Here is a 105,321-nt window from a genome sequence, read left to right as displayed (position 1 = left end):
TTGCCCTTTAAAATACTAATTTCACAGCAGGATAAGAACCCTCGTCCACACATAGTCGTGCAAACGGGTGGCTTGTGGTTTGTCCTGGACTGTCGTCCTTTTCCTTCTCATCCTCCTCCTTTTGTGATCATTGCTTTTTCCATACTATTTTTCCTGTTGGCTTTGCTCTCATGGAATGATAGGATCACTGCTCAGGGCTTGCCCTAAAAAACACTAATTTCACAGCAGGATAAGAACCCTCGTCCACACATATTCCTCGTCTTTTTTGTACTTCTGTGATCGTTGCTTTTTCCATAGTAGTTTTCTTGTTGGCATTGCTCTCATGGAACGATAGGATCCCTGCTCCGGGCTTGCCCTTTAAAATACTAATTTCACAGCAGGATAAGAACCCTAGTCCACACATAGTCGTGCAAACAGGGGGCTTATGGTTTGTCCTGGACTGTCGTCCTTTTCCTTCTCATCCTCCTCCCTTTCTTATTCCTCCTCTTCTGATTGTTCCGTTTTCCATAGTACTTTTCCCGTTGGCATTGCTCTCATTGAATGATAGGATCGCTCTTCCGGGCTTGCCCTAAAAAATACTAAATGCACCGCAGGATAAGAACCCTCGGCCACACATAGTCGTGCAAACAAGTGGCTTACGGTTTGTCCTGGACTGTCGTCCTTTTCCTTCTCCTCCTCCTCCTCCTCCTCCTCCTCCTCCTCCTCCTCCTCCTCCTCCTCCTCCTCCTCCTCCTCCTCCTCCTCCTCCTCCTCCTCCTCCTCCTTCTCCTCCTCCTCCTCCTTCTCCTCCTCCTCCTCCTCCTTCTCCTCATCCTCCTCCTCCTCCTCCTCCTCCTCCTCTTTTTGTGTTCGTTTCTTTTTGCATAGTACTTTTCCAGTTGGCATTGCTCTCATGGTACGAGTGGATCCCTGCTCCGGGCTTGCCCTAAAAAATACTAATTTCGCAGCAGGATAAGAACCCTCGTCCACACATAGTCGTGCAAACAGGTGGCTTGTGGTTTGTCCTGGACTGTCGTCCTTTTCCTTCTCATCCTCCTCCTTTTGTGATCATTGCTTTTTCCATACTATTTTTCCTGTTGGCTTTGCTCTCATGGAATGATAGGATCACTGCTCAGGGCTTGCCCTAAAAAACACTAATTTCACAGCAGGATAAGAACCCTCGTCCACACATATTCCTCGTCTTTTTTGTACTTCTGTGATCGTTGCTTTTTCCATAGTAGTTTTCTTGTTGGCATTGCTCTCATGGAACGATAGGATCCCTGCTCCGGGCTTGCCCTTTAAAATACTAATTTCACAGCAGGATAAGAACCCTAGTCCACACATAGTCGTGCAAACAGGGGGCTTATGGTTTGTCCTGGACTGTCGTCCTTTTACTCCTCCTCCTCCTCCTTTTCTTTTTCCTCCTTTTGTGATTGTTCCTTTTTCCATAGTACTTTTCCCGTTGGCATTGCTCTCATTGAATGATAGGATCGCTCTTCCGGGCTTGCCCTAAAAAATACTAAATGCACCGCAGGATAAGAACCCTCGGCCACACATAGTCGTGCAAACAGGTGGCTTGTGGTTTGTCCTGGACTGTCGTCCTTTTCCTTCTCATCCTCCTCCTTTTGTGATCATTGCTTTTTCCATACTATTTTTTCCTGTTGGCTTTGCTCTCATGGAATGATAGGATCACTGCTCAGGGCTTGCCCTAAAAAACACTAATTTCACAGCAGGATAGAAACCCTCGTCCACACATATTCCTCGTCTTTTTTGTACTTCTGTGATCGTTGCTTTTTCCATAGTAGTTTTCTTGTTGGCATTGCTCTCATGGAACGATAGGATCCCTGCTCCGGGCTTGCCTTTTAAAATACTAATTTCACAGCAGGATAAGAACCCTCGTCCACACATATTTGTGCAATCAGGGGGCTTACGGTTTGTCCTGTACTGTCTTCCTTTTCCTTCTCCTTCTCCTCCTCCTCCTCCTTTTGTGGTCGTTTCTGTTTCCATACTACTTTTTTCCGTCGGCTTTGCTGTCTTAGAACGATAGGATCACTCCTCATGGCTTGCCTTTAAAAATACTAATTTAACAGCAGGATTAGAACCCTCGTCCACACATAGTCGTGCAAACAGGGGGCTTACGGTTTGTCCTGGACTGTTGTCCTTTTACTCCTCCTCCTCCTCCTTTTCTTTTTCCTCCTTTTGTGATTGTTGCTTTTTCCATAGTACTTTTCCCGTTGGCATTGCTCTCATTGAATGTTAGGATCGCTCTTCCGGGCTTGCCCTAAAAAATACTAAATGCACCGCAGGATAAGAACCCTCGGCCACACATAGTCGTGCAAACAGGTGGCTTACGGTTTGTCCTGGACTGTCGTCCTTTTCCTTCTCCTTCTCGTCCTCCTCCTCCTTTTGTGGTTGTTTCTGTTTCCATACTACTTTTTTCCGTCGGCTTTGCTGTCATAGAACGATAGGATCACTGCTCATGGCTTGCCCTTAAAAATACTAATTTAACAGAAGGATAAGAACCCTCGTCCACACATAGTCTTGCAAACAGGTGGCTTACGGTTTGACCTGGACTGTCGTCCTTTTCCTTCTCCTCCTCCTCCTCCTCTTCCTCCTCCTTTTAAGATCGTCGCTTTTTCCAAACTCCTTTTACCATCGGCATTGCTGTCATAGAACAATAAGATCTCTGCTCAGGGCTTGCCCTAAAAAATACTAATTTCACAGCAGGATAAGAACCCCCGTGCACACATATTCGTGCAAACAGGTGGCTTACTGTTTGTCCTGGACTGTCGTTCTTTTCCTCCTCCTCCTCCTCCTCCTCCTCCTCCTCCTCCTCCTCCTCCTCCTCCTCCTCCTCGTCCTCCTCCTCCTCCTCCCCTTTTTGTGTTCGTTTCTTTTTGCGTAGTACTTTTCCAGTTGGCATTGCTCTCATGGAACGAGTGGATCCCTGCTCCGGGCTTGCCCTTTAAAATACTAATTTCACAGCAGGATAAGAACCCTCGTCCGCACATAGTCGTGCAAACAGGTGGCTTGTGGTTTGTCCTGGACTGTCGTCCTTTTCCTTCTCATCCTCCTCCTTTTGTGATCATTGCTTTTTCCATACTATTTTTCCTGTTGGCTTTGCTCTCATGGAATGATAGGATCACTGCTCAGGGCTTGCCCTAAAAAACACTAATTTCACAGCAGGATAAGAACCCTCGTCCACACATATTCCTCGTCTTTTTTGTACTTCTGTGATCGTTGCTTTTTCCATAGTAGTTTTCTTGTTGGCATTGCTCTCATGGAACGATAGGATCCCTGCTCCGGGCTTGCCCTTTAAAATACTAATTTCACAGCAGGATAAGAACCCTAGTCCACACATAGTCGTGCAAACAGGGGGCTTATGGTTTGTCCTGGACTGTCGTCCTTTTACTCCTCCTCCTCCTCCTTTTCTTTTTCCTCCTTTTGTGATTGTTCCTTTTTCCATAGTACTTTTCCCGTTGGCATTGCTCTCATTGAATGATAGGATCGCTCTTCCGGGCTTGCCCTAAAAAATACTAAATGCACCGCAGGATAAGAACCCTCGGCCACACATAGTCGTGCAAACAGGTGGCTTGTGGTTTGTCCTGGACTGTCGTCCTTTTCCTTCTCATCCTCCTCCTTTTGTGATCATTGCTTTTTCCATACTATTTTTTCCTGTTGGCTTTGCTCTCATGGAATGATAGGATCACTGCTCAGGGCTTGCCCTAAAAAACACTAATTTCACAGCAGGATAAGAACCCTCGTCCACACATATTCCTCGTCTTTTTTGTACTTCTGTGATCGTTGCTTTTTCCATAGTAGTTTTCTTGTTGGCATTGCTCTCATGGAACGATAGGATCCCTGCTCCGGGCTTGCCTTTTAAAATACTAATTTCACAGCAGGATAAGAACCCTCGTCCACACATATTTGTGCAATCAGGGGGCTTACGGTTTGTCCTGTACTGTCTTCCTTTTCCTTCTCCTTCTCCTCCTCCTCCTCCTTTTGTGGTCGTTTCTGTTTCCATACTACTTTTTTCCGTCGGCTTTGCTGTCTTAGAACGATAGGATCACTCCTCATGGCTTGCCTTTAAAAATACTAATTTAACAGCAGGATTAGAACCCTCGTCCACACATAGTCGTGCAAACAGGGGGCTTACGGTTTGTCCTGGACTGTTGTCCTTTTACTCCTCCTCCTCCTCCTTTTCTTTTTCCTCCTTTTGTGATTGTTGCTTTTTCCATAGTACTTTTCCCGTTGGCATTGCTCTCATTGAATGATAGGATCGCTCTTCCGGGCTTGCCCTAAAAAATACTAAATGCACCGCAGGATAAGAACCCTCGGCCACACATAGTCGTGCAAACAGGTGGCTTACGGTTTGTCCTGGACTGTCGTCCTTTTCCTTCTCCTTCTCGTCCTCCTCCTCCTTTTGTGGTTGTTTCTGTTTCCATACTACTTTTTTCCGTCGGCTTTGCTGTCATAGAACGATAGGATCACTGCTCATGGCTTGCCCTTAAAAATACTAATTTAACAGAAGGATAAGAACCCTCGTCCACACATAGTCTTGCAAACAGGTGGCTTACGGTTTGTCCTGGACTGTCGTCCTTTTCCTTCTCCTCCTCCTCCTCCTCTTCCTCCTCCTTTTAAGATCGTCGCTTTTTCCAAACTCCTTTTACCATCGGCATTGCTGTCATAGAACAATAAGATCTCTGCTCAGGGCTTGCCCTAAAAAATACTAATTTCACAGCAGGATAAGAACCCCCGTGCACACATATTCGTGCAAACAGGTGGCTTACTGTTTGTCCTGGACTGTCGTTCTTTTCCTCCTCCTCCTCCTCCTCCTCCTCCTCCTCCTCCTCCTCCTCCTCCTCCTCCTCCTCCTCCTCCTCCTCCTCCTCCCCTTTTTGTGTTCGTTTCTTTTTGCGTAGTACTTTTCCAGTTGGCATTGCTCTCATGGAACGAGTGGATCCCTGCTCCGGGCTTGCCCTTTAAAATACTAATTTCACAGCAGGATAAGAACCCTCGTCCGCACATAGTCGTGCAAACAGGTGGCTTGTGGTTTGTCCTGGACTGTCGTCCTTTTCCTTCTCATCCTCCTCCTTTTGTGATCATTGCTTTTTCCATACTATTTTTCCTGTTGGCTTTGCTCTCATGGAATGATAGGATCACTGCTCAGGGCTTGCCCTAAAAAACACTAATTTCACAGCAGGATAAGAACCCTCGTCCACACATATTCCTTGTCTTTTTTGTACTTCTGTGATCGTTGCTTTTTCCATAGTAGTTTTCTTGTTGGCATTGCTCTCATGGAACGATAGGATCCCTGCTCCGGGCTTGCCCTTTAAAATACTAATTTCACAGCAGGATAAGAACCCTAGTCCACACATAGTCGTGCAAACAGGGGGCTTATGGTTTGTCCTGGACTGTCGTCCTTTTACTCCTCCTCCTCCTCCTTTTCTTTTTCCTCCTTTTGTGATTGTTCCTTTTTCCATAGTACTTTTCCCGTTGGCATTGCTCTCATTGAATGATAGGATCGCTCTTCCGGGCTTGCCCTAAAAAATACTAAATGCACCGCAGGATAAGAACCCTCGGCCACACATAGTCGTGCAAACAGGTGGCTTGTGGTTTGTCCTGGACTGTCGTCCTTTTCCTTCTCATCCTCCTCCTTTTGTGATCATTGCTTTTTCCATACTATTTTTTCTGTTGGCTTTGCTCTCATGGAATGATAGGATCACTGCTCAGGGCTTGCCCTAAAAAACACTAATTTCACAGCAGGATAAGAACCCTCGTCCACACATATTCGTGCAAACAGGTGGCTTACGGTTTGTCCTGGAGTGTCGTCCTTTTCCTTCTCCTCCTCCTCCTCCTCCTTTTGTGATTGTCGCTGTTTCCAAACTCCTTTTAGCATTGGCATTGCTGTCATAGAACGATAAGAGCTCTGCTCAGGGCTTGCCCTAGAAAATACTAATTTCACAGCAGGATAAGAACCCCCGTGCACACATATTCGTGCAAACAGGTGGCTTACTGTTTTTCCTGGACTGTCGCTCTTTTCCTCCTCCTCCTCCTCCTCCTCCTCCTCCACCTCCTCCACCTTCTCCTCCTGCACCTCCTTCTCCTCCTCCTCCTTCTTCTCCTCCTTCTCCTTTTGTGTTAGTTTCTTTTTGCATAGTACTTTTTCCGTTGTCATTGCTCTCATGGAACGAGAGGATTCCTGCTCCGGGCTTGCCCTAAAAAATACTAATTTCGCAGCAGGATAAGAACCCTCGTTCACACATAGTCGTGCAAACAGGTGGCTTACAGATTGTCCTGGACTGTCGTCCTTTTCCTTCTCCTCCTCCACCTCCTCCTCCTCCTCCTCCTCCTCCTCCTCCTCCATCTTCTTTTCCTCCTCTTTTTCCTCCTTTTGTGATCGTTGCTTTTTCCATACTATTTTTCCTGTTGGCTTTGCTCTCATGGAATGATAGGTTCACTGCTCCGGGCTTGCCCTAAAAAATACTAATTTCACAGCAGCGTAAGAACCCTCGTGCACGCACATTCGTGCAAACAGGTGTCTTACGTTTTTTCCTGGACTGTCGACCTTTTCCTCCTCCTCCTCCTCCTCTTTTTCCTCCTTTTGTGATTGTTGCTTTTTCCATAGTGCATTTCCCGTTTGCATTGCTCTCGTTGAACGATAGTTTCACTGCTCAGGGTTTGCCCTTTAAAATATAATTTCACAGCAGCGTAAGAACCCTCGTCCACACATAGTTGTGCAAACAGGTGGCTTACGGATTGTCCTGGACTGTCGTCCTTTTCCTCCTCCTCCTCCTCCTCCTCCTCCTCCTCCTCCTCCTCCTCCTCCTCCTCCTCTTTTTCTTCCTTTTGTGATTGTTGCTTTTTCCATACTATTTTTCCTGTTGGCTTTGCTCTCATGGAATGATAGGATCACTGCTCAGGGGTTGCCCTAAAAAACACTAATTTCACAGCAGGATAATAACCCTCGTCCACACATATTTGTGCAATCAGGAGGCTTACGGTTTGTCCTGTACTGTCTTCCTTTTCCTTCTCCTTCTCTTCCTCCTCCTCCTTTTGTGGTCGTTTCTGTTTCCATACTACTTTTTTCCGTCGGCTTTGCTGTCTTAGAACGATAGGATCTCTCCTCATGGCTTGCCCTTAAAGTACTAATTTAACAGCAGGATTAGAACCCTCGTCCACACATAGTCGTGCAAACAGGGGGCTTACGGTTTGTCCTGGACTGTCGTCGTTTTACTCCTCTTCCTCCTCCTTTTCTTTTTCCTCCTTTTGTGATTGTTGCTTTTTCCATAGTACTTTTCCCGTTGGCATTGCTCTCATTGAATGATAGGATCGCTCTTCCGGGCTTGCCCTAAAAAATACTAAATGCACCGCAGGATAAGAACCCTCGTCCACACATATTCGTGCAAACAGGTGGCTTACGGTTTGTCCTGGACTGTCTTCCTTTTCCTTCTCCTTCTCCTCCTCCTCCTCCTTTTGTGGTCGTTTGTGTTTCCATACTGCTTTTTTCCGTCGGCTTTGCTGTCATAGAACGATAGGATCACTGCTCATGGCTTGCCCTTAAAAATGCTCATTTCACAGCAGCAGGGGGCTTATGGTTTGTCCTGGACTGTCGTCCTTTTACTCCTCCTCCTCCTCCTCCTCCTTTGCTTTTTCCTCCTTTTGTGATTGTTGCTTTTTCCATAGTACTTTTCCCATTGGCATTGCTCTCATTGAATTATAGGATCGCTCTTCGGGGCTTGCCCTAAAAAATACTAAATTCACCGCAGGATAAGAACCCTCGTCCACACATAGTCGTGCAAACAGGTAGCTTACATATTGTCCTGGACTGTCGTCCTTTTCCATCTCCTCCTCCTCCTCTTCCTCCTCCTCCTCCTCCTACTCCTAAGGCAGCACTGAGCCCTATTTACTTAGCTATTTGTCATTAATCAACTTGCATGATTCATTGTTTATTTAATGGTCTATAAAATGATGACACTAGCAGTTTCTTTAAATATTACATTAGTTGTTTTGTATTTTTATATCTGTTTATTAATATTTACGGTCTCTGAATTGTGGCAGTTGTTCTCTCTTACAGTCTATAGGAGTTTTTATTGGGCTGGGGAAAGGGGAACGTAGCAGCAATCTCATACAGGCAGTTCTCAAGTACTGTTTTTCCTTGGAAGGTGTAGAAGGAGGTCTTTCCAGAATCTTTGGAGTGTGTGACAGACTGAAATTGAAACGCACATCTCTGCCAAAATTATTGAATATATAATGTAACTATAATTTATTATTTTTTCAGTGTTGGTGAGCACTTCCTATGACTTGACCTGGGGCCATGGGTGATAGTTCAGAGCATTAAACATCTGACTTCAAGCCCACAGAATCATAGAAGTGTTTGGTTTGGAATGGTCCTTTAAGATCATCTAGTTGCAATCTGTTTCTATAGTCAGGGTCACCTCCCACTAGAGCAGGTTGCTCACAGCCCTGTCCAACGTGGCCTTGATTGCTTTCGGAGTGGTGATGCATCCACAACCTTGTTGGGCATCTTGTTCTAGCATCTCACCAACCTCATAGTAAAGACTTTCTTCCTGATATCAAGTCTAAATCCACCTTCTTCCAATACAAAGACACTGTCTTTGTTCTGTCACTACCCGCTTTTCTGTGAAGTCCTTTCCCAGCTTTCCTGCAAGCTCCCTTCAGGTACTGGAGGTCTGCTAAGCATCTCCTTGGAGCCTTCTCTTTCCTAGACCGGAGAGCCCCAACTCTTAGCCTGTCCTCACGGGGGAGGTGCTCCAGCTCTCTGATCATTTTCATGGTCCTCCTCTGGATCTGCTCCAACAACTCCATGTCCTTGCTGTGTTGTGGGCAGAGTCAGAGATAAAGTCCTGCCTGACATTCCTGGTCTTGTCCCCTGGGATCTCAGATCCCTGCATTCCTTGAACTGTTTCAGACTTCTCAGAGTTTTCTTTGAATTTTACTGAATATTTTTCCTGATTTTGACCTTCAGTTGTTCTGTTTGTTCAAAACCTAATTTATGGTGTTTAAATAATAACAAGCCCTGGGCAATTTCTGGGGATTAATGACTGACAGAGAGTTGATGGCCTGAGGCAAGACTTAGGGCCATTAACTTTACCCAAGGAAAATTTCTCGGAAGTGTTACAGACTGAAGTTTTTGCTTGGTAGTCAGGCAGCTGTGCCTGAATTGAGGGTGACCCTCTCTATGCGGAAAACGATTGCTTATAAAGTGTGGGTTGGCTTATTAAAATGTAATATTGCAGTTTGTTTTATGGCAGCACTAAAAGGTTTTATCTAAAACAGGGGTAAAAGGCAGCAAAATGGAAAGGTATGTTCTGCAATAGAAATACTATAGAATAGTTCAGTTGGAAGGAACCTTCAAGGATCACCTAGTGAAACTGCCAGAGTGCTTCAGGGCTAAGTAAATTCCTAAGTAAGTAGGAATCATCCACATGCCTCTTGAAAACTGACAGGCATGGGACTTCAACTACCTCTCTTGGAAGCTTTTTTCAGTGTTTAACTATCCTTATGGTAAAGGAACTGTTTCTCATGTCCTTCCCTGGCACAGCTTTGTGCCATCGGTTTCTGAGAGCACAGCCCAGCATCTTCATCTGCTTCCTGTCCTTAGGAAGTTGCTGAAAGCAGTGAGGTTGCTTCTCAGCCTCCTCTTCTCTAGACCAGGCAAACTAGGTGTCCTTGCAAGACATGTCTCCACCCTGATACTTGCTTTGTGGCATTAACAATGTGCTGCACAAAAGCAAGGCAGCAGATAGTTATCTTCAACAATCTTTTAGTACCTTAGAAAAAAAAAGGTAATGTGTGGGACAAAGAAAGTCATTATGAACAAAAGACCTAGCAAAGGAGTAAACAAACTAAGCAGCTGCTTGCACCAGATGTAAACAAACACGACATGCCTGACTCCTACATGTGACCAAGGGGCTGTTGCAAGGATATAAAAAGTTGTAAGCATGTACAGTAAAAGTCTTTGTTCTGCGCCAGTAACGGAGCTCTTGCCACAGTTGACACCGGAACAGGAACATGTAAAGCAGACTGGTATGGAGAGGGCTGAAAGAAGAAGCCCCTATCGAGAGAGGGCTGATAGAAGCCCCTATTGAGAGAGGGCTGAAAGAAGCCCTATTGAGAGCTCTGAGGGAAACATGAGGCTTGACGTAGAAGCCTGTTGAGAGAAATGTGGCTGCCCAAGGTTTCATCGCCCCAGCTGCTCCAACTGCTTCTAGCTGAATGAAGGAACAGGTCTGCTGAAAGGAAGCTGGACCCAAAAGCTGCTCAAAGAAATCAGGACCAGACAGCACAGTCAGAATCACTTCTGCAGAAGGGAGGTGAGCAGAGGAGAACAATGGGACCAAGTATATCAGAGGTGCAGGAGGCGGTCTGCAAAATAAAGAACATGATTTTGCAGATGCACCATGCTAAAGTGGAAAGCTTCAATTTAAGCTCTTGTAATAAAGGAGTAGATGGGACTACAGATCTGTGATGCAGAAATGTGGGACAAAGCAGAAGTGAGGCTGTGGGACGTAGATACATGCTCTGACCTTGAGGTTAAAGACCTTTTGGGTTCCTGGAGATCAGTTTTTGAATTGTTAAAAGAACATGTGAAATCCCCCATCCCAGTGGAGCCCACCAGTCCTCTTTTAGTGGGGGCCGCTATGAATGACCATGACAATAAAGGTAGTGGACCTTTAGACCCCAGGCTGGTGAGCCCAAGAAAGGAACCGGACTATTAACCCCATGATCCGTGTGAAGTTGGGCAAGCAATCCACAAAGAAGTAGAGCAGGTGGGGGACTTCGACATCATTCAGAGATTGCATTTGGTTCTCGGCCTGCCCAGTGATTTCAGTTTTTGGATTTGGGTTCAGCTCCCCCTATACCAGTAATCTATTGAGCTCTGTTAGGAAAATTTACACTCTTTGTGTTTGCAAGACCATGGCACAGTTGGGAGAATGTGCACAAAAAAAGACACTGGAGTGGAAGCTGTTGGAGCTCAGCAACTTGCAGCAGAGCATGCAGACCCTCATTCACTACCACGAGCACATGGCACTCATAGTCAGCCCATGAGAGCAGGAGCTGCAGAAAGTTGCTGCTGAGATGTATGCTTGTGTTTGGGCCCTCACTCATTCCAGCTGTTTGCATTGGTGCAGTGTATTTTTCTGATCCTTTTAGCTGTTGTAGCAGTTGCTTTTTCTTACAAGGGAAAAAAATCTTTCTCTTACAAACTTAAGGTTAAGCTTATGCTTGTAAAAGAAAACATTGTGGAATACATGTGGAAATCCAGAGATTCCCTTCTTTACAAAAAGGATCAGAGATTGACTAGAAGCAGATATTCAGGGTTAATGCATGATGCTAAGTTAAAAAACAGTATTTGCTACGTATGTGCTTTGTAAAATGACATGTGTTCATGTACAGTAGCTAGGCAATATAGGAAGCTTTCTCATATTTGGTTGTATAATCCAATGTGTCTGGCTGAGTATTTTCTGGCATTTAAGAATGTAATGTGTATATTTACAACTGTATGTCTTACCTGCACCTGCCTGGCTTTCATAATTCTGGTTCTGAATATGTGATTTCAGTGATTTCAGTGATTTTAATAATAATAATGGGGGGGGGGGGTGGCAGATATGACCCCTCAGGGAAGAATAGCTAAAGCATGTTATGTTCTTAATTTTCTAAATCATTGGACAAGGGAGGGCCCCCCAGTTTACAGAAGCTTTAGTCATAATGCTTTAACTCCTGTTAAGGAAAGAGCACAGGGTATGGTAAAAATTCTGAGCTTTAACCAATATGGAAGGGCCCTGCTTATTGATAAGGTGGGGCTGAAGTTATGCTTGTGTTTCAGCAGGAACAGGTCTGAGATGGGTACCAGTATGATGGGTCCGGCCATTTTTCTTGTCATCTGTTTCATCAGTGACAAGAAACACATTTCTTGCCAACAAGACAGGACAAGACACACTTTGCTAGTCAGCTTCATCACCAGAGAACCATAAGAATTGGAATGGTTGGGATCAGGTAAAAGAAACTATTGTGTGTACTTTAAGGAACCAGTCATTGTTTAGTGTGTTAATTTTAGTTTATCTGCTTATAGGAATGTTTCTGAACTGTGCTTCTTTTTATTAATAGAGAAGGGAGGGGGAGATGTGGGACAAAGAAAGTCATTATGAACAAAAGACCTGGCAAAGGAGTAAAGCACAGCAGCTACTTGCACCAGACCTAAACACACAATGAGGTGCCTGGCTCCTACATGTGACCAGGGGGTTGTTATATGGGTATGAAAGGTTGTAAGCATCTACAATAAACGTCTTCGTTCTGCACCAGCAAGGGAACGCATGCCTCTCGTGCCACACATTGTAGAGTTTCATAAAGCAGGTAATTCATATATCAGTTAATACCAGTTACTGGGCGTCTTTTTCCCTCATTAAGTTAATGCACACTAAAGGAGGAATGTTTTACACCAGTGTTTTGAGTTTTCTACTCTTAGAATTTTCAGCAATTCTGAAATTATGATAGTTCAGACTTTGAGATGCAGCAACAGTTCTTTTTTTAGTTCTACTTACTGATGGAGAAAAGGCAGTTAATTGAATATGAAGCCTGTGGATGGCTTTTTCCCTTAACAGTAACAGACCTCATTGAAATAATTAAAGATGCTTCTTCCTATATTATTTTGAGAGTTCTAAAACAATGATATATATGAACAGCAGGCAACATAGAGCTGTTCCACACACCATCTCAGCATTTTAAAGTTAAAACATTGCATGGAATTGAATGAGTGGATGAGAGATCTTTGGGAATTGATTTAGTGCTGCTGGATTCATCTTTGATTTTGACCCAAATAATGTTTTAAGTTGCCTATTTAAGTAAGAAAGTTCCTATTAGTTTGTCATTGTAAGATTTCTGCCTAGTGATGCAACAGGACCTGATTATATATACAGAGGGCGTCTTCTTGTGTGGTCCCCCTTCAAACTCAGGTCCAGTGAGTCGAGTTATTACAAAATGCAAAGGAAAAGAGCTAGTTACCACCACTTCTAGTCTGAAAAAGGCAAAGATACACTAACTAATAGTTAGAATATCAAAAGGCAAACAAAGGACTCGGGGCATTTTAAACATGAATTCTAGTGAATAAAATGTTATGGCATAGTTCCGTTAAGTACATAGGTTTCTGCAAAAGTAATGTCTCCTATTTATTTCCATGGAAAATAAAAGAGATAAAAAGAGCATAATAACACTGTTTGATGGTGTTTTGTAGCTGAGAGTCTATCCTATTTTTTTCAGTTTACTCCATCAGCTGTGCATTTTTGCCAGCACTGAACAAGAGCCTGCGTGCTGCTCTCATAAGGATCCATGGAGGTGAACTGTTGTTGCCACTGCTGAAACACCGCCCACTGCCCCTCTGAGCTCATATCCACTCTTTGGTGTCCATAAACATTCAGCAAGTGTTGAAGAATGTCAGTGGGCACCAGTTTGGTTTTTTTTCACATGAAAGAACTGAGTTGCACATTTGGCTTCATGAACGCTTCTGTGTTTGATACCATTCTGTCAGATTGCCCCTCTGCTGCCACCTGTCCCAGGGCAGTAAAGCTTAATGGAATATGAGGTGAGGAGATTCAGCCTCTGCTGCTATGCTATCAGCATCCACCTCTGACACTGTGGGCCAGCATAATAAAATAGGAGGCGCTACTTTCGAAGCATCCCTGTAATAACCATGCTTGCTTGCATTCATGCCTTTTGGGAGTAGCAGAGAAATGTAAGATTTTCAAAAACATAGAAATTGGATTAGAAACCCAAATCCTATGAACTTTCAGCCACCTCAGATCCATCTGAATACCACTACCACCAGTCCCAAGAGGTATTTCATGGGTAGAGGGACTATGAACCCCATTAAAAGAAAATGCTGCTTTGTCTGCTACAAATTTACCTTGTGAAGTAGATCTTGGCAAATCTCCTTCCATAATGGTGAATCACAGTGATAACAAATGAAAGTTTTCATGCTGACAGTGTCAACAATTTGCAGAGATCCTCTTCCTCCCAGCATTTTTATTTTGAAGAATATCGCAATCACTGTAGAGTTTCCATCATCGCCCCACAAAATCATCTGAAAGTGATTGCTTCTATTTCTTCTATTTCTTCACCTTTGTCTCAGGTCTTGCTGTTGGACAGTCTCAACAGAAGTCCATGAAATCTTTTGTCTGAACACTTGTTTAGAATAGAAACATTTGATGTTTCTGATGAATACATCTTCAATTACAAATTTCTCACCCTGGCAGAAATTTGTGTCCGTGGCTTTTTCCCCAGCCAGCGAGATCTGTCCTGTCAGAAGCTGGATGGAGTGTAATGGTGCCTTTGGTGTGAGGTGGGGTGGAATGTTGAGAAATGTTGCTATGGTGACCGTACTGCATCACTGTTGCATGATGGGACAGGGACTGTTTGCTGGCAAAATGGGGCAGCAATATACTTGAGCCACATACTTAACTGACATAATTAGGGAATTGTGATAAGAAAAATCACATAAGAAAATGTGATCCAAGATATCAGTGCTAACTAAACCAGTAGGAAAAAAGATGCGTATAATTTCCCTGGGGAAGTATTTTTCATTAATGGGTTCATTGGGTACACTTCTGTAGCAAATTTATCTTATTTTAGGACCTAATGTTCCATTATCAAAATGCACTGCAGAATACTGCTGCGTAGCCATTGCTGCTGGCAGAGCTTTTGGGTTAGCCACACATTGCCCTTTTGCTGAGTTTTATTGAATGTAACACTGGGGCCTTTGCCTCCCTTGAACTGTAGCAAAGCACACAAAAGATGATCCCCTTGAAGGAAATGGGATTATTCAGTCTGGAGAAGTGGAGTCTGAGGGGAGACCTTATCACTTTTACAGCTCCCTTAGAGGGATGTTGTAGCAAGGCAAGGGTCAGCCTCTTCTCCAGGTGCCAACAGTAGGACAAGAGGGAATGGCTTTGGGTTGCAGCAGAGAAGGTTCAGTTGGATATTAGGAAAAAAAACTCTCAGAAAGAGTAGTGAGGTACAGGAACAGGCTGCCCAGGGAAATGCGTAAGACACCACCACTCCTGGAGGTGTTCAAGAAACAGGTAGATATACTACTGAGGAACATGGTATAGTGGACGTGGTGGTGATGAGTTGGAGTAGATTGCCTTAGCGATCTTTTCCAACTTTAATTATTCTATACTGTCATTTTATCTGCATAACAGCACGCAACTTAATGAGTTTTGCCTGAATTGCTTTTAGAGGAAGTTCCTTTTGCTAGTTTCATTTACTCCAGGTGATGGCAGTAAAGGACTTTTGCTCTTTCAGCACGTAATATGAAGCACAGAAAGCTATCAGACCCCACCTCCAAAGGAGGTAATTCCTGTGCCTTCCTTGCAGCTTATGAAGACATCCATCACGAGATGGAAAAGCAAAATGGCTTGGATTGGAGGTGGTTTTCTTCTTCATTCTTAATAAATGTGGTATATATTTTTCATTTGCCTTTGTGTGGGTCTTTCACACTGCATATTCTAGTATTAACTTTTCAATGTGCATACATACAGTGCAATTACAGTGTTTATTTTTGGACTTAAGATATTTTAAACTGACCCTGGTTGTCTAGCATTAGGTGTGTAAATGGACACAGAGTATCCCAATAAAACTCTGTATCTGGGACTTGTCACTCAGGCAGATGGCTAACATAGCAATGTTACGTCAAAAACAGTTTCAAAATGAAAAGCCTTGCAGTGAGCCTGGGATATACCTGCTGGAACTGGAACAAATCAGCCATTCACAGCTAATGTTTTATTGATGGTCTAAAGGAAAGGAAGAAAAACAGACCAGAAAGCCCTTAGAGTTGAAGTCAGCGTAGCCTTGAAACTTCCCTTCTTAAATCTGTTTTTAATGAGGATGGGGCATGATGGAAATGAGTCTGACATAGCTGTTATCAAATGATGCACAGTGATGCCTGTTAATAGAGAACGTGTTTCACCTATGTTTTTATTAAACTGGATAGTGCACCATTGGGTGAATTAACCCAATATTATCCTCACAGGAAAGAGGAGAGGAGTGGGAGGACATCTGCTGAAATCATTATTGTTGTAGAGCAACGTCAGGGAATGTGCCAAGCTCTGTGGAAAGGTAACAGCTGTCCATTTCTAGCTATATGCAGCAAAAAGGCTGGTAGTGCTTTAATGACAGCAGTCTTATACTAGCTTCAGAATGGCAGTGGGTATCAAAGTATTAATAGTGTTTTAGGTCACATCATGAACTTTTAAAGCAAATTTCTTGATTGTCTCCTTTTACTGCCCTTTGATTTTCATCATGGAACAATTTTCCAGAACATGAACTGGAATGGTTTTTTTAGACAGCTTAACTAGACATTGAGTTCCAGGAAAGCATCTAATGCACTTCAGTAACAACAGGGTGGGAATACAGTTAGCAAGAAAGGGAAAACCCCAAGGAGTATTTGTCAGTGTGGATGTCAGGTTCTCCTGAACACCAACTTTTTTTTTTTTTTATTCTTTCTTTCTGGCAGATTTTCTGCTGGCAGCTCTGCTTGCTAATGCAGACCTGGCTTGTATTCTGGCAGCATGAATGTTCACACAACACTTATGTCAGTGGCTGACGTATGTGTGTCTCCAGCTCAGTTCAGAGGGAAAGTCTGCATCGCTTTATTGATGCTAACCTGCAGACTTTGAATGGCAGCTAATAGGTGCCCTACCCAGTGCAAGTATATCCGTGCACATGACACAAGTTACATACTTCCAGCATGTAGCATTCCTATATGCTTTTTGCATCCTAGTTTTGCAGAAGAAGGAAAAGAATGAGGCCAGGAGCGTGAGTTGGATACATTAGTTAATAACCCAGGCACTTTTAAGTCACTGCATTTATTTCCCCCCTAGAGCAGACAATTACATCATAGATCCTATCATCATCTGATTATGGTCTCTCTGGAGCAGATTAGTTTTCCTCCTGTGATTGTAATGCAGTAAATTTCCAAAAATTTACTCTTTGGAAACCTTCCATTTATACACATCTTGGATGGACTAAACTTGTGTTTAAAATACTTCTCTTTTTCTGGTGTTTTTATGTCCTTTATATGTTTACTTGGGGGGGAGGGGGGATGTGTGAGAGGGAACATTACTTAGTCTCAGTAATCATTTTACTGAGCTAAATAAACTAATTGTAATATCCCTTAATGAAACAGGCAGTGTTCGTTAGGTCCCCTCTGTATCTCCCATTATTTTCTTCATTGTGGAAGGACAAGAGCAGCTCAATATGTGGAATGAGGTCCCACAAACTCCTTGTACCACAGGACTAACAGGAATTAACTACAGTTAATTCTTATATTCATTGGTTATACTTTATCTGCACAGCCTCAGTTCACATTTTTCTTCTGCAGTCACTTCACAGAGTTGGTGAGCAGTCACCAGACACTGAACTAGTTCACTGAGGTCCCTACTTTGTCTTTTTGAATTTATGATATTTTTGCTTTAAGTGGAAGTCCCTGTCGGAAGTTCCTGTGTTAACTGTGCTTGCATTGCATAGTGTTTGTTCTTACTCCATTCGTACTTCAGTTTCCCAGATCATCTTTATTGTTTTTTCCCCGTTATATTCCTGATTTCATTTGTATTCTTGTCAACTTAGTTTTATTAGCAAAGCTCGGTACATTTCTCCTCTTTGGCCCATGTCCATTAGTGGAAATATTAATTAAGATTATTCCCTAAGTAGATCCATCAGGAACTTGACTGGCAGTGCTTTTCTAGGCTGATGATTTGCACTTCAGTGCAACTGATCCATTTGTCTGATTTAGCCACCCTTAACCGTGTATGTTGAATAGAGCCAGTGTGTACATCATGAAGCTTGAAGTGAAAGACTGCAAAAAAAGTGACATCTACTCTTTATCCAAAATTAGGTTGCTGATGAACGTTGTTGGAGAGCAGCAGGGCTGGCTGCTGCCTATGGGTGCAGAGCTGGACCTGATGTAACTAGCAGGGCCAGATCCTTATCACAGTACCATGCCAAGACTGCGACAATGTTCAAGCAACTTTTGAGACTCTCCAGAGGGTTTATAGTGATGAGGCAGGTCTGAGGTCATGCTGGGAAGCCAGTCCCTGAGTTGAGGTCTGGATCCATGGAGTGCATGTGTAGGGCTGTGGCTGAGCTGCAGGCCAGTGCTGTTCTGATGCAGCTTAGGCAGAGGCTGAGCACTGCTGCTAGGGTGCAGTGGAGCCTCCAGGTCCATAGAGTGGCAGCAGATCTCAGAAGAAATCTTGTCAGGACTAGTAAGACCTTTTCATGTCAGGGCTCTGGCAGATATTTAGTTGCTAATCAGACTTCCTCTTAATTAAAAACACAAAAAGAAACATGCTGTTTACAAGATGCACAGTCATCTTTCTGTGGAAAATATTACTGAATCACATCTGTAGGTTAGAAAAGCATCTGGAGGTGTATTTTCTAGCTAGAGCTGGTTATGACACAAAATAATTCCTTCTCATGCGGTCTTTCTGATCCACTGAGATGAGAAAAGGAAGATGTAAGTAATTGTGAAGTGATTTTTTTTTTCTTTTTATTTCAAGGGTTTGCTTTTTTTTTTTTTTTTTTTTTAACTACACTGATAAGATTTCTTTAGTAGCTAAATGCATAGGCTATGCTACCCAGGTTAGTTAAGCATGTCCAGGAGTGTTTCCAAACTCTGAAATCAACTAGCTGGTATTGAATGGACTGCACTGTTGCTCTTAAACCTGGCCTGCAGAGCAATTGCTAGGAAACTGTATGTTCCATAATGGTCCCTTTCCATTGCTAACACCAGATCCGTTCCTAAGCCAGATATCATTTTGAAGATTGCTCTTTAATGCTAGGACTGCTCCAGTCATTTAACAATTTAGAAGACAAATGATAATGGCTTGAGTTGCTTTTATTTTATAGATACAGTGAGGCATTCAGCACTTCTCTACTTTCCCAGATCACAGACAGCATAGCTGCATAGAAACCAAGAGAGAAAAGCAGTTAGGCAAGAAACCTTTGAGTGCTCAGAAAATCATCTAAATGTTTGGGAAATTACTGTGTTTCTTCACCTGACATTTTCAAAATGTACAGTACTAGTGTCAGTTACACTGATAAAAAGTGAAATGAGAATGATGCTGTAATGCTGAAATGGCAGCTAGATCTAAAGGCGGATTCTCCAGTCCAGAGGTTTTTAACAGTAATACCCCTTAAAGAACTGCCTAGCTTGATATGATCTTGTCTTTTATGTATTGATTAAAGCCTCTTGTAGATGAAAAGCTGTATATCGAACTGAACAAACTATAGGTTTGGTAGAAAATCCTGTAGATCTTTAATTACCGATCTTGACGTATATCTTGTGATCATCTGTTCAGCATGTAAGAATATAGAAAGACAAGTCAAATATTGTCATTTGAAATTGTTTGCTTTGTGGTCGGCAGGATGCATGATCTTCAGTTGCTGGAAGTTAATTTGTTTGAATTACGAGAAGAAGCTGGAAAACAGGTTAACGTTAACAGTCCTACTCAGATATTTATTTTTTTTTTTAATAGTGACATCTGACTGAGTATTTTAATTTGATTGCAGGCATGATTGACCAGTCAAAAGAAAATGGAAATGTCTAATCTGTGTAGATTTAAATTAAGCATTTGAAATGTGGCCACGTGGAACAACAGTGGGCAGATTAAGAAAGGAATGAGATAAAATGGGAGTTGTGTTATGTCATCCAAAGTCCTGGAATAAAACTCTCTGACCCCAGTGTGGTGTTAGGAAGTGGCGTTCCTTTATTCCTCATGATGTGAACCAGGTGACTTGACAAGCAAGTGTGCCCTCTCAGAGTTCAGGTTTTGCATTTGAACAGTTAAGGCATACATATGCAGTACACTGGCAATCATTTTCTATTTCAAGGACTCATTAATACATGCTGATGTCCCATTGGGCATACTCAGTGGTATCTAGGGCAGCTGAGTGCCCATCTACTTCTTCCTCATTTTCCACCATCATCTTCATTGCTGAGACATTTGACTAACTTTCAGCTGCTTTTCCCCATTTGGGAAAATTTCCATTGCTTATTAGGTCATAGTGTGCAACTTTTAAAACAGTATAAGTGGAATCTGATGACGATGTCCTTGCACCTACTGGGTGCAAAAGATAGAAGTATTCTATTAGGACTCCTGTGATTCTTGTGAAGCTAAATAATTGAGGCAGAAGATAAAAGTGTTCTGTTGCATCCACAGTGTGAAATTATTGAGGAAAACAAGGTTATTAACCCACTAAAGTTGAACTGGAAAGTTTTAGAAATATCACTCATGGATTCATTTTGCTAAATTAATTACTAAAGAATTACTAAAATAAATGATTCTAAGTATATCTTTTAAATGGACTGTTTAATTTAGGTTGTCCGTATGCTGACAGACTCTCAGTTAAACTTGGAGAGGGAGAACAGAAGGAGCTGGACAGCACTGAGAACAAAAGTAACTGAGGTGTGATGTAATTTAACAGTGTATCTGATAGTACAGGGGATAAGGCAAGCATTTAATTATTAAGAGTAAGGATTAGCTAAGACTATCAATTCTGTTTCATGTGTAAAAGATACAGTTTAACTGGGATGAGTGGAGAGTTAAAAGAAAACAGGAGTTTGTCTCAGTGGGACAGTAAAAGATTCTTAGAATGTCAAAATAAGAACTTATTAGTACAATGACAGTCAGTGAATGTTTTAAGATGAGAAACATCATGAACAGTGAGAATCACTGTTGGGTAAGAAATAGTGTTGGCAGGGGAAAAAATAAAACCTATGGCACCTAAACAGTTGTAGGGAAATTTATTTATTTATGTGGGGGATGACTAAGTAATTGTATTACCAATAGCAGTAGCTTTCTGACAGACTAGCAACTGGCATTTTGGCCCCCAGAGACCTTTTAAATCATGCATTCCTACTAATTTGGATGAAAATAAAGTGACATGCTATGAAAGGGAATGGCGTTCAGTGTTTCCAGGCAGTCCTACTTAACAGTCAACAGCACTGCAGAAATATTTGGGATACTAAGCAAAGTGCCTGAACAATTCCTTTCCCTTTTTCTGTTAATTATTGTTGAATAATTAAGTTATATACAGAAATAAAGCTCTGTACAAAATGACCTTTCGTTTAGCAAACACAAAGCTTAGTTATTATGAATGTGGAGTCAGAACTGCCAGCCGTTGCTATACTCAAAGTCTTTGTTTATGAGCAAAACTAAATAATGTCAAGAATTTATTGATACTGTCATTTAAGTCTTAATAATTTTAATCTGAGAACCGTGACCATCCAATAGTAATTATTGCAGAAAGTTGGGGGAAAAAATCTATGCAATAACATTTAATAGTAATGAAAATATAGATAAAATTGCTGTCTATATGCTTCTTATGAGCTAAAGAAAGGGTCAGAAGCTGTTTTGCTTACCTTTCCTCTACTTGTCTTTCACTCTTGCCACTTGAAAAACATTATCCTCCAACACTGCAAATACCTTTGTGAGACCTGATTGGTTTCGGTTTGTCCTTTCTGTCCCAGTGAGACTGTTTCAACCTGCCCAACTCGGCTGAATATTTAAACAACTTTCTTTTACTGCATTCTGAATTTGACTCTCATTCTCAGGGGAACTGAGTGCAGCAGTCAAAAGTCACTTTATTTGTCACTTGTAACAACCATCAGAAAAATAGAAGTATGTATATAACGTGATGAGCTAGAAGGCGCTTCGTCACCCATCAGCTATTACAGAGAAGTCCTCCTAGACCTACGTTGTACTACGTTCTGCTCCTCCAAATGATAGCAGTGTCTGATTTAACAGAATATATTAACTGTCTCTAAATACATGTTGCTATTTTTCTTTCTTAATTTGACTTTAGACAAGGGGTAATCAAAAAGAAGGTGGAAGTTGAAATTGGAAAGACAGTAAAACTTCTTGGGAAAACCTTCACTACTTCACGATCCGTACCTCCTACTACTATGTTAGTTCTGAATGTGCTTTGTAAGCATTGGCAAAAAATATGTGGCAGAGTTACAGTAACCTCAATGATGATACATTCACTGATACAGTTGTGAGTTCATCTCTGTGGGTTGGCAATGTCCCTCAGGAAGTTAGGAAGATCCTCACCAGGACACTGGAGGTCAGATTCATGTGAACAATGATGGATCCTTATCCTGTATCTTTCTAGTCACTGTGAGTTTTGAATTGGCTATGTCAAGTACTGAAAGTATGATATTTCTGCCTCCAGTGAACAGTTAAAATAAACTGTTCTTTTTCTAAAATTCTTGGCTGCAAACTTCCTACATTCTGTGCCAAACCTCAAAGAAAGGAAATGCCAACCACCTCGGAGTTAATTTCTTTGGGCTGTAATGTTTTCTTTAAAACAGTTACCTTTTCTGCATGAGGATTCACTGAGGATACAGCCCACGTCCAGTGTCATATATACACATTTCAAAAAGGAAAAAAAAAAAAAGAAAAAAGGCTTTAGCCAACATCATGAATGACTTTCTTGGAGAAATGTCTTTTAATGGCTCTTAGTAATTTTCTGTTAAAATTCACAGGATCTGATTTAGTTGCTAATTGCTGTACCCACAGCCACTTGAGTATTAGTACACAAGTTTTACTTTATTCTGTGTCTACAATTATGTTATTACACAGTAGTGATACCATGTGCAAGTGTGTATGTACCATGAAATAGACGAAGACATGGCCTGCAACAAGAGAAAGATTTTATCCTACCAGAAGCTTAACAGCTGAGGACTGGCAAAGTTTGGAGGGGAAGGCTAGAGATAAAAGAGAAAAGAAATAAGGGGAAATGGTGACAAAGGGAGTGTAGATTTGGAAAAACTGGAACCAGAAGTACAAAGCTGTTGTGAAGTGATGCTGTCCATGGAGAAAATTATCTGTCTGAATTATCTGACTGTCTGAATGTCCAGTACTTGGGTGGTTGTGTTCTTTTGCCTGGCCTTCTGCAGACTTCATCCAAGATCATCTGCTTGGATGAGAGAAAAAAAAATAGAAAAGCCTAGATTCATCAGAGTGCTAAGATCTAACAGAAGATTGAGTACATAAGGTCTATAAACTGATAAAGGTAGAGTGAAGACCAAAACCAAAGATTTTGCCTGACTGTACCTCACCATAAGATTTGTTGTTTCCATTTAATTGGAACATAGAATAGCTGCTGTAGTTCTTACTCTTAGAATTTAAGCTGTAATCTAAACTCTTTTTTTACTGCGTTTTACTGCACAAAAACATCAGCTGCATCTTTCCAATTCTTATCTACCCAGGAACAGCTCTGCTAAATTACCTTTGTATCATTTGTAATGATTTCTTTACTGCCATGTTGCTTTGTGTCCTCATTTTTTTTTTATTTTTTTTTTTCCCCAGTAAATTCTTTTTTTTTTTCTTTTCATTTTTTCCCCCCTTTGTCTTTTCACCAACCTTTGGAAAGAAGAAATTCATCTTTGTTAATCTTTCTCAATACCATACTAGAGGGAGGCATATGCTTACTGGATCGTGACATCTGTGAACATTTTATTTTCTGTTAGCAAGGAATGACAGTGACTCTCTGTTTTTCAAACAGTTTTAAAAGTGCATCCCCATGTTTCTATCGGCGTGGCAAAGAATTGGCAGCATGTGGCATTTCAGAGGAATTCATATAAATACCACGTTGGGGGCTTTTGGGAGCTGAGCACTTTTTACTGGAGAATCCGGGGTGTCAGTGTGCCAACAGGTCATTAATGAAAAAAACTTAGCAAAAGTCAGTGCTTCCAGGTCAGCTGAAAGCTTGGATAGGAGAGTTTTTCGAACCTATTTTCCTATGTCTTTGTTACCAAACAAGGTGAGACCTGAGAATAGAGAGTGCAGTCTGGGAAATAAGAAATAGGAGAAATGCAGCTTGTGCTGTGAAAAAAATATGTGCAGCAGAAATGACAACTGTCAAGAAGGATTTAAAATGCACTGTAAGTCTTCTACCAGTCTACTCTCTGGAGAGAGAGAGGAGTGTAGGTGGTGATGAAGAGCAAGAGTACACTAGGGATTTTTGAGAGTAGTTCTAAAAAGCATTGCAAACAGTGTGAATTGCTTGGGGCTGACATACTTAGGCCTGCTGCATACAAGATGTCGGTGCTGTGTTATTTTTAGACAGTGTGAAAAACACCCACTCCACAAAAGGGGATTGATCACACTGATTATCTTCATAAAATTATCCATAGGGTAATGGTAATTCACGGCTTATGCTTATTTCAGTTTCCTGAACAGATTATTGTAGGTATATAAACGTGCAGAACTGCTAAAGGAGTGGAGTGAGCCATGAACAGATGTAGTTGTGATAGTATGAACCTGGGAGCTGGGTGCTGGGAATTGTGCTGCCCAAAGGGAATATAGTTAAAGGCATGGTAACTGCCAAGAAAGAGGCAGGTATGCTGCTGGGAAGAAAATGAAGTGCCCATGGCTCTTGCTCTAAGCAGTGACACTCACAGGATATATGCATGTTTAATGATCCAAACATGCATTTGTGTGGCTCCAGGAAAGCAATTTTTTAAAAACTATAGGGGAAATATATCTTGTCTTTGTGGCTTGTTTTCTCCCGCATCAGTGAAATGAGTGAGGGAGTCAGCTACAGGTGGAGCATAAAGTAAGGGGCAAGTCACTTCATCTGCTACTAGCAAGACTTCATCTCATCAGGAAAACAACAGTCCTGCACCTTAACTTGATTCAAAATGTGAACTGAAGTTGCTTCTTATTTATTGATTGTTGTTTGTTTATCCCGTGATGAGACCTGCTGACACATCATCAGATGATAGCAGATAGAATTAAATAAGCAAGCAAAGCAAAAATCAGAAGGAAGAAAACTTCCAACTTCAAAATAAAGTAATGTAAGAAACCATTCCATATCAAGGAAAGGTAATTGAATTTGTGAATACTAGGCAGACATCCTCCAGTAAAAATAAGAAGTGCCGATGTAAGTATTTCTTCTTGAAAAAGAATGATATGAAATAAATCATCTGTCTGAAATTTCTGGCAGTGGAAATATGGTATTTTTTGGAGGAGATTTTTGCTGTACAACTCCGGATAAAATATTAATGAATTTACTCATCAGATAAGGAACAGAGAATAAAATGAGTTGTCACTGTTTTACTGAAGTTAATGCTTTAGAATCATCTTAATATTAAACATGAAAAAAATGTCTGTGGAAGAACTTGCATTGTTCTTTTCTTTCCTGATGGACCACTGAAATGCCCAACTTGACCAGGAATAATACCTAAATGAAAGTTCTGAAAAAATAAGAAAATGACCCCTTACTATTGCACTGTCTACTATAGCATATAGCTGCTTAAAACAAACATTTTTGTTATTTTAATATAGAAAACATTGATATGCAGCATATGTAGACTAGAAAACAACTAGAACTATTCTTGATAGCAGTGGTACATTTTTATTGGGATTTTCTTATGTGCTATACAATATTTTCTGGTGTTTTCAAAATTTACTTGAACTAAAATATTCCCACAAGTAATAAATGTGACTTGATTAAAAACTGATATTTACTAAAAAATCGTTTCACAACTTATTTGCCTGCTGTATTAACATATGTAATTGTGTAATCAATGAATATACCAATGTTATGATTAGGAAATATACAGAAGAACTAGGCTAAACAAGTTGTTGCGTTAGAGAAGAATAGATGGAGCTTACCCTTGGCTTACTGAAAGTTTCCACATGGAGCAATCTCCAAAAGAGATCTTTCACCTGTGGTAGTCAGCTCTTAAATGGGGTCTAGGAGAAGTAGAGCTGAGCTCCGCCTGTTCTGAGGTGAGGAGAATTGCCTTCACCTGTGCTCCCAGGGGTGACTTGTTGCTCACCTCAAGTGCTTAATCAGAGGTTCAGGCCATGATTCAGCAGTTCCCATACAGTTATCTGTGTTGCCTACAGTTGCTATTAAAAGAAATCACTAAAAAAACTTGTTTTTTGAAGAGGGTAAAAAAGGAAAATAGGTAAATAATTATTTCCATTATACTGTTCGCTATTTTATAAGTGACAGAAAGGTAGGGTTGGTTGAATGGTTTGTATGAAAATCCAGCTCTGTAGAAGCACCATTATGATCTTCTTTGTGAAGGTTGTGTTGCTTCCGGGAACAGTGACTAAAACAGTGAAGGAGGAAGGGAGGATGGGTTAATAAAACTGAGGGGATAAGTGAATACAAATAATGTTTATATTTTGTGTGGCTGTTGTTCTGTTGTGAGGAGCTGATATGAATCTTTTAAAGTTAATGAGCTCAGATGAGCATATTTTGATTTCTGTTAGAGAGATTAATATAATCCTGCAATTTTTGAAAACTGCCAGTATGTATATCTGTTGTGCTTATGCAGTCACATTTCACTTCCCTTCCTTACATGCTTTCAGGTCATTTCAAATGTATGCATGCGTCGGAGGAAGGCAAGGACAGCGGAATGCTGAAACAGTCTTACAAGTAAGTTGTATTACTTACCACTGGTAGGAAATATTCAACAAGTTTTATAACTGATGTAGTAAAAAAACCAAATGAATTAAATTATGTATTTATATAGAGTGAAATGTATGCTGTTTTACCCAGTCCTTTTGTGATAAAAAGTTGATTGTAGGTGTGTGTCTCACAAATCAAAACTCCCTAGATTTGACTATAAAATAATCAGTACTTCTTATGTGTTTTGTTTATTCACTGTTTGTTCTATAGAAATAAATGACCAGGTCTGTATATTCAGACTGTTCAGTCTCAGTCACATAGTTGCTCTTATCTCACTGGGTGTACTGAAAGGTGAAAATCTGAAGGAGTGGGGATTTAATTGCCCAGCAGAGGCTAATGTTTACTTTCACAGTGAGAGATGTGCAAAACAGTGTACTTCTGCCACACAAGTTTGTACTCGTGTGCTTTTGCTGCAGCCTTCTGCCTGTTTGGTGCTATGGCTTGAATCTAAACTTGGAGCAGTTGTCTTTCCCTCCAGGCTAAAAGAGGGAACGATTCAATGTTCTTTTGTTTAATAATTGCTAAATCAATAGAGGCCATAGGTCAATAACATAAACCTAAGGAGGTAAGATGAACATAGGAGAGTCTATGGATTGTGATTAAACTGTTTTCTAGATGATGGAGAAAAGTCAAAGAGGCTCTTATTAGTAAGCAGCCAGTAGAGCTGTGTGCGTGGAAGCATACCCTGAGAAAGCAGAAGCTAGAAGCAAGATCCTGTACGGAGGCACTGCACCAGAGCACAGTCCTCACGTGTGCTAGAAAACACTTGCGGTTTGGTGAGGTGGCCCAGACAACCTATGTTTGAACAATCGTGGATGAAATAGGGTTGGTGTTACATTTCTTGGGAAACTATCAGTACTTAAAGGTGGATAAGCCTCTATTTTTCTTCCCCCATGCCCCTTGCTTTTTTTAGAGAGTAGAAGGTCAACCCTGTGAAGCAAAGGCAGTTAGCACATTTGTGTATTTGTTTTGGTTCTCTTTCAGTTACTCCAGTTGTTTAGAAAACATACTTATCTACTCAATGAGATAGATTATCTTATCTACATGCCCTTTCTGATTGCTCTCAGAGGCTTCATAGCTGGTAACTGACTAAACTGCAGTTATTTTTTTTCCTCAGCTCTGCTTAATCTTGACTGTCAATCCTGAGCTGCAGAGTATACAAAAACAAGTGAAATTACAAAAGATCTGTGAGATGGTAATTAAACATGCAACTTTTTGATGGATGTTATATTCTGTAGGTTCAAAAAATAGCTGTGAAAGATATTCTTAAAGAACTGTGAGTAGATTTTTCCACCAAATAAAGTCTGGCAGCTTTGGTTTCTAGTGATGTAGACTAAAATAACTAAATAGGTATATAAATTATTATATGGTGGGAAAAAAAAAAAAAAAGAATTTTATTTCCTGCCCATTATTTTTCTACTTGAGAAGTGGGATTCTGCTGCCCTATGATGGTTTTTGTGAGTGGAGTCCTTGAGGGAAGCGATTTAAAGAGAATGTGTGGAATAGGAGTACCAGCTGTGAATGGGAATAAGTACTGGAACTAACTAACTTCCACAAATTCATACGCTTGCTGGAATAAGCAGGAGAAGAACTGAAGTCTTTAGCAGCCAAACTGGCTTCTTTCTGTTTTTCTGGTGTCATGCTTTTTAGAAATACCCAGAGACCCTGGTTAATATCAGTGTTCATTGGCTTACAGTTTCCGATGTTTAATGTTTTTAATTAGCTTTTTAGGGTTGTTATTTTTTTCCTTCTGAGCTTTATGGTCTTTATTGTTTTCAAAGCCAGAGGAAAAAATAATGCTAAATTGGAATTTTGTTGATAATTACTGTAACTATCAATATGAGATCTGAGAAGGGTGTTTGGTGTAGTTTAAGCCTATATAAGTACAGATTACTACTCGCAATGTGTGTCTGTCTTGCTAAACAGAAATGTTTTATGCTGAGAAAATGTTAACAAACAAACACAGAACAAAAAATAACCCTTCAAACTGAAGAAAAAATACTCTTGAGAGATGACCAAACTCCAAAAAGTAGGGGAGATGAAAACAGTAATTGTTCTTCAAATGAGACTTAAGACTGCATTCAGCCAAATGGTTTGATTTATTTTTCTTTTGTGAGCAGACAATTAGCCTATGATTTCTTTTTCCTTTTTGGTCTGTGAATTTACAGTCTTGTGTTGCTTCCATACTTCTTGAAACTCCAGGTACATATTAAAAATATATGCTGCTGTTTAGAATTATATTGACAGGTAACAAAAGCTTTAAACATATTTTATTCAAAAATACATATTATTTTTTTTTTAGAACTTAAGTGCTTTCTTAAACTCCAACAGACTAAACTTATTTGTTCAACGGTTATTTATATTCATTCAAAATTTGAGCTGCAAGCACTTTGAATGAAGAATTTGAGGGCTCATCTGGTTTCATTACACAGCATTTCATTCAAGTGCAACCATATCCCTGATACAATTCAAACACAACACATTTTCCTGTGCTTTTGGCTCCAGCTTTTTGAGGGCACAGTTGGCTGTTAGATAGAAAAAAAAGACATCTTCTAGCTAGGCTCAAACGGATCTGTTTTAACCTAGGTAATATCACTAAAGTTTTATCACAGAAGAATTCAGTCTAGATTTCAAAACTAACAAACACTGAATAAGTATTTGAGTTAATGAGGCTGTAGTGAGCTCAGCCAATGCCAATAATTTGGAAGCCGCAACTGCACTGATTTTGTACTCTGGATATCTCTATTCAGAATTTGTTCTGAAGGTACTGTATATTTCTGTATCACAGTGCTCTAAGCCAGATTTATTTAGTTAGGACAAAATAATTATATATTCTAGAAATGTTGGAAACTAATTTTTGTCCTACTTCTAAAACTCATTAGAGGGTGTTGTTGATGAATGCTGTTTGAAATAGAGAATGTGTTCTGGATCAAGTTCCTCCTTTTTTTGTAGTGAAGTGGCATGATAGTTGAGGACAGTTAAACTTGTTGAAAATAAAGCATTGAGAGGAATACTTTGTAAAACCATTATGTGAATGTGTGAATGAAAAATAAAGTGGAGACTGGGGCATGAGTGTGTGAGAGCCGTTTCATTGGGGATAGTTTTGAAAATACTTTTTTGCTCCAAGTCAGAACACAAATGAATCAAAGGACATCAAGTTCCTTGCAGCAATTTCTTGTTTCTGTCAGCTCAGCTCCAGGGCTGGGCAGGCCCATGTGGGAGAGCTGTCTCCATGATATGATATGGCTGTGTGATGCAGGCTTCTTTAAAAGCAACCTTTGCTTTACAGCGTGCCCTCTTCCCTATGTGAACCACCTGTACTCTTGCACACAGCCCTGTCTGAGCATCTGGCACTCAGTCTCATATGACTGAAATCTCTTGATTCTCTTTCACAGCTTTATTAGCGCTTTGCTTCGTTGTCTGCTTTTGGTCAAAGATTTCAGCTAGATGCTGACATGGAGGGAAAACAGTTTTTGATCTGCAGGTCCCATCACATATTGATCTGACCCAAGTGCTGCTCAATTTAGTTCATGTGTCTGTTCCTTCCTGGCTTTGGTGATGCAGCTCTTAGCCCAGCTCAGGTTGAGTAGCTTCCATGTTGCTGCCTCTATAGAGCTTGCTCTGAGCTCAGGCTGTTTTCCCACTGCGTCTGCCTTTAATTCCTTTCCTTTGTTATCTGCCTCCCAGCACCAACAAAAGTGAAACAATTTTTTAAGAACAGCTACTTCTTCCTGATGAAACTGCAAAGTGTGCCAGGCTTTGGAGTTTTCACAATGGGAACAGTGTCTCCGCAGAAGAACTTGGAGATGTTCCATGCGCCAAATACATTTCAGCAGAGCTGTGATGCTGCTTCATCCCTGATATGTTCAGCGCAGGATTTGTCTATGTTGTGGATTGTGATAGAATAAAAAGCACAAGGAAAATTCATAATCAGTTATAATAGAGATGGAAAAAGTAGATAAATTTCTCAGCAAATACAAAGGAAAGAACAGTTGCAGATTTCTGACAGGCTACTGTAATTCGTAAGATACAAGTATTAGCAATTTAGTTCTGTTTCATCCAACTACCAATTCTGCTGGTAGAATTTCTGCATTTCATGTTTAATTTGTATTACAGTTCCTTGAAGATGTATGTAATCTTCTCAAAGGACCGTACAATAAGTACTGTGGTGTTTTCAATATTCTGTAACAGAAGTATGTTTCAGTTAGCAATTCTACATCTTTCAATTTTCAGTTTTTAGATTTCCATAGGCAATTCTGTTTGCTGCTAATCAGTTATGCTGATATTCTCCTCCACCTTTGTTTGTAAAATAGGTAACTATTGCTGAAAAAAGTAGTTATGATGATTATTTTGAATGCATGTTCACACACATAAATGGGTATTTCTGTGGCTTCAGGCTTAATCTGGGGAAGGAATTAGGGTTCTTCATTTTTGTATAATATATTTATCTGATTGTTAATGAAGCTGTTGTTCCTAGCTCTCAGTCATCTGCCTGGCAGAGGCACTCTCAACTGAGAACGTGGCCAGGAGATACCATGGCTCACTGACAAACATCATGTTTGCTTTCAAAGTACCGTTTTGTGATATGATCTTGCATGCTTTTTAAAATTCACTGTTGATTGTAAGTGCAACAAAACTTAATAATAAAAAAAACATACCTCAAATTTTCTCAGTATTATTTCTGTGCTTTCGTTACATGGTTATGCTGTATTTTGTCCAAGATCCTTCTTCAGGATAAGCAGCCAGAACCTTCCTTTGTAAATAACTGTATTTTTTGTTAACATTTTCAGAACGTAACTCTCTCAGTTCAGGATCATATGTAACAGCTCAAAAGTTTGAAGATGAGTTAATATCTAGGATGGTTTCAGGTGTTCTAGAGAACATTAAAAGGGAACAGGTGAGGCTACTACAAATCATAATGAGGTGGTACTAGCAGGGGTTGTCTCAGCAACTACTAGGAGTTTTTATTTTCTAAGAATACATAAAGGAGATGGGGAAGAAGAGGATGTTGGTGAAAGTTCTTTTTCTCTCTATCTGTGTTAGCTGGTATGATGATACCTGTGACTCAAAAGCCCTAGGTAGGTAGTGATTTTAATTTTGTTTCACTGCATGTGTTTTATTGTGAATTATTCTGGTATGTATTCAGTAGTTACAAGCTTTGCTTTGACCTTTGTAGCACCATTCTGTCTAGAAGCGAGCAACTCAGGCTGAGTAGCTGAGAGTTGGTACTCTAAGTCCTGAAAGTCTTGTAAGATATTCTAATTCAACAGTCAAATATCGATTTAGGAAACCTTCTCCTGTGTCTGCTGCTTGGCTGTAGTTGTCTGCCTGCTCATTTTTAGTTAATGCCCACTGAAAATTAACACAGAACGTGGGTAGACAGGTAATAGTCAGGGGCTTGTTTTGTGCCATTCTAAGAAAGTGAGCCCTACTAAGATGAAACACCGAATGTTTAGGGTTGTTGGATTTTTTATTTTTTTTTTCTCTAAAATGAGAAGCACCACTGTCAATGAGAACTTGAATCTGCCTCAGCAGCCTGCTGGGGGAGCTGCAACCCATTGACATGGGCTGGCCCGCAGATTGCAGACTGTTGTCTCCTTTTGTTTTGCTGTCGTGCTGAGTGGTGAGGCTAAAAGAGCAATTGTTTGCGTGACTAAGGAATATTAGCAGTGTACTGAATAAATTTCAGCTGTCTTCCTCTGCAATTTAGCTGCTGGAAATTGTTGCGAGCTAGTATCGTAAGATCAGTCAGTATAAAGAACTGTCATCTGAAAACATCATTGTTTAAATGATCAAGCAGTGCTATCATAACTACTTGATTTTTATCATATGTCCCACAGATTTGTGTGACTAGCGATAACTAGTAACAGCATGGCGGATTTCATTTACTTTTTGAAGAATTAAGGAAGCAGCCCATATGTAGGCCTTTTCAGTGTAGGCGGTATATGATCATAAAAACACAGAGGGTGGTATGATGTTGGAATATCTGAAAGGCTAGGAAAGTCAGCATCCTGCATTAGTGTCTGGAAGGGTTCCAGGTTTAATGAGCGTTAAAGCTCTTTTCTACCGTGGAAACTGCATAATAGTACTGACGAGCCTGGGTTGCCTGTTGGCTGAAGCAGCTGTTCTCAGGATTCATGGTCTTTAGTATTAGCTCAGCCCCAAGCTCTTGGCTGTTCTTGAGTAAACCCTTACTCTTGGACTGGGTAGCTTTCTTGACAATGAGGGCAAGTCAGGGGATTGGAAAACTGCCTTCTTGCTGCTTCTAGGAGCGATTAAAGAGTCACCATGAAAACAAAACAAAAAAGCCCCTTCCTGTGTTTCAGTGTGATGCAAATAAATGTTGATCTTTTTTTTCATAGTGTTTTATACATGCATATTTTGGGAGGAAGATAGATATAAATTCAGAATTCTTCATAATAGTTGTACAATAAGCATATTTTACGGAGCATAACAAGTAAAAGGAGCCAGTTGGGTAGTATAACCTTTGGTTACAACAGTCTTTCTACTGAATTGCATGTAGTACTGTTTTAAAACTGTATGAAGTAGAAATGGTCTGGTTAGCAATCGGATGAACTGTGGTGTTCTTTATCTACCTATCTGTTCACAGATACATTGTAAATACTTGTTCTCCTTAAAGAAGGAGAGTACTAGCAGCTACAGCAAAACATAGAGGAAACACTTTATTGAATAAAGTTATGAGGGAATAAATCTGGACTGCAGGCTTTTTTGGGGTGTTTATTTAAAACATATTGCTCAAGATCCCTTGTTCAACCAGAGACCAGTCCTACTGATCACAGTGAAGAAGGACCTCTCAGGGACATTCACTTGGGAGGGGAGCTGGTCACAGTAGCAGGCAGCACAACCGTTCTCTCGTTCAGGCTAGCCACAATGCTCAGCAGACCTATTATTTCCAGAGTACAGACTGGAGAAAGGTTCTTCAAGGCTGATATCAGTTGATTTAGATTGCAAGCTTCAGAATGAGTTTAGAGGAAACTCTTTGATTTTTGCTTTGTGTTCCCTATCTGGCTAGGGATCCCTATTTGGTTGGGGATGTGAAATACTAACTTCTGCGCTTTGCACCAGCCCTGTATGTTCTCCCGTTATTCCAAAGCAGGGTATTTGCTGTTTGGTAGGGATCAGCTTTCAGTTTCTCTTCATTCCTTTAGCGACGTCCTTTCTTGCGTCAGAGTGATAACCTTTATAAGGGAAAACCCATTCATGTATTTTTCTTCAAATATGAAGCTTACAGAGTTACTTATGTTGAATATTCCCGTGTTTCTCCTGTTCAACCAATTTAAAGCTTGCTGATCAAACACGCTTATAAAGTTGAGCTAAATTAGCATACTACAAATTTGGGATGCTCAATTTAGCATTACTGTGAAAAATCCATTTGGGATAATAGACTTTGCCCGGGGGCTTCAGAAGAGTCACAAAAAAAGAGTTTAAAAAAAATATATATATATATATAAAAATAAATTACTGAATTGCTTATTAAAAATTAGTAGCATTGGGAAATTATTCATGTTTCAGTCTAGTTCTTGGCAAATATGATGGATCTTCTGGATGTTCTCAAGGATAACATGGAGAGATGCATAGCTCTTTGTGGGAGACAGTGACTTATCAGATTTTTGTATACCCATTAATTTCTCTATGAGGTTACAGCCCTCTCCTCTGTGGGAAACAGTGCTAATTCTGAGTAGAGGGAAGGATGACATCAGTTTAATTGCCCGGAAAGTCTTGCTGTCACCATTTTGAATGCTAGTTAAGCTGCTGCTTCTATTTTCCCTGCTGCTAGAGACTTTGCATCCTACTGAGGGAACAGGAACAGTCTAGAGTCTGTGTGAATCAGAATGGAAAACTGAAGGTTGCTGATGGGATGGAAAAAAGAAGTAGTATTGTAACTCAGGTTTTTTCTGGACTGGATTCTGGAGGTTTTTGTGTTGAAGATGCTGTAAAAGAACTGTTTGGGGAATTCAGGCAACTTTGCAAAGAACCTTTCTTTTCTGGAATAAGCTGAAAAGAAAAACTTCGGCCTTGCTGAGTAAAAGAAGTTCAAAGATGTAAACATTTGTGTTTTAGTATAATATAATGTATGAAGACAAATATGTTTAAAAAGTCACCTTTTATATAGAGTGCTTTCTAGTACTGTCTGAAACAGAAGTACAATTTAATTCAAATCAGTGTTGCTTTTATTAATTATGCTGGAGTTCCTTAACTTTGTACAAATCTCTAAGGCCTATATGTATATTCCTGCAAATGTGTGAGGTGTGATATGGTCTGAGAAGAAGTTTACATTCTGTCCAGTGTCAAGCTAAACATCTTTGTGATGGAAGATTGATTTTTCATGGGGATGCTGCATTTGCTACATTTCAATTTAGATTATGAGAAAAATGAGCTCCTATTTGGATGCGGGTGCCCTCAGAACAGAATCTGTTTTCTGAAGAAGAATCCAAAGTATGGAGAGCTATAAAATCAGTGAGAGAGCACATTGCTTTGGAGAGGGTTCCAGGTGTTGATGTGTTTTGAGGTTTTCATGATCTTCAGGATGAGCAAGTTTCAAAAACCGTCTGTCATTACACTGTCTTGTTTCCCATAATTGTCTCTGTGTGTTCAGTCATCAAGATGGTTGTGGTTCTCCATGTAACGCTGTCATGCTGTCCTGCTTGTTGTCCAGTGTCTGTCCAGAGTGTATCAACAATGAGCAGAAGTAGGATTATTCAGTAATTTCATAGGCAAAAATAAAGATAAGGGGCTGGCTCTGTCTTGGGGTGTTCATCTCATTGATTTCAAAGGCCACTATCAATTTAAACTGACCCAAGACTTCATTTCTTTCTTTTTTGATGTTTGATCGCCAGTGTATGAAAGCTAGTTAGTGCTATGACCATGTGAAATAGAGGTGTAAAACATAGGAGGAACACAAATTGATGAGATCTTTGCTTCCAGTGTTCTTCTAGGCAACAACCTACTATTCTAGAGAATGAAAGTTTTCTTCATTGTTACAAGCTATGAATTTCAATGGACACTCCTTTTTTGAAACCCTAACTGTCTTAATCTCCCTTCACAGCTGCAAGGGGTTGTGTTTGCTCACCATTAATTTCATGATGTTCCCTTTGGACTATTCTTTCAGCCTACATATGTATATCTGTGTGGCAGCTCTGTCTTGGACAGTGTTGGACATCCATTGGAGAAGAGAGGATTTTTTTTCATCCAGATAAGTCTGAAAAAAACATGATGTTACAAATACCACTCTAGTGAATAATCAAGAATAAGTGTCTTAGTAGTATTCATGTAGCCACTGTGAAAGGCTTTGTTTGTTAGGTGTTTTTTGTTGGTTTTTGTTTGTTTTTTGTGGATGTTGAAGCACTGTTACTGATCTGCAGTGGTGAGGAGCTGATGTCCAACCAATGCAGGTTACTAGTACTCTAAGGAATGCTTCTTGTGTGGTTTACATAAGTAGGTAGAAAGGGAAGAGCTCTTCTTGAGCACAACCAGACTACCATACTGTAAAAATGATACTTGAATGTTCCGTGGTGTTTGTTGTCTGTCAGTAAGGTGAATGTGCTGAAGACTGAGCAAGAAAAGAGCTGCTAAACTCCAAGCATAGTGCTGTATTGGCAGGAAATGAAATGAGCCTCATTTGCTTTATCAAAAGTTAACAGGTGAGATTCTGTCCTACCTCTCAGGCTCTGCAAAATGAAGCTTCTTGTCACAATGCAAATATCATAGTATGATGAGAAGTAGATCTCTGGAGCTGGTGTATTTATAGAGCTGTTTTTATTGGTAATATTAGTATTCAAAGTCCTCATGCAGAGTGATCATTAAAGCTCATCTAAAAACTCTCAGAGGATTGCTTATAGCTTGAATACAGTGCAAAGAATTTAATTCTTAATTATGTACAGAGGGATATATGAAATAGAAATGCATTGTGACTACAAATTCTTGATTGTGAATCCATAATATATTATTGTTTCTTCAGAGAGTTGAAATGATGCCGTTAACTTAAGAGATGAAAGCATTCATTAAATCAGTAGTGCGGCACTGTGCTCTTAATTTGATGAAAATAAACTCTTGGAGCAAGGAGCAAGATTATTGCTGTATTACTGCTTTTCTCTAAGCCCCCACTGCTGTCTACAGTGGTGATTCTTTAGTGGCAAGTTCCATACTCTGGTAAAGTGCAAGATGTAATGTTGTAAGCCATATAAGACTCCAGAATTAATCCCTGGCTCGTGTCTAAATTTGACTATTATAAATGGCTACGGTTTCTTGTCTTCTTGGTGTTCGAGATAAATACTGAATTGGCAACTTTTAGTGACAAGATTTTTGTATTCATTTACAATATATGTTTGAATTTTTTGAATTACTGACTTGATTCTGTTTACTCAAAGGTATGTGTACTTATGTGTGACATTACTCTCTGTTAAATCTAGAGTAAATCTTTAGGTATTTCAAAGAGTAAGTACATTTTGAGTAATGTGAAACGGTCTGCAAGTTCTGTCTCTTTACCTGTATCATCTTCTTTTCAGAAATAATTTTGTTTTTTCACAATACACAAATTGCTTAGTCTAGATTTTTTTTTTCAATCTTATTATTTAAAGCATTTATTTTTTCATAACTTAAAACCTAACTGAATATTCAGAGTATTTTGATTAAGCAAAAGAACACTACTGAAAGGATAATTGTAGGAAACAGCAACCTAGAATAACTTGTTTAGTTTAGTTACCTGGATTTCTGGGAAAGTTATAGAAGTATGCCGCTATATGACATATCTGTTTGCCCTTATCCAGGGAAAAACATTCTCTGTGTGCTTGGGTTTATTTTCGTGGAGGTGAGTTAGAATTGAAATAATTACTAAAGAAATACAGCTAACCTAAACCTCAAATTATCTGGAGAACTTCAGCCTGAATATTCAGCTCTGTAATTATCTCAGAATGACTATTTGAGGCTGGACAAAGTGGTTTTCTTTGGCACTTTGCTTTATTCCTCTAGCTTGAAAGAGAAATTAAACCTGCGAGAGCTGGAGGGTACTGTCAAAACAAGACAACTGAAACAAGAAACAAGCTGCTTTTTAATTTCCATGGATTTTTCTTGAATGCTTTCAGCTTACCTTTGGTTAAATAACTGCAACATGCTATATAATTTATTGCTGGTCTTAATTAAACGCCAAGGGGGAATAAAATCAAAAGATAAAATTGAACATGAGTAAAATAACTGGCATCTGTAAGTGGACAACGTTTAAGTACAAACACCTCGGGCAGGATAGTCTCAGAGTGGAGTGAAAAAGCCTTGCTGTCATGTGGGTGAGAGCCCCCTTAGAGACCTGTGGGTTAAGTGTGCATGTGGTTTTTCTTAGCAATATCTAGACACAGGTTCAGAAAGCAAAGCAGTAGCATGATCGTGGGTTATTTATACTAGGTAAGCATGAACTGAAGGGAGTGCTCATCTGACAGTGGTCCTAACTGAAAGTTATAAATGCAAATAGGCCCAGTACTAGAGATCAGTTTAAAGTTGGCTGTGACTGGATTCCAACAGGGAGCTCAAGTGTTTGCAGATCAACTAGATGTCAGAAGAATTCAGACATTGTTTCTAGTTTTCATTTCTGGTGGGCACTTTGACTTTCCTGCTTTTGAAAGGAAGGGGAAAAAATAAAAATGGGATAGTGAAATAAAGAATTTGCCTTCTGAACAGCTTTCTTCAGGAGATAAGAAACTCAAGCCTAAAAATCCAGCTGCATGGGTACTTTCTTTGACACAGGCCAATATGGGATGCAAAGCCAAGGTAACAGTGAGGTGTTTGGTTTTTTTTTTCTACTTTCATCTCCATCACTCTAGTGAACAGAGTGAAACAGAGAAGGGTATGACATATCCAGCTACAGCTGTTTTTATTTGTCAGTATACCTTCAGCTGTATACTAAGAAATCCCATGTGGCAACAAAAAGGTTCTAGAGTGGATCGATGGACCAAGGTAAACTGTGTGAGTTTCAATAGAACCCAGTGTTAGGCCCTGCATTTTGGACACAACAGTCCCAGGTAACCCTACAGGACTGGGGAGGTGTGGCTGCAAAACTTCTTGCTGGAAAGGGACCTTGGTGTGCTGATGGGCAGTCAGCTGAATGTGAGCCAACGGTGTGCCCAGGTGGCCAAGAAGGCCAATGGCATCCTGGCTTATATCAGGAATGGTGTGGTGAGCAGGGCTAGGGAAGTAATCCTGCCCCATGTACTCGGCATTGGTGAGGCTTCACCTTGAGTGCTGTGTTCAGTTTTGGGCACCTCAGTACAGAAAGGACATGGAGTACTGGAGCAGGTCCAGAGAAGGTCAGCAAGGCTTGTGAAGGGCTTGGAGAATATGCCCTATGAGGAGAGACTGAAGGAACTGGAACTGGTTAGTCTGGGAAAGAAGAGGCTGAGGAGAGACCTTACTGTTCTCTTACAATATCTGAGAGGTGCTTTTACAGTGAGAGCAGAGCAGGTCTCTTCTCACTGGTGACAGGTGACAGGATGAGAGGAAATGGCCTCAAATTGTGCCAGAGTAAATTTAGGTTGGATATAAGGAAAAACTTCTTAACAGATAGGATAGTTAAGCACTGGAATAGGCTCTCCAGGGAGGTGGTTGAATCACCATCCCTGGATGTGTTTAAAAACTGCTTGGATGTGATGCTCAGGGACATGATTTAGCAGGGGGGTTGTTACTGTTAAGTTAGTATGGTTAGGTTGCATTTGGATTTAATGATCATTAAGGTCTTTTCCAACCTGAGCAATTCTGTGATTCTTACCTGATCTGCTTCATTGTGTATTATTTGCTGCATGTGACCCCCTTTTTTTTTTTTTTTTTTTTTTGTATCAGTCCATATTTACTTCTGTGTGATTATCTGTTTGGGGAGTACGTAGTATAAGCACTTCTACTTCACCTATAAGGCATTTGCATTACTAATGCTGTTTATTCACCTTTAGATTCTGCCACAGAATTAGGAAAAGATCTGTAGAGAAATACCTTCAGGCTATAATTAGATTCCAGCTATACCAGGATAAAAGGTGTAGCATAACTCAGCCAGTATAGGAATAGTTCCAATGAAAACTTCAGTGTATGAAATCTGCACTACAAACTTGTCCAAATTCAGAAGAGGAAAAACTGGAGCCAGTGCATGAAAGGTACTTCTCGGTTAATGAATTAATGAGGACAAAACCAGCAAATGCTGAAGACTTGTTTAAAATACATGCATTTCTGCAAATACTCAGCTGGCTTAAGTTGTGCGTTGAACAGTCCTGTACAAAATTCACACAGATGAGCTGCCACTATTGCTTCTGCCTCACTGTTAAAACAAGGAGAGCTCTCTCAAAGCAGCTGAATCAAGGGGGTATGATGATAATGTGACTATGTTATCTTTCAATGGCTGGATAAAATTCAGCTGGGCTTTTTCATTCTTAATGGAGCAATCTTTAGCTGGTTTTTATTTTTATTTTGTTTTTATTGTGTTGTTTGTTTTTTGTTTGTTCGTTTTTTCCCTCACCAGTTTGTTAATCCTCGTTAGGCAACACAGCAATATCATGGTAATTAAGTGACAGCAGTGAGTATTGAATGTGTTTTTAGTGTGCTGAGAGGAACTGTGCCCAATTCCAGTTTGAACACTAGCAGCTAGAAGTGCATGGAAGAAGGCAGCAACTGTTCCATCTATTCTATTCTACTGAATGGTGAATGTCAGCATCTCTTTTTACCTCTGTTCCAGGCAGGCAGCTCGTGCTGCCTTATTCCTACTTGGATTTCCCTTTGATCAGTTTTCTTAGTAAAAGCACCGGTGAGAGTTCTTGTTCATGAAAGCAGCCTCTAGACCTTGTGCTCCATGCTTTGGACATGCTTTGCTTGTTCTTATACATGTAGGTGGCTCCTACTTATTTCCATGAAAGCTGCACCAAAGGCAAAGAGTGCGATAACATAATTTGATAAATTCTCGGTTTCAAAACACCATTTTTCACCATAGTCACCAGATTGCAAGCAAAAGCAGCTCACAGCTCCTGGTTCACTATGTCAATCTCAATCCCTCTGAATTAAGACTTGAAAAGGAGTAAAAATGTTAACTGAGTAGGAGTGTGCCTTTATTTGTTAAAAGACAGAAGAGCGCAATAGGAAAAAGAGGAAAAAATAAAGAGGAGCAAGTCACTGCTGTGGATCCTGTGATCCTGGGGGCTTGTTGTTATTCTGGGGTAGATGGGGATGAAGTGGGGAGTGTGCTGCCAGCTGTGGGGATCACAGTACCTTTTATGGCACTGGTTTCTTCCACTCGGGCTGGGAGCTGTTGCTGGCTGTGAGCATCCATTGTCATGTGTTGTACACATGCCATACTTCTTCCTTTGCACGGTAATTGTGGAAGGTTGTGATTTCTTTAGGGACGAACCTGAGACCACCTTAAGGGATCTGACCAACTCGTGACTCCTCCATTGCTTGTGCACAATGCCTGTTTATTCTGAATCTTTCACAAGAGAATTAGTGTATTTTTGTTCTAAGGCCTTCACAGAGTTGTTACTGATTTATTTGGCTGGTCACTGGTTAGCTGCAAGTCTATCTCTTAACCAATCAGAAAGAGAGGAAGAATTCACAATGTTACAGTTCTGTACAGTGTTGTCACCCTGTCTGAGATAGAAAGAAATGTATCACTTTATTCCCACACACCACCATAGCTGGCATTTTTGCCAGTGGTGGACAAGAGCCTGCATGTCACAGTCGTAAAAATCTGCATGGCTCTCTGTCACCTCTGTTACCACTGCTGAAGCACAGCACACAGAATCACAGAATCACAGAATTACCCGGGTTGGAAGGGACCTCAAGGATCATGTAGTTCCAACCCCCCTGCCTAGCAGGGCCACCAAACATACACATTTACTAGATCAGGTTGCCCAGGGCCCTGTCCAACCTGGTCTTGAACACCTCCAAGGACGGGGCATCCACAACCTCACTGGGCAGCCTGTTCCAGGACCTAACCACCCTTCTAGTAAAGAACTTTCCCCTAACATCCAACCTAAATCTTCCCTCCTTCAACTTAAAACCATTTCCCCTAGTCCTGCTATTATCAGCCCTTTCGAAGAGTTTACTCCCCTCCTGGGAGTAAGTTCCCTTCAGGTATTGAAAGGCTGCAATGAGGTCACCTCGCAACCTTCTCTTCTCCAGGCTGAACAAACCCAACTCCCTCAGCCTGTCCTCATAGGGGAGGTGCTCCAGCCCCCTGATCATCTTTGTGGCCCTCCTCTGGACCCTTTCCAAAATCTCCATATCTTTTTTGTACTGAGGGCTCCACACCTGGACACAGTACTCCAGATGGGGCCTCACAAGAGCAGAGTAGAGAGGGACGATCACCTCCCTATCCCTGCTGACCACCCCTCTCCTGATGGAGCCCAGGATCCCATTTGCTTTCCGGGCTGCCAGAGCGCACTGCTGGCTCATGTTAAGTTTCTCATCTATCAGGACCCCTAGGTCTTTTTCTGCCGAGCTGCTCTCAAGGACAACTCCTCCCAGCCTGTACAGGTGCCTGGGGTTCTTCCGGCCCAAGTGCAAAACCTTGCACTTTGCCGTGTTGAACCTCATTAGGTTCACCCGAGCCCAGCTTTCCAGCCTGTCAAGGTCCCTCTGAATGGCATCTGTTCCCTCCACCGTATCGACTGCACCACTCAGCTTGGTGTCGTCAGCAAACTTGCTAAGGGTGCACTCCATTCCCTCATCGATGTCATTAATAAAGATGTTAAAGAGCACCGGTCCCAAGACAGACCCTTGAGGGACACCGCTCGTTACCGGCCTCCACCTGGACATAGAGCCATTGACCACCACCCTCTGTCTGCGGCCTTTCAACCAATTGCTTATCCATCTAGTTGTCCACCCATCAAATCCACCTCCCTCCAATTTGGAGATGAGGATGTGATGGGGGACCATGTCAAAGGCCTTGCTCAGGTCCAGGTAAATGACATCGGTCGCCTTCCCTTCATCCACCAACGCCGTCACTCCATCATAGAAGGCCACAAGATTAGTTAAGCATGACCTTCCCCTGGTGAAGCCATGCTGGCTGTCTCGGATCACATGCTCGTTCTTTATGTGATCAAGCATGTTGTCCAGGAGGATCTGTTCCATAATCTTCCCAGGCACAGAGGTGAGACTCACCGGCCTGTAGTTACCCGGGTCGTCCCTGCTCCCCTTCTTGTAAATGGGAGTGACGTGACCCTTCCTCCAATCATCCGGGACCTCACCTGAATCGCTTTGGTTCCCCAAAACCAAATGTTGATGAATGTTAATGGGTGTATTTTTTCTGCATGGAGGAATTCAGTTTCATACCTTTGCTTCATGCACACTTCTGTGTCAGGCACCATCCAGTCAGATTGCTTCTCTGCTGCCAGCTGTCCCAGGGCAATAACGTTTAATGGAACACCGCAAGGGAAGGTTCAGCCTCTGCAGCTGTACCACTAATATTTGCCTCTGAAATTGCAGGCCAAAGTAATGAAATCAGAAACATTACTTTTGTAGCAACCCTCATACTTGGAACAAAAACTTTTTTGTGTACTACAACAACTCTATAAGGAGACACAAGTGAAGTCTGTGTTTGGCACCTGCATAGCTGGTGATGTTCAACACAGTTAGCAATGCATTTATTTCTGTCAGAGTAGTTTACACAAATTCCTCAATGACTGAACATATCTTCCCTGCATCATTATTTTCCTTCCATCTTTTCCTTTCAACTATTTCTTATACACAAACACATCTATGTTTAGACTAGTACTTAATCCCGTTTTGATAGCATCTGCAGAATGGAGTAAGTTTGGAAAGAAAAGGGAGAGAGCAGTTGGTATTATGGTTTTTTAGTGGTTATCATCTGTGTAATTACAAAGTAGCTAATGAGAAAGTAAAGAACAAAGTATGGTGACATAGCAAAAGCTCAAAAAACAAAATATATGGTGGTAGCATTAGAAGTAAAGATGGCAAAGAAGGAAGATTTTGTGGAAAGTGAAGAGGAAAATGTTTGGGTTTTTTTTGTTTTGTTTTTTGTTTGTTTGTTTGTTTTTTCCAGGCATAATATATGTTAACACAACAGGCCTTTAAATGATTGTCGTTGTAGAGGGAGTATGCTGAGCATCCTTGAATCGCTTTCTACAAAGCATGATAGGAATAAAATAATGGAGAATTTTGAATGTATAACATAGGTACTATAGAGAGAACATCCTTAATTTAGGGTGCATTTTCATCATACAGAAGTGGAGCTTATTACTGGTAAGGAAAAAGAGAATGCTATCTAGATAAATAGAAGGAATGAAGTGTGAAAAGATTTGACATTTTGAGGCTGATTATTCACATGGTAAACAACATGTTTCCTTCTTCATTATATCAAAGGAAGATTGCTGTCATCTGAAAATTATAACTGCTTTGCAAGGGAGTAGAAGGATTAGTCCTATAGATCATACTCAGCTCCTGTGCAAGTGGAAAGTGCCTTGAAGAAGGCTGGGTTGCCTGAAGAGTGTTGCAATTTAAAATAATTAAAAGATCACGTTTTAATATTGGGCAGTTTCAATTTTGCATCAAATTAACACCAAAAACTGATTGTTTCCTGTGCTGTTGGGTCAATTATGATGAAACAGACCTTCCCACTAATCATCTTCATAAGTGTGTTTTTCTTAAAGCAGGAGAATATTTGATGATTATTCATATTATCACAGCACTATGTGTTACAATCTGAGCGAGCTTTCTAATTCTTTTGTTCCTATCAGCACAAATCCAGTTTTTCTTGTGTTTTGTCCAGATGCTCTTGATTTAGATTGTGGTTTCAGATGAAAAGGCTGGAAGCCCTTGAAGTTTATTTATTTCATAAAATAAAGCTTATTGCCCAGCTGCCATTCTACACAACTGGCATTTTAGTACCTATCACCTGTACAAATTGCATCATATAGTAGTTGAAAAATAGCACAGAGAAGGCTGTAGTAGATACCTTGTTCTCAGCAGACAGTGCTTATGGAAGAGGAAGGTTATTAAGTCTCTCGGGCCGGATGTTATGGTATAGCTCATGTCTAGGTGGTCGGTTTTATTTGAATGTGTTATCTGAGTGCTCCCCACTGTCTTATAATATATACTACCAATAATGTACTACTTCTGGATGGGAAACACTAGTTGGTCTTTCCATAGGTAGGAGTAATAATAATAAGTAGGAGAGGGCTCACCCCGTGGCACTTTGAGAGCTGATGGAAGGGAAGGGGTGCCAAATCTATAGTGTATAAAGCTCCTCCTCCTTGCTGTAGCAGGAAGGAATGTTGGAATGGATGAGAAGAATGAAATGAGAAATTTATGGCTTACATTGAGGAAAGGTGACCTGGGCCTTCAGGAGGTAGCTTCTTCAGAATAGTACCTAGATCACATCTCTAGTGTGCACTGAAACTTCTAATAATAAACATGAAAAAAACAAACAACAACAACAACAACAACAACAAAACCCACCAACAAACTAGTAGCCCAGTAATTGCTTTTGTATTTCACTTTTGTCATTCTTCAAAGCAGCAGAGTGGTGAGAAATTGCAGCATTAATGTTCCCGGTAAAGCTGAATGGAAACTGACTGTTTCTAAGGAGGGATACCCACTGCAGTAATACTGCTATAAAGCAAGCGCTTGGAATTATATTTGTGGAGTTTATACCGAAGCCCAGACAAGCTGAATCCTTTCAGTGTTCTCTTTTATGTCCATATTCTAACATTTTTGATGCTGATATTACTGTTAATTTTATAGGCTTGAGGGAACAGCTGAACAAGTTTGAGTGCTTTCACAAAACAGGGCCTTACTTTTGGGCCAATTGAGTCTGATCCAGAAACAAATGTACACATGAACTTGGCAGTTATTTAGTTTCAAGCACTGAGCATCAGCTCTGAGGAGGGAAATAAGTTGGAACTCTTACTTTGTTACTGGATATGCAAGAATGTGTTCATCTGTAGCATATTTTGTTTGAATTGATACATCAGTATGTGAAAATTCTATGCAGAAAGCAATAAAATATGCAGAATATCAGTTATTATTTTGTAAATAGCAAGATCATAATTAACTGCATATGTTTATTAGCAACTTACAGCAAAATGCTGTTAGAGGAGAGAAAGAAAGTGTAGATTCTTGTTCTTTGTGGGAAGAAGAATGCCTCTTTAATCTTCATTCTGTGCAGCACCTAGCATTAACCTTGACTGTGCCTTGGAGGCATGTCTATTACACTGTCATTGCCGTATGCTAGAAATCTTGATTCTTCTGTAGGCCGCAGTTGATAGTAGCAAGATGATCAAAAGATCTGTCTATTTCTCAGTCATTCTTTTATTTGAAGTATTTTAAAACTTGGGCTAAGTAAAAGGGACTCCTTCGGAAGAGGATGTGGCAAGAGAGATCTTCTGGGAGAGAGCTGTGATGTGCTCTTCCACCTTATCTGTTCTCCTCTATCTGTCACTGTAGGGATTAGTGACCATGTGTTGAAATGAACCAAGTGCATACATGTTTTATTGAAATGTTGCTAGCCTTGATCCACTGTTTTTAGTTATCACAACAGAGAATGATCAGTGATTCAATGCTATTGGTTTATTTGCTGGTTTGTTCCTAAACAAAAGGAACACAGGCACAGTAAATAACTTCCTGTTGCTGGAATATTTTCAAGAAACAGTGACTTGTTATCATATTAGTTTCCTTTAGTTTAAAAGGAAATAGTCATTCTGTATCCTCCTGAATTTATGGGCAGATTATTGCTCTCGTACCTTTTTTTTTTTTTTTTTATCTTCAAGACAGGGTAATCAAAAACACAACATATCAATAGATAAAATTCCTTCTTCAAACCTCACTGCGTGTGGTGGGTAGGGAAAATCTGTTGAGAGCCTCTAAGCCATCAGATCCTCAAGTCTTGAAGAGGAGATGGCATAATTTAGAAGTTCATCTAACTACATTTTAGAAAAAGGTTTTATATCTGCTCATGTTTGTTGGGCAGTTTTCTATGTGTTAAGACTGTAATTAATTGACATTACCTTGTCTTCTGCACACAGTCATGTTTCTCATACTGCTTTATGCTCTGCTGAAGATCTGTATTATCTCCTGTGCAGATACTCAGATTGAAGGCAACAATAATACTTTCATTCTTAGCCATGATAAATCAGAATACATTTTCCCAGGTGTTGAAAATGATCTTGAAGCAGTTTGGTAGCAGAGCTTCAGTCAGGTAATGCTAGTCTATAAGGCATATCACAATGCTTCCAGAGGAGAACACGTTGCAGTTCACCCCAAAGGAGACTGTATTTCAATGCAATACATTGTTTTTCTTTGTGGTATCATATCTGTCAAGCTTTGAATCTATAGTGGAGACTTTGCAAAGAATGAATCTCTGCAGGCATAGTTCATTGCCTTTTATAGCAGTATGCTAAATGGCGTGTACTGTATTAGGCGTTGCCAAAGAAGAGCATTTACCAGGTTTAGCAGAAAAATCAAAAGCTTTTATTAATTGTTTTGACTTCCTGGGCTTGTCTTTAATGGGACCATCCTGAAACAACCAAACAACATTCCTGCAGCAATTACAGTGCTTCATCTTTTCCACCATGAAGTGCCTGAACCACCTTGTGTTGTCATCAGAGTAAACTGGTGACCTCACGTTGTCATAAAATGGTTTTAACAGCTTTGTTGCCCTCAGAGTTTTGCTGTTTTGAAGATATGATAGTCATGCAAATTGCACCTTACTGAGCGTTCTGCAGATTTCTGGTGTTGGCAGAATCTAGAGTTAACTGCAGCTTTAATAAGTAGAATTCTTATGTGCTTACAGAACACATGAGAATGATGTATGAATGATCTTTAACCTTGAAAGTGGTAAACTGTCCTTTGAATACAAAAAAACTATTCAGCACTTGTCTGAAGTTATTCACTCTTTTCTAAATCTCTCTATGCGTGCTTGTACGTGTGTATGTAAAAGTAAATTTCATTTCTTTTTATCCATTATTATGCATTGACACAAAGGGATTTGTTTTAGAAGTTATATAATAGGAGTATACTTGTATCCTTGTACTGAAGTGAACTGCCTATCCATCTGTAAGAAACAAGTTGCTGTGTCAGTTGCTTTACTGAATGTGTTGGTTGAACTAAATTAACTTCAACAGGAGACTTTAAACCAGAAGTTATATAAGCAAGACATATTCTACTTTTTGAGACCAAATGACTGCTGCAGTTTTTCACAATGCTCATTATCTACTGAAACTTCTACTGTTGGAATTTTTATTTTCAACTTGGGCAGAAGCTTAGAAGATTAAATCAGTGCTAAGTACATGTCATTAATCAACTCGTTGCATCGGTTGCTGATTCAGTTTTGAGTTGTCCTGAAAAGTATTTCATTCCTGATAAATACTTTCATTCCTGATAAATACTTTCTCTGACTCTACTTCAGGCAGCATGTGGAAGTGGCCATGTCTACACACGGGGCAGACACAGTCAACACGGGGACGCTCAGCTCTTGTTCCCTGTTGAATCTGAGGAGGGAGGTGCACAGAGACCTGCTGCTTTTCCAAGTGTCTGGGTTTTCTGCACTGGAGCTTAGGCATAACCTGTAAAAGTCAAGGTTTCAAAATACCATGCATTTCCTCTGCACAAGTACCGAAAGTGTTTGACAAGCCTTAAAAATAACAGCTGAGCCTCATCTCTGAATATTAGTGACAAATAAATAAATAAATAAATAAATCCAGTGTAGACCTTAAAAGGTACAGCATATTTTTCGGACAATGTTAAAAGTCAACTGTAATATTCAGTTTTATTTAAGCAGAAAAAGCTCTCATAGGATCTCACGAGACTCTAATATTGGCTGTCTCCTTAAATTTTCAGGACAAATGAAGGGAATTGTGTTGGTTTCATTCTGTCACTCAAAACCATTCTTCTTTCACTCTAAGCTTTCCTGAGAAAGTTTGTCCCAGCTGTTAAATTGGTCTTTGAAAGAACTGATGTATAAGTCTCAGTGTTAATGCTTGTGTAAGATATGAGTGAAATTTTGAAACTTGTGCTTCCAAGATTTCTCAAGGAGTTCTTGCCAGTTGTCTTAGGTAGGGCTGACAAAATATGGAAGAAGGCCACGTTTCCTTTTTCAGAAGCTTTTCTTTTTCTGAATTGGTCTGCAAGAAGAATGTAGAAGCTTCTGTGCTGTTGGTTGGTACTCCTGGACAGAGCTGAGTTGACTTGGGGAAACGACGGCAATGGAGTAAAGGGAAGCAAAGTATTTACAGTATAGCCTTTGCTGTTCTCAGCAGCCAGCAGTGGCAGTGAATGCAATGCTGTTCTGACAGACCTCACTGGAACATATTTGCATCTTTTTATCTCGTGGGATGAGTATGTTATACTAGACTCCTTTATTCTGCCTTGAATCAGCTGAGGACATTCCGATGCACTTTTGTTTTAAACTTGCATAAAACTCCATATTCTAGATGGACAGTTCGATGAGATAATCTTTACAACTTTCAGTGTTGTTGTGGAAATTAGATTATTCGTAGGCTTACGCTGTATCTTGCAAGTTAACCTTTTCTATTACTTAACCTTTGTGACCAGAGGTAGAGAAGATCATTGGCTTCAATGTTAATAAGATTCCAATAGGATTCTAGGCTGAATTCAGCAGGTAGAGCAGGATTGAACTTTCTGCTCAGTTTTGAGGTCTTTTTGCAATTCAAGCATACATTTTTTATGGAATGACTTAAAAGCAGCGGCACTAAAACTTAGGCATATTTAGCTGATTAGCTTCCACTGTCATAAATCTAGATTTGGCCCTTGGGTTTATTGTGACATGGGTCTCTGAAGTTTTGCAATACATGTTGTTAGAGGATGAATGAAGGAAAATTGTACCAAGGCCTGAACATCCTGATACCCTTACGTTTTGAAACCCTGCAGGAACCTGGAGCAGGTCTCTATATTTCTACTACTGACTGTTGGATCTGAGGATTTAGATTTCAGCTTCAAACTGGGAATGAAAGATAAATTGTATCTCACATCAAGTTAGTGTTGAGATGACAGTATCTTCCACTGGATGCTTAATGTCTGCTTTCTCTGTGTACTTTCATGCAAATAGCCTGCAGAGGCTCTTTCCATACTGGTTGTTTCTTTTTTTATTTGTTATTTGTGAGTTTCCTCTCGTAGTTTTGTTTGGTTTTTTAAAAGTTAATTCCAAAGCACAGTCTGGCATTTGTTTCGACATGAAATCGAAATAGAATAGTAATTCTAACTCCTGACTACTTCTGCTGCTTCCACTGACTTCATAGAATAAGCACAACTAGTATGATCAAATGTTGCTATCTATAAAGTTGTTTGTCACCACGTATGAGGCAATGGTTGAAAAAACAACAACAAATATAAATCTCACTCCTAACTACTGATTTTGTAGGAACTGTCTCTAAATGAAGTAGTACCTTGAGAAGATCATTGGAATTAATATTTAGAAGAAATTCCATATATTTTGCTGGGCTACATTTTGAAACTGGGGAAGTAGTTATTTTTGTTTTGGAAACTATAAGGTGATCTGTTTTTTGACTGGAAACAAAACCAACTTTTCTGTCACTGAAAACAGCAGCTGAACAGATCTCTGATAAGCTCAGCATGTGCATAAAAATCCTCTGGAAAAGACAATATGTTGGAGGCCAAGTGATTGAGTAACGTAGAGAGAATAGACTCATTTGTATAAAATTAACCATTCTGTTTCCTGTAAGTGCAAACAGCTGTGAGTATGGGTTTAATTCCCCTCCATGCAAATACTGCTGTGCTCAAAGCTTCCTTGAACAAACCTGTAAGTGATACCCCGAATTGTCATGATTGTTCAGCTTTAATTCCTATTAGCTAATCAAGATGATGTGGGCAAGTACCCTGCTTGAAAATATTCTGGATACAATGGGTGAATATCAGTGGGACATTTGACACTGTTTCTGTAAAACCGCAGTACTTTATTCAGAGGCTGATTTGGACAGTTGACACTGATTCAGTGTCTGCTTATGCCAACAGTGTATGTGAGGTTTGCTACGTTACTTTATATGATCTATTACTCTGTGTAATGTTTCTCAGTATAGTGAGTGGAGTGCTGTATTATACATATGAGGCTTACAAACATGTAATTGTAAAGAAACAGGTGATATTTGACTCGTAAATCTATACATTTTGAAGTAAATCCAGTGTTTAAATTGACCATTTAATCACTGTCGTGTATCACTTAAAGAATCTTCCATTATGCATGTCTGAACAAATAACCTCTAAGTAAGAATATTCCAAAGCAGAGAAAAAGCAGGTATTAAGACCTCCATTGGCTGAAATGAAATTTCTTAAAAATATTCATACTGCTGCTCAAACTGAGGCATGGCTGCAATTTTGAGCACCCCAGACATGTTATTTTGAGGCAACTCCTTTTTTGTGGTCTAGAAAGAGACTTGTGTCTCTAAGATAGTAGAATAGTTGAGATCTAGCTATTACCAGGGAGTGCAAAATGGAGGCAATCTGTTGCATATAATAAACAACCCTCCTTATTGTCTTACTGTCCTATACCATAGCAAAATTCACTCATGGCCTTCAGGGTATTTTGTAGGGCATGCAAAAAACAGCTTTGAAGAAAAGGCATCTAAGTTACAGTGAGTGTAAGAGGCAATCATATAGAAAATGGCAGCATTTTCTACCATGATAACTCTGTCAACATGATACCTGTAACCACAGAGAGATTAAAATGCAAACTTCTCTGAATGGCAAAAAAATGTACGTTTTATGATGTCTGTGTCTTAACTACTATGTTTTAGGAAGCTGAAAGTCAGAGCTTTTAAGTCATGTTCATTTAATTCTCTGTGGAGATTTTCTGAGTTCCTTTCTGTTCATTGACAGGATTTTCAAGGAAGAGAAGTGTTACTTTCTTCTTAACCTGGGTCTCTGTGGAATTACGTGCACACTTGTATAATGTCCACAGTGTTCCATGTCCTGTACGGAAAGCTGAGGAAACGAGTGATACCCTTATTTCATTGATATGGTATGTTATTCATATCTTTTTAAATGGTCTTTAAATATGATGAATCTTGAAAGCGATGTCAAGACAACTTGTGGGAAAGTTGCTAAGGCTTTGGGCTTTCATGCTCTGCCTAAAAGATGCCACACTGACTGAGTAGCTTAACATCTTTATATTTGCCAGAGATTGTGAATTAAGATCGATGGTAATCTCATCTCTGAATACTTTTGTAGATACTCAGTATTAGTGGCATTTGATTCGTTATTACCAAGAGATTTATTTGCAGATTCTTGTTGCCTGGACAACAGGAATGGTCTGCAGAATACAAAATTTGGAAGGCTGACCGCACTTGTACTCTCTGGTTTCATGCAGGAGAAAATGAAATACATGCCCACCTGGAATATGTATTATACCAACCTTATAGCAGCATTGTATTGTGCATCAAATTACCAAAGTTCTTTGCTTTTGTGATTTCTTATAAGCTTAACCTTAAATTATGTGCATTCTGGTTACTGCCTCACAGTAGGATCAATTTGTGGCAGATTGTTGCCTGTCTCAAAAGGCAGTTTTAAACCTTGCTTGTCCCATATTCTTTTTATTCTATCATACAACATTTGTTGAAATGGCTTTTAATTCCTTTGACTTCTGTGGCAAGCTGTTATAACGAGATTTGATGCAAGTGGCAGAATAAGAAGCTGCATTTCAATGGCTATTAGTAATACTCTACAAAAGTGTCCAGCCACTTCTTCCTGTTTTATAGTAAGATTGGTTCAGTATAAACTGATATTGAGAAGTTTTGAAGGTTTGAATTGTATTTTTTTTTCTGATAAATGTGTACATGATTCATTTTGAACTTTAATCCAGCTGCCATTGAAGTCTTCGATAATGCTGCCATCAATTCCGATAGTGCAGAAGTGGACTTACAATGAGCTACTAAACATGTCATTTATCTAAGCTGTCACAGCTTGAAAGGTGTATGAGAAGATTGGTAGAGTGACTGAAGGGTCTGTAAATGTAATGACAGAAACAAAATTTTGTGTGAGAAACTGTTTCAACTTGGTCTCTTTCATTTATAGAAACCTGAGGGAATTTGTTTAGTAAATCCTGACAACAAAAACACATAGTCAACTGCAGTGTTTAGAATGACCCTTCAGAATGAAACTGAACGGCTGAGTTATTTCACAGTTACGCGGATACAGTTCCAGACTTCTAAGTTCAAGTTCTGTCACAAAACTTGTGATGCAAAAGTCTCGTTTGTAAACCATTTCTATCTTAGTATTCTTACCTGTGCATTAATGGACTCATACCTTGGAAAAGATCTGAAAATATATGCTCTGATATTTAAGATGTATTTTGAAGGAGTGATGATGGTGTAAAACAAAAGCTATATATTACAGTATTTGGCGTGTTTTAATATGAAGATTATTATGAAAATTTTCTTTACACTTCCTGTTAATAAAGTGCTCAGAATTGCATATTTATATAACTTGATCTTAAATGCAGGAGCATTTTTTCAAGAGTTTCTCTCAGCTTCTGAAATAAAATTTGATTAAATGAGCACAAAGAGATACTACTTAAACAAAAAAAGATTTTATGTAAAAGTTTCCTACTAACTAACGTTTCTCCTTGAGTTTGGAGATTCTGAAAACTGGTTCTGGAACAAGTACAACAGCAGTAGTCAAAACTTGGCCAGATCCCATCATAACTCTTCAGTCCTGGTGAATATTGAATTGTGGAGGACTTAGCTGCTTAGGCTGTCTCTGCTGCACTTTTTCATGTTGTATTTATAATAAATGAGTTGTCAGTGAATAAATCATCTGGGGTATTATTCAGCATCTTCAGGCTTTGCCATGTCTTTTCTGTTACTGAATATAAATATGTTGAACACAACTGCCTGTGTTAGGTCAAAACGTCTGCCATGTATTAGTAAAATAATGGATAAAATACCCTTCTCTCCTTTTTTGTTTGTTTGTTTGTTTTTTGTCCTGAGATTTTAGCCAGAGTTTCTTTGATTCCTTTCCCTTTATTCAGACATGGTGTTCCACTACTACTTCTCTAGCACCAATTCTTGTATCACATGGAATATCTCTCCTATCACTATCTTGTCCACTGTTATTTTGAGAATCGTGTCAATTAAAATTTTAAATTTTCCTTGTGTAAAAAGCATTTCTTAGCATTCAGATCCATGGAACATTTAAAATTCCAGAAGATCTTTAGGGTGGTTCCTTTGCAAATTGTGCAATCCAATGTAATTAGGACTTATAAAGGATATATTTATGTTTGTCATAGTAGTAAGTACAGAACAGTTTATTATTCACGTTAACATGGGGTATCAGTCCTGTAAGCTAAATTACTGTATCCAAGTGAGCTGGAAAGGAGGAAGGGAAGATATTTTTATCAAAAACCAAATCTCCATTTTCCACTGGCCCTGATGAAGGATAATTACAGTTTCAATGGGAAGACTGTTCACAAAAATCTTGAGAGCGTCTTACTTTTTTCTTATATGGAAGAATAGCCTATACTTCTGGAGACCATTCTGTGTAAACTATGTTGAAAGGAAATTGACTGATGTTAGAAATCATTTTGAAAAGCAGTAACTTAAAATGTAAAGTGCTCATGAAACTACATAGGGAAGTAATTCACAGAAATTACATTTTAGGATTTGTGACTAAAAATTATAAAAACATAGGAGGATGTAAATCAAAATCTGACTAAACTCTAAATGAGAAATGTTATATATAGAAAATAATCTTTTTCAAGTTGAAAAGTTTCCAAGCCTTGTACTGATTTATTTATGAAGCTGGCTAAGGTTGAACAGAGAGAACAAAGATCTCAAATTTAGGACAGTGAGCTCAAAGAAAATTGACATTGATTCCTTAAAGCTTAGTATCCTGAAGGCTGTCTTTAAGGCGATGCTTTATCCAATTTCTCATCAGCAGGCAAAATAAATAGCACACACACAAAAACCCCCAAACAATGCTCCCCTACTGCTAAATCTCAAGAGGGCACTGTTGACGTCCGTGTATTCTGATCTTGTGTTCCTAATCCAGGCGCCTATGGGCAGAGAATGTTATTTACTAAGTTACAAAAGTTTTTTGTTTCATTATTGTGTGTGATGTGGGCTTTTTTTTTTTTTTCTCTCCTGTACAGAAGTTTTGGATTTACTGATGTGCTTATGTTCTTCAAGTAATGAGTCAGCCTGTAAGAGACTCCTCTGATAAGTAAAACTTTAAAAAATCAAGGAAAGAAAGAAAAACTCTCTTGCAGAGATGATGAAAGGCAATATGGAAAGATAGGGACCAACTCCTTCAGGATGATTTTATCTCCAATAATATTGAACTGGGGAAATGCAACAACAATGTAAGTAAATAACACTTTTTAGTTCAGCATTCATACTTCCATGCATCAATAAGTGTGTGTGTTTGTATGTGTATATTTGCACTTAAATGTGTGTATATTTGCACTTAAATGTGTGTATATGTATCTGTTTCCCTGCCCCTGGTTACATGATAATGCTATGCAAAGTATTTTCTAACATATCAGAAAATTTACAGGTGGAATATCTCAGTGGCTCTCATAGGCTATTAATTAATCTGTTACCAGACCAAAAAGAATTATCGCTCATGTGACAGAAAAATTAAATGCATCTTAAAAATAGCAGTTCCAGTTGCTAATCAGAACTGTAGTCTGTTCCAAAGCCCTTTGATGTGAGATTCTTTTTTGCCCAGTCACTGCATCTGACCCTTAAGGATTTTGTTGTGTATGCAGATAGGGATGGGGAAGGTGCCTACCTCTGACTTAATGCGATTTTGACCTTCAGAAATAATATGAATGCTAGTCACTTGGTGCAGGAGAAAAGAATGTTTAAGAATGGAAATGATTTATTGTTGTACAAAGTGATGTTCATTGCTAGTTTATACATCTGAACATTGTTACATTTTGAGCTGCTATCACAGCTCAAGTAAAACAAGTACTATCAGCATGTCTATATAAACAAACACATTCCTTGTGGCAGTTGCCAGTGTGAGATGCTCTTCCACTTGTTGAGGCTTGCATTATCTTCAGACTGTCTGACTTTCAACCACCCTACTGCTAAGTGATGCAAAAGGAATTACTCACCATCTCCCACATGGAGACAAATTCCCTTCCAGTCTCTATAAAACCCCCACTTTATGGCTGAGCATTAATGTACAGTGTGAAATATCCCTTTGGCCAGTTTAGATCAGCTGTCCTGGCTGTGCCCCTCAGCTTCTTGACCTCCCCCCAAGCTCCTTGCTGGCAAAGAGCTGTGAAACCATGAAGCCCTGCTCAGAATAACGCAGGCACTGGTGTTAGCAACTGTACTTAATCACTAGTTCAAAATGCATATGAGTCATGCAGAGTCCTACAAGTAAAGCTAGCTCCATTCCATCAAGAGCTACTGAACTAGTAAAAGCTCTTTGCTATTTCTGTCCACCATAGGCATGTACAATGATGATTTCTTCTTAATTAGCGGCCCTTTTCCCATTAACCATTTCTGAAAAGAATGAGATCATCCTCCCAGGCTTCTTCTCAATCCTTTTACAATTCATACTTTTTTCTTTTTTTTTTTTTTTTTTAAATATCCTTATATCTTTCTGAAAAATTCCTTTTCTTGCAAAATTCATTCTTAAATATACTGAATAAAATAATACTCCAACAACAAATCCACTGTAGGTTTTCTTTATTAATTGTGCATGCTACTTGTCTTTGTCTTTCTCACTAACATTAAGCACTTTATATTGTCTTCAGTTGACTACACCAAAACATTGAAATTTAAGTTTGATATAATACAACTTAAGCAGTATGACTGAGTGGTTCATATTATAATTTCATCTATTGTGCATTGCCTCACATCTGACAGTTATATATTTAATCTCCAACCCTTTCCTTCTTGCCTATATTTTCATACAAACTCATGCTATTCATTGAAAATGATGCATAAATGATGAAAACAGATGAAGCAACTTTATAATAAAATGTGAAAATATTTGCCCTGTTTAGGGCATATTTGTTAAATTAATTAGGGTTATCTGAAGTCTGCTTGAAGTCTGCTGTGGCAGATTAACAGTGCAGTGACCTTCTCTGAATTCTTGCGCTACTTCTTTTTTGTGGACCTGTACTTGTGTCCTTATAAGCTTGTATCAAAATAAGTCAGTTTTTGTACAGAGAATCATGCTTCCAAAAAAAATACTTACCTTCACTTTGGGAATACAGTAGTGTTATGCTGAACAGATGGAATAAAACGAAGGTGCAGAAATTTTGTTGTAGGTGTGGCTGATCTATTTATTTATTTATTTTTGAGTAGGCCTTCTCTGCTGGGTGTCTTACACTGGAGAAGCAGGGGCCTAGTTTTGGCTCTACCAGGCCAAATCATCATCTGGGCTGGGGGTCTGAAGGAGGACAGCACTGCCTCCCTATGAACTGGCTGGGAACTGGTCTAAAGTGTGGACATGGGTACTGGAATGTGGGAGACATCTTATACAGGTAGGGAAGTCCTCAGTGCATTTATTCACATTGATTCTGTATGTGAATCTTTGATAAACAATCCTTGTTTTACAGTTTCCAGAGTGTTACAATCCCAGGTTTTGTTAAGTTGAAGTATTAAGAATTTGCATTTCCCCATCTTTAAATGCCTTTATTCAGGATAATGTGTTACTGTAGCCATGCAGAACAGCAGAGTAAAGTATTTCAGGTTTATCTTTGAAAGTTCTTCCTTCTGAAAACTGTTTTATGCCTGTAAGCTGTGCTCTACCTACATAATAACCTATTAATGTTACTGCTAATTGGCTTTTTCCTGCAGTTCTTCTTGGAGTAGGCCCAAATCCACAGAAGTTTTAGTGGTTATGTATTGTATCACATTTCTACCAAGGTTTAAAGTCTTAACCCCAATTTTCCATAAGTTCTTAATTTGCCTGAAAAGAAATTTTGCTATTAATATTAATTTTCTGTTCCCTAAGAATTCAACTTTACATCTTCCTTTTTTTCATTTTTCTTTTTTTTACTTTTTTCCTGTGTTTGCTTGCTTTTGATAAATCATACAGTCTTCTCTTTCAGAAAAGGCCTGCACATACAAGCTGCGCATACAAGCTTACATTTCAGGATGAAACAAAAGCTAAAAGATATTGAAGCATATGTTTAAAGCAAACTCTGAATTTCTTCACTCAGCAGGTTCCTAGACAGTAATGTTCTCTTGTTGCTGGTCAGAGGTCGCATCATTTATATACTGGTTCCTTGCCACATGAGTTACAAGGTTTGCTGATACGCCCAGATGACTTAATATTCAAAAACCAAATTGGATATTCATAGGCTATATTGGAATAGCTCTGCCTTTGGTGCTTTTCATGGTCTAACTTTTTTACTATTATATATTTGATGCTCCATTATAGCATGATAGCTTTACTTTTTCTCCAGGGATTTATAGCATACTAACCTCAGGCACACATCAGAGAAGTTAATGACAGAGCCTGAATTTGATTTGTGTCTCCAGACTGTTTAGCAGATTAGAACTGCTTTTCTTCTCCTTCAGTAGCATAGAAAAGGTGATGTGCAGCTTTGACAGTTTGTATGAAGTGGGAGCATAAGCTTTCAGGACCGGAGATAGTAAGTGGGCAAAGTCCCTTAAATCTTCTTTCTCATGCGATATTCTGATCCCCGTCTTTCTGGGTGAATTCCCATCTGTGATGCTGCAGGCCATGTATCAAGCATTCATGTAGTGTAACAGGTACATTTTACTTCCAGCCTTCCACAGGTAGGAGGCATTCCTATTGCAAATTCATCTGTAGATATTGTAGTGGAATGCATTTCTTCTTTTATCATGCAGAGAAAAACATTTTTGTTATAAACCACATGAGCACCTAGAAATCTCTGGGGAGGGCTTGTTAGCTTGCCTGTTTGGAGTGTGCGCTCTGAACAGACAAAGGAGGAAGAATACTCTGTATACTTTATGCTGTATTTCAGTGCAATTGATGTGAAATTTATCAGAATCACAGAATCTTAAGTGTCGGAAGGGACGTCTGGACTACTCCAACTCCCCTGCTAGAAGCAGGTTCTCTACAGTGGTTTACACAGGAAAGCTTCCAGGTAGGTTTTGACTGTCTCAAATGAGATATGTCTATGAGGTCTTTCCTCATGTTCAGATGAAACTTTCCTGTGTTCCAGTTTGTGCCCATTGTTCATTGTTCTGTCATTGGGTACTGTTGAAAAGACCCTGGCTCCATCCACTTGACTCCTGCCCATTGTAAGCGTTTATAAGATTTCCTCCCCTTTCCAACCCCCAAGTCTTCCCTTCTCCCAAATTTGTCATTGGCATGTAAAAAAGTTAACTGCATAGTGATGTGACCATGTTTGTTGTTTCTATTTATTATTAATAAACCTGGTAGTCGACTAATTTGGCATTCTCAGAAGCCGTAGCAGCTCCTCATGAGTGGTCATTCTGATGACATCTGGTCATTGCTTCTGGAGGTGAAAAAAACACCACCTTTTGAGGTCACAGAGTGTTTTCAGAAATAGAAGAAATGGTTTGGTGCACAGTGTTGTATTGGGCCTTTTTCAGACTGCTTATGAACCAGACTGGAGTGCAATCCTGTTTAATTGATGGGACTGTTGCCTGTTAGCATTATTCACAAGCGGCACAGTCTTTCAGCAGGGAGCATTCAGAGCACACACTTTTGTGTGTACATAAAAATAAGTGGTTTCCTTCATATACTAGAAAATGGAGCAGCAATTTTGGCTATTATTTTGCAAATAAATTTGCTGGGAAGATGAATACGAACCAATTACAAGTATGCCATTCTTAAGTTGTTTCTTGTTTGAAGGCTTTGCCAGATCCGTAATTGCTCAGAAACTAATCAGTTATAAAAATTGTCTTTGTACAAATTTAACTGCTAAGCTGATTTCCTGATTATTGTCTTTTCATGTTTTCATAAAGCTTTCAGATTAACTAATTCAAAGATGAATGTAGTTTTACAAGCACTGTGGATGCATCCTCATAAACAATTGTTAATCATTACAATGATTGTATATCATCATAACGTATGACCTCAGTCATGTCTATTTTGTTGAAATACATTATTACATTACTCAATAATTAATGCTACTTTGCACTGTGTTTTAAGGAATTACTCTTTTTACTTCCTTGTTGTTTGTATAAGGCAAATAAAATACTTGACTTAAGGATGTGCCATAGTACCTTCCACCTAGCATTTTTGATTCTTAGAAGCAGATGGTAGAAAGTTATTGTTTGTCATTCATTAGCTGTGTGGAAAATGGGATTTGGAGCAAAATGCTCTCCCTGTATCAGTGTCAGTACCTATGGAGCGTTCTATGCAGTACATTGAACTGCTTGTTTTTGGGATAGAACACCTCTGCAGGGCTGTTTGTGCATTTTTCTCAGGTCTTGAATGAGTTCTGCATTCAACTCCAATTTGATCGTCAGGCTACAAACTGATTCTTTATCTTTGGCAGCATAACTGCAAACATCAGATAGTTTTGGATTTAAAAGGAATATTGAGAACTTGCATATATGGATGTATGTGCAGGTGTGCTTATTGCCTTTTGCTTTTGGTCTTGGTAGACAGGCTATTGGCAGGCTGTTTCTGACCGTATGACCTTGAGAAATCCTCTTAAGATATCTCCCCTCAACTACTTAAATTTTTAATAGAGATACTGATACCTATGTGCCTTACATTATGTATAAGTTGTATCTCTATTTTCAAAGTATTTTAAGGCTTCTGCATGAATGAGTTTAATTGGAAAGAAAAACAACTAGCCTCTTTATCTACTATCCTGATTGAAATCCTCTGGATTTCAGATAAAGCTGAAATATAATGGAATAATGCAGAAATGAAAGCACAGAGCAGATCCGCATTTTAAACCACAGTGTAAGATTCTTGTTGTGTTGCCGCATTTGTGTAAGCTTACAGGTTGCAGATGTATGTTGCATGTGTGCCTTTTGCTTATAGAATCAGTGGAGATTTCTGAAAACTTACAGTGGAAAGCATTTGCTGTTTGCAGAAAAACTTAATTTTTAAACTGCTTTATATGTTGACAATTCATTTGTTTACAGATAAATAAAAACCCAGTAACTGAGATGGATCTTATTTTGATATAAATTCCAGATGTCTCATTCAAAACAGTATATAGCTGTCAGTATTCTCAGTCTATTCAGTATAGCGAGCTCCCCTAAACAGAGCACTAACGTACAGTGCTACTGGGTGAATGCTGGTGTGGGGTACAAACCAATTGTTGCCATTTTTTGTTGCTGTCGTAGTGTCTGCTGCACTTCTGAAAGTAGACCTTGTTTTTCAGTGCTTGAAAAGTCCCGCAGGATACTAATGTAGGTCTACTATTTTAGAAAACACTTCTTTTTTTTTTCTTTTTTTTTTTTTTAAATTTAGAATAGAATATGTACTGAGCTTAATCTAGGGGGCATTTGCTGAATTAGGCCCTCAGTGTGTGCTGCAGTGACACAACCTGCGTAATACTTGGGTTCACTAAACAGTTTCACTACTCATGAATCTTAATTCTGAACAGTATTTTAATCTTTACAGCTTTGTAAAATTACTTGTGAGATTTGAGAATGTGCTTCAAGCCACAGTGGATCTGAATCATAGAGTGAAATGACAAAGATTTGTTCATGCTTCTTGACCCACATTGTTTTGCGTGCTTATCATAATAAAATAATTCCCATTATATCTCATGCATTATCTTATAACAGTGATGGAAGAAGAATGTGGTGAGGAAACCTCTCCAGAAAGCTGTAAATATTTTTAGTCTAAGCACTCTTGCTTATCTTTGCAACTGAAGATACTAGTCTGGAGGAGGCAGAGGGTTTGGAGAAGTGAAGGGGAATGAAAATGAATCATAGAATCATAGAATTACTCAGGTTGGAAAAGACTTTAAAGATCATCAAGTCCAACCACAGCCTAACCATACTACCCTAACAACCCTCTGCTAAACCACATCTTCAAGCACCACATCCAAATGGCTCTTAAACACATTCACTGACTGTGACTCAACCACGTTCCTGGAGAGCCTATTCCAGTATTTAACTACCCTTTCTGTTAAGAAGTGTTTCCTGATATCCAACCTAAGCTTACGTGGTGCAACTTGAGGCCATTTCCCCTCGTCCTTTCACTTGTAACCAGTGAGAAGAGTCTTGCCCTACTTTCACTGTAGGCACCTTTCAGATACTGGAAGGGAGTGATAAGGTCTCCCCTCAGCCTCCCCTTCCCCAGATTAAACAGCCCCAGCTCCCTCAGCCTCTCCTCGTAGGGCTGATTTTCCAGGCCCTTCACAAGCCTTGATGCCCTTCTCTGGACCTGCTCCAGTACCTCCATGTACTTTTTGTACTGGGTTGCCCAAGACTGAACACAGTACTCAAGGTGGGGCCTCACCAATGCCGAGTACAGGGGCAAGATGACTTCCCTGGTCCTGCTCACCACACCATTCCTTATACAAGCCAGGATGCCATTGACCTTGGCCACCTGGGCACACTGCTGGATCATATTCAGGTGACTGTCCATTAGTACATCAAGGTCCCTTTCCCCCAGGCAGCTTTCCAGCCACACCTCCCTGGTTGCCTGGGGTTGTTGTAACCAAAATGCAGGACTAAACACTTGACCCTATTGAAACTCATGCCATTAACCTTGGACCAACAATTGAGTCTATCCAGATCCCTCTGCAGTGTCTTTCTCCCCTCTGGCAGATCAACACTCTCTCCCAGCTTGGTGTTATCTGCGAACTTACTGGGGGTGCACTCAAACCCACATCAAGATAATCAATGAAGTTGTTAAACAGAAATGAGTAATTACAGAAACCCTGGAACTCATAAGCAGTGTGTTTTTTCCCCTTCTATCACTTCTTTTCCTGCAGCATGTGTTATTTCAGAAGTTGTGAGTGGAAACATGAGATAAGCATTCTTTCTCCCTGTTAGTTCTGTTTCGTTGTTCTCTTCCTTAACGTGGTTCTTTTGGCAGTTTGGCAATATGAATACTGATTTCACCACAGGTTGCTGTTTCATCTCAGACATTGCTGTACTGTATTTCTGCAATGTAAATTTAAATTAGAATTAGCTATTTGTCATATGGGTTCATTGTTCATGTCAAGATGTTCGCGTACCTAGGTCTCCAGACTACACATAATTACTGTTGTTTTATGGAATGTAACTTTCACCTGCATAATTTCATTTCTGGGGATGGGACTTCCATTATCAGTTCTGTCGTAGATTAACCAGGGCTGAAACTTTATTGAAGCATTTAAGAGACTCGTTCTTCAATCCATTTAGGAAGTTAAAAGATTTGTTATTATGTTCATAAATGGAAACTGAATCTTTAGAAAGCTAAGTGAGAGGATGTATGTGCAGTGCTAGTGGTAATGAGTGTCTGGAAGTGATGATGGCAGACAGTCTTCCAGGGCAACATCCCCTTGGACCTTCTCAGAATCCAGGTCTATGGGGGAATTTTTTTGGCATGTCTTGAGTTAGGCTTCTGGATATCCATGGTTCATCAGGACGTACTCCCTGTATGTCTGTGCTGTGGCCTCCTTGTCCTTTGCTAAGCATCTGCTTCTAGTTCCTGTGAAGAGCTGGTTGCAGAGCTTGATCAACCTTCATCTGGCTTTTAGTCAGGAGGTCATTTGAAACTTCTTGACACTATGCATTTTTGATGCTTTTTGCATAGAGACATCAGAGCCTAAACCCAGAAGTCTGGCATTGAAAATTCTCAAAGTCTTGTATGAATAATGGTATTCAAATAACTCAATAAGCCTTAGCATGGAAACATTACAGAAATAGCATTAAGAACATAGAAAGGAAAGCTTTTTAATTAATCAAAGTGCTTTCTGAATTGGCAGATAATTTTTCCCTGGAGACCTCTAAAATATGCATAAAATGCTAGTGTACACAGAATTAAATCTTATAGCAAATCAGCAAGTTTTCTCTTTACACTCAGTGCAGCACAAAACAGAGGTCCTGGAGGAGTCAGCTTGCTGCCAAAATAATTTTCCAACACTTTCTTCTTTTCTTCTGATTTGTTGGCTCACCAGCTTATGAGTATAATTTGTTGTATGTTTTTGTGCTGTGAAAAAAGAACAAAAGATTGGAAGCATTGTGACAGGGTTTCTCAAGGTGCAAGAACAATTCTCAATATTCCAGTATAGGTTAGAAATTTTGCTCTCTGGCTGAAAACGCATCTGCCTCCCTTAACTACTGTGATAAAAGCTTTCCACTGATGCATTACCCTCAGGAGTAACTAGGGAATCTGCTTGGGACCTGCATTTCTTGCTGGAGTCCCAGCTGTGCAGCTTACAGATTTATCATGTGCTCTGCGTGAGAAATGCCTCAAAACTGCTCTTCACATAAGGCAAGCTGAGCTGAATTGGGCCTCTAATCAAAAAAAGCAAAGGCTTATCCACCATATCTGCTGTAAGATAACCTATAAAAGATAAGGCATAAAGAAATACAGGTAAAGAACTGAAAAAGTGAAAATAAAGTCTGTATCTCCCTTGCCCTAATGACTGTTCTCTGGCAGAGCTTCAGGTCATGCAACATATGATGTTGCATATGTTGTATAACATCTGTGAAATAAAATGTTTATAACCCCGTGACCTTCCATACTCTGAAAAGATCAGTATCTCAGTAGTTTCAAGGCAACTTGTAATGCCAGGTGAAGGATTCAGAAAGCAAATGAGCAAATGGTACTCCACAGCATATGGCTTTCCTAGTCATTCCTCAACTAGTCATTCAGAAATGCAGTGGTATTGAACAGGCACCTATTCTGTTTGTTGTTTCTTTCTTAGGAGTACATTTATAAAGTTCTAAAAGGGTTAATGGGATATAATACAAATTAGTGATTTGAGTGACAATAATATTGTAACAGCATTTGTCCTGGGCTACTAACATTGTTGAGGAACCCAGGCAGAATGCCATACTGCAGGTTGAATCCACCTGCAGGATTATACTTTGTGCTGTGTAGACATTTCCTTGCAGATTAAGCTATCACATGGCTAGTTTAACATACGAGGAGCACAGGAGATTCAGACTACCACAAGAAAAAAGCAGGGTTAACATGCTGGCAGAGATCATAATACATACTGAATATATCTCATGCTCTGTTTTGACTGTCCTTTTACAAAAATGACTCTGGTTGCAAGCAGCCTTCTGTTCATTTAGTAGTTTATGCAACAATCCATGGTGCTTGAGTATCTGCACCTTTAAAGCATTATTAAATGTCTAAAAGCTGTTTACAAGTTAAGTCTCTCCATTCTGCCCACTTTCAACCTACAGGACAGCTAACTTGGAAACAATAAAATTGGTACATAATCAGATATTCCCTGCTGGTCTCACTTGAATGGGTTGGAGTAATTTTTTGGTTTGGTGGGTTATTTTGTCATATGTAAGGAGTCCATATATACAAGGCTATGTAATCAATGTCAAAATATGCTGATTTAGGATTACTGTCGCTTTTTTTTTTTTTAAACAGTTGTAATTATGTAAAAAATTATGAAAATATTTTGTTCATGAGGAATCTTTCAGGAATGGATCTCCAACCAAATGTTTTGCATTTGTCTGTGGACAGTATTCTTTGCATGTAATAAATGTTTATAAGAGCTTTATTAAATGTTTTTAGAAGGGATTTATTGCTGTAACAAACTGGTTCATGCTCATCAGCAGAGCTCTTTTTATTATCTGCTACGCTTAGGTGTGAATACATTATATGCAAACTGTAGCATTGATGGGTGGGAAATACTCGAATTTGTTTAAAAGAGTATTTATTGTGGAACTTTATGATAAGGTTGCATCCATGGGATTATTGGAGGAAAATTGTTTTTCAGTGATCATTGTTGAGATAGAAAACTGTGGGGAAGTTCAGAAAATATTTGCTGAGTGCTTTAAACTGAGCACAAAATCAAATGATAGTTCTGGAAGATGAATATGCTTGGCAGGAGTTAGGATGCTTTCATGTGATCAGCAGTCTTAGAGATAATGATCGGTATTACGCAGAAAGGTGTACAGCCTTTGAAAACAACAGGAAAAACAGTTTATTTCCCCTACCCGACCCCATAGAGTTGAGAAGAGGAAAAAGCGATACTTATTCTGTTTTCTTACCATGAAAGTTATGACATTTTGAAAGTAAATGAAAGTGAAATGAGTATCAGCATTTTTTCTGTGCACATTTTTATTTGTTTAGCAAATCTATGCATCTTTCTGGAAATGCCTATCTTTTCTGTTTTGAAGAGTTATTTTGCTGCTGTGATTTGTTCCAGAAGATGCATATGTAAGCAACGGGTCCTTTGGAAATATCTTGCTGAAAAAATAATTGGAATAATATATAGAATCAAAAAAGTGTGTCTTACCATTAACAGGCCATTCTATTTCCCTTTAGAAAATCTAAAGTATTAAATTCTAATATGTTATTAGGAGAACTCTGAGATAATCCACCTAAACTAAAGTTCTCCAAGACTACAGTCCATTTAAATTCATTTAGTATGAATTTATTGAAAGCAGGTGTAAACGCAAGAATTTGTAACTATTTTTTACCATCCTGTTTTTTAAGATAACTTCCAGACTAAAGAATTTTAAAGTATTAAAGTTAAATTTTATACTTCTGCTTCTTTCAAGGGATATTCTCTGTCTGGACGTTGTTACATTTGTTTCTACACTGCCTTCAGCGATGACACAGCTGTGTGTGTCATTGTGCGTATCCCATTCTGAATTGGAAACATACCTCCCTACTAATAATGCACCTACTATGAGTTACATCCTTAATGATGAGATGTTTGCTTTTCAGAAAACTAGAAGACTAGAAAATAATAGAAAGCTTGCAACAGGAAGTTTGTGGGCTGGATTGTCCTCATTGTTGCTTGATTGAAAATGGTGCTCTTTACTGATGAAATCATCTGCATGACCCTCCACAAAATTAACATCCCTTTGATTGAAGATTTATGTCTATGTCAACCATGCAATTCAAAACAGTTTAAACTTTTTTTGTTGCAGGTCTTGAGCATACCATTAAGAATTAATGTCTTGCTGTTCATATTTTTTCTGAAGATAAGTGTGAACAATCATTGAGATTCAGCAGATCCAATCCTGTAAGTCCCAACAATTTATTAAAATTAAGAGCAAGCTATTCAAATGTACCTTGGTGGTTTAAAAAAACCCAAAAACCTGCTAGAATCAGAAGTATAATCAGATACATAATGCTGCGATGTAAATTTCTCCATTTTTGCTGCTTATAAGTACACTGACTAAACATCGTTATTAAAGAAATGCACAACGTATCCATTGTATTTGGCCATCAACAAAGTTTGATTCACTGTAACAGTTAAAGAGGAAACTTTTGTACCACGTGTTTGTATCATAAAATGTTCTCCTATAATTACTGTATTATGAAAGGCAGATATTTATTTTGTTACAGTCAAACAAGCGTTCATAGCGATGTCGCTTTTTGATCCTTCGATATCGGCTCTTCCTATCATTGTGAAGCAGAATTCACCAAGCGTTGGATTGTTCACCCACTAATAGGGAACGTGAGCTGGGTTTAGACCGTCATGAGACAGGTTAGTTTTACCCTACTCATAATGTGTCGTTGTGCTAGTAATAGTGTATATATACTAGCACATCTGAAATTATCAGGGTAACATAGTCAGTCAAAAAATGCCTTCAAGTTATTTTGCCTTCAAGTCTGTTTCCAGGATCCATAATGTATACTTTTATTCTCAGTAAATTCAAATTCAAAGTGAATCTTTGTCATTCATTTAATAATCTATAAGTTAATTGAGTATTAGATGATTAAGTAATACATTTATTTGTTTGTTTGTTTGTTTGTTTGTTTATTTTATGGTGGCAAAGCTGAGAAAGTTAGGAGGATTGGAGTCCCGGTGTACAATCACTACATAAACTCATTAAAACTATTCAGCCCTTACACTAGAATCCTTAGTCCTTTGCTGTTTTATGCATATGCTTAATATTAGATTAACCTTATCCTTTGCCCAGATTTGGTTTTCACCAGGACCTTAGAAATGCTTGTGTCTGCAGTTTTAGACATTTGTTTGGAATGAGAGGTCACCAGCTCTTTTGCAGATACGAGAGCAGTCTGAAAGCTCATGCTTCTACATGAATACCGAGCCATATTCTCTTGCCTATCTATCACTTCATTCCTCAGAGCAAAGAAAGAGAACCCTGCAGCATAACAGTTCGCTTCTGCTGAATACTGATAAGAGGAAATATTCTTTACCCTTTTAAGGACTTACAGCTATAATGAGCCTTATGAAAGCCATAATAGAAACCATTGTCTCAATCTGACTTAAAGCAAAATAATTTAATGTTGCATACTGAGTACATGTGATTGTAATGAGGAATTCTGCTTATGTAAAGATATGTGTATATGAGTATTCACTTTTCCTAACCTGTTTTTGAGTGTCTGAATTTAGAAATGATGATAACGATTTCTTTATTTTTATTTACTTGCTGCCAGTAGATAAAATAGCACGGAGAGGATGTTAAGATTGCATAAATTAGAGCACATAAGCTCATGAGGCAATAGATGGAAGTTACTATGGAAACTTCTATTCAAAGTATTTGTTACTGTTATTATTCCATGCTTATTCTTGCATTAAGCAATGAGCAATAAAACAATTGTTTGAAACATTATGTAACAAATCTAGAAATGTCTTCAAAACTGGAAATTTATTAAATACTAATAATAGCAATATGTAATTACAATAAATAAAACATCAGCATCACTTCTGTTACAGACTATTGGCCAAAAAATTTACTCCAGATCTGTGATCAGTCATTTATTATTTTGGTTACAAAGATAGGACAACACAAGCTTAGCTCAGATGAAAATATCAATGAAGATGAATACTGAATGTCAAGAAAGTATTGATTGCAAATTTTCTTTTGTGTGGTTAAGATTATAAGAATATTAAATGCTTCATGAAAGACAAGAATTATTATTTTTAAGAAATCATACAATGGCTTGGGTTGGAAGGGACCTCAAAACCCCCCCTGTACTGGGCAAGGTTGCCAACCACTCAGACTGCCAAGGAACTCATCCAGCCTGGACTTGAATGTCTCCAGGGATGGGGGCATCCACAGCCTCTCTGGGCAGCCCCTTCCAGTGCCTCACTACCTTCAGAGTGAAAGCACTGGATATAGTACTTCCAATGGGGCCTCACAAAGGAAGAGTAGAGTGGGACAGTCACCTTACTCACCCTGCTGGCCACTCCTCTTGATGCCAACCAGGATATCGTTGGTGTTCCAAACTGCAAGGGCACACTGCTGGCTCGTATCCAGCTTTTCATCCAGCAAAACCACAAAGTCCTTTTCAGCAGGGCTACTTTCAAGGAGATCATCTCACAGTCTGCACTCATATCTAGGAGTGCAAAGCCTTGTGCTTGGCCTTATTGAACCTCAGTAGGTTCTCATGCATCCACTTTTCAAGCCTGTCCAGGTCCCTCTGGATGGCATCCCTTCCTTCTGTTATATTGAATGCACCACTCAGCTTAGTGTCACCTGCAAACTTACTGTGGGTGCACTCAGTCTCACAGTCTTTGTTGACAGAGATGCTCAAGAGCTTGGATCCTTTGGCTTCTCTGAATTGGGATTAGTAAGATTTTGAACCATAGATGAGAAGTGAGATACTTCTCTTCAGCAGCTATTTGTTTTTGGAGCTCTTGATTGTGTATTGCTTTTTGTGTAACTTAGATCAGTTACTGAAGGCCATCACAGTCTCCTTTGAGTGAGGCGTGAGTGCTGGAACCCGGACTCATTGAGCAGTATGTTTGCTGAAACTGGTGTTGTTTAGATAGAATACTCAGACTAATCATCATGGGAAAGAGATGCAAGTTACCATCTTCTATCAGAAGACAAGATATGTGAGGAGCAGCTGAGGTCCCTTGGTTTGTTCAGTCCAGAGCGGAAGAGGCTGAGGGGCGACCTCATGGCAGACTTCAGCTCTTCACAGGGAGTGGAGGGTAGTGTATCTCTGCTCTCTTGTGATAGTGCCTTGACCCAAGGAAGTGGAATGGCATGGAATGCAGCAGGGTGGGATGAGTCTGGGTGTTAGGAAAAGGTTCTGCATCAGAGTGTAGCTGGTCAGTAGGACAGGCTGCCCAGGGTACCAAGCTGCCAGAGTTCAAGGAGCGTTTGGACACTGCTCACAAACATAGGGTTTGAATATTGGGTGATTCTGTGTGGAGCCAGGAGTTGGACTGAGTGGTTCTTGTGTGTCCCTTCCAACTCTAGGCATTCTGTTATCTACTTCATACAATCAGCATGATATGAATACTTCAGAAAAAGCAATGGAGAAAGTCTTGTTAGGTGCTAAAATAAAGGAATTTAGGTTCAAAATTTGCTTCTTATACCCAGTTCTGCTTTTGTCGTCTTTTATCATTTTTTGATAAAAGTTTCATTAACATCTGCATTGTGAAATCTGCTTCTGTCTGACCACATGTGCGAGTTGAGCTATTCAGTGGGTGCCTTGTTATATAGGAGATGTGTTCTCCTTTTGCTTTGCCTGGCTGTGCAGTAGGTACAGAGAAGGTATATCAGCAGAAACAAAAGAGTTTGCACATAGTCTTAGTGACCAGATTAAGTGATGTACATTTTGTCAAGCTTAGCCCTGCTAGGAAAGGGTTTTTTTGCATTCATCTGTCCCCTGGGAAACACAGCAGAAATGAAAATGATGGTGAATATTTTTAAGCATACAGAATTTTAAGTTGCTCCCCCCCGCCTCGCGCTCCCCGGCCTCTTCCCTCCCTTAGGGAAATCTGAAAATGAAAATAGCGCAGTAAGTATTTTATATTGTTTAATTAAATTATTTATTTATTTTAAAAATCAGACACTTTGTAATTGACTTTAATTAGTCTCTTTCTGCTATTAAGCGGATTCGGGATCTCTTACACACTGAAAGCATTCTTTGTTAGTCAGTTTCTTTAATTAGCTACATTTCAACAACATAGTTCTTTAAGAAACTTGACGTACAACTGTAGAGCTTACAGAAGTATTGCTGTGAGAAAATGATAAAGCTTTCTGTAGTGTGAGAATAGAGAATAGGTATTATTGCCCTAAATCCTAGTAAGAGCAACCACACAAAGTGTTTATGGTATCCCGTAATGACTGCTAAAATGAGGTGTATAAAAAGCAAACAAAAAACTTGAAAACAAAATAAAGAATCTGAGATTAAAAATGAATCAGGTGAGTTTTTCTAGCTCGCTGCATGACATTTGTTTGAAGGACACTTCTCTTAAGAACTTTTTTTCTCAAGTTACTTTTGTGTTATTTCTCTGTTGATTCATACTTGACCGAGACCTGTGGTCAAGGCAGTTGGATTACTTTGATTCTTTCCTTAACAAGAAGAAATTCTCATTCTTTTTTTGCCATGAACTGGTAAAATGTTTTCAAACAGTTTTAAAAGAAGGGGAAAAGTGAATAACAATTATGTTGGCTATATTGTCAGCAGGGCCAAACCTGAAGAAGTAATGATTATGTAGCTTTGCATGCCTATTTAAAAGAACAGTAATTGAGTCATTCTAAGACTGCTCAACTTTGAAGTTTGCCCATGTTTGGAACTGTCAATTAGTCAGCCTAATAACTGTTTGGGATTGTTTAAAAAGTCATTGTAATATTAATGCCAAATTTGGAGCAACACAAAACATTGTTGTCATCAACAATTACTATGTATTTTAATAATCAAAGCGTTAAAATGATCCAAGGTGGAACAACTTGGTCCAGTACTGTGGTAGTAAATGTATAATACTATTTTATGTCTTCTGGACTACATCTTGGGTGGTTTTGCTTAAGCTGTTTTGTTGTGGCTTTTTTATTCTTTTTTATATATAATATGTTTTGATATTTAGTGTTTGTAAAACAATTATGACTATATAATGCTCTGTTCAGAGGAACAAAGAGGTCTCCAGTGGGATTGATTCTGCTGAACAGAAGTGACAGGTGTTACTTTGCATTACAATGGGATCAGTACAACACCTCCTCCATTATTTCCCTTCATAATGCTACTGCAATTTCTATCAGCATTGTTACTGGAGTTCTTCAAGGGATGTGATTAGTAGTTATGGAGGCTATTAAAATAACTATAAATTCTGTTGATAATTTAAAAAGATTTAAACCTGAGTGCAGAGTTTATAATTGCAGGTTTTTTTTAAACTGGTGTCTCCTGTTTCTATTGTTACTTAAGTTTAGATTACTTTCCTCCTTATTTCTTCAGTTGTGAGGCTGTGCAAAAGAAAAGAAAAAAGAGCACTAAAGAGAACATATTCTTTAAGATGCCTGACTGTTTGCCAGAACCAACATGCTAATAGCAATCTACCTCCTTCTCTTCAGAGCTTTCCTCCCTTCACTGCCAACAACAGCAAAATCACTCATTTGGATAATACGGCCTTTTGAGCTACAGCCTCCTTAGCTTTATTCTAAATTCTTCCCTTCTCTTTCTTCTTAATTTTATGCACTTCTCCAATTCATCCTCCAACCATTTCATTGGAAAGGTTTTAAACCTTAATTTTCTGCAGAAAAACCTGCTCTGTGTTTATCTGTTGATCTGCTTTTAGCATCAGCTCTGATGTGCACCAGCGCAGAGACTTGTCCCTTTTCCATCTCAGTTAGGTCTCATGTAGTTTTTAATGTAACACTGGTTTATACCCTTAGTGTAGTTGAAAATGTGAGCCTGTCCATTTGAGATTCATTGCTGCATGCTCACCTTCAGAAAGAACCTCTGAAAGAGGATCTGCTTTGCAGCTCCTCTAAATAGCACCACACAATGCTGAATCAAGAAAAGAATATCTAGCAAGTGGGTTTGTAATAAACTTTCATTTTGAGCCTTCATTTCATACAGAATAAGCTCAGACTATTCAATTTTCAGATATAAGGACTGTTTCTGAAATTTATCCTTTTTTGTCTTTCACATCCTTAGCAGTTGTTTCTGTACTTCTCTCTCTTGTCATATTTATGCTATAATCAAACTGTATTATCTGCATATTGACGCTTGCTTTATTTGACAATATTTGAAATGCACATAATTCTAAATCAAAGAACACTCATGCCATAAGGAAGAAGGCTTTTGTCTTTAGCTTTCTAAGGAACTGTCTTTTCCTTCTGTACACTGCAGAATACAATATCGTCACTCCCTTAATTGTCAATTCTTTATATGTAAAATTCCTCCTGAGACCTATGGCAGCTTGCAGGACCAACGCATTTTTAGATTTATAGCACGCACTCAACAGCACTTTGCTTTAATGAGTGCAATTCATATCCCTGAACAGTAACAATTGCCCAGCCTTTGCCCATCAGTCCATCTTCCTTTTAACAGAAGCACTACTTTTCCCTGTTCATTTCAACAAAAGATGGGAATTCATTATGAAATAAATACCCTTTAGGCACTGACATAAGCATTAATGCTAATGTAAACAACAGAAACATAAATAGCAAAACCTGTCTCTTGGTTATTATATCAGAACATGAATGTTCTCTATACCATTGTCGCTGTCAAATTATTAGCCATCTGCACCAAAAAATAAATCATAATCTCTAAATATTATTAGATATTCCACAATAAACTTCCAGATAGAGAGGAAGAGTTAAGTCTCTAAAGCTCTGTACTGAGAAACATGCTTGGGAAATCCACAGATTTTAGCAGTTCTCAGTTCTCTGTTATGTTGTAAAGGGTAGACTGTACATGGGAGTAAGGACAACTGTGGGGCTGAACCATCAGCTGAAAATAAATATGGAATGAAAAGAGTTTCTGTAATTTGTTACTAGTTAACATAAATAAATCTATGAACCAATGAGAAACTCAGATTCCCAGTCCAAATCTTCAGTCTTGTTATTCACCTTCTATGAACATTACAAGGAGAGTTTTGAAAACAATAGTTTTAGCAGTATGGGATAATCTTGTTCAGTCTTGTGAAGTCTTGTCATGGGAATAAAATATGAAATGAAAATAATGAAAAAATGAAAAAAATGAAATGAAAATAATGAAATATAAAATATTTCATCTCTGACCAACATTAGTCAGCAATGAGTGCATTTAAACTGTGTATTTAATACTACTACAAAGGCTGACATGGTGGGTTTGTAGTCTTTGATTAAGGCTCAGGGAATATGTAGAAATTATGAGAAAATAATTATGGGGTTGCAGTGGTAGAATGGGGTAAAAAAATAATACCATGTCAATAAATAAGAGAATTTTAAAAACTAATATTAAGATTTTGGAATAGTTATGAGTATTGAATTGAGCTTTTAAAAAGCAAGCTGTGTCATCTTTGGCCTTAAATTTTAGCTTTTGATTTAACCTGCTTTTGACTTAACGCACTAAGTTCTTTGGAGCAAGTAAAATTTCTGAGTAAGTCCTGATGGCAAAGAATGTTTTTGTTCCCTGTATTTCTCACACTGTCATTATAAGAATTTGCTCTTATACCAGTCTCAAGTCTAGGTTTCACATATCTAGTAGCATTGCTAAGCAGAAGACTATGAACATTCAGAATAGGTTATGTATGTGTAGAAGATAAATTACATGCAACTCATCAGCCTGGATAAAAAGACAATTATTGAAGGATTTTATGAGTCTATAAATTTATAACTTTTATGGAAAAGGAGAAAAAAGACCACTCACTCTCCCAAGAAAGGAGGAACTAATTATGTGATGGAGTACTAGTTTATTATTGAGTCATATGTTGAGTGCTCATTTATCTTTTTGCATTCAGGATTTCAGCTGGTGTGTTTCTTATTTGTTTTGTGTAGTACAACCCTTTTGTGTATCATCAAACAGTTTCAGATAGAATAGAATTGAAATGATTGACTTGAGAATGAGACACAGGTATGCATGAACTGACCACATCAGAGATGTCACTTCAACTACACGCTGCTTTCCCAATGCTTCTTGATTTTATGCTGTCAAGTCAGTTCCCAAATACCACCACATTTTCCCTAGCTCTGCATAATATTCAAGGTTATTACCTAGCTGCCAAAGGTGTAGCTGACTGACAATGGAATGAAGTTAGGATAAACAATAATGTTTTATGGTTAGCACAGTGCAGAATGAAATGTCAGCTTCAATTTCTTAAGTATGTGCATTCATAAGCACTGTATCACTGTATCCATCTTGCCATTCAAAGTAGTTTTTCACCCTCAGCAAAGTAATGAAAAGAGACAAGGGAATCATATGTCTGACAGATGCAGCATTTGCCTTTTTGTGGACTTCTCCTTTGACTTAAGGATTGTGCACAGGCATGCTATTGATATCCTCTGATTTCTATTTATAAATAAGGTTTATTTTTACTATATATTGCAGCTCATAATATCGTATAGAAAGAGTATTATGGTTGCAGTCCTAAACCACACAGATCCACAAGAACAGACCTCTGTTTTTGAGTTAGAAGAATTTAAAACAGCTTCACTTATTTGGCCAGTCATTCTGTTAATAAATGAAAGCTATCCTTCAAAATATAGAACAAGCAGATTTCAATACAGAGCAGAACTGTGCTGGAATTGTACTGCTGTTTGTTGTAGGGTTCTTTTCAGTTCACGCAGTGTGAGGTTTGATTAAAAAATAAATAAAAAAGCTGCAACTCAGTTTGCTTTGCTAGAAAAAGTTCTGTTAAGAATGACCTTATTCTTTTAATGCCTCCAGCATTCAGAAAAGAGAGTTGATGCTGCATTGACACTTTCATTAAAAAGTAGTTTTATTATAAGTGTTATTATAAACTTCATTAATTTTTGAGAAAAGGATGGGTTTCTATAACAAAATAAAGATAATTCATTTAATCTATAATTTAAGAAGTCTTCTCCTTTCTTCCTCATTCCTAAATTTAATAATAACCGGATAAAATGCATTAAATAATCTATTTCACAGACATTTGTTTCCTGTGTAATGTTAGAATTCTTAATATCACCTGATGGATCAGAAGATCCTACTGCCCTTGCTGGTTCCTGGGTGAGAATGTCTTCTAAATACATAGAAATAAGTGCATCCTCAAGGAGAGAACAAACGGTTGAAGTTTAATTGTCATAACACAAAATTTCTATTATAAATAAATTGAGAAAACTTTAAACAGACGCTGGATATGATTATTCTACTGAAAAGTTTTCTATGAAGAACAGGGTACTTTTTTTTCTGTTGGTGGGATGATGTTTATTGTGAAAACAGTAAACGCTCATTGCAGTCACAAAACACTTTTAATTGAGTAGCTATGCCTAAATAGCGACTAAGAATTCCTACCATAGAATTGTCCAGAAGTGCTCATTCTTTTTTTTAGTTCACTCACACACTCACTGTTGGTGTTTTTTTTTAATAGCTTTCCTCTTGAAAACAATGACAGGTTCAGCAATCTTTGCAGTATTAGACATCAAAGCCCCACATACATATCATTTGTACATCTTTTGTAGTAGTCCTTTATTCTCAACAGTGAAATATTTGAGAAACTGTATTGCAGACTTTCATAATATGACAATTTCTCTCTTTTATTGCAGCCATGGGGAAGCAGCAGAGCTTTAAGTTATATTGGTGTTTGAGTTATCACTAAAACTAATGAATTTTGACCTCAGAGATATTGATTCATTGAAACTCATTGCTGCCTTTGTGTTGGAAAGGAGAAATGAAGCTGTTGGTTTCTTAGAGATTCATTTGGGATTCATTTAACATTTCTCATATAAGTTGACCTTGAAGATATTTTGAGGGAAAAAAAATGTGTTCTGTGGTAACAGCATAGGCTAGATTGGCCAGCAGTGTTGATAGCATCAGGTTAAAAAGTATTCTTCTTTGTATGTATTGCAGCTCATCTGAAGAGGGAGGGGAATGAAGAAGTGTGAGATCCAATGTGGAGACAATCAGCATAAGTAAAATTAAAGACATCGAGTTTGTCAGTCAGTACTGAACCAAGAAGTCTCTCAGCCATATTCCAGATATGTGAGCTTTGTGTGTTGTCTGGCTCTATGCAAGACGGCTCATGGCTCTGGGTGTAACACAAACTGAATGAATGAAATGATTTTCATTTCACCCCTCCTTAGCTTTGTTATCCTCTAAAATGGTCTTAGATTAAATTTAAGCCTGGTAGGATATAGTACTGTGAATCTGTGCCAAAGAATCTAGGTTGCCATGCTATGTGTCTAAGTAATATTTGCCTGCTCTTCTGAGTAACTTTTCACAATATCTGAGCTGGAAAATAAAAAGGAAACAAAAGATGCGGGAAAGGTGAGCTGAGCAGAAGTTTTTATTTCTGAATAATCTGTTCTTTCTCTCATTCTCTTAATTTCCCATCCCATCTCCACAATTTTACTTGCTCAAGTGTAACAAAACTTGGATTTATTTATCATTTATATATAAATTCCAGCAAAACTTTAGAGACAGCTCTTGGGGAGAAGAATATGTTGGTATATTTGTGTGTGTTTTTGTGCACCTGGACACAATTCTCTTCTATCTCTTCAAGTACTCCTTTATTTGCCATGTTGTTCATTGTTTTAGATAAGCACTTGGCTTCTGATATTGGCTCTTGTATTGTTTGTTGCCTCTAACCAGAGAATGACAGAAACACATTTTAGCCTTTTGGCTGCTAGATCTTTGCGCTCTGAATACATCTGTGAGATGGACCCTCCCAGGAAGGACAGAAACAGTTATGTTGCCTTCAGGCATAAATAGCCTACATCTTGTGATGTATTCGTGAGGTACTTACAGTCTCCTCACATTGTCTATCAGTGATTTCCTTCTTTTCTTTCACTTAGCTTAAAAAGAAAAGAAAGAAAACAAAACAAAAAAAACCAACAAACCCAGCAATGGTCAAAAACTATTCCAGTAAGAAAATCATTCTTTCATTCTGAACTATAAACATGATAGAAGGAAGTCACTGCGATCTTATAATACCTTGCTGAGAATGTTAGGTGCAGCAATTTAATGTAAAACTACAAAGATTTGTAGTGTAGAATTTACCTTTCTGAAAATGCTTATTTTTATTCTTCTCTTTACCTTTATGACTATTACAGAATGTTGCCGTCTTCCTAAATTGATAGAAGTTTAAGCCAAAGCCTCGGTGACAGTATGCATTTCTGTGGGAGGGAGCTGTAGTGCTGAAAGCCATAGCTCTCCTTGTTTCCATGTAGGTTCAAGGTAATGATTATTAACTACATATCTCTAAGAACTGTGAATATTTTTTGGCCTTCTTGCTGGGAGATCTGCTCTCCTTCCAAAATTGTGCATGTTTGCAACACTGCCAGCAATTTATGCACTTAAAATGTACAAATAAGCAAGTTGTTATTACAACTAACCTTCTTACATGAACACTGAAGTAAGTCATGTGCTAGTCCTAAATAAGCAAATTAGAAAATTACATTATCTCACTTCAGAGCTATGGAAACTGAACAAAGAGTTCAAAGATGAAAATAAGGTCATAGCCATCTCAAGCTAATTCAAAGATTGTATTTTCTCTCAGCAAACAATGTATTTTCTTATGTTCACTCTCAGTTTGTTCTTCATACATTTTTCATGAGAATTCAAGAAGCCGATTACAGTACACACCTACCTTTTTTTCTTTTTTTTTTTAAATCAACTTGGAGGTTGCTTTGAAAAGTCCTCCTGTCTGTGACAGCCATACAGCAGGCTACCTGCAGCCACACTGTTCCCTGTGCTTGGGAGTGTTGTGCTGGAGGCAGGCAACTGCAGAAACCAGGATGCCCTGCTTCCTTGCATGACAAAATGTGACAGTGTAAACCTGTATAAATATGGGATAAGTGCTGGTTCACTCATCTGAGCTCCTCAGTTAAGCATTTGTTAAGTGTTTGCAGACTTAACAAAGTTTGCATCCTTCAGAGCAAAGTGCTGAGGCAGTTGATGACAAAAGGATTTGGACTGCTGAGTTCATGAAGCAAGGTGAATGACTGCACCACTAGAAGGTTTCCTCATTTCACAGGATTGGTTTGTGTTGGGCCAGGTGAGACTCAAAAACTGGGATGAGCATCTTTCTATATTTTGTGCTTAGGTAAAGTGAAATATGATCTTATTTCTGAGGGCTTTTTGGGGAGGAAAGGTGGTCTTTGGATGCTGCTTGAAAACCAGTACCCTCGACATGGGCATTGTAACTCAAAATGCTAGTACAACCTACTTTAATGTAATTTTAGTATGATGCTTTAAAAAAAGAGAAACAACAAAAGTTTCACAGGTGGCTGAGAAGTAATTAACATTTGGTTACTGAAAAAACAAATGTTAATTGAAGTTTGCTTAGAGGCATACTCAGAAGCAAGAAGGGCAGTCATCAATGCTGGATGCACGTCTCTGGGCTATCACAGTATATAATGAGGCAATAAATGCGTTTCGTAATGTCTTACTTGTTATTTGATATTGATGTGATTTAGTTTACAGCCTGCTATTTTGCAGTACTTAAATCACATATCAATATACAGCAGCAAACTCTGAAAATGACATAATGAAATATAAGCAGGTATGGAATGCATTGTACACATGACAGAAAATGAAGTGAAGCAAACAATATTTTCAAGTAGGATTATCCATTTTGCTAGCAGTGCTTACTAGGTATAGACTTCTGCATTGATTATTCATTATCCAAACACTTCATGATATAAATTATATAGTATATACTGTGTTTTCCAAAAGATTAGGTTGTTTTCCAACCGTGTGGCTGGAGACCACCATTACATACTTTTGGACTGTTTCATAGTAAATTTTTATTTTAAACAAGAAAGGAGAAAAACCTTGTTGTTTAACCATTTGACTATTCCACAGGGTAATTCTTTCAAGGTTCTTTCAGATCTTCTCTTTTCCAGTTGCAGAAAGTTTACTAAAATTCTTCCATAATTCAAACAAAATCTATCCACACTCTTTCTATGACTCCCCCTAAGAAACAGAAGTGAAAACAATTCAGAATGAAGAAAGGATTTTTTAGAGCAGAAGTTTAGGAGTTTGACAATTGTATGTGTGAAAGGGCATTGAGCGAGGCCTTGAATAGAGTATGTATGTCTGTATGAAAAATGGTCCTTCAGTTAACCTGGAGTCTTAAAAGGACTGTCAGCCCTGACAGCATTTATGAATAGACCCTGTATGCTTGCATTTTTCACTAGTTATGTTCCTATAAAACTTTCTTAAACAGTGGAAATTTCATGTTTGGCATTACTGCCATAATTTTTTTAAATGGTCAGTTAAATTAAGACATTCTCTTGATGCACATTTAGTATGTTTTAAACACTTTTCAGTGAGGAGAATTTATGAGATATCGTAAAACATTCTCTAGAACTGATGACTGGTACAAAAGTCTAAATGAAATTGTTTGATTTTATGTGAAATTTTTGAATCATTAACCACTTACTTTGTAGTTCTCTTTAAACCACCTGTTTTAAATTTTGTTTTGCAAGAAATCTGCAACCACTTTGGCTCCCTGTTTACTAAAATATTTTTCTGTGGGTAAATTTGTAGGGGGTTTCTGAATGGAAAAAACACATTGCAACGATTTTCCAGATTCATGCTAGTTTTTTTCTGGATTTTTTTTTTTTTTTTTAATCATTGTAGATCTCACCAAGTTGCTTCTGTGGTGACTATTTCTATCTAAAGATGCATGGATGCATTTATTTTTTCAGCTTGTTCTACCAGTATCAACCTTTGTGTCCAATAGCTGGGACAAAGAAAGAAGTTAAACCTCATCAAAATGAAATAGTGGTGAGTTTTCTTAATATCATGGATACACTTCATTAAAAACTAGGTTTCTTGCTACTGTGTTCCCTTTCTCCAACAATGGAAATAGCACAACACATGTAAAAAGAGCAGAAGATAGCTGAAAACACAATGTCTTCTAATTTGCCTTTTGAGTTCCTTCAGAAGCAAAATAAGAAAAATGCTAAAGAGTTGTTAGATAGCAATCTAAATCTGAGGTGGTCAGAAAACATGGCAAGTCTGTTTACTTGAAGTCCATGTTCATGCATTTCTAAAGTATGCTAACATGATTCTTCTTAACCTTCTGGAGTTAAGTCTCACATAACAGCACTGCTGTGACAGAGAAACACTTTCAAAGTATTATAATGTTATGAGCAATATATAAAGTGCTTTCTATGACAGTATTTTATAAAGAGACTTTACTAGTTTTTCATTCCCAGCTCCTCAGGGTATAGAACTGTTATTTTATGCAGCCGATACTACTTTATTTGTTCATTTTCCCTCAGCAAAACTTTATAAAAGAAAACAAAAGTTCTCATACAAGAAAATAAAGATGAATTGCTGAAAATTAGAGATGCACATTCTCCTGCTTCAGGCAGCAACTGCCAAGCTGGAGAGTTGTCCTATCCCCCCAATTAGACTGAGCTGTCTTGGTGCCTGATTGCTGCTAATTAAGCGTTTAAAAGGTTTCACATAGGCTGAATCTTCAGGCTACAAACAAAAGAAAACGTCCATGGTTCATCATGCCTTGAAGATCTTATGGACAGATATTATTAACTCTTTACATTATAAATTCATGTCAGCTATTTTTCTGAAGAGCTGGCAGTCACTTTTTGTATTTACCCCATTATGTCTTTACAAATTAAATCACAGAAACAAAGAGTTAGTGCTATATAGATAAATAAAAAAACAACATTGTTATCTATATGACTCCTTTTCATTTATGTTCCTACTTGTTCACAGCTAATAAATTGAAAGTCCACTGATATTCCTGATTCTATATACATTTTAAATTAGGTTAAAGATAAATTTATTTGCAAGAGTAACATTCTTGCATTCTCCAAACATTCATTAGCATATTATTGATTCAAAATAATTTCTGCAAAGAATGAAAATATAGAAAAAAAAACAACGTGCAATTCACTTTAACACATCTTCTGGGACAGAAGCACACTCTGTATTGCACAAAAGCTATTACTTAATTGCATAGAAAATCAGTTCATTATCTTCTCTTGCAGCCTTATATGAGTGTTGAGCAGAAAGGCAAAAAACATGAAATGAGTTCAGAAGAACATTGCAACATTGCCTCAAAAGAAGATAAGCCTGGAAAGTAAACCTACGTTGTCTTTCCCAAAATGAAGAAAACAAGCTGGCTTGAAATTACTTATTCCACCCTAAGACAAACAGGAGACCATGGAGACAGATAAGACCATGTATGTGAGCTAAAGCATTTGTGGACAAGCACGGCTGTTTCTTTTGCTGGACAAAGGGAAGATGACTGATGTCATTTACCTGGACTTGTGCAAGGTCTTTGACATGGTCCCCCACTACATCCTTATCTACAAATTGGAAGGATGTGGATTTTATGGGTGGACCACCCGATAGATAAGGAAGCAGCTGAAAGGCCACAGATAGAGGTTGATGATTAATGGTTTGATGTCCAGTTGGAGGCCAGTAACGAGCAGTGTCCCCCAGAGGTCCGGTGCTCTTTAAGACTTTTACTAATGATGTGGATGATGATTGAGTGCACCCTCAGGAAGTATGTGGATGATTCCAAGCAGAGATGTGTGGTTGGCACAGTGGAAGGAAGGGATGTCATTCAGAGGGACCTCAACAGACTTGAAAGGTGGGCCTGGGTGAATCTAATGAGATTCAGCACAGCAAAGTACAAGGTTTTGCACTTGGTCTGGAGGAATCCCAGGCATTTATACAGTCTGTAACAGGTATGGAACAGCCCTTTAAAGTGCTTAATGTATTGTTGGTGCATTAATATTTGTACACAGTATTGTTTTCTATCAACCTCTAAACTGGAGCATGGCATGTCTAGTATCTTTCATCTACAAATCTTGTTTGCTCACTTAATACAGAGCCTATAGCAGTCAGCTTTCATGTTGCTGCCTTGCTAAACTTTAGTGCTGAAGTAACAGTGTGTAATCAGAGAGTTTACTATTAGGTTTCTTCTGATAAAGCGTGAAGATTACATGGGAGATTGTGAGGGCCTTCAAATGCATCTCATCTGAAAGCAAGTGGCAGTCCATTGCCTCTGATCCTAGCACATGCTCCCTGAAACAATTCAGGGCTGGTGGCAGCAGTAGAGGCTGCTCCCTATAGTGACTGTGGACATATTCATCGTATATTCACTATGCTTTGCACCTCCTTTGGATGCCCAGCTGAGATAATAAGAAATAACCTCTGGGCAATTGTTAGACAGTATACAGTTTGTTTCCTACAGATCAGTATCCTGGGCTGTAGGGACTGTGCTGGTGGTTCAGCACTTCTGCACAAGCACAATTAATTACATAGGTGAACCCTGTGTTTAGACATCCTTTCATCCTTGATCTGCCTAACAGCCTCTCTGCTAGGGATTATCCTCTCCCTTCACTGACTGATACAGCAGCACACTTTATCTGTGTCATTTGAGATAAAGATGAGATACATCAGCACTGTCTACAGGTACTCCGAGTTCCATAGCATTTTTAAAAAGTGCTTTTATAATGTAAACTCCATTATGAAAGATACAAAGGAAGCCCCCACTGCAAGTATTCTAATCAAAGGAGAGCTCCCCAGGTGCTACTGAGGACAGAAATTGTGATGAGCTCTATTCAGCTCTAAATTACTAATTAACTTTTTCTAAAGAACACCTACTAGGAATCCTGAAGTTTTATAGCAAATGCTAAACAGCAGCTGTTTTTTAATTGTTCTTTTGCATTCTGTATCTCTGGAATGATAAGCTGGAGACACTCCCAGTTAGAAGCAGTGCAGATCAGAAAGAACAGCATTATTATAAGAGTATAGGACTTAAACACACAGAAGACATGAAATTTATGGATGAGTTTTAATAATTCTCTCTCTAGGGTTCTTTTGCTTGTTAGTATTTCTATGGCTTGTTTTGTGGCATGAGAGACTCTCATGCTGTTGTGAGAATCTCGTGATGAATATCTGCCTATCATGTCACAGAGAGAGCATTAATTACAATTTTAAATCTGAGTTTTATACAACTGAATCACTATTTAGATTTTTACCTTTAAAAATTATTATAATTGATGATCATTTTGATTATTCAAGAAAATGACTGTTTACAAGACATATAAATAGAAGCTTTTTGTGTCAAGTTCTCAAACTGCTGCCTCTGTATATGTATGTACTCCTTTGCCCACATTTGTAGTATCCTTCATTGTACTTAGCCCATTCACAGACTTGTGTGTGCCAATATATAAATGTATACATTACTCGTAATCTAGAGCACACATGTATGTTGATATCCAAATTCTTGTATTAGTACAGAATAGTTGTATGATTCTATCTTTTTTTTTCTTCCTAGGTTTTCAGCAGTCACCAAGGAGGAAAAATGCTGGTGAGAAGAACACTTAAAAACAGAAGGCAGGAAAGAAGAGAGAGGTTAAAATTTTGGAAGTGCTTTCTTTGAATAACTTATTTAACCCTTTAAAACAGGTGCCATAACTTTCAGCTCTGTCAAGCCAATTTAGGTATCCTAGTATATGTTTAGGAATGTCATTAAAACATTTTTGTATAGCTCAAAAAATATTTCTGGAGATTGCAGGAGAAACTTAACTACTCCTAATTACATTTTGATCACTATAAGAGAAACAGTGAGCCAGCTAGGACATACTGAATCAAGTTTAATCTACAAACATGCCTTGAGAAAAGGCTTTTTCTAGGGCTTGAAGTATAAAATACAAAGATTTAACGAAATCCTGATGCTGCTGTTTATGCATGTGTTGGTTGGCTCCAGAGGTGACCAAGCAGACAGGAGCATTACAGAGACCAGGTTTCATCCTTATTACAGATAAGCCTGAAGTCACCATCCCAGTGGGTCTGATCTGCATTTCCCTCAGACAGCAGTGGAGCTTTTTGCTACAGAAATCTTTCTGTCTTGTTTTCTCAGTAGTCTGTCATGCAATTTGGCTGCAGGAGATTGAGTGGACAAGCTAGACTTGCAGGGGGCAAATCCATGCCATGGAGAAACACTCGAGTATGCAAGGCACTTCCTGTGGTGGATGTCACACCAGACCTAGACACTGAGAGTATGTGTCAGTTGGTATGCCTCACAGGCATCTGGTGAACTTTGCTTTGGGGCTGCTTTTACACTGCTGTCTCATTATAGCTGGAAACTGTCTCCACTCAACCATATCTGATTGGAGGTTCAGTGAGTGTGGTGTGATAAATTGCTGCTAGGTTAGAGGTCTTGTATCTTCAACATTTATCCACCTTGGTGTGAATGACTATAAATACCGCAAAGCAATGAGAGCTCTGATTTCAAAGAGGACTGCCTGTATGAACAAGGCATGCAGGACCTGCCTCGGTGTGAACTTTTAAGCAAGGAGGCATTTTATATTAAACTGTCCTTACCATCAGCTAATCTTATTCTTGCTATGGGAATTCAGTTGCGAACTGACCCCAGTACATAATGCTATACATAAATTACTAACAGAACTTTGAAGTTATTTCCATATTTGCAGAGGAAGATAAAAAGTATGTCCTAAGGGGATTCTAGACAGACATGTTTTGGAAATTAAAGCAAATAACAAGAAAGAGGTTCAATATCCAAGAGAGCCTTGTAGCAAGGAGGACAATAGTAACAAAGATTCAGAGTGTCAGAGTATTCTAATAGGCTAAATGGTCTCCCTGCATAGTTACATATAAGTACGTGTTTATATATTGATAGAAGTATGCACTTTTACATGTATGCAGATAAATATGTAAAGAAAACCAGGGGTATTTTTGGTTATGAGGCTATTCATATTTGAACATTTTCAAGGTTGTGAGTATATGAAAGTTGTTAAATAGCTATTTCCCCTGTGTAGGTAATAGCTGTCAGTTATGCCATCCTAACAATGACCCCCCGTCAGGTTTCACACAAACAAGTCATCATGCATTTTGTAACAATTTCTAAAATGTAAATTATTTACGTAGAGAATTCTTTCTGCTTAGTTGGGTGGCTCCAGAGGTTTATGAATACTTTAATATTTGAAATAAATAATTCATGCCTATTTCCTTTTTAATCTGGTCCTAAGAAATCCTTTAATATTCAGAGTAAGCATATTTTAGGGATTGTGGGCATTTCTTGAATGTAGGTAGGATGATTCACAAAAGTTAAGGCCTTGCTGTAGTGATGTTCTTAAGTCACAGTCTTAATTTTGAGGACGTTTTTAATCCCATCCAATTTGTTAAAAGGCCCAGCACAAGATCGTGCTGAATTCCATGGGATTTAGTATGTGCTCAAGTGCCTTCCTGAGCCTTAACTCCTGCTGAGCTTCTACAGCCTTTCAAAATCCTCCCCGAAGGCAGGTTCTGTGCTGCAGACAGAACAGGCTGTAAGTGCTGTGGCAGACTTTCTTATGTTGGCTTGAAGCTGCTTGCCGCTGATCCAGCACTGCTCCTGCTTTGGGGGAGTTTAGAGGAGGAGAGAGTGCATGGACTCACACTCAGGTTTCCCTGGTCCTAGCATTTCTCATGCAAATCTCATTCTCATAGGGAGAGAATCCATCAGGTGTCAGCAAATCACACTGAGAAGAATTTGCATCTCTGAAACTCAGCACTTCATCTGTCAGATCAGGACAAACAGGCTTTCACTTTTGCACTATTTTGGGCATGTTTATTCAATTAGAAATGAGCTCAGGCTACACATGATGTGTTTCTATGATAGTAACTATCCGTTTGCTGTGTTTTTCAGGCATTAATAATAACTTATTCCAAAGGAATCCAAGCTGGATTTGCAGTACTAAGTGGGAATTCAACTTAATTTCATAATTGGAAATGCAGCTATTATCCTTTTATTGGTGAAATTAGTTTTGCTTTTTTTTTTCACCGTGAATCCTTTCTACATGTTCTAAACATCTATGTTCTGCTTTTTTTTTTTTTTTCCCCTTACGCTTATTTTGTTGCCTTTATGCTTTTTCTAGCCTTTGACCAATTTTTTGTTTTGTATCTACAGTCTACTTGCTCTCATATACCTTTCTGGCTCAAACACTAGCAGACACGTTGCAGCATTTAACATAGAACCTAAATACATCTATATGATGTATGATAAGAAATTATTCATATTTTGCACTTTTGTCTCAAAATTTGCTGAGGAACACAGATGGACTAGTCCAGGCAAGTCCTGGTCAGAGCCGGAGAAATCTCTTGCTTGAAGATTTACAGGCCAGGGGACACCAGAGAGAGGTGAGTCTCAACGTAAGTCTTATTTTGAAGAGAAAAAAAGAATAAATTTCTCTTTTAAAAAGTGATTGCACTAATATCCCTCCAGTATCAAAACTGGAAATCTAAAATACGCTGATCTGCTTCCATCTCTTCAGTTTTGTAATCTAACAGAACATGAAGATCACCTCTCTGCTCTGATGCCTTGGAGCATGTTGGCAAACAGATAATTATGATGTTATTTTTTCCAGGGGAAGGTCCTTGTGTTTTATCTAGCCTAATTATGCCTGACATTTGGATTACCAGTGATTTAGCTAGTGACAGTCTGCTTGCTAAGAGGGTTCATGATTGTTAGGAATTCAATAATAAATTTGATGAAACATTAGGACAGTCAGACCAGTGGTGTGTTCCTTCATAAATGTACATAAGAGTCACTATAAACAGGGATAATAGTGAAATAATTAAGGTGATTGTAACCTTGAAATGGGTTCATATATCAAAGAATTTCCCATGCAGATTTGCTGTATGGGTCTGTTACATTGCATATTACTTGGAAGTGTTAAGTAGAATCACTTTTTGATCATGAATGTATTAACCCAGCCATTCTTAGACAGTGATTAAATATAGCCAATAATTTACTTGTTTGACTTTTTAACTCAAATTACTTCATGTGTATCTGAGGGAAACATCATGCAGATTTGAAGGCAAAGCAGGCTTTCATTAGTTTGAGAGTTGTTTCATGGTCACAACCTACCTGTCTCTTCTTTTAGTGGCTACGTTATAAAGCAGAGTGAAAAACAAACCAATGAAAGTTAATAGAAATAACTCTGAATGTCTCAGTTTTAAACTGGAACCTTGCATAGACAATTTATCTGTGGAACATTTGAACATTCTTAAGATTAATTCCTGTCTTGTTTTATAGTGGCATTAAAATATTCCAGGACTGATTTTTCATCTGAAAAATTTACCTGTTTAATCACTGGAGAATATTGCAACACTTCCAAAAGAAGAAAGTAAAATGTAATAAAGGCTATAACAATATGCTTCCTTCTTAGTCACTATGAGTAAAATAACAGTTTAGAAAAAGGTCATTTGCAGTGATTTGTTATAGGCTTTCAGTGTAGATTTCTAATGGGATAAGCCTTTTGGTTAGTCACATTGCTTAGGGACATTCATATTGAATATATTTGCTGGTTGTTAAGATTCTCTGAGTAAAATGAGGGAGTCAGAGGGTCTATACTGATCTGATGAATGTTTCAAGATATAGTGATGGTGTATGGATTGTTTGTGCATTGTGATGATTTATTTATTGGATTGTCATATTATCTATATTTCTGAAGGCTAAACTCTGCAATATGAGTCTGCTATTAAATCCTATTTAAAATTGTACTCAGGAGATGTTAAATAACTCCTGAGGTGTTGTGATAGTCCTTCTGCCATAAGAAACATTACTTGATATACAAATTACTGATCTGCTAGAAAGTCCTGTCTTTTCAGAGAAGTTTGAAGAACAAAATACCATGTACCTGTGGTGCAGGAAAAACAGCCCTTCTGTAATTAGCCCATACATTTCAGGAAATGTCTGCTGACTTTCATGTTTGGAGCAAAGGCAGTGCAAGATACTGCCCTAGCCTATGACACTGAGCATTACATTAAAGAACAGGAGATAATCAATATGAATTGAATGAAGACTCAAAACATAGCCTATGCATTTGAAAACTTTTGTCAAAGACATCTGCCTTTTGAAACCCAGGCCATTTTTCAAATGCTTCAGAGTATTACCATTAAACTCAGGAATGAAAACAGTTACTGTAGTAGTAAACTTTACCTAAGCCTTCTGCTTCTTGAACTGGATTTACAGCTTCATTTTTCAGATGTACCTGTATTTCATTTCATGTTACACTTAGGGACAGTACTTAGTTAAAGGTTTTTATCAAGGCTGATGGCAAATAATGTGAAGAAAGCTAAGAAACAATTCTATGATTCTATGACTGTCTAAATCAGCCATTTGTATATGCTTCATTTCCAGTAGTTGAAATTATGGATGATACTATATGATTGAGATAATCACAATTCAGTATGTATTTATGCTGCCTCAGAAACCATGCATATACATGTATTTACTGTTGAACATGTATTTAAACAGGTCTCACCTTTATAAAACAGGTATAGAGCAAGAGGACCTCACCTCCTAATCCTTTCTGACGGTCTGCTTACTGACAGGAGGATAGACAGGCATGCTGTGTACAGGGATGAAGCTTACAGAGTATCTTCTCATACCATAGCATCGCATAGAAGTGGGCAGAAAACATTTTGAATAATGTGCTTGTTCTTAGCAAAGCACTGTACCAGAATGTCTTTTTTCTTCTGTTTTCTTTCTATTATTTTTATGCAGGTATTCAGCTGAGGATGACTTTTTGAATGAAAACAAGAAGTTTATTTTGCATGATTTTTAGTAGGTAGTCGACAGAAATATAAATCTGAATCATAAACACTGAAAAGCAAATGAAATCTCTTTCAGAATTGCATATAGTAAACAAAATGAGCTACATTGTACAGCTATTAAAATGAAGTACAGTGCTCAGAAAATAAGTCTGTATTTTCAACAACTCACCGGATACAAGCAGGAAAGATTGTGCCATGGTTTATACAGCAGTACACAATGTGGCCATTGTTCCTCTTGCTGTTATTGTCTACATTCCTCTCCAGTTCTCAAGGGCTATTTTGTGATTACTTGAACATTTGCTTTGTACATAGTAAAATTTGTTAGTTTTTTTAGCATTTTGATAATTTCCCATTCAAATATAGATTTCCCAAAGTTCTAAAAAGGTGATATTGCTTCCTTAACTTTATACCCATTTTACAAAGATATTTATACTGGGAAGGGACGTGTATTTCTGACATTCTGGGTTTAACTTCTGAGAATAACAGGTAAACTCAATAACCCTTTGAAATTGTTGCTTCAGTGACCTTTATTTATTTATTTATCTATTTATTTATTTATTTATGAATCAGTAATTTTAAACCAGAAGGTAAATCAAAGTGAATAGTTAAATATTTTGTTAAAAAGCAAACAAACCAAAACACAAACAAAAAACCCCTTTTGTGTTATTACAATAGGATGCTAAAGAAGTATGGTATAAATTTGAGATGAGAAATGTGTTATCATATGACATTTAGCTGTAATTATTTAATTTCAATGCATTTGCAATGCAGTTTGTCACAATTACATTAAATTATATTACATTTGCAGTTCATTTTTATTATTTTATATTTTATAATATATTTTATATCATTTTATATTACATTTGCAGTTCATTTTTGAATTCTAAGGTATTGTGCAGTACATGAAATTGGCATTTTTTCATTTTCATATGTGCTATGAAAAAGTCTAAGAAAAAAGAAATAAGCCATAGTAAATGACATGTTACAATTAACTCTTTTGATACTCAGAAGTATTTGTCCTATGATGAAGCAGTATTGTGTGATTTAGTAGATGTTTTTCTGTAAAAAAACAGATGTTTTTCTGTTGCAGGGCCACCAGTTGTGCCTGACGGACCCATTCAACATCTTTAGACCATTTGAAACCTCAGTCTTCTAGGAGCTGGGCTCGAAACCATGGCTTGCACTGAGGAAGTCACCAAGGTAACAAGAAAGCACTCTTGTGAAGCAGTGGAAGGGATTTTTGAAGCACCCTTTCCTCCTCACTTTTCACCTCCAAATGCAAGTGGTCTTAAGTACTGTCTCTCTTTTCTATTGCTGTGTGCTCTTTGGGTGGCATTTAGTACCCTGGGTTCAGAATTCCATGTGTCCTGTGAGCTTGTTCTTCATATGAAAGCCTCCACTTCTTCAAGAAAATCTGCTTTTATGGAAGGGACCATGAGGCCTGTTCTTTGAGTAAGACAGAACAGTCTCTGTCCTCTCAGAACACACAAGTTCTGTACTGTACAGACTTTGCATGTCCATATCACAGAATGGTTGAGGTTGCAGGGAACCTCTAGAAGTCATCAAATGACTTAATCTGTGCCTCAAGAATATGGTTCATTTTTGGCAAGTATTCTTTGCTCCTTCCATTTTCCACGTTCCTGGGACACAGGATAGGACTTCACTGATGTTGGGAATTTGGCAGGGTGTAGAAAAATGCAAGATAGTCACTATGCAAGAGTGCAGAGGTCCTAGACAGCATCCAGCTGAGCCACCATTCCCATCTGAGCCTGCTGTTGCCATTGGATCCCCTTCCTCTCAGACAGCCTACATGGAAGGGAGGCCTGTCCTGCTCAGGTTGTTGTGCATTCTCTTGTTTGACAAGCTGGTCTCCTCTGTCCGTGTGTAGTTTTCCTCAGGAGAGAGCTGGCAGTGAGCTGCTGAGATTGAGCATGCCCTATGTGCCTGCAGACTTCAGGCTGAGCTTCAGGAGCATGAGACAACAAAAGCAGGCCCCCAAAGCAAACATGGTGCACTCCTAGCAGATGCCTGCTCTAAACTACTACATCAATTGTATTTAGCCTCTTCAGCAAGCTTTTCTCTAAGTTTAGCTGCTTTGTACATCTACACCTCTGTCAATTAGTCCTTTGTTATGTAGGTTTCACCTCAGTTCACTTGGAAAATAATACTGAATTGTGTATTTACTGGTACTAATGAGTAATGACTTGAGATATTTCTTCTCTATTCATGAATAATGACTTAATAACTTCTGCACATTTTCCGAAGCTGCATCTGGCATCTTTACTTTTGATGCTTGTTGTTGTTTTTTCTTCTTTTTATTTGTTTTCCATCTCTTTTTGCTGGAAGAAAAGTGAGGCTGAAAGCCCAGGTATGTGCCAGGCTTCCGAATGACAAATAATACATACTAAAGGCATGTAGGTGGGTGAAGTAGTGCATGCTTCAAAGGTGAACCCTTCCTGGAAGGCTGACTGTTCCACCTGATGTACCCTTCAATCTGCTCCTAATTGCTGCTTTAGGAGGTAACATTTTTTCTCTACATTCTGTCATTAGAGAGTAGGAAGTGGCACACTTGAGGTAGTTCTCTTTCTCTTTTCTTCCAGCCTTCTGTTTACCTTTCCATTTGAGATGAAGAGCACCTCTTCTCATTTCATCTCTTCTTTTACAAGGTCAACTGAAAAGATGGTGGATGTGTGAGAAGCCCATGACAACTCCGCCCCTAGCCCTGGAAGGAGAGAGGAAATGAAGTGCCTTGTGACAACGGAAACTGAAAATTTTAAGTTGCTTTATGGAGTTAATGGGAAGGAACTGATATGGGAACTGTACTCATGTGGGAGTTATATATTGCAGGGAATAGCTTTATTAGGTTTAATATTGGAGTTCTACCTTTTTAAACCCTATTAAGTGCTTGATTTTGTCTGGAATCACAGCTGATTTAAGGAATATGGTCAAGAAGTAATGCTTATGAGAACAAAAAAACAAGGTGAAAATGAACAGAACGTATTTTGTCCTTAAGCCAAATGTGATGCCAGGATAATTTTATTGCTGATGAGGAAGAGTAACTTTTTTTCTTTGGTAGCACTGACTGACAAGCTAATTGAGAACATGTGCATTTATATGACAGGTGTTTTACCTTTGATTGATGATATCTTCATTTTGTTTTTGTTCTGTGCCATATCTAATGGCAAAGCAGTTTTGATCCCTTTTATCTCTAAAATTATTTATATTTAAAGAGTAAATTCCAACTGTTAAGCTCTGTTGAACAGTTCTCTGACAAAGACCTTTGCTTACCTAACAGTGAAACTATACAATGAAGACAATACTGTTCTTTAGCTGAGGTTTCTGACCTTTGCATATTACATCTTCATGTTACACCTGGTATTACTTCTGTGACATCTGGTGTTGATCTAAAACAAAATACTTTCTATACATCATCTCGTAATGCTGCAACGCAGGTATCAGAACATCAAGCATCTGTGTTGGCCAGAGACACTCTGTAGAAGAGATATCTTATGGGGTTATGTAGGCACCTACTAAAAGATAGTAGCAAGAAATTAAGGCAGTCTGATAGACTAAATAATGTGGCTAAAATCAATTAACAAAGGCAATCGTAGGGGAAGAAAATGTATTTGAATAGTGTGGAAAGAGGATGTGTGAAAATTAGAGCTGATCAGACTTTTTACAGGAGTTTTAGAATCTTGTCAGGAAAAAAAAAAGTAAGGATAGAGAAAACTGGTGAGGGCTTTAACAAGATGCACCTGTTTGACTATTCTGACACTGTTGTTTGACTAATTGTAAAATAGCACTGGCAACTTCAAGTGAATGTGTACAGACAATTTTATTAAATGTTATAAAACAAAGATGGAATCATCTCTGTTGTTTTGTCTTTGTTTGAAAATTGCTAAGTTACACCCTGAACCAATGACCTTGAGAAGGGATATAACCAGTACTGGGAGCACAGGTGAAAGAATTCACTTGTGTGACCAGAAGGGGTGGAAACTGGTTCTCCTCCCTAAGCCTCATTTAAGGGCTGGCTGCCACAAGGAAGGGGAGTCTACATGGAGGTTCCTCTTTTTGGAGTGCTCTGGGAGTCCTGAATAGGTAAGAAAATCTTTCTTTCTTTAACTGGATTGTGACTGTTGCCTTTTTTGGGTAATTTAGAATGGGCTATCTGCCATTGCCTTTCTATACGGTCTTTTCCTAGCAACCACATGGTGTGATTCAATCTGTTTTGGGGTTTATTTTTATTGTTTGTTTGTTCTTGGGTTTGTTTGGGGTTTTTTTTGCATGTGTAATACTTTGAGAGGAAGAGGTGCATGGAAAGCGCATGTTCCAAGAGATCTGTAATTTGTTGTCTGAATTTTACATAAAGCATGTTTGTATATTAAATGGATAAAAATGTTTACGTGTTTTCATTGAGGCTGAATGTTTAAAACAACAAAAAAATCAAGTAGTTTAATTAGGAGTCAGAAAACACATTGCTTAACAAAACATTTTGCAAATGCTGCAATAAATGGAAAATGGCCAAATTTCTACAAATTCAGTATTGCCTGTATTTTTGTTCATTCAAAATTCCTTTGAAATTTCTGGGAATTCTGTCAAACCAGAACTATTGGGAGAAATTCTGGCACTATTTGCTAGTGGCAGCCTCACAGAAGCATAGGATGCAAAATAAATATGATGAAACTCTCATGTTTCAGTTCTAATTGCACATGTGTGGTTTCTCAAAGTACTTAAGTTTGCAGGTGGTCCTTCAGCTTTGTATTGAGTGCTCTCAAAAATAATGTTTTGAAAGAATAGGTTAAGTAAAGAGTTTAAAGAACTATAGATTTATATTTAATGAGCTATGCTTAATACCTGCCCTTCCACTGGAAATAAATTTCTCGATGTTAGGAGTTGCAACTAAGATCTGATTTATTTGCAGGTTGGAAGATAATGCACAGCTTGATGTGAATTGTAGGGACTATACATATATATGAATACATATTCTTTATCAGTTCCTTTCATGAAGTCATGATGCTTTCATAGGGAGCAAAGATTCTTTTAGTGTTGATAAATATGAAAGTAATAAGTGGAAAAAGCTACCTACTTTAGTAGATGGCATCAATTTGTATAAAAGGAAACCTCAACATAGAGACTATAAGATTTTTGGTCTCTTACTGAATAGGAATGTGGGATCAGGAGGTCACTTGCTACTTCATGTTACTCAAAGGACTGGTCTCTATCCTGCAAAGTGTGATTGTTTTTCAGTAGCAGTTAAAGAATTTATAGACTCAGAGGCCTCCATTTGTGGGTCAGCTAGTCAGAATATTCCTGCTTATCCTGTATGTAACTTGGATATTTCATTTGGCTGAGATACATACAAAACATGGGTAGAGGAAAAAAAAACCACATTAATTATTGTGTATCAGCTGTCAAAACAGAGAGATTCCCTTGCACTGAATGCTCAAGCCGGCTGTTCCTCCCAACACGTTCAGTCATGGAATCTGTCCCTACTCAGACACTGTCTCTCACTGAATGATGCTCTTATTCCTTGCCATCTGTGAAATGTGATCTGTTTCCATTTTAGAAATGACTTCACTAGTGTAATCAAATTTGGCAGTTATTTTCTTTGAGAGGGGTGTAGGAATAAGCATTAGAAATATGTTCCTTTTCTTGCAGCTTCCCTTGGATTTATAGCATCTCACTTCCATATCTAGCTTTACTGACTTCTGAAGGATGCAGGCTGATGCACATAAAAGTTTATGCCTGAACCTTGTCTTTAGGTAACAGTGTAGAACAGCTTTGCTTTAAGCTTTGTTTTCTGTTGGACTTGTTATAATGAGTTCCTCATTTGTACTAGAAAACCATGGATGTTAATTGTACACTGTTGTACCAGTTTTCAGAAATACATAGAATAGCAGAGATGATGGAGTAAGAGTGAGTAAGGTGGCAAGAAATAAAGAACTCGCTGCAAAGACAGTTAACAGCAGGAGTGTACTGTACCTTATTCATGAGGAACAAGGAATCATAATATTGTGAAATGCATTGTTTCACTGGGATCCATCAGCCATGACATGAATGCTAAGCTGAGATCACATCCCTCTTTTCCCAATCAATACTAATTTGCAAATGTTAATACTATAGATATATATATTTTTTTTCCAACGGAAAAGGAATTGGAGATATGCTAACACATTAACATCTTCAGTGACTTCTGAAATATTTTTGAAGTGTTCTGTTGTCACTGTGATGCTATTTCTATGCTCAGTCTTCCTCTCATTTCCCAGATTACCAGAGCGTTTGTGTCTGAGAGCTGAAATAGCTAAATATCTCAGCAAGTATCTGCAATGATCAGTTTGATCTCCAGTTTCATGTGTATCATCATCAGCACATCTTCAGCAAACACTATTTGCTGAGAAGATCCTCAGATGTGTCAGAGTATGCCAGTGCATAACATAGATCCTCGTGATCCCAATTAGTTCCTTGACCAATATCTGCTGATGTCTTTGTCACTCCTATCATCCAGACACTTTAGGTGCCTTGGTGTTTTTTGTTGTTGAAGATTCCTCACAGTAAAAAAAATGTCCAGAATGAATGGTCAGATTAAAAGGATGTGCTCAGTTATTGATTCACTAACTCGATGAATAACAAAATAAGAAGTAGCCTACTGACACAGGTGTCTGTTGAGCTGCTACAGTCTTATGTAGGACACTTAAGTAAAAACATTTCAGTGCATTCACAGAGCACCTGGTAAAGGAAGGGATTGTGCTTTGTTGGAGGTACAGTGTATCTGTTGTACACTGGGCATACTACACATATTAGACTGTCATATATGCGTGACTTTAAACTCATAATAATTTGTGTTAAAGAACTGGCTTGATTGTGGAATAAAAAATAAATTCCCTGGTAATTTTAAGATGTGTGCCCAAGACTTTGGCTGGACCCTCTGAGAAATATGGGGAATTAAATATATTTAAGCCTGCAGGCTTTCTGCAATAGTTTTGTGAGAGTTTATACTTTCAGGAGCTTTTCTGAAGGCTTTCATAGACTGTGTGTGCATGTCTGCATATAGATGGGGTTGTCAGTAATGTGCCTGACCTTACTACGCAGTCACTTTTAGCATTTGTTAGTCAGACAAGCTGAGAGAAAATCTACTTTGTAAGTCATCATCCTGTCAGTGACTGATTGCGTTTGTTACTACTGCTATTCCTTGTGAATGTGCAGTTCTCTCAGCTGCAAGAACTGAGCTGAATATTCAGGAGACAGGAAGGGACATTGGGGTTTAGCAGAGTAATGCAGGCCATTAGGAGTGATAATACTTCTCCACCTAGGAAAAATATTACAGGTCGTCTCAAGTATACCGAGGAATTTACATGTAGCTCTCTTTCTAAAGAAGCTCATCTATTTTCTTGGCTCTGTGCCTGTCATGGAAACAAAGTAAGTATGTGAATTACAGTTTTCCAATGTGGATACTCTAGGAAATGGTGAGAATGTTGTAATGCACATATTTTTTGTATTAAATCATCAAAGGTTCAGATCTTCCTGTTAAAGTCTTGATACTGGCTTCCTTTAGCTTGTGTGGTTTATCACAGCCAAATTTTCTATCAGTGTTTGCTATCATAAATGCAACAGAGAGCAAACTGTAACTCATAGGCCAGGTACTTCATCTGCTGTACGGTGATATAACCCTGCATGAACTCTGTCAAATCTTGCTGGTTTACAGCAACTGATGATTTTATGGTGCCAGTTGCTGCTATGTGTAGTTACATGATTGTGTCATTTTACAGTCTTGTCAAGCAGACATTGCTAGTAGTATCACAAATTGTTCAGAGAAACCAACCCACCAGACTCTCAGTGCATCTCAAAGAATATCTAGAAATATTCATGTTCATCGTCTTGTATTAATTCAGCATGTGATGCTTCACTTGTTTGTATGATTAACTGTTGTTCAGACTCTTGTTAAGATTGTCACAGAATCCAGTGCTTAGTGTACCTTTTTGAATCTAGAAGAGGACTGCTTCTATTAGAAGGCAGTGTGATTAAATAGTAGGGACAAGATTAATGCTTTACTGTAGTCTGCAGTTATTGAAGTATGAGTGATGCTGAAAGCAAATGCAGTAATATTTTCTGGATTTTTAGTGATTTTTGTTTTTTGTCAGGGTTAGTGTCTTTTTTTTTTTTTTTCTTTTGAAATCATGTTGTCCTTCATAATTATTTTTGTTTGTATTCGTCTTGCATTGCTGCTATTTGGAACTAGAGTCCACTGTTGTCTTGTCCTAACATCCCTTTAGGTAGAGTAGGTAGAGAAGAGAGAGACCTTCTTCCAGATGGCTCCTGGGCAGATTTAATACTTCATCTGCTTGGGAATCTTACTAAGTTACCTCACCAATTTTGCCAGACTCCTCCTGGGTTTTCAGTTAGCTTTTAAATAAGACTCTACTTAGGGATACATTTGGCTAGCCGTAAGAAATAAATTAGCCTCTGAGAAATGAATTTGTCTGATAAGTTGCACTAAAATCTGCCCAATATTTTTACAGTGAAAGCCTCTGAAAATCAAAACTCCTTTTTTTCACTTATTTTAAAACCTTGTCTTTTCAGGTTAGTGTTTATGTGGTCTTTGTTGTTCTTCACAATGCAGAATAATTCTACATTTCAGGGACTATTTGTTTTCTTTTTCTCTGAATAGCATCATTCTTTACTAGATCTTATTATGTCTTGAAACAGCATCTGAAAAATGCAAAATGATATCAGGTATTTAAGTGATGTAAGAGGCAATTTTGGCCGTCTGTCTCATTATCTGAATGACAGCATCTTCAGCAGAACAGACATATCTTATCCTGCCAAGGCCTAATGTTGAACATAATGTGTGAAGGAGTCTCAAAATGAGGAGAGTTAATCTCATTCTTGCTTAAAATGCTATGAATTTTAGACCTTTAGGGTGAATGACTGTATTTTATAATTTCAGTTGTAGTGATAATCAATAATTTCAAGTGACTAAAGTGACAGGGCAGTACATTAGTGTGAAAAGTGAGTCATTCAGGGAATAGAAATGAATGAGATCACTCAGAATGAGGTGCATGAGTGCACAGCTTGAGTTATTGGTTTGATAACAAGATGGTAGAGCACAGGATCTTCCTTTGTGATAGTTCTACAGAGATGCTGGAAAATGTTTTTGCTTTGAAATTGTTCATTTTGTCTGTGGGGTGGAGAAACTCCAGTGCCCTCCTTTCACTTTCTGGAGTGTCAGTAGCATCTTCTAGAGACCTAGAAGCTGTAGGTTCTCCAGCTAGCAGCAGCACAGAGACACGTGGCAGCCAGCCCACCCAGCCCCAGCTTGGACACACCACAAGAACCGTCTGCAAATGCTTGGCAGTTGAATTAGAGCCTGAAAGATGATCAGTAGGGCTTGGTATCTCATGTTAGGGCTAAGAATATCCATTTGACTGAAAAGAGGTAGAGACTAGAGCTTGTAGAGGTGCTTTGTTTTTGGTGTAGGGCTTTAAAATGTGTATGAATCAAATTGGGTTAAAATTTGATAGTAAAATTTTAATTTGAACCTTTCTTTTTGAGCAGCTCTTTAGCATGTTGCATTTTGCAATGACTTGAATTCTAATTTAAGAAAGTCATAATATCTTCTACAGTGTCTGGTGAGGTCACAAGACAAGCATGGCTGCAGGTTATTGATTTCTAGATCTAAAAAAATTCAGAGATCACAAAACTCCTGCTGATTAATTTCCTTATCTGAAAGCCGTTCCTATTCATACTGTAAATGATATCTAGTGTCCCCTGAAGGGATCTGCAGTTTATAGATTTTTATAAACGAGTGAGTGAATGAATGCGTTATTTTCTTGCCTTTCTGTGATGCTGTTAAGTTATTCGCAGAGTATCCCATTTTAATATAATTTATGCTTTTACCAGCATCTTACCACTTCACTGTAGAAGAAAAAAAGCGAGGTTTTTATCATTCATATTGAAAAAATCTGAAGCCTTAATCCACTCAGAGTCAGTAACTGTTATTTGATCTTGAAGGACGGCACTCATAAACTATAGAAGGGCAAAGGCTAAAACATTCTTTATGGTTTAAATGTTACAGCGCATCTCATATTTATCGAAGGGACCATCATTATGCAGAGCCATTATAGTAGGTATTCATGGCACTGTATCAAGCAGTTTCTCTGAGTATAGATTAACTCTATGAGCTTGAATGAGTGAAGTACTTGTATCTTTTGATTATATTCCACTTTTCCTCCTACTTAAATTCCTGTGGAAGACTGTGTTGGTGCATAAATGTATATGGCTACAGCAAAGGAATTAAGACCATAATCATGGAAAGGTGTATTTGTAGGTTCTGGCTAGGTAATCAGTAAGTGTACATGGTTGGTTTGGTTATTTTGTTTTGTTTTTTTGTATGGTATGCATTATGTAGTATCCTCACTTTATGGGTTTGATTGGAATAACCTGATAGTGCTGTAAAACCCTTCAGTCTGGCAAAGGGATGTCAGGTTGTGCCTTCATCACCTGAGACTGCACTAGGCACACTTTTATCAAGGTAAAACAGGATCTCATTCTAATTACTGAGTTTACTGAACCGGGCATCTCACCTTATCACTGAATTCATTAGAAATTCTTTCTGATATTTATTTTCTGCATACAGGAAAAATAATACTGTGTAGAATGGAAGATAGGATAAAGCCTTAACTATTAGATGGAAACTCACCTTTACACACTACATAACTTTTCGTGCACATGGGTCTCTTTTTTTCTGTAATCATCAGGGCCAGGATCAAACAGGTTTCATAAAGTGTTAAAGAAATAGGAAAATGTGCCTGAATACATGGAAGTATATGGTATAGAGAATTCCATGTTTCAAAACAAATCCTCGTACATTTAGAGAACTTTCTTTAGTACGTCTTTGATGATTTTCAAATGAGAGAATTTGCCCAGTTCTGCCCATAGTTGAAAGCAAGCTAGCTTCTCGTTCATTGCATGAATCCATTGCATGGCTTTCAGTTTTAGCGACATGCAAATATATTGAATTGTTAAACTCTCAGTTGTCTTTGTAGATAGTAAATTTAAAAAAAAAAAAAAACAAAAAACTAAGAAAATGGTAGATTATTTTTCTTTCCATCTGTGATAGTGTTTTTAATTTACTGTGTTCATTTATGTGTTGCTTACATTTTAATCATACTATTAAAATACATGGTATTGTTCTACAGTGTGTTAATTTTTACCTGGTGCTCTGAAACCTTTTAACTTGAAAATTCTCATTTTCCTCATGCATTATTTTATACTCTGCGACATAGCAGTGTTGCTGTGTAAGGGCTTATTAACCCAGTTAGTACAAATTCAGGTATTTGAAACTCAAAACAATGGATTAGTGGCAGTGGCTAAAACAAGTATATAGCCCTTTAGAATCGTGTCAAATTGGGATTTTTCAGAGCTGTAAGCAGTTCCTGCCACAGGACTGGAGCTGTAGTAGGCTGTTCCAAGTGTCACTAGTTATTACTTCTGGTGTCTGCATATTATTTGGGGAAAAATAGGGATGTAAGAAAACACCTACTACTTGCTGTCAGGAGGAACAGTCTTAATAATTGCAGAGAATGATAATTCACTCTTCAAAATACAGTTGTTTCGTTTGTACAGTTGCTTACTCCTGTGTTTATTCATCATTATTACCATTGTGTTTGAAGTGGGAGGGTGACTGGGGAATTACTGCCTTGTTTTTCCTTCCCACCCTTTCCAACTGACCAAGTGTTAATAACTCAAAAGATTTAACGTAGGGTACACAAGAGCAGGAAAAGTAAATATGTGGTCTAATTTTATGCAAAATGTCAGGTAAAGAGTTTGTGAGTGTTCATCTGAACGTGAAACACTGGAGCCAGGTCTTTGCTTTATACATCTCAGAATTGCTTGCACTTTAGAGAAGCTATTCTCGCTCCTGAGTCTTAAACTGAAAACAGAAATATTAAATGGTCATGTAGCTAAACTATCAGGTTCTCTATTATCTGTTTTAAGGTGCTGCTTCATTTTTCTGTCACAGTATAAATTATGAACATAGAGGGACTGTCTCTTCTGTTCCTGTGGGTGGTGTGGAGGTGCACAGGCTGTAGTGCAGCCTGTCTCTCTGTCCTCAGAGATGCCTTTGGAGGCACAGCAAGGGGCAGTATGTTTTTCTCCAGTGCATGTGCTTAGGAGCCCTTCTCAGAGTGCTGGAGGAGGATGGGCTAAAAGCAAGCAGACTCCCACAGCCTTGATCTGTTCAGTGCTGCAATGAATGGCCGTGTTTGCGTGCATCTCTGCATACATACAGATAAATGCCCTAGGTTTAGGGCATGTGGAGGGAAGGAAAAAAAGAGCCTGCTGCTGAAAGAGGGAGAAACTGCAGCTGTCATACAAAGCAATGGGCTGAGCACTGCTCTCGGCAGCACCAGGCTGCTGTGGGAACTGGGTAATGAAGTGTGACAGGTAAGGGAGGAAGAAAATCGCAGCACTCAGCAGACAGACCATTGAAGATGGTAATGCAGTCAGTCGTCATCTCAGCCCTGATGCTCCTCAGCAATTGTCTGTGCCAGTCATACTATGCAGATTGTCAGCTGGGTATCAAAGCAAATACAACCGGCACATAAATATGAGAATCTGAGCAAATATTAACTGTGCTGTGGGAATTGGAGACAGATGTGACTGACAGGGACTCACTGATACTGATGATCGAGATTTTATTGTGACTACACTCTATAGGTTATTCCATGCCATGCCCTACATTTCAAATTACTTAAGTAGGTCTCCAGTAGAATTCTTAAGTCATATCAATACTTAAAAATATAATTGTAACACACTGTATTACATCAGATGACTCCCTGAATGATTTCTTTGAAGCAATTTCAGGGATAAACCTTTGTGTCTTAATGGTGAAAGTGCATTGACCTGGATTTAATACATCAGCTATTAACAGTTAGCCTGAATTTCTTCTTTCATAATTCTTCTGCTTAAACTTCTGTAGATAGTATTAGATGAAAAAACAATCACACAAAGAATTGATCTCAAATCTTTGTACTCAGAACTAGGCAAAATCTGTTATGTCTTTGTGTACCTGTTATTAATAGAAATAATGTCTTGGGGCCTGACCATAATCTGTTGTGTAGACACTATTTTCTCAGAAGTAAAGCCTGAAATATTTTTCTTTAGTAAGGAAAAAATGTTAGTTCCATAATAGTTAACAAGAAATCTTTTTTTTTTTTTTTTTTTTCCCCCATAAATCTAGAGCCACAGACAAAAGGATCAGTATTCTATATTTCTGTTGTAGAGCAAATTGCATAGACAACCTTCACCTCTACGGCTTTACCAATTCAGACAGGCTTTGAATCAGACTAATTACTATTCTGTTTCTTACTTAGCGTTCAAAAGTATTTACTAATGGTTGTCTATAAAAGACAAGCTATGGAAGAAAAATTATTTCATGTTAGTAATGCACTTTAGGGTTATTGCCCTGAACCATTACGTCCTACACTTAACACAATACTTGTTTACTGATTTCCTGTGCTTGTTCAATTACTTTTTGGCATATAGACCCATCTGTGTTAGTGTAGCTTGCTTTATTCACGTGAGTATGAGTTCTCTCGAGAGACAGACAGTATATAATTTTAGAAGCTCTTTTTTTGCTTCTGGCAAGTTCCATCTTGCTGGTGTTGAAATAGAAAATTCTGGTAGTTTCACTTGTCAGTTGGCATCAAGTGACACTGGTCAGAAATTCTGGAGAAGACACAGTTTTTCAGTCCATCTAACAACAGCTTTTATCTGAGTTTTACCCTAAGAACTTCTCTTCCATTCACCTTGCTTTAAAGAGAGGTCTGCATTGGCCTTTAAATGTGATGATGTCTTGGAACCCACTCATTTGGCTGTGCAGCTTGTGTGTTCCAACTTGCCTCCCAAAGCACATATAGGTGACAAGCTGACCTGAAGAAGTATCATGTTAGTATAAGGAAATGACAGTTTTATCTTGGCCACTTACTGATGAGGTTCTGAATTGTAAGAATTTTTTTTTTAAGGGATGCATGGGTTGTGGCTGGACAGAATGGCTTCAGTTGGAAGTAACATCTAACCTAAATCTTCACCTTTTAGTCAGCCGTTCCTTCTTGTCCTCCATCTCTCCTGACAGAAGAGAAAGGAAACTCATGTTACTTGAGGCAGTTATGACAAGATATGAGTTAGCATTTGAACTGTTCTGTATTTACTTACTCAGTTTATGCAATAGTTACTCAGCCCGTATTTTGAAGGAAGAAAATGTGTAAATGATGATAAAGCAATTTCCGTGTTTGAAGAAACGTGCCTCAGTTCATGAAGTAAAATTCTTCTTTTTGGTGGAATTGCCATTTGTGTAGTTGGGCATCGTGCTGAATGAAAACTGAACGTCTTTCAAATACTGTGCTATAAGACATTTCACACTTCCTCTATGCTACCTGCATTTACCCTTACTGCTGCCTCCTAATGCCAGCGAGCTAAGGACTGCTATGTTTTGTCAACTGCTATGTTAGTAGGGGTTTTTAGCTTGCCTTTCATATGCTTCATAAGCTGTTAGTCTTTATTTAATTTCTTCTTGCTCAGACAAAAGAAAGAGAGCCCATACTCCCAGAGCTCATGAAAATACAAATTTGATTTCATTTTTCACTGTAACATTTTCAAATGTTGTTTACCTCATTTAGCTAAAATATTCACATTCATTTTGAACTTAGATTCCCTTAGTATAGTAGATAAGAATTAAGTAATTTTGTTTGATAATTCCAACTAGTAAAGCTAGTGAAATTAATTTGGGAAGTAAACAAATGTCACCTTTGCTCCATCTGCTCTGGCTAGAAAGGAGCTCGCCGTTTAAAAGATGTTGTAGTTCAAGACCAGACTTTTCTGTAAGTGTTGCACCACTGAATGAATCTGTGGAGATTGTGTTAGATTCCTGAAGAGAAGTCATCCTGGTATAAATCACTTCACCTGCATTACAGACAACAGATTCCTGAGTAGGCTCCTATCTGAAAACTTCTACCTGTCCTTGAGAGACAACCAAAAGGGAGAGACTCCAACCCTGCAGCATCCAAGTCAGACCAGTGGTAGAGGGAAAGATGACAGTAGGTATGCAGTGTGATTCTACTGACATGAGTTAAGGCAGCAGTGGGCAAGTCTGAAATTGCCAATTGTGCTTTATGACGGATTGGTGTGGCATTTCATTGAGTAACTATTGTACAGAAATTGAAGCAGAGAAGCTTTTCAAAGATGCAGAAGTGTATTATGAAATTAATTGGCAATACCTATATTGATAAGCAGTATCTTCTGATTCATTTACTTCCACGCCTATTCAGGACTTGGAAGGCAAAAATGATTTCCAAATCTGTAGCCCATGGACATTCACCTGCAGACAACCTGAGAGTGTCATTTGGATTATACCAGCCTTTCCCATTTTACTAGGATGCTAAAGCCTGTGGTTTCACACATGGAGAGGTATTTTATTTCCTTGTGGCTTTTGTATCTTCTTCCATTACACACGTTTCTGAGCACAGCTTTGTAGTTCAGTGCATGAAGACTCTGATGCTTTCTTCTAATTGCATCTTTAGGGTGGGGGCAGCTTTTTTTTGGTAATAATTCACTGTTGGCATTTAAAGAAGATATGAAGGGAAGGTGTGACAGTAACATAGAAAACTCAGTAGATTTTCCCTTCTTGTCTTATTAGATATCTCACTTTATATACAACTTAACATTAAAAGGTATCAGCCATACATTTATTCTCATATTTCTGTGAAGTTCTTGATGGTAATGAAATACACAAGGTCTTGCTGGTGGAGTTAAGTTCTATCATTGATTAGATACTTCATCCTAATTAAAGTTAAGATATAATTTGATGTGCAGGAAGCATGGATTGTACCTTTATATTTGTTTATTTATCCCTCTGCTTTTGAAATTAGCTCTCTGAAATTTCAAAATATACTCATAAATTCTGCATATGTTCATTGCTGAGATATATATTCCTTCATCCATTATGTATCTCAGCAGTTTGAGAGTGCCGCTAAAAACAAGCAGAGTAACTTTTTTAAGGACACTTTTTTTTTTAATTCAAACTAATAAGTATGGAATTTTCTCTAGTTTCTAATAACTCACAGTAATGCTGATGAGCTGTATTTTATGTTTGATATGCACCAATAACAGAAAGACACGGTCAATCAAAGTTAATGTGACTTATCCAGTTATTTTGCGTTCTTTTTTCTTTTTTTTTTCTTGTCACTTTATCATTTGCCTTCTGTATCTTAGTGTCTCTGAGTACCTGTTTCATTACATATGCATGAATGCATTCGGCAGTAGTAAGTAATTTTTAAGCAGAAGAGATTTTTTTTTTTTTCCTTC

At 38.5% G+C, this 105,321-nt stretch overlaps 1 protein-coding gene and 2 long non-coding RNA genes across 4 annotated transcripts; 2 read left to right on the top strand and 1 right to left on the bottom strand.

Annotated features, from left to right (window-relative positions):
* Positions 1-5,490: 5,490 nt before the first annotated feature.
* LOC146761020 (uncharacterized) lies at positions 5,491-13,995 on the bottom strand. The gene is made up of 2 exons (XM_085544831.1): positions 13,904-13,995; positions 5,491-7,733 (listed from the first exon to the last, which is right to left on the bottom strand). Exon 2 carries the CDS (start codon positions 6,422-6,424, stop codon positions 5,702-5,704), a length of 723 nt encoding a protein of 240 aa, XP_085400957.1. The 5' UTR covers positions 6,425-7,733; positions 13,904-13,995; the 3' UTR covers positions 5,491-5,701.
* Positions 8,263-51,404, top strand: LOC146761019 (uncharacterized). Its single transcript, XR_014945247.1, has 5 exons — positions 8,263-10,316; positions 11,831-12,000; positions 13,261-13,582; positions 26,388-26,454; positions 51,334-51,404. It is a non-coding gene; the product is annotated as an uncharacterized LOC146761019 (long non-coding RNA).
* Positions 51,405-81,572: 30,168 nt separating this feature from the next.
* On the top strand, positions 81,573-92,816 carry LOC107313009 (uncharacterized). 2 transcript variants are annotated; one of them, XR_014945246.1, is made up of 7 exons: positions 81,573-81,979; positions 83,675-83,707; positions 86,048-86,538; positions 88,681-88,780; positions 89,383-89,445; positions 90,050-90,159; positions 91,626-92,816. It is a non-coding gene; the product is annotated as an uncharacterized LOC107313009 (long non-coding RNA). The 2 variants fall into 2 exon arrangements; XR_014945245.1 differs by having other exon boundaries at positions 83,675-86,538.
* The last annotated feature ends 12,505 nt before the right edge of the window (positions 92,817-105,321 follow it).

The sequence above is a fragment of the Coturnix japonica genome, chromosome 4 (assembly GCF_054131305.1).
Source record: "Coturnix japonica strain WE chromosome 4, WE-NBRP24, whole genome shotgun sequence".
NCBI classification, from domain to species: Eukaryota; Metazoa; Chordata; class Aves; order Galliformes; family Phasianidae; genus Coturnix; species Coturnix japonica.
This window is presented reverse-complemented; position numbering and strand designations above follow the sequence as displayed.

Bases quoted from the DNA above. Each gene is read 5' to 3' on its own strand.
- LOC146761020 (XM_085544831.1), bottom strand. From the start codon at position 6,424: ATGAGAGCAAAGCCAACAGGAAAAATAGTATGGAAAAAGCAACGATCA.